At 48.8% G+C, this 138,827-nt stretch overlaps 7 protein-coding genes, 2 long non-coding RNA genes and 3 pseudogenes across 16 annotated transcripts; 5 read left to right on the top strand and 7 right to left on the bottom strand.

Annotated features, from left to right (window-relative positions):
* Positions 1-371: 371 nt before the first annotated feature.
* CEP85 (centrosomal protein 85) lies at positions 372-44,445 on the bottom strand. 5 transcript variants are annotated; one of them, XM_009233390.4, is made up of 14 exons: positions 44,292-44,445; positions 39,108-39,180; positions 34,673-34,825; positions 23,468-24,162; positions 21,492-21,625; positions 20,961-21,078; positions 19,420-19,605; positions 10,579-10,731; positions 9,601-9,755; positions 8,093-8,186; positions 7,106-7,156; positions 4,119-4,226; positions 2,424-2,649; positions 372-2,046 (listed from the first exon to the last, which is right to left on the bottom strand). In XM_009233390.4, the coding sequence occupies exons 2-14, from the start codon at positions 39,160-39,162 to the stop codon at positions 1,889-1,891; spliced, it is 2,286 nt and encodes a 761-aa protein (XP_009231665.1). In that variant the 5' UTR covers positions 39,163-39,180; positions 44,292-44,445; the 3' UTR covers positions 372-1,888. The 5 variants fall into 5 exon arrangements, with proteins under 5 accessions (XP_009231665.1, XP_002811281.2, XP_054395599.1 ...); XM_002811235.6 differs by having other exon boundaries at positions 372-2,049; positions 44,292-44,443; XM_054539624.2 differs by lacking the exon at positions 44,292-44,445 and adding an exon at positions 41,029-42,257 and having other exon boundaries at positions 372-2,049.
* On the top strand, positions 15,814-16,177 carry LOC100461303 (small ribosomal subunit protein bS6m-like; annotated as a pseudogene).
* LOC112130869 (small nucleolar RNA U3) lies at positions 32,132-32,225 on the bottom strand (annotated as a pseudogene).
* Positions 44,446-50,120: 5,675 nt separating the features above from the next.
* LOC129051879 (uncharacterized) lies at positions 50,121-52,988 on the bottom strand. The gene is made up of 3 exons (XR_008516407.2): positions 52,555-52,988; positions 51,559-51,669; positions 50,121-50,472 (listed from the first exon to the last, which is right to left on the bottom strand). It is a non-coding gene; the product is annotated as an uncharacterized LOC129051879 (long non-coding RNA).
* LOC134759774 (uncharacterized) lies at positions 52,874-55,908 on the top strand. Of its 2 annotated transcripts, none has more exons than XR_010136517.1 (2): positions 52,874-53,651; positions 54,521-55,908. It is a non-coding gene; the product is annotated as an uncharacterized LOC134759774 (long non-coding RNA). The 2 variants fall into 2 exon arrangements; XR_010136516.1 differs by having other exon boundaries at positions 52,879-53,651; positions 54,348-55,908.
* Positions 55,909-60,265: 4,357 nt separating this feature from the next.
* LOC103888775 (ADP-ribosylation factor-like protein 16) lies at positions 60,266-61,835 on the top strand (annotated as a pseudogene).
* A 15,829-nt stretch (positions 61,836-77,664) lies between these two features.
* On the bottom strand, positions 77,665-90,227 carry CATSPER4 (cation channel sperm associated 4). 2 transcript variants are annotated; one of them, XM_002811237.4, is made up of 10 exons: positions 89,818-90,227; positions 89,227-89,370; positions 86,759-86,860; positions 82,838-82,935; positions 82,544-82,664; positions 82,202-82,335; positions 80,557-80,731; positions 79,576-79,787; positions 79,098-79,263; positions 77,665-78,144 (listed from the first exon to the last, which is right to left on the bottom strand). In XM_002811237.4, exons 1-10 carry the CDS (start codon positions 90,028-90,030, stop codon positions 78,091-78,093), a joined length of 1,419 nt encoding a protein of 472 aa, XP_002811283.1. In that variant the 5' UTR covers positions 90,031-90,227; the 3' UTR covers positions 77,665-78,090. The 2 variants fall into 2 exon arrangements, with proteins under 2 accessions (XP_002811283.1, XP_054395731.1); XM_054539756.2 differs by lacking the exons at positions 82,544-82,664; positions 82,838-82,935 and having other exon boundaries at positions 89,818-90,219.
* A 546-nt stretch (positions 90,228-90,773) lies between these two features.
* Positions 90,774-109,613, bottom strand: CNKSR1 (connector enhancer of kinase suppressor of Ras 1). Of its 2 annotated transcripts, none has more exons than XM_063714243.1 (21): positions 103,012-109,613; positions 100,004-100,161; positions 99,718-99,899; positions 98,681-98,765; positions 98,221-98,262; positions 98,039-98,143; positions 97,367-97,426; positions 97,209-97,277; positions 96,793-96,894; positions 96,488-96,558; positions 96,342-96,415; positions 96,122-96,228; positions 96,017-96,044; positions 95,459-95,631; positions 93,399-93,472; positions 93,158-93,229; positions 92,340-92,413; positions 92,145-92,206; positions 91,952-92,051; positions 91,696-91,877; positions 90,774-91,379 (listed from the first exon to the last, which is right to left on the bottom strand). In XM_063714243.1, the coding sequence occupies exons 1-21, from the start codon at positions 103,061-103,063 to the stop codon at positions 91,110-91,112; spliced, it is 2,142 nt and encodes a 713-aa protein (XP_063570313.1). In that variant the 5' UTR covers positions 103,064-109,613; the 3' UTR covers positions 90,774-91,109. The 2 variants fall into 2 exon arrangements, with proteins under 2 accessions (XP_063570313.1, XP_054395738.1); XM_054539763.2 differs by having other exon boundaries at positions 98,681-98,761; positions 99,714-99,899.
* Positions 108,966-109,434, top strand: ZNF593OS (ZNF593 opposite strand). The gene is made up of 2 exons (XM_054549496.2): positions 108,966-109,010; positions 109,274-109,434. Exons 1-2 carry the CDS (start codon positions 108,966-108,968, stop codon positions 109,418-109,420), a joined length of 192 nt encoding a protein of 63 aa, XP_054405471.1. The 3' UTR covers positions 109,421-109,434.
* Positions 109,614-109,716: 103 nt separating the features above from the next.
* ZNF593 (zinc finger protein 593) lies at positions 109,717-111,045 on the bottom strand. The gene is made up of 3 exons (XM_002811242.4): positions 110,406-111,045; positions 110,109-110,171; positions 109,717-110,014 (listed from the first exon to the last, which is right to left on the bottom strand). The coding sequence occupies exons 1-3, from the start codon at positions 110,603-110,605 to the stop codon at positions 109,873-109,875; spliced, it is 405 nt and encodes a 134-aa protein (XP_002811288.1). The 5' UTR covers positions 110,606-111,045; the 3' UTR covers positions 109,717-109,872.
* A 587-nt stretch (positions 111,046-111,632) lies between these two features.
* On the top strand, positions 111,633-116,822 carry C1H1orf232 (chromosome 1 C1orf232 homolog). The gene is made up of 4 exons (XM_024245124.2): positions 111,633-112,185; positions 114,490-114,573; positions 114,685-114,782; positions 116,152-116,822. The coding sequence occupies exons 1-4, from the start codon at positions 112,102-112,104 to the stop codon at positions 116,447-116,449; spliced, it is 564 nt and encodes a 187-aa protein (XP_024100892.2). The 5' UTR covers positions 111,633-112,101; the 3' UTR covers positions 116,450-116,822.
* A 1,359-nt stretch (positions 116,823-118,181) lies between these two features.
* Positions 118,182-121,262, bottom strand: FAM110D (family with sequence similarity 110 member D). Its single transcript, XM_002811243.2, has 2 exons — positions 121,164-121,262; positions 118,182-119,077 (listed from the first exon to the last, which is right to left on the bottom strand). The coding sequence occupies exon 2, from the start codon at positions 118,995-118,997 to the stop codon at positions 118,182-118,184; it is 816 nt and encodes a 271-aa protein (XP_002811289.1). The 5' UTR covers positions 118,998-119,077; positions 121,164-121,262.
* Positions 121,263-138,827: the final 17,565 nt, after the last annotated feature.

Here is a 138,827-nt window from a genome sequence, read left to right on the forward strand (position 1 = left end):
CTCCCTGGTCCAGGGCCCAGGCAGGTAACAGCCCAGAAAGGCAACCCTTGCTCTGGTAAAGCCACTTCCTCACAGCAACCCAGAGGCTGCCAACTTCTTGAGAGGGCTGCTGAAACTTTCCAGTGACAAACTTCTGCTATGACTCAGGGAAGGTTTGCCCAACATAAAGTGAGTGGGAAGAGATCTGGTTCTACAGAACGACAGAGGAGCAGAGGTGGCAGAGATAGGGACATAAGGCTGGACCTGCCAAAGGTTCCTCCATGCTGCTGCCTGGGGGACCTGGCTGAACACCCCGGTGTGTGGCTCTAACAAGCCAAAGTGAGGGGTAGAATAGCGTGCTGGTGGTGATGGAAGGGACGGAAAACTGAGGAGTCTGTTAAGATACTTTATTTTATAATCAAAATAGGCAATACAAACAAGTGGACATAACAAAGATTCATATAAATAACTGGTTATAAACTTTATGAGGAAAGATACCCGTGAGCATGGTGGCTGGGCTCCCAATGCACAGGGTGGAGACCAACCAGGCAGCTCTGCCTTTAAGAGGCAGGAGCCCAGAGGCTGAAGGGCTGGCTGGGTGGGGCTGCTCTGAATGGAAGGGATAAGTCACTCCATAAATAAAACACAAACTTGTAAAAACACTTAAGAAAGAGCCTCATTCAGGCCCAGGCATGAGGTCCAAGATGCTGCCAACAGCCCAAAGCTTAGCAAAAATCTTATAGTGGCTGACTGGCCCACACGTGGCCCCTGCCTGGCCTGGCTCCAGATCTAGAGGAGGCATGGCTGGCCCAACAACCAGATACTAACAAGTGTGAGATGCTCCCTAAACCAGGAGGCAAGAAAAACCAGAGGGCAAAGGGCTCGCCCTAAAGTCCCAGAGAAACAACCCAGGAAACACTAAAAGCTGTACTTTAAAGCTGACTTGTACTGGGTACTCTGAACTTTCAAGGAGGCCAGAGCAGGAAAGGGAAAGAAATAACCCCCACTGCCCCCAACACAAGAGAGGCACAAATTAGAGGGCTGGGCACAGGCTGTAGCCCTGGGTCAGGGGGTAAGCAGCTTGACAGTTGCTCTGTGGTCTCTGGGATATAATTCTGCCCAAGGCTAGAACCACAGAGAAGAGTTAGCACTCTTAAGTCCAGGAAGGGGACTACCTGGAAGGCCTGAGAACAAAGGAGAAAGGGGCTGTGCTAAACACATGGCCAGGGCCCTAGGGACACAAGGCAGCTGGAGAGTGGGATCTCTTGTTAAATGGCATGGTAGGCAGATTAGAGTCCCGGCTATAATCCCTAGGGCCCCAATCCTAGTAGTTACGTGCTAACCAACACGTTACCCTGAGGCTTCTGGGAGAACAAGAGCCCTGAGGAAGAAGCAGTGAGACCAGGCATGAGAAAACCCAGAAAGCCAGCTCAGTTCCCAGGAAGGCTGGCACATGGGGCCTGAGAATTCTTAAATGGCCATTGTTACTGGTACTTGCTCAGCCTTTCCAGGCCCCTCTGATGAGCTCTCTGATCAGCAGGACCAAGGTGTGAAGTGGGAATGAACATGGATCCATCCCATTGGATGGAGAAGAAAGGTGGACAGCCTGTTCGTCTCTCATGTCAGCCTAGGGCTGGGAACAGTTTGTGAGGACTTATCTGTTGTACCTGCCAAAAGTTAATTAGTAACTCACCGTCAAGAGTGAATTAACAGGACAAACGTAATCCAACATGCCAGTGTGGGGTAGGACACAGTTCCCTAATCAGCCCTTGGCCCCCAGATGCAGGCTCTCCCCTCCCCTCTGAGACCTCTCTCTGGGAATAGCAGACAAGAGAATGTCAGGGCAGAAACCTGCTGGACTAGGCTCTCAGCAGCCCAGCTCCTCCCTGGGGGAATCCCCCAGAATTCCTCACTGTGTGACACAGTTTTCTCCCATGTCCTGGGCATATCTGTCTGACATGGTGGTCCTTAAGTCCTCAATGTCACGACGCAGCTGTTGAACCTCTTCTAGTTTCCTCTTGATCACATCTGGCTTCTGCAAATCTAGCTGAGTCTCTGGGTGCTGTGCTGCTGGGGAGAAGACCATTTCAAGAGAATGTTAGTTACGAGACACTTTCATGTGGAGGGCGCAGTATGGATACGCAGTATCTTGAACCCACAGTCTTGGGACATGCACTTTAAAAAAAAAGCATCTGGGAACAGTGGGTTAATTTGCTGCTGAAGGTCCACTTTTAGTTTGTCCTGCATGCAAGTACCCCATAGCTTGTTTCCAAAAACAGATTTGTGAACACCTACTTTGTGAAACAAATAAATGTCCAGAGGGCAGTGGCCAGGCCTATGTACTCTATCTACATATTACCACAAGAATATGGGAAAGCGGGATGGGGGACAGAAGAGAAAGAAGGACCCTCCTTCCTGGGCCCCAGACTGATCTGAGGACTCACAGTGAATGCCCAGAAGCAGGGAGAGATTGGGGTCATGGCCCTGGGCCCTCTGGGTCACAATGCTACAGACAGCCTGCAGATCTTGAAGGCAACTGGCCAACTCCTGGTGCAGCTCAAGTGCCAGCTGGGCCGTGTCTGGTGAAGGTGGAGACCCTGGTTGGGCCTGGCGCAGGTGTTCCTGGAGCGTCAGATTCTTCTCAATCAAGTCCTGGTTTTGCACTGAAAGCTGAGCAGACAGATGGGTAAGCACATTAACTCAGGCCCAGGGAGAGGAAGAGTATCTGTGCATGAGTGTGTGGGTGTGGAAGGGATGGGTGAGTCATAAGCAGTGTCCCTCCTTCCCCAACCCTACCCCTGCCAACAGGCTTTTTAGCACTTCTCCCACTATCAATATCAGCCCTGGTTCTTCCTGTGGGTAGATTGGGCCCACAGGGCTCTAGCACTGGAGAGGAAGCCAACCCCTCAACTGGTTCTGAATCATCAGCATCCAAGTTTCTGTTCAAGAACCAGAGAAGATGCTCCCGCCCCTAGGAACTCTATCTCAAGCCAGTCCCTCAGCCAACTCTGTTAGCCAGGCTATTAGAGAAGGCTTAATGTGAACCGTGAAATCTGAGGAGACACTGGTTTCAATCTCTCCCTGCCACCCTGACAAAAGTGGCCACCAGCCAGCCTGATCACAGTGTGTCAGAGGAATAAAGAGCGTAAGAAAGACAATATGACAGCTAGTAGCCACTAGGTGGGGGGCTGGAGAAGCTGGAACCTGGAGGATCCAGCCCTGGAACAAGTCCTGCCTTTTCAAACTCTCACCTCAGTGGAGTCAGGCTTTATTACAAAAACCATCTATTCACGTATGTCTGTCTGCTTCCCTCTCTTCCTGACAGCTTAATCCACTTTCCTTCCCTTCCTACCTTGATTGTGTTTTTATAGAGTCTGAATAGAGTCCGTCTTTCAGTCCCAGGCCGTCCACGCACACTGGGCCATGTGACAATCCTAACTCAAGGAGGTTCGTTCCTAGGCACTAGGCCAGTCAGTGAACTTGGTTGCCCCCTGCTGACAGCTCTGTTTAGTGCATGAAGGCCACCAAATCCTCAGTCTTGAACTCTCCACACCCCAACCCCAGAAACCTGTGGCTTCAAGAAGATGAAGGAAGAGAGAATGACTCTCCCCATCAAAAAGCATTCCTGGGCCCAGCGCAGTGGCTCACACCTGTAATCCCAGCACTTTAGGAGGCCGAGGTGGGCAGATCACAAGGTCAGAAGATGAAGACCATTCTGGCCAACATGGTGAAACCCCACCTTGAGGAACTAAAATACAAAAAATTAGCTGGGCGTGGTGGCGCGTGCCTGTAGTCCCAGCTACTCAGGAGACTGAGGCAGGGGAATCGCTTGAACCTGGGAGGCGGAGGTTGCAGTGAGCCAAGATCGCGCCACTGCACTCTAGCCTGGCAACAGAGCAAGACTCTGTCTTTAAAAAAAAAAAAAAAAATTCCTAGGTAATAATTATGGACACGCTAAAACAGGCTGAGGGTCTGTAATATAAAGAATGATGCAATGCACCTTTCCTCTGCCCCCAAAGCTCAGTAGGGACCTTTCCCTTTCAAACACTGGAGCTCTTATTGGGGCAGAGATGGGGAGGGCAAACAAAGAAACCGGGTTTGTGCAGGCAAAACCAAGAGGTCTGACTAATGCTGCTCACCTCCTTCACGGCTGTGCGCAACTGCTGCAGGGCTGAATCCCTTCGCTGGGCCTCCTCTCTCAGGGCCTGGCTTGTTCCTTCTTCTTGAGCCACTTCCTGCTCTAGGCTCTAAATCACACAGCAAGATGTTGAGGGAACACAGTAGGGGTAACAAGTCTGGTTCGGACAATATAACCGTTGGCTTGGACTATATAATGACAACTCACCCTACCTACACCCTCCTAAGAAATCACTTTAGAACAGTCCTGATTTGTGACCTCCCACTTAAACTCTACTATAGCCCTTGACCACATACCAAATAGAGGTCAGCTTCTTAGCAGGGCATTCAAGGCCGCTGTAGCTCCTACCTACTTTTCTAGTCATATCTCTTTCCACCCTCCACATGGCCAGCCTCTACACCACCACGATGAATGACTGGCCCTCATCCCTGAAGGCTACAGTGTCAATGCTTCTGCTCACTTCTTTTCCTTTCTTCAAGCTGCTCTTCTGCTGTTACCTCCAGGAAACCTCCAAGGCTCACCTGAGCTGTCTTCAATCTGCAAATCCAGTCTAATTAATCCTAATCCTACCTTGCTATCATATCCATCATGGCTTACGAGTACATCTGCTTAATATTCTAGTTGGCTATGCACATGATCCTTCGCTCCACTCAAACATAACTTTCTTGAGGGCAGGGAATGTGCTATTCAGCTGAGTTCAGTATTTACTGAGCGCTTACTGTGACCAGCATCAAGTAGAACACCAAATAGTTCCTGTCTTTTAGGAGTTAACAGTCAAGTGCTCTTGACAATACTGTCTACTAAATGCTGTTCAGAGACACGGAAAGGGGTAGGAGAGCATACTCACAGGTACCTAATCTAGTGAGTTGTGTGTAAGTGTGTCTGTGTTTGTGTGTGTAGGAGCGGTCAGGGGAAGGGAGATATTTAAGCTTTTAAACTTCTGCCTCTCATTCTCTTCATTCAATTTTTCCTCAAAATTTTAAACTGATTTGAATGAAGTGTGAAATTTGTTTTATATTTCTCATTTGGTATTAATAAAAAAAAAAACTGCCAAGGAAAACACCTCGTGATCATGAAATAGCCAAAGTGACCATGATGAATCCATCTAATTCCAACAAATTCACCTGATAAATAAATATATATATATATATATATTTTTTGAGATGGAGTTTCACTCTGTCGCCCAGGCTGGCTGGAGTGCAGTGGTGTGATCTCGGCTCACTGCAACCTCCGCCTCCCAGGTTCAAGCGATTCTCCTGCCTCAGCCTCCCGAGTAGCTGGGACTACAGGTGCATTACACCATGCCCAGCTAATTTTTTGTATTCTTAGTAGAGATGGGGTTTCACCTTGTTAGCCAGGATGGTCTCAATCTCCTGACCTTGTGATCTGCCCGCCTCGGCCTCCCAAAGTGCTGGGATTACAGGCGCGAGCCACCGTGCCCGGCCTCACCTGTTATTTTAATTTGCCTAAGTAGTCTTATCATAGGTAAATGTGCCATTTAAAACGTCAGGCTTTTCCAAACTTTGCAGAACCCCAAGGGTTCTGGGAAACCTATTTTGAGATCCATTAAAAACTCTACTAAAAACCTGGGATTTTAAATGGGTATATATTAAAATGCTTGCCAGGCTTGACTACCTCCTTACAGGACTTGAAAGAGGTGAACCAGACAGACGTAGCCCAATCCACATGATGGCAAAGGCAAGACTGCAGCCTCCATTTATTCCCTCAAAATGAGTGCATTTCGGGTGTTTTGGTGTGAAAACTTTTAGAGTCCAAAGAGACGCTGAGTGAACCTGCTTTACCCAGGATTTCCTGGAGAACCCAGTTAAAGACACTCCCACTCTGGCCCAAAATAGAAACCTGGAGTCTTATTTGATTGTTCCCTATTCTTCAACCCCTACATCTTGTCAGTCACTGATTCCACTTGATGTTACCTCCTAAAGTCACTTAAATCTGTCCCCTCACATCTCCCCACTGCTATGCTGCCTTATGCCAGGTTCCCTCATCATCTCTCTTGAGAATTTCTCCAACAGTCCCCCTGGACCTTTCTTCTCTCCAGGATGCCAATCTTCCACATTTGAGCCTGAGTTGCAAACCTGACCACATCACATCCCAATTAAATGCTGTAATAGGCTGGGCATGATGGCTCACGCCTGTAATCCCAGCACTTTGAGGCCGAGGAGGGCAGATCACCTGAGGTCAGGAGTTCGAAACCAGTCTGGCCAACATGGTGAAACGCCATCTCTACAAAAAATACAAAAATTAGCCGGGCATGATGGCGGGCACCTGTAACACCAGCTACTTGGGAGGCTGAGGCAGAAGAATTGCTGGAACCCGGGAGGCAGAGGTTACAGTGAGCCGAGATTGCGCCATTGCACTCCAGCCTGGGCGACAAGAGCGAGACTCCGTCTCAAAAAAAAAAAAAAAAAAAAAAAAAAAAAATGCTGTAATAGATGCCCACCACCTACCTAAAGAATAAAAGCTAACTTAGTTGATAGATAAGGCCCTTCCATAGCCTAGAATGCCCAGGTCTCCATTTACCATCTTAAAATGGATACTTCAGCAGTATCAAACTGCTTGCAGCACCACATTCAAACTATGCTGTTTCATGTCTCCATGTTCCCACTCATGCTGTTCCTCCTGTGTGGAATCCAACACATCCTATCCAGCTCCTCTTCTTTGCCTGGCTAACTCCTCATCCTTCTAGGTTCAGGATCTCCAGAAACCTCTCTTTTACCTCCCTTCCTCCCACTGACTCTCCTGCGCTCCCCAAGGATACTGTGGGGACTGCTCTCACAGTGCTGTGCTGAAACTCCCTACTATATTTGTGTCCTCTCAGCAAGGCTCAAAAGCACTGACTGGGTCTCATTCTTTTTGTATCCCTAACACTGAGCAACTTGCATGGCAGAGAACAAAATAAATATTGGCTAAATTCTAGAGATTCCATCATTAAGTTCTGCCCACCATGTCCCAAGGATTCCTGCTCACCTGTACTTGTGAGCGCAACTGATCCATCTTCTGCTGCTGCTTCTCCACAATCTGAAAGGCAAAGTTATCAAGGAAGGCTGCGAGCACAAGGCTGATGGTGAGGACAGAGGGCAAGGGGGCTGCACTAGGACATGTGGTCTGGCTATTAGACCATTAAGAGTGAGACCAGGATAAAGATTAGTGAACTCTACTTATAGAAATATAAACCAGACTCCTAATCCTGGCTAACTAGCTTCACAGTACTGTGCTCCAATCACAAAGGTTCATACAGGAATGTAGTGTGGACACATGACCACTACTGGGGGAAAGGGAACTCTCACCCTAATAACTACAGGCCAGTGGAATCAATTTTATAAATAGCCAGTGCAAACTCTTGTTCTTTGGTACAAGGACATGGCTAAAAATTCAGTTTAATGAAGCTTGCCATTTCTAGCACTATGATGGTTGTTATTTACGGCTCTGGTCATACTGATTATCCAAGAAGGGACCCTAAACAGGCCTGGTTTCTTGTCTTTTAAAGACTGCAGGTGTTCTTTGAATCATTTACGGGTCTTCTTTTTTTACTGACCTGCAGTCAGTTTCACCAGCCAGCCCCTGGCTCCCTCGTCTTTGCTGAATTAAGAAACCAGGGCACCTCACTGGTTAGAACTCTGTTCAATTCAAGGGTTTCTGTATGGGCCTGAGCCATGAATAAAGTGCACCAAACTTTACTGCACCATTTTGGGTCATCTAATCTAGATATTCAGAGGCATATCACCCCTCCTCTTACTTTTGCCTATATTCTAAATGAGTAAAGTTTGCCTGTTACAAAGGATGACTATCTAAATACAAATTACTATGCAGAGTGACTTCTCAGAAAAGAAAGAAAAGCTCTTGGTAACAAATCCTAGATAGCCAAAAGCCAAGAATTCATGTCTCCCTCCCAATACCCAATCTTCTCTTTCCTCCCAGCCTACCCTCCGTTACAGCCTGGACACCCTCAGTCACCTTTTGGAGCGAATCATATTGCTTCTGCCAGGACTCCATTTCCACTTCTGGACCTTCTCCACTGGTCTCCTCCACAGACTGTTTATCTTGCAGGCTGAAAGACAGTGGCCTCTTCAAGAACTCTGAAGTTAGAGACAAGTGGCTTTGATTCTTGGTTCTGCTATTTATTGCACATTTTGAGGCAAGACACTTAGTCCAAGCGGTAGCTGGGGATAATACTTGGGTCTGTTGTAATATATGGGGTGCCACATAAAAGCTGCTCAGTGTATGTTAATTCTCTTCCCTAGGGGCCAGAATCTATACAATGTGACACCAGTTCTCTACCTGCCCAAGGCTCTTGTGTATTTTGTTTTGATATTTAAAAAATACATATTTATCACATGTATTTAGATTCTAAGTCATACATGTACATTGCAGGAAGTTCGGAAAATACAAAAGCTGTTTTCTTGGCACACACAGTCTGAGGCAAAGCCAACTTTGTCCTCTAACCCTACTTCTGACTCTAACCAATGGTTTCCTCCAGTGGGTCCCTACAATTACTTATAGCAAAGCCCATCTACTGAGATAAACAACAGGGACACTGTGGTTAAATATGGGATGAGAAATCCAATCTATCCCATTAGAAACTGGATTTGGTCCAAGAGGCTGTTGAAACACACCATTATTTTCAGAAACTGCTATTAATATGGAGAAGGCTCCCAAGACACCCTGAGAGTACATTATGGCATCTTGTTTTGTTCTGAGAACCTGTCATGGCAATGGAGAACAATCCCTAGGGCTGAGGAGAAAGGCTCCTGGTAGCCTTTAGCCTACATGGCTCGAACTGTGGATAACTCTCAGTTCTTATCACCAGTACCCACTTTTGAAAGTATACAGATACCTCATTTCCCAGTTTACAAAGTGCTTTCATTTATTTAACACATACATACTAAGAATTATGTGCCAGGCACTGGGTTAGATCCTTACAAAGGCTATGAAGATAAGCCCCCACTGCATCCATACTCCATGCCAAACATATAAAAGCCGCTTCCCGGCCGGGCGCGGTGGCTCACGCCTGTAATCCCAGCACTTTGGGAGGCCGAGGTGGGTGGATCACGAGGTCAGGAGATCGAGACCACGGTGAAACCCCGTCTCTACTAAAAATACAAAAAAAAATTAGCCGGGCGCGGTGGCGGGCGCCTGTAGTCCCAGCTACTCAGGAGGCTGAGGCAGGAGAATGGTGTGAACTCGGGAGGCAGAGCTTGCAGTGAGCCAAGATCGCACCACTGCACTCCAGCCTGGGCGACAGAGCAAGACTCCGTCTCAAAAAAAAATAAATAAATAAATTAAAAAAAAAAAAAAACCGCTTCCCATAAGCAGCTTTCCTATTATTCACAGTCCAAAGAAAACAAAGCTCAGATAAGTAAAATTATTTTCCCAAATCACCCAAAGTCACACAGGTAAGTGAGCAGGATGGCTATGACAAAAAACTAACTCTCCACTCCTCTCAATCCCACAGGGTTATTTACCTATGTCCAGTGGAGGAGAATTCTGCTTCTCTCTGCCTCAGGCTTTCCACTTGAATCTCCTTCTCTCTGCAGATTGCCTGGGTCTCCTCCAGCAAACTCTCCAGCTCAGTCACTTTCTCCTGCAGCTCTGTGCTCTTCAACTCAGAATCCTTAAGCTGAGAGACAGGATCCCATGTTTAGGTCAAATAGGCCAAGTGTTAGAAATGCAAAATGCTTGTTCCTCGGTGTCACAAAGAAATAGCAGTCAAACATATATTTAATTTCCTCAGCAAGGCAATTTTTACTGTCTGCAGAAAGGGTGCTCCTCGCAGATGGAACAATGGTGAGAGCACAACTGGACAGGGGAGGGGAAGGAGTTCTTATTCCTGACGCAAGTAGTCCCTACTGCTATGTCGTTCCCCTATTGGCTAGGGTTGAACCGCACAGTCTAAGCTAATTCTGATCGGCTATTTTAAAGAGAGCAGGTTTATGAGCCAGAACGGTGGGGTGAGTAGTTTGGTGGGAAGGACAATTAGGAACAGGTAACTAAAGGTGACTTAGGTCAGAGCAGGTGACCAGGGTGACTCAGGTCAAAGCAGGTAACTGGGATGAGTCAGGACGGAGCAGGTGACCAGGGAAACATATGTGAACTATTGATGAAAACTGGTGGAAAAGGTTGTTTAATGAAACTAAAAGCAAGAGGGTGAAGAGAACCAGGAAGTTAAACTTTAAAATAGTGAATCAAAGAGTAAGAGAGCTGAACATACTGATTCTTTGAAGAGAAACTTAGGGTTCACTTCAACATAAGGAAGACTCTGTCTGGGTACCTCAAAAAATTTGCAGTCTGGTTACAAATCTGACAATTGTGAGTCTGGACATGACTGCTTTGGGATTCTCCTTTCAGGAAGTCACAGATAACTGCATACAGCAGATGATGAAAAAGTTCCCCTGCCTGGCCACTCCCTGATCACCCCAGGCATGCCAAGACATTGCTGCTACCTGCTGGCTCTGCTTCTGATGGTCTTCCAGTGTGGGCAGGTCAGCCAGGTAGCGCTCCAAGGTCTCAATACGCTGCTGCTTCTCCCGGTTCTGCTCTGATTCCTTCTGGCATTTCTTTTTCAAATTATTGATATGTTTATCGCGACCTTTGACCTAGGAAAAGAAATGTCAAGTCTGTCTCCACCATTCACTCTACTATGACCCTGCTGGAGTGCAGTGGTGTGATCTCAGCTGACTGTAGCCTCCACCTCCCAGGCTCAAGTGATCCTCCTACCTCAGCCCCTGGAGTAGCTGGGACTATAGGCACACGCTACCACGGCAGGCTAATTTTTCTATGTTTTGTAGAGACAGAGTTTTGCCATGTTTTTCAGGCTGGTCTCCAATTTCTGGCCTCAAGCCATCCGCCCACCTTGGCCTCCCAAACTGCTGGGATTACAGGCATGAGCCACCACACCCAGCCACATCAACTTTTTTTGAAGCAACTCTTGAGGCTGTGAATGTTGTTCTACTGCAATGAAGGTAGGAAGCTAAACAAATTTTGCCATTTAGGATTTGAGTATAAAACTAAAGAATTAATGAACTTTCAAATCAAGGACAGAGAAAGGCTTCTAGGGCAGTTTTTAAAAACTGGCAGCATTTCTGTTGTAAAATACAGAATTTGTCTGGTCTCTGTACCTGGTTCCTGGGAGGTCTGTAACCTCTAAGCCCTTGGAATTTCCTGAATTGGACAGGAGTGGGCCAGAACCCATCATGAGTAAATTTATGCCAACACTATGACTCAGAATGGATGCAGATCACCAGAAAAACCAACTGCTTTGAGCCTAATCTACTACGGGGAAGGGAGAGGGACGGGTGATTGAGTTCAATCATGCCTACATAGATCAAACTCCAACTAAAAACTCTGGACACAGCAGCTCACTGGAGCTTCCTGGTAGGTAAACACATAAATGTGCTGTGTTTACATGCTCTTATTCCACAAGGAGAGGGCATGGAAGCTCTGCTCTCAGGATGCTCCTGGACCTCACCTATGTCTCTCTTCATTTGGCTGGTCCTGAATTGTATCCCACCCCCCACCCCCTTTTGAGACAGTTTCGCTCTTGTTGCCCAGGCTGGAATGCAATGGTGCAACCTTGGCTCACTGCAACCTTCGCCTCCCGGGTTCAAGAGAGTCTCCTGCCTCAGTTTCCCAAGTAGCTGGGATTACAGGCACCCGCCACCATGCCCAGCTAATTTTTCTATTTTTAGTACAGATGGGATTTCACCATGTTGGCCAGGCTGGTCTCAAACCCGACTTCAGGTAATCCACCCGCCTCAGCCTCCCAAAGTGCTGGGATTACAGGCATGAGCCACTGTGCCCAGCCCTGAATTGTATCCCTTATAATAAAACTGTAATAATAAGTATAGCACTTTCCTGAGCTCTGTGAGTAATTCTGGGAATTATTAAACCTGAAGGGGTCATAGAAGCCTACAGATCTGCAGCCAGTTGGTCAGAAATACGGGTGGCCTGAAGACCCCAGAATTTGCTGTTGGCATCTGAAGTAAACACAGTTTTGTTGAGAACTGTGCCCTTAAACCTGTGGAGTCTGACACTAACTCCAGACGGTCTGCATCTGAATTGGACTGCATTAGTATACATAACTTTCTGATAAGACATATAACCAGTTTGGTCAGAAAGGTAATATATTCTTCCCTAAATACCACACATGATATAAAGCCATGCAATCAACTGGAAAGTCTAATGAGACTTGAGAGAAAGAGCTATGTCCGTTTGCTAATAATCATATATTAAACACACGGCAGAAGGCCTGGCACAGAGCAGGTATTCAATAAAGATTTGAACAGAGGCTTTTTCTTCACCATTATGGTGCTTTGTTTTATTTTGTTTGCTTATGAACAAGGAAGCTGAGGAAAGCAAGAGAAAACAGAAAAAGTGATGCAGATCTACTAAATGTCAAAGAGGCGGCAAAGGCCTAATTTAATCCAAAGATATAACAGTACTAAGAAAGATCCCTGAAAATCAGCCAAAAGCTTTATCCTAGGTCCAATCTATACTCTTAAATTTCTGAACCAGTGATTTTCACATTTCAGTATGTATCAGAATCACCTGGGAAGCTTACTGAAAATGATAAACTGACCATAAATGTTCATCTCTTCTCCCTTCCAAAAACATCTTTAAAATGACAGAAAAGAAATAAAGTATTAACTGAGAAACAACAGGGGAGGAAACAAAAGTCTAGGAAAGATTTATTATTTTTTTGAGACAGGGTCTTGGTCTGTCACCCATGCTGAAGTGCAGTGACACGGACACAGCCCACTGCAGCCTTGACCTCCTGGGCTCAAGTGATGCTCCCACCTCAGCCTCTCAGTAGCTTAGACTACAAGCATGTACCACCATGCCCAGCTAATATTTAAAGAAAAAAAAAAATTTTTTTTTTTTGAGATGGAGTTTCCTTCTTGTTGCCCAGGCTGGAGTGCAGTGCCGTGATCTCGGCTCACTGCAACCTCCACCTCCCGGGTTCAAGCGATTCTCCTGCCTCAGCCTCCTGAGCAGTAGGGATTACAGGCATGCACCACCACGCCCAGCTAATTTTTTGTATTATTGGTAGAGACGGGGTTTCACCATGTTGGCCACGCTGATCTTGAACTCCTGACCTTAGGTGATCCACCCACCTCGGCCTCCCAAAGTGCTGGGATTACAGGCGTGAGCCACCGAGCCTGGCTTAAAATTTTTTATAGAGATGGAGTCTCGTCATGTTGCCCAGGCTGTTCTTGAACTGGGCTCAAGCAATTCTCCTGCCTTGGCCTCCGAAAGTACCAGGATTAACAGGAGTGAGCCACCATGCCCAGCCTATGAAAGATTTTAACGTTTTTAAAAGATGAAAGCGAACAGGGGAGATAAACGACTTGGGGCAGAAAAGTTATAATCTGCAGTGGGAGTTACAGACAACAGGGAAGAAAATCTGCTCCTCCCAACTCCCAAGAGCCTCTGAACTGAAGTATCAGCTCACTATGGAGGCAAGTATCAACCACAGATCTGAAAAATAGGGGAATTCCCTAGAAATCTATATACAAATTAGCTAGATATCAGCCTCACCCTGGGCTTCCCCATCAGGAGACTGTTCTCTGGAGAAATCAATGACAGAGATTCCCGACTCAAGAATACCCAGTCACAGCAGAGAGGGTGAAGTATTAGGCTGAAAACAAGTATAAGTAAAAATCTATGTATATGGCTGGGTGTGGTGGCTCACACCTGTAATCCCAGCACTTTGGGAGGCTGAGGTGGGCGGATTAATTGAGGCCAGGAGTTCAAGACCAGCCTGGCCAAAATGGTAAAACTTTATCTCTATAAAAAATACAAAAATTAGGCCAGTGCAGTGGCTCAAGCCTGTAATCCTAGCACTTTGGGAAGTCTAGGTGGGCAGATTACATGAGGTCAGGAGTTTGAGACCAGCCTGGTCAACATGGCGAAATCCTGTCTCTACTAAAAATACAAAAATTAGCCAGGCATGGTGGTAGGTGCCTGTAATCCCAGCTACTCGGGAGGCTGAGGCAGGAGAATCACTTGAACCCGGGAGACGGAGGCTGCAGTGGCCAAGATCACGCCACTGCACTCCAGCCCAGGCAACAGAGTGAGACTCTGTGTAAAAAAAAAAAAAAAAAAAAAGCCAGGTGTGGTGGTACATGCCTGTAATCCCAGATACTCAGGTAGCTGAGGCATGAGAGAGAATAGTTTGAACCTGGGAGGTGGAGGCTGCAGTGAACCTAAATCGTGGCACTGCACTCCAGCAACTCCAGAGTCTCCAGCGAGACTGTGTCTTAAAAAAACAAACAACAACAAAAAAAACTATGTATAGAACTGTGGGGACTCTAAGCCCAATCTCCTCAACACCAAGAATCCAAAAACTAAAAAGCATTCCTGCCTCTAGCCTCTCCACCAGGCAGCAGGTTGAAGATTCTTCCCTAGAGATTGACATTTGAGTGTTCCCAAGTGAAAAGGGTAGTCTAAGTCTGATGCTACAGTGAAGTCCAACAGGTAACCACCATGAATCTAGAGCTTTCATCCAGCTTTTAAATGGTTCCTTTTAATTTTATTTATTTTTTTGAAGGAGTCTCACTCTCATTGTCAAGGCTGGAGTGCAGTGGCATGATCTCGGCTCACTGCAACCTCCGCCTCCCGGGTTCAAGCGATTCTCCTGCCTCAGCCTCCTGAGTAGCTGGGATTACAGGCACCTGCCACCATGCCCGGCTAATTTTTGTATTTTTAGTAGAGACAGGATTTCGCCATGTTGGCCAGGCTGGTCTCAAATTCCTGATCTCAGGTGATCCGCCCGCCATGGCCTCACAAAGTGCTGGGATCACAGGTGTGAGCCACCGCGCCCAGCCTGCTTCCTTTTTAAAATGAATGCCCATCCATTCAATGATCACCAAGCCTCTAACATGAAAGACACCAAAAACAGAAAAAAAGGACCTTAAGAAAACAAGAAATACTATGAACAGATGTAAACATCCAAAACAATTACAATCAATACTGTCAGAGAGATACTGTACCCATGAAACAAAAACAGATGTATAAAATTCACTGAAGAAAAAAAGTGCAGGAAAAGCATACTATTCAGAAATACAGTTGTCCCTTGGCATACACGGGGGACTGGTTCCAGGACCACCTTTGTATATCCAAATCTGCTCATACTCAAGTCCCACAGCTGGTCCTGTAGAAACCACATAATGTCGGCCCTCCATATACTCTGGTTTTGCATCTCTTGAATACATGATTTTTGATCTGTGTTTGGTTGAAAAAAATACACGTACAAGTGGAACTGTGCAGTTTAAATGTATGGTTCCAAGGTCAACTATATATATCAGGGGAAAGAGGAGCTCAAGATAGATACTATTGTGGGTTTGTGCTGGGGCACAGAACTACTGATCTTTTTTTTTTTTTTTTTTTTTGAGACAATGTCTTGCTGTCACCCAGACTGGAGTGTAACTGTGAGATCATGGCTTACTGCAGCCTGCAGCCTTGACCTTTTGGGCTCCAGTGAGTGATTCTCCCACTTCAGCCTCCTGAGTAGCTGGGACTACAGGAGGCACCACCACGCCTGGCTAATTTTTAAAAATTTTTTGTAGCTTTTGCTATCCAGCAGCCATTCAACCCAGCCACTTCCAGGTCCCTGCCATCCTGCTCCTTTGCTTCCCGGGAACCAGTCCAGTTCTGAGCCGCCCACTGAGCCTCTGGGAATGCCTGGCTATAAGCTGGCTTTAATCTTGACAACCATGCCGCAGCCAGAGACTACTGCTTCTTTGAAAAGTATGATACAAGCCCTGATGAACAGAGGAGCAATAGTGAGGGACTTGGAAAACCTGGGCGAATGAGCACTTCCTTATAAGATCTTCGTCAACAGCACAGCAGAGGTGGGTATTTCTTGGTGAATTTTTATGCACCGGTAACCACAACTGTTGAAAGCATGATGGAGCACTTGTCTAGAGATGTAGATGTGATTAGACAGAGTACTGTAAAACATCCCAGGAACTAAAAGAATATGAAGAGATTGTCCTAGTCTCACTTGAAGAAAAGCTATATTCCACAAAGCAGCAGCAGTGAGGGCCAGGCGCAGTGGCTCATGTCTGTAATCCCAGCACTTTGGGAGGCCAAGGTGGGTGAATCACCTGAGGCCAGGAGTTTAAGACCAGCCTGGCCAACATGGTGAAACCCCATCTCTACTAAAAGTACAAAATTTAGCCCAGTGTGGTGGCATGTGCCTATCATCCCAGCTACTTGGGAGGCTAAGTCACAAGAATGACTTGAGCCAGAGAGGTGGAAATTGAAGTGAGAAGATTCACTAGATTTTAGCCTTATATAGAATTCCTTCACATTTGAGCAGCATGGATGAGAAGGAATAGTTTGCAAGCTTGGCCTTTAAGAGTGTGTTGCAGGTGCCGTTTGATTTTTCTAAAGTATTTTTAGCCCATGTTCCCCTTTGCTGCAAGAAGTAGGGAACTGCTCACTGACAAGCTTGTCTATCATCTGTGGTACCAGTGGATCATTCTTGATTTTGTTTTCATTAGTGTCATTTCTTTGTCAGCGAGGACTTTTTCCCTTCCAACAGTCACATCCCCCACCCCCCGCCTTTTTTTTTTTTTTTTTTTTTTTTTTTGAGACAGAATCTCACTCACTCTGTTGCCCAGATTGGAGAGCAGTGGTGCTGTCTCGGCTCACTGCAATGTCTACCTCCTGGGTTCAAGCGACTCTCTTGCCCTAGCCTCTTAAGTAGCTGAGGTTACAAGCGCCCACCACCATACCCGGCTAATTTTTGCTTTTTTTTTTTTTTTTTGAAATGGAGTCTTGCTCTGTTGCCAGGCTGGAAGTGCAGTGGTGTGATCTTGGCTCACTGCAACCTCCACCTCCCGTGTTCAAGAGATTCTCCTGCCTCAGCCTCCCAAATAGCGGGGACTATAGGTGTGCGCCACCACCCCCAGCTAATTTTTTGTATTTTTAGTAGAGATGGGGTTTCACCATGTTGGCCAGGATGTTCTCGATCTCCTGACCTAGTGATCTGCCCTCCTCAGCCTCCCGAAGTGTTGGGATTACAGGCGTAAGCCATCGTGCCTGGCCATTTTTGTATTTTTTTTTAGTAGAGACAGGGTTTCACCATGTTGGCCAGACTGGTCTCAAACTCCTGACTTCAAGTGATTCGCCTGCCTCAGCCTCCCCATATGCTGGGATTACAGGTGTGAGCCACCATGCCCGGCCAGTAAAAGCAAAACTTATAATACCACCTGGGATTGTAAACTAGTCATTCAGACTGTATAACCATGCAGAAATAAAAATTGAAGAGCAACGTATTATATGGGCAACTTTTGCTCTGAGTAATAAACTTGATTTTAGGAAAAACAAAATTTTTTTTTTTAAGAGAAAGAGTCTCACTATGTTGTCTAGGCTTGTCTTAAACTCCTGAGCTCAGGCAACTCTCTTGCCACAGTCTCCCAAAGTGCTGGAATTATAGGTATGAGCCACTGAGTCTGGCCAGAACTACTAAATTTTTTATTTTTTCGTTTGTTTTTAGAACTACTAATTTTATTATAAATCTATTGGTATTTAATTACTTAACTTAGATATATAAATTATTATTTTTTTAAACTCACTAACCCATCTTTATTTTATTTTTTTGAGATGGAGTTTCACTCTTGTTGCCTAGGCTGGGGTGCAATGGAGTGATCTTGCCTCATTGCAACCTCCGCCTCCTGGGTTAAAGTGATTCTCCTGCTTCAGCCTCCTGAGTAGCTGGGATTATAGGCATGCGCCACCACGCCCAGCTAATTTTGTATTTTTAGTAGAGACAGGGTTTCTCCATGTTGGTCAAGCTGGTCACGAACTCCCGACCTCAGGTGATCTGCCCACCTCAGCCTCCCAAAGTGCAGGGATTACAGGCATGAGCCACGGCGCCCAGCCTAACTCAACTTTAAATTTTCTTTTTTAACAAACCCTCTTAAGTCCTTCCAGTACCAACAACATCAGCATCACCTGGGAGCTTGTCAGAATCCAGCTGGGTGCAGTGGGTCACATCTGTAATCCCAGCACTTTGGGAGGCTGAGGTGGGTGGATCACCTGAGGTCAGGAGTTCGAGATCAGCCTGGCCAACATGGTGAAACCCCATCTCCACTAAAATTACAAAAATTAGCTGGGTGTGGTAGCAGACACCTGTATTCCCAACTACTTGGGAGGCTGAAGCAGGAGAATCGCTTGAACCCAGGAGGCTGAGGTTGCAGTGAGCTGAGATTGCACCACTGCACTCCAGCCCGGGTGCCAGAGCGAAATTCCGTCTCAAAAAAAAAAAAAAAAAAAAGAAATGCAGGATCTCAGGCCCCCTCCTAGAACTATGAATCTGATGTACATTTTTAACAAGATCACCAAGTGATTCTGAAACAATGAAGTTTGAGAAGTATTGCTCTAGTTGTTTTAAGTGGTCCAGAACTTTAACATTACTAAACTGGTTCCCCAAAAATACATGCTTTAGAGCAAGCCGTGAATTGGGAGATACCAACAAAACCAAGTAACTTTAAACCTAAGGCAATTATAAGAGTACTGGTAAAAATAAACACCCAAACTAGCTGTGCACATGGAATTTTTCTTTTTTTCCTGAGACGGAGTCTTGCTCTATCACCTAGGCTGGAGTGCAATGGCGTGATGGCGTGATCCTGGTTCACTGCAACCTCCACCTCTCAGGTTCAAGCTATTCTCCTGCTTCAGCATCCCGAGTAGCTGAGATTACAGGCGCCAGCCACCACACCCAGCTAATTTTTGTATTTTTAGTAGAGACAGGGTTTCACCATGTTGGCCAGGCTGGTCTCGAACTCTGGACCTCAGGTGATCCACCCATTTCAGCCTCCCAAAGTGCTGGGATTACAGGCGTGAGCCACCATGCCTGGCGCACATGGAATTTTTCTCTACTTTTTAGGAAGGGTGAGAAACCAAACTGAATGATATAAATATAACACAGGTGTATCTTGCAACAGTGCCACCTGGTATGAGTACTCAGGTTGGTTTTCTACCCAGACCAGCTGGTGGTACATTGCACAGCACAACGTGGGACAGTGAGGGATCATACAACTTTCTCTGACTGTTGTGGTTTTGTGGAGATGAAGCAAAAATGAGGGAGGGAGGAGAGTTCCATTTCTAGCAAAAAGGAGATCTGTGATGATTCTGTATGAGAAGCTCAGTGGAGGATCTCACCCAATTGTCTCCTTTTAGCTCCAGGAATGGGGGCCAGAAACAGCTTAGGCTTTAGAGTAGACAGCTGACTGCCAACTCCTTTGTGAATTAGGGCTATCAGCTACTCAGCTTACCCTTTCTTCCTGTTTCTTCACTTCCTCAGAATGCTTCTGCAACGCCACTTTGAGCGACTCTCTGATGAGCTGGACTTCAACTTCAGAAGCAGAGAGTTTCTTTTCAAGGTCAATCTTTTCTCTGCTCAAGGCTTCTGTCTTCTGTGCAAACTGTGCACGTAAGAAAGTGTTTTCTCGCTGTAATTCCTGCCAGAAAGATTCTCAATATGTAACTGTTCTCTACCCTTATAGTCTCATGTACTTTACTTATTCCCAGCATACTTCACAGTCAAATATCATTTTTCTCCAAGAATTTCTTCAAGAAGTGGTTCTCAACTGGGTCTTAGGGTTAACAGCATCAGCATTACCTGATGCTGTAATTTGTTAGCAATGCAATTTCTTAAGCCTAACTCCTAGGCCCACCAAATCAGAAACTGTAGGGATGGGTCCCAATAATCTGTATTTTAACAAGTGCTCCAGGGATTCTGATGCACATTCACATTTGAGAACCACTGCCTTAAAGCAATACCTAAGCCATTGTATACTGGAAGGAACCTAGGACAAGACATCAGAAGACCTGGGCTCAAAGCCTGGCTTCCCTCCACTCATTCTCTATATGATCTCAGGCAAGGTCTTCCTCTTTCTCGGGCTTCAATTCTTTCATCAGTAAATTCGAAGAATTAACTAGATTTTATTTAAGGCACTTTCCACTCTTAACATTCTGATTCTATGAGACAGGATACTGCCTTAATTAGGTAGCAAAGCCAGTGCTATAACCTGTCAAATATCCAACATTCAAATCCTCAAATTGCAGAAGCTTGGTCAACAAAGCAGGCTTCTTTTCAAACTCTCAAGCCCCACAACCATTGATTTCAGTGAGAATATTATCTTCTTCAGCTGCTCCTAGATATGGAGGATAAAAATGAGAATGGCCGGGTACAGTGACTCACGCCTGTAATCCCAGCACTTTGGGAGGCCGAGGTAGGCAGATCACGAGGTCAGGAGTTCGAGACCAGCCTGGCCAATATGATGAAACCCCGTCTCTACTAAAAATATAAAAATTAGCCAGGCATGGTGGCAGGCGCCTGTAATCCTAGCTACTTGGGAGGCTGAGGCAGGAGAATTGCTTGAACCTGGGAGGCAGAGGTTGCAGTGAGCTGAGATTGTGCCACTGCACTCCAGCCTAAGTGACAGAGCAGGGAAAAAAAAAAAAGAGAATGGCTCTAAATCCTGCATTACCTTTGCCTCTCTCTCCTTTTGGCCAGGGCTAGAAAATTAAGACTTCTCATAACATCACCCAACTCTAGGACCTTACTATCTACCTTTCTTCCAAGTATGTCTTCACACCCAGGCATCTGGACTTTCACCTGGTTCTTAGCCTTTTCTGCCCCCACAAGGGCATGATAAAGGGTGCTTTATAAATTAGTATGTTTACTCTTTGAGGACAGGGACACTTAAATCACTTGATCTCTTTTCTATCTCCTGGATACCTAATGGTGTCAAGCATAGGGAAGACACTGAGTTATGACAAACAGAATGCCATCCTGATGGCCAATACTTACCTGTAGCCTCAGCAAGCAGACATCACCAAAGGGGGCAGGGCGGCCCAAGAGGGCACTGTGGACTTGCAATTCGCTCTCTCGCACTTTCTGCTCCAGCTGAGAGATGTGTTTCCTCTGCCTGCACAAGTCAGTAGAATCAGGTCAGAGTCCTGATGCTAACCCCTCACAATACGAGCCCCTACTAAGTACAATCCCTATTATGTAAGCAAGATCTTAGATTCTGGATATCACTGTTTTCTGAAGGAAGAAGAACAAATGAGAAAGGTAACTGAGGGGAAATGAGGAAAAGATCAGAAGCAATGAACTGGCTACCCCCTTTAGGCACTCCCTAGAGCCCCTAAAGAAATACATAACTGGCATATTATATTAGTTATACATACGACTAGGCTGCTTATCAAACTACCTCCACCATGAGGCAAGACATGGACCTAAACAGAGGAGGAATGCTTTGCTCTTGGGAAGACTCCATTAGGTGTCTTCAATGGGGCCTGGGAGAGTAGTCTGGCTCTGTGGTACCCCTTGCCCTCTTACTTGTCAATAAGAAGCTCTTTTTCCTTCAGAAGGTGTTCATTACTATTCAAGATGCTGATCCACTGTGCTGGCTCTAAGATGGGCAGTGAAGGAGCAAAAGCAGCAGGATGGTGGCAGATGGCTCCGTTCTGAAGCTGAAAGGCAAGTAGGCCCAGATGAGCTTGATCTTGACCCATACACGCCGGAAAACACCTGAGCAGTAATCAGCTGGGTCTGCAGTCAAGGCCCAACTTGGCTCAGCCTAATGAGGCCCAATGTTTATGAAATAATTTTAGCTCTGAGGCATGACTGGAAAGAACCTGCCAGGAAGGGTTCTGCCAACTGAACACTCCCTGTTCAAAAAGGCTCTAGTTTCTAAGAAAAGGTCAGTTATCTTTTATTATCTAGCAACAGAGGCAAACCAGGAGCTAGGATGTCCTCACCAACCAAGGAAGGGGAATATGTCTGCTCCCTTCCTTCCCACTCTTCAGCAGCACAAGGATTTTTTAAAAGAAAATATGCTGGGCGCGGTGGCTCACGCCTGTAATCCCAGCACTTTGGGAGGCCAAGGTGGGCAGACTGCCCGAGCTCAGGAGTTCTAAACCAGCATGGGCAACAGGGTTCGCCCGAGCTCAGGAGTTCTAAACCAGCATGGGCAACAGGGTTTGCCCGAGCTCAGGAGTTCTAAACCAGCATGGGCAACAGGGTGAAACCCCATCTCTAATAAAAAATACAAAAAATTAGCCGGGCGTGGCAGCATGTGCCTGTGGTCCCAGCTACTCAGGAGGCTGAGGCAGGAAAATTGCTTGAACCTGGGAGGTGGAGGTTGCAGTGAGCTGAGATCACGCCACTGGGCGACAGAGCAAGACTCTGTCTCCAAACACACACACACACACACACACACACACACACACACACACAAAAGAAACAAAAAAAAGAAAATATAGGCCAGGCGCGATAGCTCACCCCTGTAATCCCAGCACTTTCAGAGGCTGAGGCAGGCAGATCACAAGGTCAAGAGTTCAAGACTAGGCTGGCCAGCATGGTGAAACCCTGTTTCTACTAAAAATACAAAAATGAGCTGGGCGTGGTGGCACGCACCTGTAGTCCCAGCTACTCGGGAGGTTAAAGCAGGAGAATCACTTGACCTTGGGAGGTAGAGGTTGCAGTGAGCCGAGATCACGCCACTGCACTCCAGCCTGGGCAACAGAGCAAGACTCTATCTCAAAAAAAAAAAAAAAAAGAAAAGAAAAGAAAATATGAAAGTGGTAGAGAGAACACAGGGGCTCAAAGAAGGTTTTCATATTTATTTATTTATTTATTTTTTGAGACAGAGTCTTGCTGTCATCCAGACTGGAGTGCAATGGCGCGGTCTCAGCTTACTGCAACCTCCACCTCCCAGGTTCAAGCAATTCTCCCACCACAGCCTCCTGAGTAGTTGGGACTACAGGTGCATGCCACCACACCTGGCTAATTTTTATATTTTTAGTAGAGGCAGGGTTTCACTCTGCTGGCCAGGCTGGTCTCGAACTCCTGCCCACCTCGGCCTCCCAAACTGCTGGGATTATAGGCGTGAGCCACTGCACCCAGCCTCAAAGATGGTTTTTAAACCCCAGCTCTACCAATTACCAGCTCTATGACCCTGGACAGATTATGTAGTCTAAGAACCTGGTAAGTTTCTACATCTACCTCATTAGTACACTATGAAGATTAAATAAAATCCTGTATGTGAAAGTACTTAGCCTAGTGACTGGTATAAATACGTTTTTAGGTTTTCCATTGTAACCTTTTGCTATTTTGGAGACCCTATCTGGTGCTTAATTTGACCACCAAACAGATTCAATGGCCAACAGCTCACAAGCCTATATTTCCTGTCTACAAACATCTTCCTTCTTTTTACAGCTATTTTCTTTAAGCCAAAATTCAAAGGACAAAAGCTATTACAATTCTAAGAACTGCACAGAACCTAGAAAATCCAAGGAAAGATAGACCTCTACCTGCATTTGCTCCATCTGTAAACGAATCAATTCCAGCTGCTGCCGACAAGTGCTGAGTTCACAAGATTGCTCTCGGGGATGCCAAGTGTCAGGACTCGGCTGCCACACCTGAGAGGGCAGAGGCTTGGAGAGCCCGGGAGCAGGCTGGAGTCCCAAAGGGAGGACCCCACTGCTATTAGAATGTGGTCCATTCCGCTCAAATACTGCCCCACTGCCCGGTGCCTTCTTGGCCTCAGGCAACACTCTGTACAACTCCTTACTTGTGCTGGTTCTTGGGTTGTGGAAGCGGACTCGGTGGTGAGGATCTGAATAAAGTGTCTCCATCATTGCCGACTGATTGAGTGTAGATTCCATGCTAGGAATATCAAACTTCCTCGCTTCTTCTTGTCTTTCATGGCCCACTGCTGGAAACCAGGACGGCTCAATTCCATTTTCTCCAGTAGCACCAGAGAAATACATGAGATCTCTAGATAGGGCTGGAGAATGTTTCATTGCACCGAGGTCTCCATTTCTTGTCATTCCCACACTTTCAGCCAACCCTGACAAAGGCAGTTTAGAGGAAGAGGGTCCAACAGGTGTAGAATTTGGCTTGGCAGGAGAGGTCCCTAAAGTAGAAGGCATCACATGGGCTGTTGGAATGGTTACGTGGCTTTTGATGGGCTGGAAAGGAGGACTGCCACTTGAGCTGCAAAAATCTGCAGAGAGAATAGTCTTCCATAAGTAAAAATTGAAGTAGCAAGCTTTCTTGAGTTTGAATGCTATGCCAGAAGCTCTCGGCCTGTCCTGAGACCAAGCAGAGAGAGCACCATCATCAAAAGTATCAGGCAGAAAGACACGGCAACCAAACTGGGAGATGTATGTTCCAGGATCTCAAATGCCATTCACAAGGTAAACTAACAAAAGGCAATAATGGCTTCACTTTTAACTTAGTCCTTTGTACTGGAATAAAAAAAAATCTTGTCAGTCAACAGACAAAGCTGAAAAACTTTAAAAAAGTTTTTTAAAAAATTTAAACTTTAAAAAAAATTACTTACTTAAGGAAAATGAGTTAGGTCCTACTCTTCTGGAAGCTGGACAACTCTCAGCTATAATCAAATCTAATAAAAATATCCTTTCCAAGAGTCACCAGAATCTTCTGTGACCTCCAAAAGCTCCCCCAGGAAGGTGAGCAACGAGTCCAAACTATCTGAAGAATGAAGCGAACTAGACAGTCTTGCTCAGTATGCAGGACAGGGAGTATGGCATCTGAGGCAGGATTCTGTTCTCTCTCCCATACCCCAGACCTGACTGCCTGAATATGTGAAGTTATTCTTAGTAACTCTCAGGTTTCACTCTAGCACAGTGAGCACTCTCAATTGGGTACACACTGAAATCCTCTATTTTATATTTTGCCTTTCACTTGTCCCCTTGTGTGTACCCAACTGTGTGTGTGTGTTTTTTTTTTTTTTTTTTAACTTTTCCTCCAGACTGAATTCGTGTTTCCTTTGGCTCCCGCCTGGTCTTGGGAGACAACCCTTGATTAGCCCTACTGCACAAGTTCACATTTCTACCTATTTCCAACTTTCAAGTACTACTCTGAGGGGGACTACTGCAAGCAAACAATAAGGGAGGAATGTGAGGTAACATACTTATCGCTTTCAGCAGGCAGGAAACTGAATAAGGAAACAAGGAATACCAATTTCTTCTCTTTTCAACTATATTCAGTACTCGTTCCCAAATCAAGCATATCTACCACGGAGAAGAGCGACTACCAACTTCTTTCTTTTTCTCCCCACCAACCAACACAGAGCACACTCAGATAACTACAACAAATACTATAATTGTTCCCAGAATTATGTGAGTATATATCAGCTACTACCTTCTCATTTAACAACTTTTTTTTTTTTTTGAAATGAGGTCTCACTCTGTCACCCAGGCTGGAGCACAGTGGCGTGATCACAGTTCACTGCAGCCTCGACCTCCCCAGGCTCAGGTGATCTTCCCACCTCAGTTTTTGCATTTTTAGGAGAGATGGGGTTTCGCCATGTTGCCCAGACTGGTCTCGAACTCATGGGCTCAAGCGATCCACTCGCCTCAGCCTCCCAAAGTGCTAGGATTATAGGTGTGAGCCACCATGCCCGGACTTAAGCAACTCTTTAAAAATATGGGCAAGCCACCTCACACCTGTCAGAATGGCTATTATCAAAAAGATGAGGCCGGGCACAGTGGCTCACGCCTGTAATCCCCAGCACTTTGGGAGGCTGAGGAGGGGGGATCACGAGGTCAGGAGATCGAAACCATCCTGGCTAACACGGTGAAACCCCGTCTCTACTAAAAATACAAAATATTAGCCAGGTGTGTTGGCACGTGCCTGTAGTCCCAGCTATTCGGGAGGCTGAGGCAGGAGAATCGCTTGAACCCGGGAGGTGGAGGGTGCAATGAGCCAGGATTGCACCACTGCACTCCAGCCTGGGCGACAGAGCAAGACTCCATCTCAAAAAAAAAAAAAAAAAAGATGAAAGATAACAAGTTTGGAGAGGATGCAGAGAAAAGGGAACTCTAGTACACAGTTGGTGGGAATGTAACACGGCCATTGTGGAAAACAATGGAGTATGTAGTTCCTCAAAAAACCAAAAAACTAAAAACAGTTACCGTATGATCCAGCAATCCACTTCTGGGTATATATATCCAAACGATATGAAATATGTATGTCAAAGAGATATCTACAATCCCATGTTTACTGAGTAATTATTCACAATAGCCAAGTTATAGAATCAACGGATGAATAGATAAGGAAAATGCAGTATATATACACAACGGAATACCAGCCTTATAAAAGATGTAAATTGTGTCACTTGTAACAACATGGATGAACCTGGAGGACACTAAGAGAAATAAGCCAGGCACAAAATGACAATACTGCACGTTCTTACTTATATGTGGAAGCTAAAAAAAACCTTGACACATAGAAACAGAGAGAATAATTGTGGTTACTAGAAGTTGGGAGCAGGGGGAATCGAGAGATGCTGATCAAAGGGTAAAACATTTCGGTTAGACAGGAGGAATAAATACTTTTAAAAAAAGATGTGCAAGCCTTATACTATATGCATAGTATCTAATTTGCTATACTGAAGATGATCTTGGGGATATATAAAAAGCCACACTAAAAAAAAACACACACACATAACAAAACAAAAACCTGAATAAGTTCTGATAATATGCATTAGTCTCTCAGGACCAAGAAAGAAATTTCTCAGTTAAAGGACCCAGTTTCTGATGTCTCACAACTTAAATATAGGACTAGTACACAAGATTAAGGCAGACTGCTAGTGATAAAGACTTCAAAGACTAGTAAGCAATACAATTTTTTCTTTTTTGGAGACAGAATTTCGCTCTTGTTGCCCAGGCTGGAGTGCACTGGCGCGATCTTGGCTCACCGCAACCTCCTGCCTCAAGCGATTCTCCTGCCTCAGCCTCCCGAGTAGCTGGGATTAAAGGCATGCTCCATCACGCCCGGCTAATTTTGTATTTTTAGTAGAGACAGGGCTTCTCCATGCTGGTCAGGCTGGGTCTTGAACTCCCAACCTCAGGTGATCCGCCTGCCTCGGCCTCCCAAAATGCTGGGATTACAGGTGTGAGCCACTGCCCCTGGCCCAATTTTTTCTTTTTTGAGACGGGGTCTCACTCACTCTGTTGTCCAGGCTGGAGGACAGTGGCACGATCTTGGCTCACCGCAACCTCTGCCTCCTAGGTTCAAGCGACTCTTCTGCCTCAGCCTCCCGAGTAGCTGGGATTACAGGAGCCCGCCACCATGCCTGGCTAATTTTTGTATTTTTAGTAGACAGGATTTCACCATGTTGGCCAGGCTGGTCTTGAACTCCTAACCTCAAGTGATCCACCTGTCTCGGCCTCCCAAAGTGCTGGGATTACAGGGATGAGCCACTGTGCTTAACCATAAGCAATGTGTTTTAAATCCTCCATAACAGCACCATAGTATCAGTTCTTACCAAGGGTCGCTGCTCCCATAGTATAATTACAAAACAGAAGACTGTGAGGTTGTAGCACGTGAGGGGTTGCTACCGTGAACTTTGCAATACGTCCTTCCATTCACCATCCATAGCACCACTCTCTCTAGATTCACCAAATTCAGTTTTGAGCCCACACCCCCTGCTGTGGTTTAAAAGTGTCTGTCCCCCAAAAGTTCATGTGTTGGAAACTTAATTGCCAATGTAACAGTATTAAGAGGTGGGGGCCTCTAAGAGGTGACTGGGTCATGAGGGTAGAAGCCTCATAATAGATGAGCAGAAGTGAGTTAGTTCTCAAAGCAATGGGTTGTTATAAAAGCAAGCTTGGGGCCGGGCACGGTGGCTCATGCCTGTAATCCCAGCACTTTGGGAGGCTGAGGCGGGCGGATCACCTGAGGTCAGGAGTTTGAGACCAGCCTGATCAACATGGAGAAACCCTGTCTCCACTAAAAATACAAAATTAGCCAGGTGTGGTGACGCATGCCTGTAGTCCCAGCTTCTCAGGAGGCTGAGGCAGGAGAATCGCTTGAACCCGGGAGGCAGAGGTTGCAGTGAGCCGAGATTGCACCATTGCACTCCAGCCTGGGCAACGAGAGCTAAACTCCGCCTCAAAAACAAAACAAAACAAAACAAAAAAAAACCAAGCTTGGGTTGGGCATGGTGGTTTACGCCTGTAATCCTAGCACTTTGGGAGGCAGAGGCAAGCGGATCATTTGAGGTCAGGAGTTCAAGGCCAGCCTGGCTAACATGGTGAAACCCCATCTCTACTAAAAATACAAAAATTAGCTGGGCGTAATGGCCGGTGCCTGTAATCCCAGCTACTCAGGAGGCTGAGGCAGGAGAATCACTTGAACCTAGGAGGCGGAAGCTGCAGTGAGCCAAGATCCCGCCACTGCACTCCAGCCTGAGTCACAGAAATAAGACTCTGTCTCAAAAAAAAAAAAAAAAAAAGGCAAGTTTGGCTCACTCTAGTGGTCTCTGCTTTTCCACCATGTTATGATACAGTACAAAAGCCTTCGCCAGATGCTGCCACTATGCCTTTGGACTTCTCTCTCTCCAGAACCCTGGGTAAAATAAACATCTTTTCTGTATAAGTTACACTGTCTCAGGTATTCTCTTATAGTAACCGAAAATAGACTAAGATAACCCCAAAATAATGCCAAAACCAAAGCCAAGAAGAAAAGTACCAACTGACCCAGAAGAATATGGCTTTTCTAATTTTTTATAGATGATAAATGGACGTATTAGAAAATTAAGGTGAGGTCTTTGTCCACATTTTTAACTTATCTATTGGGTTTATCTATTTATATTAAGTAAACTGCCTGATTCAGACTAACTGTGCTATGAAATGTAAAGTTACACCAGCGGTTCCCAACCTTTTTGTTACTAGGGAATGGTTTTGTGGAACACAATTTTTCCACAGACGATGGTTGGGGGGATGGTTTCAGGATGAAACTGTTCCACCTCAGATCATCAGGCATTAGATTCTCGTAAGGACTAAGCAACCTAAATCCCTCACATGCACCGTTCACAATAGGGTTCGTGCTCCTATGAGAATCTAATGTCACCACTAATCTGACAGAAGGTGCAGGCTCAGGCAGTAATGCTTGCTCACCTGCTGCTCACCTCCAGCTGTGTGGCCTGGTTCCTAATATGCCATGGACTGGTACTGGTCCATGGGCCAGGAGTTGGGGACCTCTGAGTTACACCGTAAGTCTGGTCTGTGGTTTAGAATATTTTGAAACGAAATAGCAACACTCATTTTCAAAGGGACCTCTATCTTCTACAATTTTCAAAGGCATTCAAAATTTAGTGTATGGGAACCAGGCAGGTGGTGCACCTCTGTAGGCCCAGCTACTCAGTAGTCTAACTCAGGAGGATTACTTGAGCCCCACCGAGTTCATGGCTATAGTACACTATGATGGTACCTGTGTGAACAGTCATTGCACTCCAGTGTAGGCAACATAGCGAGACCCATCTCTTTAAAAAATACAATGCATGAGATATGTGATTTTTATTTACAGAAATCTACAATTCCCAAAAACATTGGGGTTTTGCCATTTTAAGAATATAGTTCTAAATCTCTCCCCTACTTAACCACATTTTATGCCCCCTCCCCACCCTAAAAAACAACTCATTTTTGAGCAAACTTCCTTTCACAGTAAGGGTAGATTCAGCTATTACTAAATCTCAGTCACTTCAGTCTATACCTGAAGTGATTCAGTAGCCTGAATTATGCCAGTGACTATTTCAGTCTTTTGCAAAGAGCTGAAAGCATTCTGAACTCTTCAGTACCCACCTCTACTCTGTCCCTCCAGAATCTTCCAAGTTAAAACACCTTAGTGAAGAAGGGTGGAATCAAAAGCATGCCTATTCAATTTAAAGATGCAACAATGAACTATACTGTATACCAGTCATAGGGGTTCTTGTCAACTAGACTGCAAGCTAGATTCATGAACAAAATGTGTAAGAGTTAAGATTAGAGGCCAGGAGCAGTGGCTCACGCCTATAATCCCAACACTTTGAGATGCCAAGGTGGGTGGATCAGCTGAGGTCAGGAGTTCGAGACCAGTGTGGCCAACATGGTGAAACCCCGTCTTTACTAAAAGTACAAAAATTAGCCAGGCGTGGTGGCACACGCCTGTAATCCCAACTACTCAGAATGCTGAGGCAGAAGAATCGTTTGAACCCGGGAGGCGGAGGTTGCAGTGAGCCAAGATCACGCCACTGCACTCCAGCCTGGGCGACAGAGCGAGACTCCGTCTCAAAAAAAAAAAAAAGAGTTCAAGACCAGACTGGCCAACATGGTGAAACCCCGTCTCTACTAAAAATACAAAAATTAGCCAGGCATGGTGATGTGCGACTGTAATCCCAGTTACTCGGGAGGCTGAGGCAGGAGAATTGCTTGAACCCAGGAGGTGGAGGTCACAGTGAGCCGAGATTGGGCCACTGCACTCCAGCCTGGGCGACGGAGCGACTCTGTCTCAAAAAAAAAAAAATAATAATAATAATAATAAGTAAAAAAAACTTCTAGACCAATATCTTTGACCCCTATCTCGAGAAGACTATTACAACTTTAAAAGAATGCACTAGAAATATAAGTATTTTCCCAAAAGAATAAAAAAGAGTCACACACACAATCTGTGTATCAATGTAACTGAATTAAATACAGCTGGTCATTTCAATGGGGAAAAATCTAGACCATTGATGATTTTAAAAATATCTATTATTTAATCAAAATAAAAAGGTCCTATGACTGCACATGTAGACAAAACCTTAACAAGTGAAAATTAAATTAACAGAAAGATTTTTGATTACACAATTGATAGAAAGAATATTACACAGTCAGGAGACCAGAATCTGATAACCAGCTGTATGACGTTAGGCAAGTTACTTAACTCCTTGGGGAATTTTTGTTATTCACCAATCAAAATGAGCAGAGGCGATTTTTGAAGTCCTGTGTACCTCAAAATCTGATTCAATTCTACTCAATAGTTACTGAGCACAGTCCCCATTATACACATAGTTGTCAAACTATTAAAATTAATGCTAGGGGCTGGGTAGAGTGGCTCACACCTGTAATCCCAGCACTTTGGAAGGTCAGGGCAGAAGGACTGCTTGAGCCCGGAAGTTCCAGAACCAGCCTGGGCAAGATGGTGAGAACCTGACTCCACACACAAAACAAAACAAAAACAAAAAAAACTGGCTGAGTATAATGGTACACGCCTGTAGTCCCAGCTACTCGGAAGGCTTAGGTGGAAAGATCGGTTGAGCCCAGGAGTTCAAGGCTGCAATGAGCTTATGATCACGCCATTGCACTCAAGCCTGGGTGACAAAAAGAGACCCTATCTTTATAAAACAAACAAACAAAAACTAAAATTAATGCTAGATGTCTAGGAACCAGTAACAGTAGATGTGGTCCCCGCTACCCTCCTTTTTTTTGGAGACAAGATCTCACTATGTTGCCCAGACTGTACTCAAACTCGTGGGCTCAAGTGATTTTCCCACCTCAGCCTCGGGAGCAGCTGGGACTATAGGTACAGACCACTGTTCCTGGCTTTTTTTTTTTCTTTTCATTTTTAAATTTACTCCTCTCAGCTCATACCTATTTAAGAAAAACAAAAACCAAAAACCTTTATTGAAATACAATTCACACATCATACAATTTGCTCACTTGAGGTGTACAATTCAATGGGTTTTAGTATATTAACGGAGTTGCGTAATCACTACAATCAATTTTACAACGTTTTCATCACTTCAAAAAGAAAACCTCTTACCCTTTGGCAGTCATGCTGTTTCCACCAGCTTCTGAAGCCCTAGAAAACCATTAATCTACTTTGTGTTTCTGTACATTCACCTATTCTGGACTTTAGGCATTAGTTTGATCCTCATAAAGAGCACGCAACATAGATCCCTCAAATGCACAGTTCACAATAGGGTTCGTGCTCCTATGAGAATTTAATCCCGCCACTGATCTGACAGGAGATGGAGCTCAGGCAGTAATGCTCGACCTGCTGCTCACCTCCTGCTGTGTGGTTCCTAACAGGCCAGACTGGTACTGGTCCTTGGCCCAGGGGTTGGGGACCCCGATATAAAGGGAATAATGCAATATACAGCCTTTTGTGTCTGGCTTTTTTTTACTTCATATATAATGGTTATTTCATTTTATTTTCTTTTTCTTACCGGTGCTCTACACATTCAGAAAAACTTCTCTAGTAACACACTACAGAAATGATCCCTGAAAATACAGTCTTAGTATATATATATATATATATATTTTTTTTTTTTGAGACGGAGTCTCACTCTGTTGCCCAAGCTGGAGTGCAATGGCACGATCTCAGCTGACTGCAACCACTGCCTCCCGGGTTCAAGCGATTCTCTTGTCTCAGCCTCCCGAGTAGATTACAGGCATACATCACCACGCCCAGCTAATTTTTTGTATTTTAGTAAAGATGGGCTTTCAGCGTGTTGCCCAGGGTGGTCTCGAACTCCTGAGCTCAGGCAATCCACCCGCCTTGGCCTCCCAAAGCGCTAGGATTACAGGCATCAGCCCCTACACCTGGCCAGTATATGTTTTTAAGGTAGCATGTACCAGTATTTCATTTCTTTTTATTGCTGAATAATATTCTACTGTATTATATGGATATTTTATTCATTCATTCATCAGTTGTGGGTTTTGGATTGTTTCTACTTCTGACTATCATGAATAATGCTGCTACCAACATTTACGTACAAGTCCACATAAAAACTTGTGTATTCATTTCTCCCGGGTATATATCTATGAGAAGAACTATCAGGTCAGGAATAACTCTATGTTTAACCTTTCGAGGAACTGCCTGTTTTCCAAAGCAGCTGCAATACTTTACATTTCTACCAGCAATGCACAGAAGTTTCCATTTCTCTACATTCTCACCAAAAAGGCTGCTACAATTTAAAAAGAATGCACAGAAGGGAAATACATATGTATTTCCCTAAAGGAATAAAAAACAGAGTCACACACACAACCTGTGTACCAAGGTGACTGAACTTTACTTTTTTTTTTGAGACAGGGTCTCACTATGTTGCCCAGGCTAGTCTCAAACTCTTGGGCTCAAGTGATCCTCCTGCCTCAGCCTCCCAAGTAGCTAGGATTGTTATCTTCTGGAATATACCCATCCAAGTGGCTGTGGAGTAGATATTTTAAAATTACAACATATGATTATCAAAGTGACAAGTTTTGTGACTTTAAGAAACTCATTCAATCACTTTGAAATTCAGCCTTCTCATCCGTAAAATGGAAATAATTAAGACATATTATAGGGTTCTTAAGGGCTTTAGTGAAGTAATACAGAAAAAATTTATAGTATCTATCACAAAGCATACAATCAACAGTAGTTAATTATTATCATTAGGTTCTCTGCCTTCTAGAACTCACCAATCTAAATGGAAAAACAAAATGCCCTTATAAAGTATTGCCTGGCAATACTTAAGTGCGAAAACAAGTGGCAGAGATAATAAAGATACAAGAATGCAAGGAGAATGATATGACTAACGAGTGTAAGGGATGGGAAAAGCCTGCGGGACATTTGCTGGATCTTGAATAGTAAGAACAGCATAGCTAGGAAAGGCAAGAGGAGGCAGGCATCGCACACATGGGCCCAGATTAAAGAAGGAAAAAAAGAGCCCTGGTATCAGAAACCAAAAACCAGCTGGGTATGGTGGCTCCAGCCTGTAATCCCAGCACTCAGCACTTTGGGAGGCTGAGGCAATAGGATCGTTTCAGGCAAAGAGTTTGAGACCAGCCTGGGCAATATAGCAAGACCTCAATTCTACAAAAAATGAAAAAAAAAAAAAAATAGCTGGGTGTGGTGGCACCATGCTAGCAGTCCCTACTACTCAGGAGCCTAGGAGTTTAAGGCTGCAGTGAGCATGATGGCACTACTGCACTCCAGCCTGGGTGACAGAGTAAGACCATCTCAAAAAATAGAAACAAAACAAAAAACAGGACTGTACGTTCAGACTTGGTGACAGCAGGAAATACGTTTGAGTGGGTGGGATAGGGACGATCACAGAACTGAAGCCTCTGAACTTCATCGCCCAAGCAATAGGAGTTATTGAAGATTTACAGGAAACTATGAAATTAGGCTTTTAGCAAAAAATAATCTGGCAGCAGAGGGAAAGACTTGAGGCCAATTAACCTATCAGAAAGTTGTTTCAAAGGCTAGGCAAAGGGGCTCATGCCTGTAATCTCAGCACTTTGGGAGGCCGAGGCAGGTGGTTCTCTTGAGTCTGGGAGTCCAGACCAGCCTGGGCAACATGGCAAAACCCCATCTCTATAAAAACACACAAAAAATTAGCCAGGCACGGTGATGCATACCTGCAGTCTCAGCTACCTAGGAGGCTGAGGTGGGAGGATTACCTCAGCCTGGGAGGCTGCAGTGAGCTATGATCATGCCAGTGCACTCCAACCTGGGTGACAGAGTGAGACCCTGTCTCCCCATCCTCCAACAAAGTTGTTTCAGATAAGATAAAAAGTAGAAATTTAGATAAAGGGACCAGATGTGAGAAGCACAGGGTAAGAAGAATGAAAGACTCCTTGAATGAAATGGAATGACGTTATAAACATTCTGGAAATAACATAATCTGGAAATGCCAATATACCCAAAATGCAATCTGAAAATGAGAACACATATTGGTAATCAAATCATTAATACAAACTTACCCTCTGCAATATCTGAGCATGATGTACCAATGGCTGTGTCCCCACTGTCGGCTACACTTGAACAGCGGCTGAAGCGGCTCCGAAAGGGCTCTGAGATAACTGGGGTCTGCCATTCAGTCCCCAGGGAACTGCCCTTCTTAATCACATTGGAACCTGAAACAAAGAGGCATTTCCCATCTTTACTGTGAACCAGCTGATGTAACCCCATCAGATCTTTTTTTTTTAAAATCACATAAACCTAAGAGAGAACAGCAGCAACCTACCCCTTTATCCTGTGCCTATTTCAGCTGCTCCGATCTAGTTTTTGTTTTTTTTTTTTTTTTTTTGAGATGGAGTCTGCTCTGTCGCCCAGGCTTGAGTGCAGTGGCGCACAGCTCACTGCAACCTCCGCCTCCTGGGTTCAAGCAATTCTCTGCCTCAGCCTCCCGAGTAGCTGGGATTACAGGTGCCCGCCACCACGCCCAGTTAATTTTTCTATTTTTAGTAGAGATGGGGTTTCACCATCTTGGCCAGACTGGTCTTGAACTCCTGATCTCATAATCCACCCACCTAGGCCTCCCAAAGTGCTGGGATTACAGGTGTGAGCCACGGCGCCAAGACTGAGCTAGTTAATTTTAAGTGGAAATAGTATGAGAAGTGAGAATATTCAAAGATGGTAATAAGACCCATGAAGAATCCAGGAGTACTGGAAGAGAAAACAATCATATTTAATAGCAGTGGCCATTTATTGAAACCTGTAAAGCCACAGGACCTTACAAACATAATCTTGCCTACCTACTTACTGAAAAGTATTACCGCCCCTATTTTACAGAGGGGAGGGCTGATATTTGAACCCAGTTCTTTCTGATTCCAAAACCCACATTCTTTCCTCTTACAGTTTCTCAATGGTGCTTCTGGCATTCTGCGGATGACCATTCTTCAATGTGTAGTCTATACATTACAGAATGGTTTAGTATCCCTGGTTCTCACTCACTGAATGCCAGCAGCAACCCTCAACCAAGTCCACCATCATTGTGAAACCAGAAAATAACCATATAGTTCCAAATGATTCCTAGGGCAACAAGCAGTCCAGTCCCCAGTTGAAAATCATTGCTTCAAGGTTGCAGTGAGCCAAGATTGCGCCACTGCACTCCAGCCTAGGCAACAAGAGTGAAACTCCATCTCAAAAAAAAAAAAAAAAAAAGAAAATCATTGCTTCACTGAACCAGGGTACCCTCAATAGGTGAAGCCTATTGAGATCAAGGTGAGTTTTGAAAGTCAATCTGAAGAGCCTACGGCTTTATCTTGAGAGCAACGTGAAGAAATCACTAAAACTGCTGAGCAGGTTAAGACAAAAAGACTGATGAGATTTATTTGATTTAAAATATGCTGTTTGGGGGGAGGTAGGTAGGAAGTGTTCAATAAATACTTGATTCACTAACATTCTAGCAAAGACTTAAATTTATTTTTTAAAAACCACTATAATTTTCCTAAGGTGTATCTGGTGATCCATGTAAACAAACAAACAAAAAAACTAATGGCAGCTACTTATCCTCCATTTAACTTAAAGTGTGAGAGCCGATTTCAGAAAATATGGTTCTACAGACTCTCTGATCTAGTGGGAGGCAAATGATATTTGGACACAAATTACTTTATTCCTTTCTTCCAAGTTTAGTGCTTCTCCCATCTTTTAAACTTATTTTCTTCTACTTTTGCTCCTTTTTTGCTACCCTTACTTTGGCTTTCTACTGAAGGCAACTTGACTTTCCCCAAATACTTCTTCTATTCTTTGGATCACAGTGACTGCCTGATTCGAAAGAATCTTTATACGCTCAGTAATCTGTAATTGTTATAGAAGACACAGGCAACAATCAGAGTTTCTGAGCGGCATGAGATTAGCCAATGCTACCATACTAAGTTGGTGTAATTCTAGCCCAAAGCAAAGAAATCCGACCTTCTGGTGAGTCTACACAGCTTTCTCTCTCTAGTCAGTGTAAAATTTGCCAGGCCTTTTGAAACAGTTAAGATTGAAGGCCTCTATTACCATCTTCCTGACTTCCTACTGGAAACCGCTTCCGTTACTACTACTAATCTTCCACTCTTCATCACTACCATTTTTCCATCCACCTACTCCATACCCTAATTTCAAAGAGTTATTTGTTAAAAATATATTTTGGTATATTTATAGAGGTTTACACTTATTTCAAAATTGAAGTTTAAATGCTGAAGTTGGCCGGGTGCAGTGGCTCATGCCTGTAATCCTAGCACTTTGGGAGGCGGGGGCGGGCAGATTACCTGAGCTCAGGAGTTGGAGACCAGCCTGGGCATATGGCGAAACCCCGTCTCTACTAAAAATACAAAAAAATTAGCCAGGTGTGGTGGTGCATGCCTGTAATCCCAGCTACTTGGGAGGCTGAGGCATGAGAATCACTTAAACCCGGGAGACGGAAGTTGCAGTGAGCTGAGATTGTGCCACTGCACTCCAGCCTGGGCCACAGAGCAAGACTCCGTCTCCAAAAAAAAAAAAAAAAAAAAAGCTGAAATTTTTTTGTGTTATAGTGCATGTCCTATCAGTAGCATCCTTATCAATTATTAAGACCATTATTAATCTGAATGAGATACTACTGAAGAGAGAAAAAACCATAGGAAAGGCAATGTTCTAAAAACTTGCATTATATACATAATTGTCATACAAACTGTACAAACCTAAGAAAATGTGCAGCACTTAGCAGATGTTTAAAAAAAATTTGCTGAGGCCGGACGCAGTGGCTCACGCCTGTAATCCCAGTACTTTGGGAGGCCCAGGCAGGCGGATCACAAGGTCAGGAGATCGAGACCATCCTGGCTAACACGGTGAAACCCCGTCTCTACTAAAAAATGCAAAAAAATTAGCTGGGCGTGGTGGCGGGCGCCTGTAGTTCCAGCTACTTGGGAGGCTGAGGCAGGAGAATGGCATGAACCCAGGAGGCGGAGCTTGCAGTGAGCCTAGATCATGCCACTGCACTCCAGCCTGGGTGACAGAGCAAGACTCCATCTCAAAAAACAAACAAACAAAAATTCTGCTGAATGAATCTTGAATTGATTCAACCAAAGCTTATAATGGTGCCTACTATATGCAAGACAGCATGCCTAAGAGAATACACCAAACATTTACCGAATATCTATGCTGAGTAAGGCACTGTGAGATTTTAAAGTTAAATAAAACATACCCTAAGTTGAATTAAATGTGCCCTCTTCTTTACCAATACACCAGAATTCAACAAGTCATTTTTCTAAAATATTATTTGAAATATATATTATCTACTTAATATGCCTGCACAGTGTACACATATATTCATGTCTTTAATATACACTCAGCTCTCCATATCCATGGTTTCTTTTTTTTTTCCTTTTTTTTTGAGACACAGTCTCACTCTGTTGCCCAGGCTGGAGTGCAGTGGCGCGATATCAGCTCACCTCAACCTCCACTTCCCGTGTTCAAGTGATTCTCCTGCCGCAGCCTCCCAAGTAGCTGGGATTCTTATAGGCACGTACCACTGCACCCGGCTAATTTTTGTATTTTTAGTAGACATGGGGTTTTACCATGTTGGCCAGGCTGGTCTCGAACTCCTGACCTCAGGTGATCCACCCGCCTTGGGCTCCCAAAGTGCTGGGATTACAGGTGTGAGCCACAGCGCCTGGCCATATCCATGGTTTCTACGTGTGTGAATTCAACCAATTTTTTTTTTTAATGGTATCTTACTGAATGTGCATAGACTTGTTTTTCTTCTTATTCCCCAAACAATACAGTATAACTATTTACATAGCATTTACATTGCATTGGGTATTATAAGTAATCTAGAGACGATTTAAGGTAAACAGTAGGATATACACAGGTTATATGCAAATACCACACCATTTTATATCAGGGACTTGAGTATCTGTGGATTTTGGTATCTGCAGGAGGTCTTGGAACCAGTCTGCCATGGACACTTAAGGACTGTATATATTTAATATATCTACTGTAGTTTCAAAATCTTGTTAATCCATTCTAAAGATAAATTCCTGAGCTTCTAGTAACAACGTAACAGAATCTGTTGGCATCCAAGCAGAATTCCTATCTTTGTGGACTAGCAGATGACTGACCCACCCAGAGGACAAAGACAACATAGAACACAGTAATTTATGCTGTGTTTTTCTGATTTCAAATGGAACTATGTTCCACAGTCATTCTGTTCCAATCCTTTCTATGTCGTCCTCTCCCAACCACGTGGTCCTGTTGAAAGCCACATAGCACAAGAGATAAATAATTGTTCCCTCAGAGACTTGTTTTTATATTCAATGAAGCCCCATGTTATTTTCATTCTTTTAGCACCAGCATTTCAGTGAATGCTTGTTTGTTCAATATTTGCCTTAAGGAATATGAAAAAATGGAACAAAGGTCAGAATTTAACCCAGAAAACTTTTGACTACTCACTCGGTGAAGTGACGTGAGAGATCCCCTCAGCTGGATATTTCTCCTGCATGGCCATCACAGTTATTTGAGCCAACTGTAGAATGAAGGAATAACCAGTCAGTTCTCTGCAGTATCTTTAATTCCCCACAACTCAGTTCCCATTCAACTGAAACTGTCAAAACCATATAGAATATTCAAGTATTTGGCCAGGCACAGTGGCTCACACCTGTAATCCCAGCACTTTGGGAGGCCAAGGCGGGCAGATCAATTGAGGTCAGGAGTTCGAGACCAGCCTGACCAACATGGGGAAACCCCATCTCTACTAAAAACACAGAAATTGGCCGGGCATGGTGGCACACATCTGTAGTCTCAGCTACTTGGGAGGCTGAGGCAGGAGGACTGCTTGAACCCGGGAGGCAGAGATTTCAGTGAGCCAAGATCACACCACTGCACTCCAGCCTGGGCAACTGAGCAAGGCTCCATCTCAAAAAAAATAAAAAAGAATATTCAAGTATTCTAAATGTTATATTCCTAAGGATATTCAGGAGTAAATATGTTTTTACGTGTTTTACTTCTAAGGATATTTTTAAGACAAAGTAAATCCCAACACTCCACTCTACTTCTCTTCCTAAATCCAGTATAGAAAACCTAGAACCAGAGATTACCAATACAGATTCCATATGGTCCTAGAACCCCTCTGATTTTTACAAAATTTAAAAATATTACTTTTAATTAACAAACTTTGCCATGAATCTTCTTAGCCATGGGGACCTGATGACAGGATGAGGTGGATAAAGAGCTAAAGAACTAAACCAACAGTGAAGTATTACAGCATCAATTATGATTAATACAAAACAACTTCCTCAATTCTTCCAGTAATTAAAGTCAGACATACGATGAATAAAGCTGGAAAGAACTCTTGCTCATAAGTAGAACCCCAATCCTGAGCTAGGAACATGAAGTTCTCGTCCCATGTTCTCACTCCTTAAAATATTTATATTTACAGTACAGTAGGGGTAGGTGCTGAGAATTCAGCAGAAGTGGATGTGAAGTCTAAACAAATACACTTGAACCCACTAAACATTAAGTTATCAATTTATTAGCTGTGTAACCTTGGGCAAATTTCTTAGTATCTCTGTTCCTCAGTTTCTTCATATAAAAATGAGGATAATGACACAACCTAATTCATGTTAATTCATTTATAATTAACTTACAACAGTTCCCGACACATACTAAGTGCTGTTATTACTTGGCAATTTACACCAACAAAGTAGCACTGTACAGCCCATGGAAGATCAAGGAGTATCAACTCAGAAACTCTAAATTTATAAAAGCCCCAAAAGAGTTTGGGACAATTCGGCCGGGCTCAGTGGCTTACACCTGTAATCCCAGCACTTTGGGAGGCCGAGGCAGGCGGATCACCTGAGGTCAGGAGTTCGAGACCAGCCTGGCCAACATGGTGAAACCCCGTCTCTACTAAAAATACAAAAATTAGCCAGGCATGGTGGCAGGCACCTGTAATCCCAGCTACTCGGGAGGCTGAGGCAGGAGAATCGCTTGGACCTTGAAGGCGGAGGTTGCAGTGGGCCAAGATCGCACCATTGCACTCCAGCCTGGGCGACAGAGCAAGATTCCGTCTCAAAAAAAAAAAAAAAAAAGAGTTTGGGACAATTCACGGAACATAATTCTATCACTCTGGAGAAAAAAGAAGATATATGGTACTATTTCTCTAATGTACTTTAGTGACCTCTATAGTATTCTCTTAGTAACAACAACCCAAACTCTTATTAATTCACTGCATCTACAACAGAAAGGGTATCATCCTCCAGAATCCCAGTTCTTCACATACGGGGTGAGGGAAGCTTTGTTCAGTAATAAAAGCTTTAGTTTATGGCAAGTATGATTCAGTGAGTTAAATGATGATATAGAAGGATTAGATTACCTCCTCACTAGTGATTTCCTTTCTTGTCAATATCAAAATCCTTTTCTTCACTCCTTTCTTTAAAGGATAACAAAATAGTAGGCGCACTGGATTCTAAGGCGTTTCTAAATTCAGACAAGTTGAAAATACGGTGACAGAAGGAGAACTCCCAGTTACCCTATGACTCAGCAATTCCACACTGAAGTATACACCCAAGAGAAATGAAAACACAGGTTTACACAAAAGCTTCAATAAGAATGTTCATAGCATTATTTACAATAGCCAAAAAGTGGAAACAACACAAATGTCCATGAGCTAATGAATGGATACATAAAATGTGGTATATCCAAAAAACAGAATATTATTCAGCAATAAAAGGAAGTACTGATACATGTGACAACATGGATGAACACTGAAGACATGCAAAGTCAAAGAAGCCAAACAAAAGGCTTGATCCTATTTATATGAAATGTCAGAATAGGCAAATCCATAGAGACACAGATTAGTGATTGCAAGGGACTGAGAGGAGGGAGGGTAGGAGAATAGCAAGGGACTGCTAATGGATACCGGATTTCTTTTCAGGGTGATCAAAATGTTCTGAGATTAGATAGTGGTGACTGACTGCACAACCTTGCCAATATATTAAAAACCTCTGAATTGCACACACATAAAATTAAATTTTATGGTACATGATATAAGCCAAAAATAAAATTCTAAGGCACCCCCAACCATCCGAATGGATCCCTCCCCTTGGCCAAGGGCATTCCAAAGTGAAGCTGAAAAACCTGTTAAGGCCATGATGGTGGTAGTGGTGGTGGAGTCCTACACCCCTCATTATACCCTCCTCCCTTCTGGAATTTAGGAAAAGCATTAACATTAACACAGATGTCTGTAAGAAACATTTACAACCTATTCTCTCTAAAGCCTGCTATTTGGAGGCTTCATCTGCACAATAAAACCTTGATCCCCAGGATACCTTAACCCAGACATTCCTTTCTATTGATAACAACTTTCAACCAACTGCCAATCAGAAAATTTTGAAATCTACCTATGACCTGGAAGCCCCCACCCCCTAAGAGTTGTCTTACCCTTCCAGATCAATGTAAATCTTACATGTATTTGACTGATGTCTCATGTCTGCCTAAAATGTTTAAAACCAGGGCACACGTTATCAGGATCACCTGAGGGCTGTGTCAGGGGCCACTGGTCACCCATATTGGCTCAGAATAAATCCCTTCAAATATTTCAGAGTCTGACCCTCATTGACAACAAATATCTCAAAAAAAAAAAAAGAAAAGAAAAAAAGAAAGAAAGAAACCCCGTAAGGAGTAAAACAATACAAAATAAATCATTCTTGACTTAGGTTCAGAATTAGATGAGCTACTGGTGGAAATTTTTGGGACAACTGAAGGAGACAGAAATTTCCTGGAATAAAAATGAGAGAAGTGAATGTACAAGAAGTAACACAACCAGTTATAAAGCTTAGAAAGGGAGTGAATGGAGGCAGACAGAGAAAAAAAAAGCACCCAACAGGATTGGTTTCTGTAGCCCTTTAAACTACAGAAATAGTCATTCATTCAACAAACTTAACATGCATTCTGCACTTACTACCTATCAAACACTGTGCTCAACACTTTTTAGGTAACATGTCTCATGTTTCATGCTCACATCAACCCTATGAGGCAGTTACTATTATCCTCATTTTATGGATGAGAAAATAAAGGTTTAGAGTAGTGAAGGTCATACAGCTAGGAAGAGGCTTCAAAGCCAGGACTGTACTCTAACGCTACAGGAGTCTAGTCAGCATTCTACATGTGACAAAACACAAAAAAAGAGATCAAGCATGGCACCACAAGTTGGAGTTTCTGCCTCAGACAGCTAGAGCTGCAAGCCTCAATTATACGAGCAGTAAAAGCTCATAAAAGTTCTTCACTTTGTCCCTGGTCATCACCTAGGCTTTATTTCTCAAGTTGCTACCCAAGAATTAGATAATGACTGCCGTAAGTATTTTTCCCCTATAAGAATTACAATCTAAGTGTGGAACATCACGCTTGGCAGCTGTTAAGAGAACCACATCAAGACAAGAGAGGATTTGAAGGGATACACAGACAGCTGACACAGACACACGAAGGATCTCACACCATCACACTATTTTCACCGCCTTGACCATTCATTAAACCTTGTGAAAGAGAAGCCAAATCCTTGACAAGAAGTTGCCTTTACAAAGAGAAGTCGTGAGACATACAAAACCACCAGATCATTATAAAGCAGACAAGGTCTGAGGGCAAGTAAATGAGGCCTGGCTAGCTTCATCATCCTTGTATCACCACCGCCCCCTACTTATCCCAGTGTTCAATTCATCAACCGAAATTTACTGCGTGCCTACTATGCGCCTGATTCTGAGCCACGTGTTGGGAATATACTGGTGTAAAAGATCGCTCTCATTAACTGAGGTGAAGTAAGCGTTGAATATAGTGTTGAACAAATAAACCTGAACACACTAAACTTTCAGTTCAACCAAAGCACCAGCTCCTTCTCGCTGAAGGAAGCTTCCTCACCTTCCGCCCTACTGACATTTTGGGGGATTTTTCTTTGTTGTTGGGGGCGTCCTATACACAGTAGGCTGTGCAGCAGCATCCCTGGCTTCTTCGCACTAGATGCCAGTAGCAAGACCTGGAGCTGTGACTATCAAAAATGTTTCCAGACATCGACCAGTGTCCCCAGGGAAGCAAAATCGCCCCGGCCGAGAAGTACCGGGGTAAGGCCCCGCCAAGTGCTCTCCGTCCCACAACCTTAATTCTCTACACAGCCTTCCAATCTCTGCTCAAACTTCACCTCCTCGGGGAGGGCTCCCTGACCTCTCCGACTACATCCGCGCCTTCTGTTTTGTGCTCTTTGTAAGATTTCTCCACTCTACCCTCACTGCGCGCCGAGGGATTACCCCGCTTAACGTCGACTCCCCTCCCAGGGCTGTGCGCTCCGCGAGGGCAAGGAATGCGCCGCCCGCTGTGTCCCTGGCTATCGGCACAGGGCCTGGCACGCAGGTAAAGCGACTGCCGTGGGGTGAACCACGGAGGGCAAAGCAAGGCAATGGGGGAAGCGAGGGGAATGGGACGCGAGAGGGTGTGTGCCGGGGCACTCGCTTCGGAGCGGAGGCGCATGCGCTTCCCTCTCCCTGGCCCCTCACGGTGGCAGGTCTCGAGCGTCTGAGGCTTCGCCGGAGCTATGGGAGGAGAGGCAAGGTCGGCCACTAGGACTGGGGCTCCCGAGGGAGGAAAACTTACACGGTCCTGAAAGCTGGCGGCGAAATCCCTCACTCGGGAAGACTGACTGCAGCCACCACGTCTGCGGTGAGCGGCGGTTCCCTCCCTCAGCTCCTCTAACGGCCGTTGCACGCCCGCCAGGCCGCGCGCCACAGAACGCGCGTCGTCTGGCCCCACCCCGTTCTGCCGCCTCTGGCCAATCGGGAGTCGAGCCGCGCCGGCTTCCCGCCCCTTTCTAATCCTTTTCTGACCAATCGGCAGTCGAGCCGCGTCGGTATCCCGCCCACACACGCTGCCCTCTGCTCAAGAGAGCCGGACGGGTCTTTCTGCGCATGACCACGTCGCCACTTGGCTCTTTGTCTGCCCCTTGCCCCGTTTTACCTGTAGGTGGAGCCCTGCTCACCTAGACCTGGAGGGGCCCTGCTGGGCCTGTGCAGGCTGGGAAGCTGGCGGCCCGGGGGCGGGGCTGGGGACAGCAGAATCCCACCCAACTTGCCTCACCCTCCTTCCATTCCAACGCCGGTCTATCAGTTCTCACACCTGAAGCAGGGGTTCAGGTTGTGACCAGGAGTTAGGGTGTGGCCTGGGTCACTGACTAGTCAGGGTCGAGGCTTGGTCTAGGTTGGAGGCAGTGGTCAGCCTGTGACCAAGGTTCAAGTTGAAGGGTAAAGGATCGGTCCTGCCTCCCTCCCGAAACTTGGTCCCCAGGAAAAGGAACCGTTAAGTCCATTTGCATTAATATGCGCTTGAAGAGTCAGACAGGAAAATTGTTTCAAAGGAGAACAGAACCATCAGTCAAAGGAATGAATCTCAGATAGTGAAATTCTGGGTATCTAGAAACCTGACTTGGCAGGGAGAGAGATTAAAAAGTTGTATAGGAGGCCGGGCGCAGTGGCTCACGCCTGTAATCCCAGCACTTTGGGAGACAGAGGAGGGCGGATCACGAGGTCAGGAGATCGAGACCATCCTGGCCAATATGGTGAAACCCCGTCTCTACTAAAAATACAAAAATTAGCTGGGTATGGTGGCGCGTGCCTGTAATCCCAGCTACTCGGGAGGCTGAGGCAGCAGAATCGCTTGAACCAGGGAGGCGGAGGTTGCAGTGAGCCGAGATCACGCCCCTGCACTCCAAAAAAAAGTTGTATGGAAAAAAAAGTTGTATAATTTCTTAGCTTTAAGAGCCAGACAAAGCGAGTTCATTACTGAATAAAAGTCACTCTAGAGGAAAGACCCTAGGAATGTGCCCCAAGGTTGTATCCTCTGCCCTCTCTTTTAGTATTTTAAGATAAGAATATAGGAGACATAAAATAGCAGATTTAATGGATAATGAAAATGAACCTGGGTATGATATGAAATTAGGACCACAAGCCTCTGTTAATGTAAAGGCTAAAAAAAATGTTAAGACAGGGTGTCTAAATGAATAAATTTATGGACTGATGGGTAGAAAGCTAGAAAGTGTTAGTCCTGGCTGGGCACGGTGGCTCACGCCTGTAATCCCAGCACTTTGGGAGGCCAAGGCAGGTGGATCACTTGAGGTCCGGAGTTTGAGACCAGCCTGTGGCCAACATGATAAAACCCTGTCTCTACTAAAAATACAAAAATTAGCCAGATGTGGTGGTGGGCACCTGTAATCCCAGCTACTGGGGAAGCTGGGGCAAGAGAATCACTTGAACTCAGGAGGAGAGGTTGCAGTGAGCCAAGATCACTGCACTCCAGCCTGGGCAACAGAGCGAGGTTCTGAAAGAAAGAAGGAAAGAAGGAAGGAAAGAAGGAAAGAAAGAAAAAGAAAAAAAGAAAGAGAAAGAAGAGTCAGAAAACGTTGAAAGGCTTCCATTTCTTTTGTGAAAGGCATATGTGAGGAGGGAGGGAACAGGAGCATCTAGAGGACTGAGAAGAATTAGGAAGATGTGAGTTGCTGATACAGAGGATAGAAGAGAAATCCAACTGGAAACATAGTGGAAGTGTTGAGATTTAAATTTACAAATAGCAAACAGTACATTTGTACAGTTCTTTGTAACAGATATCTATAGTTTAAAAGTAATTCCATTATCTACTGTCAATTTTCTTTTTTGTTTGTTTTGTTTTGAGACAGAGCCTTGCTCTGTCACCCAGGCTGGAGTGCAGTGGCACGATCTCAGCTCACTGCAACCTCTGCCTCCCAGGTTCAAGCAATTCTCCTGTCTCAGCCTCCTGAGTAGCTGGGGCTACAGGCACCCACCACTACACCTGGCTAATTTTTGTATTTTTAGTAGAGACGCGGTTTCACCATGTTGGCCAGGCTGATCTCAAACTCCTGACCTCAGGTGATCCGCCCGCCTTGGCCTCCCAAAATGCTGGGATTACAGGCATGAGCCACCGTGGCCGGCCCTACTGACAATTTTCAAATGTGAATGACTTGTCATATGTATATATATACATATATGCTAGTCAGGGTTATGGCACAGTCTGAGACTAGGGTCAGGGCTTGGTCTGGGTTGGAGGCAGTGGTCAGCCTGTGACCAGGGTTCAGTTTGAAGGGTAAGGAATCGGTCCTGCCTTTCTCCCCAAACTTAGTCCCCAGGAAAAGGAACCATTAAGTCCATTTGCGTTAATATGAGCTTGAAGAATCAGACTGGAAAATTGTTTCAAAGGAGGAACACACACACACACACACACACACACACACACACACACATGCATTTGAGAAGGGGTCTCTTTATGTTGCCCAGCCTGGGCTCAAACTCCTGGGCTCAAGCTATCCTCCTGTTCAACCTCCAGAGTAGCTGGGACTACAGGCATGTGCCACCACTCCCAGCTCATTTATATTTTAACAGAGACTTTTGGTCCTAGTTTCAGAGAATATTCATGACCAACCTCTTTAGATATATTCTTTTTTTTTTTTTGAGATGGAGTCTTGCTTTGTTGCCCAGGCTGGAGTGCAGTGGAGCAATCTTGGCTCACTGCAACCTCTGCCTGCCAGGTTCAAGCGATTCTTCTGCCTCAGCCTCCTGATTAGCTGGGACTACAGGCGCACGCCACCATGCCTGGCTAATTTTTGTATTTTTAATAGAGATGGGGTTTCACCATGTTGGCCAGTCTGGTCTCAAATTCCTGACCTCGTGATCCACCCACCTTGGCCTCCCAAAGTGTTGGGATTACAGGTGTGAGCGCCTGGCCAATATGAGATATTCTTAAATCGTCAGTTACATTATTATTTTTAAAAGATTGCTGGATGTATTAGTCTGTTCTCAGCATGAGAACAGACTAATGTTCACTGGGTAAGACATACCTGAGACTAGGTAATTTATAAAGGGAAGAGGTTTAATTGACTCACAATTCCACAGGGCTGGGGAGGCCTCAGGAAACTTACAATCACGGCAGAAGGGGAAGCAAACACATCCTTCTTCACATGGTGACAGCAAAGAGAAGTGCCCAGCAAAAAGGGGAAAAGCCCCTTATAAAACCATCAGATCATGTGAAAAGTCACTTTTATGAGACCAGCACGAGGGCAACCGCCCCCATGATTAAATTACCTCCTATCAGTTCCCTCCTATGACACATGAAGATTATGGGAACAAGATGAGATTTGGGTAGGGACACAGCCAAATCATATCACTGAATATTTTAATAAAATATATCAAGTATACTATGACTTAATGACTGAAAAGGGACAGGGTTAGGCCAGATGTGACCCACCTCAGTATAAAAAAAAAAATTGCAACTTAGTTACAATCATATAATTAGAGTTATCACTTTCATATGCACTGTGTTGTCTGGTGGATTATTTTATAAGCATCTATTGTTACACAGCACTGAGGCTTCTTTAACGTGGTCAACTAATTTAGTTTAAAAGCAATAGCTTCCTTGTTTACTTAATTTTATTTCATTTATTTTCTTTTTGAGATATTTAAGCAGAGTCAATATTTTGTCCCTATCCTTCAAGATATATATGTATATATTTTTCTACTTCCCTTCTTCCCTCAGGATATATTTTATCTATTTATTTTTGAGACAGAGTCTTGCTCTATCACCCAGGCTGGAGTGCAATGGCACAATCTTGGCTCACTGCAAACCTCCACCTCTTGGGTTCAAGCGATTCTCCTGCCTCAGCCTCCCGAGTAGCTGGGATTACAGGCACCTGCCACCACACCCAGCTAATTTTTGTATTTTTGGTAGAGACAGGATTTCACTATTATGGCCAGGCTGGGCTTGCATGCCTAACCTCAGGTGATCCACCCACCTCAACCTCCCAAAATGTGGGGATTACAAGCGTGAGCCACAGTGCGTGGCCAGGATACATTTTAAATAATGGCAAGGGCTAATGCCTTCGATAGCAGGACTGTTTAAAGTCTACTACAGATGTATAAAGTCAATATGAAATGTAATTTATTGCTGATTTAATAAATGTGTGACTTTGATGTGCATGAAAAAATAATATGGACTGATCATTTGACATGATTTTTTTCAGGAGCTGTTAAGGCATTAAAGACAACAAAATGTTCCTGCAAATGAATTTTTTTTTTTTTTTTTTTTTTTGAGACGGAGTCTCGCTCTGTCACCCAGGCTGGAGTGCAGTGGCGTGATCTCGGCTCACTGCAATCTCTGCCTCCCGGGTTCATGCCATTCTCCTGCCTCAGCCTCCTGAGTAGCTGGGACTACAGGCTCCCACCACCACGCCCGGCAAATTTTTTGTGTTTTTAGTAGAGACGGGGTTTCACCGTGTTAGCCAGGATGGTCTCGATCTCCTGACCTCGTGATCCGCCCGCCTTGGCCTCCCAAAGTGCTGGGATTACAGGCGCGAGCCACCGTGCCCGGCCAACCTGCAAATGAAATATTAAGACTGTTAAATTTAAATTAAATTTAGATTTTTTTTTTTTTTTTACAAGGTCTTACTGTCACCCAGGCTGTAGTACAGTGGCAGTAACACAGCTTACTGCAGCCTTGACCTCCTGGGCTCAGGTGATTCTCCCACCTCAGCCTCCTGAGTAGCTGGAACTACAGGTACACACCACCATGCCTGGCTAATTTTTAAATTTTTTGTAGAGAAGAAGGTCTCACTATATTGCCCAGACTGCTCTGAAACTCTTGGGCTCAAGCTATCTGGCACACCTTGGCCTCCCAAAGTGTTGGGATTACAGGTGTGAGCCACTGTGCCTGGCCAAATTTAACTTTTATTGTGTTGCTTGTACTCATGTTTTCCCCCAGGAAATTAATTTCTAAAATAATCGTGGATATTAATAAAAAATTGTATTTCAAAAATGAAACATCAAAAGAGGGCACAGGGCCTTCCTGTGTTTTTGTGAAATTCTACCTTATGGGTAGGTCCCACCTCTGCCAACTTATAAACCCTGTCTTGCTTCCTGGTCCTCACTACCTACTCCCCAAACTCAACTGTTTTCTCTGTAAGGTCAAAGACTCTGTCTTTTGTACTGTTGAATCCCCCAGGCCTAATACAGTTAACAAGTGCATAACAGATTCCAACCTGTTTTTGAATAAAGGAATGATATTCACACAAACACTGCTGCCATATCCACCCTCTACTAGGAAGGGGGAGCTAATGAGGTCAGAAATAATTAAGGGGCAGGAGAAGGAGGCTTGGATAATAGTGTGTGTATGCATTTATCCTCATTCTGAAATTGAATAGTTCGTGCCCATTTTGCAGAAAAAAAGAAAGGAGACTTAGGGCCAGCTGGCCAAGGCCCAGGAACTTTCCCTGGAATGACAGTCATAGAGTCCCCATGTTGAAGCAGAGATCATCGGTTCAAACTCTCATTTTACATATGGAGAGATAGAGGATAAAGTGACTTCTCCCTGCCATCCCCAACCCCCTCAATATAAGATCTGGATTGCACAGAAAGGAGTCAGACAAAGTAGAATTCCCGGCTGTTTATTAGCCATACCCTCTGCACCTCCCCATACCATACTAAGTAACTCAATCTCCCCCTAGAAGAGTTCCAGAGATGGGAAGCAAAGGTGGGATGAGGAAGCAGAGCCCAAGGCTGATCAGCCACACTCCTTACCAGATGTTGGTTTCATCTGCACCCCCAACCTCTCTGGTCCCTAACAATAAGATGGACTACTTGCTTTCCCTAAATCTTCCTCCACTCTACCCTTGCCTCAGGCGAGTAAACTAGAGGCCAAGGACTAGGGTTGGAGGAGGTATCAGGCTTCTATCCCAGCATCCAGCCTATCGCTATCAGAAGAAAGATGGCCATCCAGGCTCCTGCAAGAAAGAAAGAAATGATTATAAAACAGAATTAAGTGGCATTGAGAGCAGGGGAAACTTTTTAGGCTTAGATATTCCCCTTTAGGGAATTATTTAGAAATCCATTCATTCATTCAACAAGCTTTCTTGGAACTGACTGTGTGTAAGTTAAATTGGGGGTGGGAAGGGTGGGGATGAAAGGCACTCTAGTTCAGTGTGGACCCTGCTCAGCCACCTTCACTTATCCTTGTTACCTGTCTGGCTCTGTATCTTGAATTTTCTTTCTTTTTTTTTTAGAGACAGGGTCTCACTCTGTCTCCCAGGCTGGAGTGTGGTGGTGCCATCATAGCTCACTGCACCCTCAAACTCCTGGTCTCAAGCGATCCTTCTGCCTCAGCCTCTCAAGTAGCTGGGATTACAAGCATGTGCCATGATGCCCAGCTAATTTTAAAATTTTTTATAGAGACAGTGTCTTGCTGTGTTGTCCAGGCTGGTGTCAAACTCCTGGCCCCAACCACTCCTCCCATTCTGGTCTCGCAAAATGCTGAGATTACAAGTGTGAGCCACTGCATGGCCTGTATCTTGAATTTTCACCTCCTACCTACTTGCCCCTGTATCTTGAATTTTCAATCATTTCTGGATAGACTCAGGTTCTGATGAAGGATAAACCACCAGCCCCACAATGACAAGTGCCACGTACTGTTGAGACCCAAGAAGCTGAGACTCAAGTTAACTTCCAGGCACGATGGCTCACGCCTATAATCCCAGCATTTTGGGAGGCTGCGGCAGGCAGATCGTCTGAGGTCAGGAGTTCGAGACCAGCCTGGCCAACGTGGTGAAACCCTCCCTCTACTAGAAGTACAAAAATTAGCTGGGCATGGTGGCGCATGCCTGTAATCCCAGCTACTTGGGAGGCTGAGGCAGGAGAATGGCTTGAACCCCGGGGGCGGAGGTTGCAGTGAGCTGAGATTGCGCCACTGCACTCCAGCCTGGGCAACAGAGTGAGACTTTGTCTCAAAAAAAATAAATAAATAAAAATAAAGGGTTAACTAACTTCTCTCAGGTCATATAGAGTGGAGCAGAAACAAAATCCAAAACCAGCACCTGCCAAGACCCAGCAGCGTGTCTCCTCAGACCCTGGTGCAACCATCAGAACTTCATCACAGCAATCTCTTTGTTCCAACCTGCTGAGCTTCTGCTGCTGGAGGCATTGGACTATGAAACCACATAGAACGAGAGATCAAGCTTAAGGTGCCATTCTGGCAGGACAAGGCTAGCATTCTCTCATTATTTTATCAAGATTGGGCAAAGGGCTTGGTCTCTTTGAAACTGAGATTCAGAAGGGTGTGATGATGGACCTGCCTCTAATAAGAATGGACTTAGTAGAAGATGGGCTTTCCCAAGAGGGTTGGAGTTGTTTTGTTTGTTTGTTTTTGTTTTTTGAGACGGAGTCTCGCTCTGTCGCCCAGGCTGGAGTGCAGTGGCACGATCTTGGCTCACTGCAAGCTCCGCCTCCCGGGTTCACGCCATTCTCCTGCCTCAGCCTCCCGAGTAGCTGGGACTACAGGCGCCCGACCCCACGCCCGGCTAATTTTTTTTATTTATTTTTATTTTTTTAGTAGAGACAGGGTTTCACCTTGTTAGCCAGGATGGTCTCGATCTCATGACCTCGTGATCCGCCCGCCTCGGCCTCCCAAAGTGCTGGGATTACAGGCGTGAGCCACCGCGCCCGGCGAGGGTTGGGGTTTTGAAGGACCATTATGGAATAGAAAGAAGGGAGAGACTGTTTCTAGATTATTAAGAAAGATTCACCAAAAAAAGGTTGGCACGAGGGACAGCCTGGGAGAAGAGTGATCTGGTGTGACAGGAAAGGTGAGAATGGAAGGAGACAGGCAGAGAAGGCTCAGACTTGAAGTCACTCGCTCTTGACTGAGTGAGACCAGGTGAGGAGAGCAGAGGGTAAGCCGAGGAGGACATGGGCTCGGGGAGGAGACTTGCATTTACGAAAGAGTGGAGGGCATGAAGGAAGGAGGGGACAGAGCAGGTCGGTAGGAGGCTCTGGAAGAGGAGTCAGGGAGGCCCCAGAAATGATCCATTTACCGCTTATTATTCGGATGGTCCCGAATACTATCCAGCTGCCGCCGCGCTCCAGGCCCTCCCGCGTTCAGATCTCCCAGGAGCGATCCCTCCCAGGCGAGTTCTTCTGACTACAAGCTTGTGGGCAACGCAAGCACAAGGGTGGCGAAGCCGGCCAGGCGAGGACTTTGCCAGAGACCCCAGGGTAGCCCCACCTCCCTCCCCGCCCCAAGTGAGTTCACCAATCCACAAGACCTAGGTCTTCAAAATCCCGCCCCGTCTTCCACAAGCCCCGCCCCCAGCAGGACTGGCCAGTCACCAGCACTGCAGTCCCCCAGGCCCCGCCTCAGCCCCGCGTCCGTGAAGACGGCGCAGCTGGGAGTCCGGCTACCCACCCTGCCCGGCAGGAACTGCTTTGCAGGCAAGGCTGCGGCGGCTGCGCAGGAGGCCCCGGGGCTGCCCACTCGCTGGTTGGCACGGGCGTCTCGCCCGAGTGTCACACACGGTCACTCGGCCGTTCAGGTAGAGTGTATCGCTGCTCGAGAAGCGGATCAGGTTAAAGGCCAAGGTCACCTCCAGAGAGGCCCCGTTGGCCCGCAGGCCCTGGAGCAGCCGGTTGCTGATGGGGCAGCTGTGGGGAGAGGCAGCGTCACGGGCCCGCGGTGCCGATGGATGACACCGAGCACCGTTGCCCACTTTTTACGTTTGCTTGTATAGGTGCAGATGCTGGTTTCATGCTGAGAACTTTACATGGATTGTTTCATTTCATCCTCACCGATCCCGTGAAGAAGACAATACTTTTGCCCCCCACCACCCCTTTTTTAAAGATGAGGCAACTGAGGCTCAAACTGAGGTTCAAAAAGCGTTGCCCAAGGTTCTGCAGGGAGCAGCCCGGCCCCAGCGCCCGCCCACACCCTTAATCACTGGGTTCTATTTCCTCCTGACAAAGGAGGAATGACAGGCGAGGACAGGTTTGGCCGTGGTGTGTTTCAGAGCCTGGACTCTGGAGACTGATGGTGTGTCCTGGGTGAAGTCGCCTAAACTCCGAGTCTTGTCTTGTTCTCTCAGCTGTAAAGTGGTGGAAATAATACTTCACAGGGTTGTTCGGAGGAATAAATAAGGTAATAAATGATTCCCTGTGCTCTGTGAAGCCTTGTTACTAAAATATGACCTAGAAGTCGGGAGATCCAAGTCCTTCCCAAGAATGTTGAGGAAGAACTTGGATTTACTGTCTTTGTGTTCCCAACACGTAGCAAGATCTGAGTGTGAACTGAGCCTCAGTTTCTCTATAAAGTGGGAATGAAAATATAACTATCTCGGCTGGGCGCGGTGGCTCACGCCTGTAATCCCAGCACTTTGGGAGGCTGAGGCGGGTGGATCACCTGAGGTCAAGAGTTCGAGACCAGCCTGGCCAATATGGTGAAACCCCATATCTACTAAAAATACAAAAATTAGCCAGGTGTGATGGCCGGTGCCTGTAGTCCCAGCTACTCCGGAGGCTGAGACAGGAGAATTGCTTGAACCTGGGAGGCAGAGGTGGCAGTGAGCCGAGATCGTGCCATTTCACTTCAGCCTGGGTGACAGAGCGAGACTCCATCTCAAAAAAAAAAAAAAAGAAAAGAAAAGAAAATATAACTATCTCATAGAGTGTGTTGTGAGGCTTAAATGAGTTAATATATGTGAAGTGATTCAAACTGTGTCTGGCGTAGAGTCAATGCTATGTCAGTATTAGATACTATTAGCTACTAAATATAATGAATGTCCAATATATAACATATATATATAGCACTCTGAAATGTTGTGTCTTTGTTTTTTAGTTTTATCATTGTAGGCCCTCAGTAATCGAGCAAAGAATAAAAGAAATGCATGTTATTTGTTGGCTGCAAGATCTCGGGCAGGCTTTAATCTCTGAGCCTTAATTTACTTATCTGCAAAATGGGAATGATAGCATTATTCAAGAAACATTCACCCAGCACTTACTTTCTTCCAGCGTTTGCATGCCAGGAATACCAAGAAGAGTGACAGAATCTGTGCTCAAGGGTATAAAAGCACCCAGCACAAGCCAAATCCAGGGGCTGGTCTGGCACTCACAGGAGGTTACCAGGCCTGACTGACCCTTACCTCTTGTTCACAAAGTGGTAGGTGGCCTTAACAGCACCTGTCCTGGAGATGTTGGTGCTGGCAAAGACCTCACTGACCACCAGGGCAGATCAGTCTGGATCACTGCTTATTGTCTTGAGGACCATGTAGAGGGGCATGCCAAGAGGAACTGTTCTGTTTTCAAGCAGAGTTGAGAGCTGAAGGTCTGTGAAGATGCCCAAGATGACGATGGTGTCCCCAGTGCCCAGAACATGGATGGTGCTATATCTGGAGAGGGACAGGAGTGAAACCCTCATCATGAAACCCCAGAGGGAGACACATTCACCCACACCTTCTGCCTCTGCAAGGTCACTGAGCACTGGTAACCACAGAGAATAAAGGGCGAACAGAACAAACCTGCTTACCTTCTTCCTGGTCTGCCTAAAAAGTGAGGTGCCACGTCATAGATCCCCAGACCTAGGACCCCTGAAGCTATCCACAGTAATTTACATAAACAACTTGTATGTATTCCTTCATAGAAGCATCTTTTTTTTTTTAATTGAGACAGGGTCTCACTCTGTTGCCTGTCCTGGAGGGCAGTGGCATGATTACGGCTCACTGCAGCCTCGACCTCCCAGGCTCAAACAATCCCTCCACCTCAGCCTCCCAAGTGGCTGAGACTATAAGCACACACCATCAAGCCCAGCCTGAAGCATCTCTTTTTTTTTTTTTAGTTTTTTTATTGTCTTTATTGAGATATAATTCACATAATATAAAAGTTACCCATTTAAAGTTTACAACTAACTGATCACAACCAGTCATAGGTTTCTTTGTTCCTTCTCTACTCCCACTGCTTCACATGACTCGCCTTTTTAAAAAAGTGTACAATTCAAGGATTTTAATACAGTCACAGTTGTTCAACCATCACCCTAAGTTCCAGAAAATTTTCATCACCCCAGAAAGAAACCTCCTACCTATTAGCAGTCACTCCTCATTCCCACCACCCCTCCAGCCCTAAGCTACCACTACTCTCTGCTTCTATAAATTTCCTATTCTGGGCTTTTCATATAATTCTTATTATAGAATTATAAATTCTACAATAAGTGGTCTTTGTGACCGGCTTCTATTGCTATCCATAATGTTTTCAAGGTTCATCCACATTGTAGCATGTATAAGTGCTTCATTCTTTTTTATGGCTAATATTCCATTGTATGAATATATTGCATTTTATTTATCCATCAAGTGATGGACACTTGGTTGTTTTTACTATTTGGCGATTATAAACAATGCTGCTATGCACATTAATGTATGAGTTTTTTGTGGATATATGTTTTTATTTCTCATGCATGTATACCTAGGAGTGGAATTGCTGGGCCAGCCATATGGTAACTTTATGTTTAAAATGTTAAGGAACTGCCAAAGCAGCTGTACCACTTTACATCTCCACTAGGAATGTATGAGAGTTCCATTTATCCATATAGTTGCCAACACCTGTTATTACTAATTATCTTTTTTGTTATAGCTATTTTATTATAGCTATCCTAGTGGATGTGAAATGGTTTCTCATTGTGGTTTTGATTAGCATTTCCCTAATGACTAATGATGTTAAAAGGGGAAGAAAAACCTGTTTTTCTTTTTTTTTTTTCTTTTTTTAAAGTATTTATTGATCATTCTTGGGTGTTTCTCGGAGAGGCGGATGTGGCAGGGTCATAGGATAATAGTGGAGAGAAGGTCAGCAGATAAACACATGAACAAAGGTCTCTGGTTTTCCTAGGCAGTGTTTGTGACCCTAGGTACTTGAGATTAGGGAGTGGTGATGACTCTTAACAAGCATGCTGCCTTCAAGCATCTGTTTAACAAAGCACATCTTGCACCGCCCTTAATCCGTTTAACCCTGAGTTGACACAGCACATGTTTCAGAGAGCACGGGACTGGGGGCAAGGCCATAGATCAACAGCATCCCCCAGGCAGAAGAATTTCTCCTAGTACAGAACAAAATGGAGTCTCTTGTGCCTACTTCTTTCTACACAGACACAGTAACAAACTGATCTCTCTTTCTTTTCCCCAAATTTCCCCCTTTTCCTTTCAACAAAACTGCCATCGTCATCATGGCCCGTTCTCGATGGTCACTGTCTCTTTGGAGCTGTTGGGTACACCTCCCAGACGGGGCGGCCGGGCAGAGGCGCTCCTCACCTCCCAGACGGGGCGGCCGGGCAGAGGCGCTCCTCACTTCCTCCCAGACCGGGTGGCAGCCGGGCAGAGACGCTCCTCACCTCCCAGACGGGGCGGCCGGGTAGAGGCGCTCCTCACCTCCCAGATGGGGCGGCCGGGCAGAGGCGCTCCTCACTTCCCAGACTATGGGCGGCCGGGCAGAGGCGCTCCTCACCTCCCAGACGGGGCGGCCGGGCAGAGGCGCTCCTCACTTCCCAGACGGGGTAGCTGGGCCTAGGCGCTCCTCACCTCCCAGACGGGGCGGCCGGGCAGAGACGCTCCTCACTTCCTATACGGGATGGCGGCCGGGCAGAGGCGCTCCTCACTTCCCAGACGGGGCGGCCGGGCAGAGGGGCTCCTCACATCCCAGACGATGGGCGGCCAGGCAGAGACGCTCCTCACTTCCTAGACGGGGTGGCGGCCGGGCAGAGGCTGTAATCTTAGCACTTTGGGAAGCCAAGGCAGGCGGCTGGGAGGTGGAGGTTGTAGCGAGCCGAGATCACGCCACTGCACTCCAGCCTGGGCAACATCGAGCATTGAGTGAGTGAGACTCCGTCTGCAATCCCAGCACCTCGGGAGGCCGAGGCGGGCAGATCACTCGAGGCCAGGAGCTGGAGACCAGCCCGGTCAACATGGCGAAACCCCGTCTTCACCAAAAATACAAAAACCAGTCAGGCGTGGTGGCGCGCGCCTGCAATCCCAGGCACTCGGCAGGCCGAGGCAGGAGTATCACAGGAGTCCGAGGCAGGGAGGTTGCAGCGAGCTGAGATCATGGCAGTACAGTCCAGCTTCGGCAACAGAGGGAGACCGAAGAAAGAAGGGGGGAGAGGGGGAGGGAGGGGAGTGGGAGGGGGAGGGGGAGGGGAGGGGGAGAGAGAGGGAGAGGGAGAGGGAGAGGGAGAGGGATGAAGCATTTCTTTTCTTCTGCTAATACTTTGAATTTCCATCTAAGAGGTGCCTCTGTTTGAGCATAGGGGAACAACATCCTGAGGGTGCTAACTCTTGTGCTTGGATTAGAGGTAGAGAGGTAGAGAACTCAGTAGGCTCCCAGGGCCCAGCCAGAGTGGAAGCTGATGAGGCAGAACTTACAGGAAAGAGAATACCTGGTAGGGGTGGGTCTGGCTGACATTCACCACCAGGGGATATGTGCAGCTGAAGCTGAGCATTGTGGAGTCATTGCTGATGAAGCCGGGGAGAACCTGCAGAAGCTGCACCTCCAGAGAGTACAGGGCGTGGCTGCTGTTGGTCTAGAGAGGACAAGAAGACTGCCATTACTCTCAGATCTCCAGAGGAGATGCCTTCTCCCACCCTCATTTGCTGCAAGTTGTTTACTTATTTAATTTAATTTAATTAATTTTTTTTTTTTGAGACAGAGTCTCACTCTGTTGCCCAGGCTGGAGTGCAGTGGCGCGATCTTGGCTCACTGCAACCTCCGCCTCCCCGGTTCAAGTGATTCCCGGCCGCAAGTTGTTTATTTAAATAAAAGTGATTGCTGGGCGTGGTGGCTGTAATCCCAGCATTTTGGGAGGCCGAGGCAGGTGGATCGCTTGAGGTCAGGAGTTCCAGACCAGCCTGGCCAATACGATGAAACCCTGTCTCTACTAAAAATACAAAAAATTAGCTGGTCATGGTGGCAGGCGCCTATAATCCCAGTTATTCGGGAGGCTGAGGCAGGAGGATCACTTCAACCCGGGAGGCAGGGGTTGGAGTGAGCAGAGATCCTGCCACACTGCACTCCAGCCTGGGTGACAGAGCAAGACTCTGTCTCAAGAAAAAAAAAAAAGAAAAAAAAAGTGGTAGCTGAAGTTTACTGAGCATGGGCTGTATTCCAGGCACTGTGGCTTAACCACAATTCTCTGAGGGGAGTTATCCCATTTTACAGAAGAGCAAACAGGCTTAGAAAGGTTAAAAGTCTTATCCGGGCTGGGCACTGTGGCTCACGCCTGTAATCCCAGCACTTTGGGAGGCCGAGGAGGGTGGATCAACTGAGGTCAGGAGTTAGACACCAGCCTGACCAACATGGAGAAACCCCATCTCTACTGAAAATTACAAAATTACCTGGGCTTGGTGGTGCATGCCTGTTATCCCAGCTACTCGGGAGGTTGAGGCAGGAGGATCGCTTGAACCTGGGAGGTGGAGGTTGCGGTGAGCGGAGATCATGCCACTGCACTTCAGCCTGGGCAACAAGAGCGAAACTCCATATCAAAAAAAAAAAAAAGTCTTATCCAAAGCAAGTAATGGAGCCAGAATTCTCTGTTTCCAGGGCTTGTATGTGTGTGGTTTGTTTTTTCTGTTTGTTTTTGTTTTTTTGTTTTGTTTTGTTTTTTTGAGACAAGGTCTCGCTCTGTCGCCTAGGCTGGAGTGCAGTGACGTGATCTTGGCTCGCTACAACCTTCACCTCCAGAGTTGAAGCGATTCTCATGCCTCAGCCTCCTGAGTAGCTGGAATTACAGGGGCACGCTACCATGCCCTGGTAATTTTTGTTTTTTTAGTAGAGATGGGGTTTTATCATGCTGGCAAGGCTGGTCTCAAACTCCTGACCTCAAGAGATCAGCCTACTTTGGCCTCCCAAAGTGCTGGGATTACTGGCGTGAGCCACCAGGCCTCTGATTCCAAGGCTCATGTTCTTAACCTCTGGGCCAGTGGTTCTCAAGTTTCAATGTGCATTTTAGAATCCCTTGGGAAAAATAAAAGAATCACTGGGGTGCTTATTAAAATGCCAAGTCCTGGTCTCTATCCCAAGATTTGAATATCTTTTTCAGATTTTGTTTATATAGGTTTTTGTTTGTTCGTTTGTTTGTTCTTAGAGACAGGGTCTCCCTATGCAGCCTAGGCTAGATTTGAACTCCTGGCCTCAAGCTATCCTCCTGCCTCAGCCTCCAGGGTAGCTGGGATTACAGGTGTGCATCATCATTCCCAGCTATCTAGGTTTTTTGTTTGTTTGTTTGTTTTAAGAATCAAAATGGCCCACAGTAAGTGTCCGCCCCCGCGGGTGGAGTTGAGCAGGGTCAGCTCTGCGCTTGGCGAAGAGCTCTGGGCTCCTGTAAGTGCACGTCGAGGCGCAGAGGGTCAGGTCTTGACTTAAGGCCAGCCTTCAGGAGCCAGGGACAGCCTGAGCTGAGGATACCTGGCACGGGATGCGGGGGCCTGCCGCCCTCCATGGGCATTTCCTCTCCCCTCGCAACGGGTTCCTATGGCTGGTCACCCCCACAGCAAGTCCAACTACTGATGGGCGTCGGTCTCTGCTCGCCGTTCCTGCCTTAGGGACTGAGCCCTTGGACAATGGGTCTGCGGGGTTCAGGCCACCGTGTAAGGTGTGGGCACGGTGCTCTTCAGGAGTTCACAATGGGACAGAGCTTGTATTGTTCTCTTTGCATAGTGGTTTTCCCTACAGGTGGAAATCTTACTGATATCGTGGCACACAGAAAGATCACCATCCGGGAGCTGGCGGGGGTGGTGCATGGGCCCCATCTGGTCCAGTTACTATGGAAACTGCCTTGTCTCCTGGTAGGTTGTAATCCTATATGGGCTTCCTTTAGGGAAGTATGTCTACATTTCTGTGATGTCCAGTCCCCAACCTTGCTGTGTGTAGAACGGCGTTTTGGTTATTTAGTGACTATACTAGTCATGGAAACAGGTCCTACGCTAGTGTTGCTTCCTGCTGGGCACCCCTTCTAGTTTCTGGTGCTTGTGCTCTCAGGCCCCCGGTAGGAGCTCACACAGGGCTTGCTGAGGGCAGGGCTGCTGCTCCATAGAGAACAGACTTAGCCCTGTGTGTCGCTCCCCGGTACGTCTGTGTTTATGTTGGATTTACACGTGCCTCTGGTTGGTCCCATCTTCACAAGGCCTGTGCCCCAGATTCCAGTATGGAGAACTGATGGCCACATGAGGACAGAGACAAGTGACACCAGGTCGTCCTCATAAAACTCGATTCCCTCTGCTTCTGCCTGTTCCCAAAGCTCTGTTTAAAGCTGTTTTGGGCCGGGCGCGGTGGCTTACTCCTGTAATCCCAGCACTTTGGGAGGCCGAGGTGGGTGAATCACGAGGTCAGGAGATGGAGACCATCCTGGCTAACATGGTGAAACCCCGTCTCTACTAAAAGTACAAAAAATTTGCCGGGTGTGGTGGTGGGTGTCTGTAGTCCCAGTTACTCAGGAGGCTGAGGCAGGAGAATCATTTGAACCTGGGAGGCAGAGGTTGCAGTGAGCCGAGATTGTGCCACTGCACTTGGAGTGAGACTCTGTCTCAAAAAAAAAATGCAGTTTTGCTCTCCCAGTGCCAGGTCTGTGAGGCCCGGGGGAGGAAGTTTGGCAGCAGGGCGTTGCTGCCATCTTTTTCTTTTTCCCCAGTTCATGATGGACGCCTCTGACCCCACCCAGCTCTCTGCATCCCTGTGTGCAGCTCTTAGGTCTCCTTTCTGCAGAACAACTTGCAGAAGCATCGGTGCTGTTACTACTTTTCAATAAAATGTACACGTCTCTGAGCTGAGAGGGAGCACAGCGGGGGCAGGGGCTCCCTAGGAGTACAGCCGGGACCATGGCTCGGTAGGGAGGTGGTGTGGCTGGGGGTCCAGGGCAGGTGTGTGGTGGTCACTACTCTGATGTGGCACTTCTTTCACTCCAGCGACCTACCCTGTTACATGTCCACAGAGGAGATGAAGTTATTAATCAGGCCTCCAGACGTCATTGCTTGTGCCAAGCAGAACATCACCATGGCAGAAATCAGTGCCTGTGAAGGCACTGGCTTGGCAGGGGTGCTGGCCTGGCTCCAGGCCACCCACAGAGCCAACGGTTGACTACATGGCAGAGGCGTGGCTGGCCTGCGCTGGGGAGAGGTGGCAGAGGGCAATATGGCTTCGCTGCCAATAGTTTCTTCTCACAGGGGCAGAATAACCCAAAGTAACCCTACATGATGGGGCTCTGTGCTGAGATGCAATGATGGGTAAACTGAGGCATGTGGAGATGGAAGTTGACATCTGGCCTCTGAAAAAACTGTCCCCAGGGGCCAGGCACAGTGGCTCATGCCTGTAATCCCAGCACCTTGGGAGGTTGAGGCGGGTGGATCACCTGAGGTCAGGAGTTCGAGACCAGCCTGACCAACATGGAGAAACCATGTCTCTACTAAAAATACAAAATTAGCCGGGCATGGTAGCACATGCCTGTAATCCCAGCTACTTGGGAGGCTGAGGCAGGAGAACCCCTTGAACCCGGGAGGCGGAGGTTGCGGTGAGCCGAGATCACGCCATTGCACTCCACCTGAGCAACAAGAGCGAAACTCCATCTTAAAAAAAAAAGAAATAAAAAAAAAAAAAACCTGTTCCCCCTCTCCACAAAAAAAAAAAAAGGACCGGGTATGGTGGCTCATGCCTATAATCCCAACACTTTGGCAGGCCGAGGTGGGTGGGTCACTTTAGGCCAGGAGTTCGAGACCAGCCTGGCCAACATGGTGAAGCCCCATCTCTACTAAAAATACAAAAATTTAGCCGGGCACGGTGGCACGTGCCTGTAATTCCAGTTATTTCAGAGGCTGAGGCATGAGAATCACTTGAACCTAGGAGGCAGACGTTGCAGTAAGCAGAGATCATGCCACTGTGCTCCAGCCTGGGCAACAGAGCAAGACTCTGTCTCAAAAAAAAATATTTGTTTTGTTACTATAAATAAAGCAGTTTATTAAAAAGAACACTGAGAGGGCGGGTGCAGTGGCTCATGCCTGTAATCCCAGCACTTTGAGAGGCCGAGGCGGGTGGATCACGAGGTCAGGTGTTCGAGACCAGCCTGGCCAACATAGTGAAACCCTGTCTCTACTAAAAATAAAAAATTAGCTGGGCATGGTGGCAGGCACCTGTAATCCCAGCTACTTGGGAGGCTGAGGCGGGAGAATCACTTGAACCTGGGAAGCGAAGTTTGCAGTGAGCCGAGATCATGCCATTGCACTCCTGTCCGGGCAACAGTGCGAGACTCTGTTTAAAAAAACAAAAACAAACAAACAAAAAAACAAAACACTGAGAGGGTTCTGGGAGCCTAGCCATGGACTTAGCCATTCCATGTTGAAACTGCCGATTCTATTCCATAAGCTAAGCAAGAGACCCCATGAATCCCTGGGTAGCAGAACCAGAGACAAAGGCAGACAACTGGGAGGAATTAAACCACCCTTTTTTTTTTTTTTTTTTTTTTTTTTTTTTTTGAGATGGAGTCTCCCTCTGTCACCCAGGCTGGAGTGCAATGGCATGGTCTCGGCTCACTGCAACTTCCGCCTCCCAGGTTCAAGCAATTCTCCTGCCTCAGCCTCCTGAGTAGCTGGGACTACAGGTGCCTGCCACCACCCCTGGCTAATTTTTGTATTTTTAGTAGAAACAGTGTTTCACCATATTGGCCAGGCTGGTCTTGAACTCCTGACTTCATTATCTGTCCGCCTTGGCCTCCCAAAGTGCTGGGATTACAGGCGTGAGCCACCGCGCCCGGCCTAAACCATCTCTTTAGGACAAACTCTGATTGTTAAACTGAGCCTGGGGAGCCCTGGAGCCCCCTTGAAAGGATGTGAAAGCCAGTCTATGTGTTAAAGGAAACTGACCTGGCAGGGCACTCTTCCCCATTCAGTCAGAATTGCTCTACTTCTACGCACTTATTTTTATATTTGGCTTTTATGTAAGACCCCTCCCAAAGAAAGGAGGTGGCAGCATCAGTGAGCAGTTAGGAGCACAAACCACTCTGTAATAGCTAGCCGTGTGATTTGGGAAAATCCCTCAACATGACTGGGCCTTCCACTGTAGCAGGACGAGCCACAGACAAAACTTCTTAGACACCGGATTAAAGAAGGAAGGTTTTTATTTGGCCGGGAGCGTCGGCAGACTCACGTCTTAAGAAACAAGCTCTCCAAAAAAGAAATTCTTAGCCTTTTTAAGGGCTTACAACTTTAAGGGGTCTAAGTAAAAGGGTCATGATAGATCAAGTAAGTGTGAGGAACATGACTGGGGGCTACATACGTCAGCTAACAGAACAAAAAGTTTTACAGTGCTTTCTTATATAATGTCTGGAATTTACAGATAACACCAGTAGTTTTGGTGAGGGGTTAATATTATTATTATTATTGTTATTATTATTATTATTATTATAACTACCAGGGCCGGGTGGTGGTGCCAAGGTCATCTAGCTATTTATCTTACTTCTGTTTCTTTCTAACTTTTTGCTTTCTCTTTTTTCTCCTGTCTTATAAACTAGGGAAAAGGGGAGGTGGGGGAGAAGCTGGGAAGGACAACAGGAGAAGTGGTGGTCTCATTCCATACCACTACTATCTTTAAAATGGGAACCTCACAGGATTCTGTGAAAATTTAGTGAGATAATGCCTGTAAAAAAGTATTTGACCATGACACATGGCACATGGTAAGAAATTAATAAATATTGGTTGTGGCTGTGATTGTTATTATTTTAGAGGGTTCCATGGCCGACAACAGTTTGGAAGCCAATAACTCAATCCATCAAACATGGTATCACCCGCAAGGGTGTTCCCAGTCTGAAGGGGGACAACATAGTCTTTTCTCTCAAAAAGACTGGTCCTGATGGCTGGGATTTGACTCCATCACAGAGAATTTCTTAGTCAGATGGAAATAAAGTCATGACTGGTGGCTAATCACTCCTTTCCTGGCCCCTCCCACCATCAGGTGGCCTCTCCCAGTTTGCTTACAGAGAGGCGAAGTCCACAAGTACCCTTCTTCTTCTCTAACAGGAAGACCTGGACACGGAGACCCTGTTCTATCTTGCTGATGCTGGAGCATCCTGAGAAGGCATCTTTCATCAGCATCCAGCGGCGAGTCTGCAGGATGCAGCTGCTCAGGACCACCTCGATTTTCTGCGGCCAGCAGTGTAGGCTCACCGACACCCTGGACAGTTCTGCAGGAGGACAAAAGCCAGGGCAGGGGCCTCCTGAGGCTCCTGGGATGATGCCATGGGAGGAGATTCGAGTTCTAATGTTGGGGGAGAAGACATTGTTGGGATATTAGCCCAATTCGCAAACACCTCCTTAAACAAGGACTCTCTGCCAGGTGTGGGAGCTCACGCCTGTAATCCCAGCACTTTGGGAGGCTGAGGCAGGCAGATCACCTGAGGTCAGGAGTTTGAGACCAGTCTGGCCAACAAGGTGAAACCCGGTCTCTACTACAAATACAAAACTTAGCCGGACGCAGTGGCACACGCCTGTAGTCCCAGCTACTCTGGAGGCTGAGGGTGGAGAATCGCTTGAATCCAGAGGCGGAGGTTGCAGTGAGCTGAGCTTGTGCCACTGCACTCCAGCCTGGGCGACAGAGCGAGACTCTGTCTAAAAAAAAACAAGGACTCTCCCTCACAGTCATAGTTGTTGCCCTGTGGGACCCTGGCCCCTGGCCTTAGCTGATCCACTCAGAATCTCTTTCCCAGGAATTAGGAACTGAGCCTCAAAGGAGGCAGCATAAAGCTTGAGAGGTGAGGTGGTCATCTTCTGTCATGTGGGCTGAGAGGTGGGAGGGACAGAGTGGGTGCAGGTGTGGAATGGGAGGAGCAAGACTGAGTGGAGAGAGAAGCGGCCCCCTGGTTCCCACTACATTCCCAGATCCAGTTCCAGTCCTTGGAGAACCTGGCTGGAGCCTGCCCTTGGCCTCCATGAGACACTGTTTTTCTTTAGCCCAATTGGTTTCTGTTACTTGTCTGGCAAGATTATTTTTTGAGATATTAATTTGTTAAGTTCTCTGTGATTTTCCTCCTATTCCAATCTGGAAGCCAGGCCTTGTAGTTTTTTCGAGGGGCCTAAACTGCTTGGAGTCAATGACTCTTTCAGTCTGGAGAAGTCTAAACTCATTGAAGAGAGCCCTGAGGGAAGGATGGGGGTGCTTGAGAACCTGGAGGGAGGGGCTTCAGAGTCTGCAGGTCCTCTTCCAGACTTTCCAGTTTCATGAGCTAACAAAGTTTGTTTTATTTTGTTTCATGTTTTCTTTTTCTTTTCTTTTCTTTTCTTTTCTTTTCTTTTTTTTTTTTTTTTTTGGAGATGGGTCTCACTTTGTCGCCCAAGCTGGAGTGCAATCTCGGCTCACTGCAACCTCCACCTCCTGGGCTCAAGTGATCCTCCCACTTCAGCCCTCCTGAGTAGCTGGGACTACAGGCATGCCACCATGCCTGGCTAATTTTTGTATTTTTTGTAGAGATGGGGTTTCGCCATGTTACTCAGGCTGGTCTCAAATTCCTGGACTCAAGCAATCCACCCACCTTGGCCTCCCAAAGTGCTGGGATTACAGGCATGAGACACTGTGCCTGGCCTCATGTTTTCCTTTTTTTTTTTTTTTTGAGTAAGGGTCTCTCTCTGTCACCCAGGCTGAAGTGCAGTGGCATACTCTTGGCTCACTACAGCCTGAAAGTCCTAGGCTCAAGTGATCCTCCCACCTGCTTCCAAGTAGTTGGGACTACAGGTGCATGCCATCACACTGGCTAATTTTAATATTTTTGGTACAGACAGGGTCTCCCTATGTTGGCTAGGCTCATGTTTTCAATTTTTAAAAAACATTTATGTATTTCACTCAAGCCAATTAGAGTTAGGTTTCTGCTACTTGCAACACAAAGTATCCTAACTGATACATGCCAAATACCAGTGCTATTTGAGTGACGAATGAGAAGCTAATACTTAACCTTCCCTTCTTTTTGCATCTGCTCTCTTCATACTTTCTATTGGATTTTGAATGAACTGCTTAAAAGTTAGTAATTTAAAAGTAAAGTTAACTTTGGGAGCCCAAGGCGGGAGGATGCTTGCATCCAGGAGTTGAAGGGCAGGCTAGGCAACATGGAGAGATTCCCTTTCTACAAAAAAAAATAAATAAATAAAATTAAAATTAGCCAGGCATGGTGGCATGTGCCTATAGTCCCATTTACTCAGAAGGCTGAAGTGGTAGGATCGCTTGAGCCCATGAGGTCGAGACTGCAGTGAGCTGTGATTGTGCCACTGCTCTCCAGCCTGGGCCACAGAGCAAGACTCTGTCTCAAAAAAAAAAAAAAAAAAAAAAAAAAGGAAAACTGGCGGACACAGTGGCTCATGCCTGTAATCCCAGCACTTTGGAAGGCCGAGGCAGAAGGATTGCTTAAGGCCAGGAAAATTCGACACCAGCCTGAGCAATAGCAAGAGCCTTGTCCCTACAAAAATGAAAAAGAAAAGTAGCCGGGTGTAGTCCCTGCTACTGGAGAGGCTGAGGCAGGAGGACCACTTGAGCCCAGTAGTTTGAGGCTGCAGTGAGCTATAATTATGCCACTATACTCCAGTCTAAGTGACAGAGTGAGATCCTGTCCTAAAAATCATAAAAAAAAAAATAATGATAAAAAGTACAACATAATGGAAATACCAATGCAAAACACTTCTGGATTTGTTTTATTACTTTGAATTTAAATATAATTTTCTCTCTTTTTTTAAAGTTTACTGTTTCTATTTTGGCAGGCATGTTTGGTCAGAGGGATGAGCTGTAACTTAAGAGCAGACGCTGCTAGGCGCGGTGGTTCATGCCTGTAATCCTAGCATTTTAGGAGCCTGAGATGGCAGGATCACTTGAACCCAGGAGTTCAAGACCATCCTGAGCAACACAGTGAGACCCCATCTCTACAAAAAATTTTAAAAATTAGCTGGGTATGGTGGCGTGCACCTGTAGTTGCAGCTATTCAGGTGGCTGAGGTGAGATGATTGCTTGAACCCAGCAGGTCCAAGCTGCAGTGATCTGTGATCACTCCACTGCACCTCAGCCTGGGCAACAGAGCAAGACCCTGTCTCAAAAAAACAAAACAAAAAAAAGAGCAGATGCTTTATATTCATCAATGCGTATTGTTGAGAGGAGGGGGAGTTTGTCAGTCACGTAACATTCTGCTGTTGCAGTCAATTGCAGTCAATCATATATTGTGATACGAAGTGCCAAATAATATTAATAATAGCTGGTAGGTAAATGCAGTCTTATCCCTAGCGAAAGAAAATGAGACACAGTTCAAACACAGTCTATCTTGCAGAGCCCATGTTCTTACCCACAGGGGGAAAGAAATAACGCAAAAGGAAAAGCTGTCTCATTCTCAATGTGTGAAAACTCAATGATGTACGTCATATTTTCTGTGGAGGGGCACATGCAGCATGTACAAGTTGGCACATAACCCTGGTTTTACTGAGAGAGTCTGTTGAGGTAGTGAGAACCTTCTAATGGGCCAGCATCTGCCTCAGGGCTTGACTAAAAACCACCTGGATTGGACTTCTACCTTGTATAGCCCTGCTTAGCTCTGCTGCTCTGCAATAGGTATCCCAAGGTGCTGTATGAACATTCCTTAGAATGAGGATTCTAGGAAAAAATAATCTTAGGAAATACATGCTATAATCTGCTGCTAGGAAGTCACAGGAAACAGTGGAATATTAAAGGCTCTGAAAAGTTCTGCAGTCAAGACACAATTTTGTTGAATCCAGCATTTCCCAAATGTATTTGACAATAGAACCTTTTTTTTTTTTTTTTTTTTAAAGTGAAATGTCTATTGCAATCACATAGAACTGGTGTCCCAGGAAATACATTTTGGAAAACAATGACCCATAAGTGAAGCACTGCTAGTTTTGCATGTAACAAAAGCTTCATCCCAAGGCAAGACTACCCAATAGACCAAGGCAGGAATGCCAAAGAAATATTTTTTAAAGGAATTAGATTTTTTTTAAAAAGACACAATAGTCATTTTAGGAAAAGCAGAATTTTGTTAAGTATATTTTATTATATTTTATTAAAAATAGAGACAGGGATCGGGCGCAGTGGCTCACGCCTGTAATGCCAGCACTTTGAGAGGCTGAGGCGGGTGGATCACGAGGTCAAGAGATTGAGACCATCCTGGCCAATATGGTGAAACCCCGTCTCTACTAAAAATACAAAAATTAGCTGGGCATGGTGCCATGTGCCTGTAATCCCAGCTACTTGGGAGGCTGAGGCAGGAGAATTGCTTGAACCAGGGAGTCGGAGATTGCAGTGAGCCAAGACTGCACCACCACTGCACTCCAGCCTGGCAACAGAATGATACTCCATCTCAAAAAAACAAAAATAGAGATGGGATCCCACTAGGTTGCCCAGGCTGGTCTTGAGCTCCCACCCTCAAGTGATCCTCCCACCTCAGCCTCCCAAAGTGCTAGGATTACAGGCATGAGTCACTGTGCCCAGACTTGTTAAATTGAAATGCTTGGGGGAGGAGAGGTTAGAATTATTTCAACCGTGAAGAACATATGTTTGGGGGATATTATTATCTTTTTGCTGTCCTAGACCCAGCTTCAGGCCTGCCAGAGGATGGATCTGGGAGTTCGTGGCACTGCCTGTCGGAGGCCCTGTGAACTCAGCCTTTCTGTAATATCTGCCACACAGACTTGCCCCAACACTCAGACTTTTGCCTTAGTTTTTCCACCTGGCCTTCCAGGCCTCCGCTGGAACTACAGTTCTTGTCTTTGGTGCAGCTCTTTCCCCCAAGAAAGTTTCATCTCTGGACAGTAGCTGGAGTCCTGGGGGCTGGAGCTGAAAGATTGTGCACTCTATCCCATATGCCCAGCTGCCTGTCTTCCCACCAGAAATCACTCACTTCTACCCAGGTGGACTCAGAAGATGCCAACGTCTTACCAAACTTCACTGGCCCTCTCATACCCTTTGGACCCTTTGGGCCTTCACAGAATTATGGTGTCCACTCTGGTCCCCCACCCCTTCTTTGTTTTACTCACATGAGTTCCTCAGACTTACCCGCGTGGAAGTAGTAGCTGTCATTGCACACACAAACTCCCCTGCTACCTGCATACTCATCCAAAGCACAGGCTCCAGCTCTGGGACCCCTACTCTGGGTGTGTTTAGGGGAGGTTTGACTGGCCCCAGTCATAGCAGAGGATTTTGTTGTTTCTGAGGACCTGGGGAGAAGTCCTGTGGAATGAGCAGCTGTCATCTCATGTGACTGGATTATAGCAGTGGCAACACTGGAGGTTGATTCTGCCAGATGAGAAGGTGTCTGTGAGACTGTGTTATGATGTGTTCCAGACAACTTGCTTATCGTGGAGGTGGTTGTTGGGGGTAAGGATGCAGCTGTAGTTTTTCCTTCCTGAGTCTCAGATGTAGTTGTTCCAAGAAGAGTTGTCCCGAGAGTGGTTGTGTTTAGCAAGGTAGTGTGCATAACTTCGCTGGCTGTCATGGGTGAAGATTCTTTTATGCCAGTGGTTTTGTTCAGTGCTGTTGGGGATGTAGTTATAGCTGACTTCCTAGAGACAGTGGTTGCCATGGACCTGGATGATTGAACATGATGGCCTGGCATACTCTTTGCTGTTGGGGATGTAGTTATAGCTGACTTCTCAGAGACAGTGGGTGCCATAGACCTGGATGATTGAACATCACTGCCTGGTGTGTTCAGTGCTGTTGAGGATGTAGTTGGAGCTGACTTCCCAGAGACAGTGGTTGCCATTGACTTGGATGATTGAGCATCTCTGCCTGGTGTGTTCATTGCTGTTGGGGATGTAGTTACAGCTGACTTCCCAGAGACAGTGGTTGCCATGGACCCAGATGATTGAACATCACTGTCTGGTGTGTTCAGTGCTGTTGGGGATGTGATTGTGTCTGATTCCTGAAAGCCGATGGACGCTGATGATTGTATCCCATTGACTGTGGTGTTTGATGCTGATGGAGTTATAATTGGAGTTTCCTGATTCTGTTTTGGGGTCTCAACTGAAGAGGCCGTGCTGGATAAAGCTGTGGTTCTTGATATCCCTCCCTGGTCCTTCAATGTAGAAGTCATCATGGAATTTGACAGCCGTGTACCCTTGGAGGTTGTGCTGATAGTTGTGTTTAATTTCTCTTCCTGAGTTTCTTGTATTGAAGTTGTCTACTCAGTGGACCCATTAGAGCTGCTGTTTGTGGAGAGGTTGGAGGAGCAGCTGGTGTATGCTTCTGGGACTCAGACGTTGATGTCTTGTCAGTTGTTGGTGAACTGTTAAGTATAGCTAGAGAGACATTGCCTTTCCCCTTGTTAAATAGAGTTGAAGTTGTAGATGAACACAATATAATTTCCTCGGGTGCAGAGTCTTCTGTGGAGTGTATTGTTTTTGACACAACTCCCAAGATTGTAACATTGCCTGTGAAAAAACAAATAAACAGAAGGTAATCTAGGCTAGGTATTGTGACTTATGCCTGTAATCCCAGCCCTTTGGGAGACTGAGATGGGAGGAATACTTGAGGGCAGGAGTTTGAGACCAGCCTGCTCAACATAGTGAGACCCCATCTAAGTAGAGAAAAATAAAAATTAAAAAAAGAGGCCGGGCATGGTGGCTCATGCCTGTAATCCCAGCACTTTGGGAGGCTGAGGTGGGCAGATCACGAGGTCAGGAGTTTGAGATCAGCCTGGCCAACATGGTGAAACTCCGTCTCTACTGAAAATAAAAAACAAAAAACAAAAATTAGCCAGGCGTGGTGGCGCGTACCTGTAGTCCCAGCTACTTGGGAGGCTAAGGCAGGAGAATCACTTGAACCTGGGAGGCAGAGGTTGCAGTGAGCTGAGATCATGCCACCGTGCTCCAGCCTGGGTGACAGAGAGAAAATCCGTCTCAAAATAAATAAATAAATAAAATAAAAAAAGAGAAAGCAAACTACCTGTTCCTTCCACCAAACCAGAGTTATTTTCAGATGTTATGACTTGTCAAATATTCTTACTGGGAGACTCCCTAAAAATAATATCAGGTCGGGCACAGTGGCTCACGCCTGTAATCTCAGCACTTTGGGAGGCTGAGGCGGGAGGATCGATTAAGCCCGGGAATCTAAGGTTATAGCAAGCTCTGATTGTGCCACTGCACTCCAGCCTGGATGATGAAGTGAGACCCTATCTCTAAAATAAAATTATATATATAATATATATACACATATAAATATATATTTTATACATATAAATATATATTATGTATAATGTAATGGGCGTTGATTTATATACATATGTAAATCTTACCAGCTCGCATTTATGTGCCAGCTCTGTGCCAATAGATTTCAACAGATGTATACCAGGGAGAGAGAATTTTACTTGTGCAGGTAACTATGTCTCATTCCACTCAATGGCTACTCTAGACAGTGCAAGTCAGTAAAAGACAGAAATCTGTTATCTCAATTGGTGTTTGATTTCTTGATGCCTTGTTTGATATTAGTTTCCTACTGCATTGAATATGATTCTAGTATTTAAAGATATGATTTTTTTCTTTTTTTGAGACAGAGTCTCGCTCTGTCACCCTGGCTGGCGTGCAATGGTATAATCTCAGCTCACTGCAACCTCCCCTTCCCGGGTTCAAGCCATTCTCTTGCCTCAGACTCCTGAGCAGCTGGGACTACAGACATGAGCCACCATGCCTGGCTAATTTTTGTATTTTTAGTAGAGACAGGGTTTTACCATGTTGCCCAGGCTGGTCTCAAACTCCTGACCTCAAGTGATCTGCTTGCCTCAGCCTCCCAAAGTGCTGGGATTACAGGGGTGAGCCACTGTGCCCAGCCTAAAGATATGAATTTTTTGAACAATATGACCCCTAACTGCAAGCCGAGTGTTTCATTGAGTGTCATAGCAGTCAAGGATCATTTTGATATTGTTCAACTGTCACCCTGCCCAGGTAAGGTGCTGCTCCAATGCACAGGCACATTAAATCCTTACAACCAACTTGAAAAAAAGGACTATTATTTCCATTTGTCAAATGAAGAAACTGAGGATCAGACAGGTGAAGACATCTGTCCAAGGTCACACAGCCAGGAAGTGGTGCCACTGCATTTGAAACAAAGTCCATCAGACACCAGAACCCAATGCTTTCCCTACCACGCTGCACTGCCTTACAAAAACACAGCTTCATTCTTATGGCTGAGCCAGCTGCTCTCTCTAGAAAGGCCCAAATCAATTATGTTGGGCTGGATTCCTTGGAAACCTTCTTCTTTCCCCTGAGTAATAGGCAGAAATAAGCCCATCACCTGATGTGCTGTTTTTGCATTCTTGGCAGTTTTCTTTCTTTTTTTTTTTTTTTGAGACAGCCTCACTCTGTCACCCAGGCTGGAGTGCAGTGGCTTCATCTTGGCTCACTGCAACCTCTGCATCCTGGGTTCAAGTGATTCTCCTGCCTCAGCCTCCGAAGTAGCTGGGACAACAGGCACATGCCACCGTGCCCTGCTAATTTTTGTGTTTTTAGTAGAGATGGGTTTTTGCCATGTTGGCCAGGCTGGTCTTGAACTCCTGGACTCAAATGATCCACCCGCCTCAGCCTCTCAAAGTGCCTGGATTATAGGCGTGAGCCACTGTGTCCAGCCTCTTGGCAGTTTTCAAAAGGCTAATTCAGAAAATTGGAGGCTGGCCAGGCATGGTGGCTCACGCCTGTAATCCCAGGACTTTGGGAGGCTGAGACGGGAGGATCACCTGAGGTCAGGAGTTCGAGACCAGCCTGACCAACATGGTGAAACCCCGTCTTTACAAAAAACACAAAATTAGCCAGGCGTGGTGGCACACACCTGTAATCCCAGCTACTTGAAAGGCTGAGATAGGAGAATCGCTTGAACCCGGGAGGCACAGGTTGCAGTGAGCCAAGATCATGCCATTGCACTCCAGCCTGGGCAACAAAAGCAAAACTCAAAAAAAAAAAGAAAAGAAAAGAAAAAAAACTGGAAGTGACCCAGCCCAGGTGACAGGCTCATTCTTTGTCCTTCCCATCACCTAATTCTGAAGATGCACCAACACTTCCTTTCTGGAACCATCCACACCCTCAGTTTTTTTTTAGAGACAGGGTCTCAGTTGCCCAGGCTGCAGTGCAGTGGTGCAATCATGGCTCACTGCAGCCTCAAACTCCTGGGCTCAAGTGATCCTCTTGCCTCAGCCTCCTGAGTAGCTGGGACTACAAGTGTGCACCACCACAGTCAACTAACATTTTTCTTTTTATTATTTATTTATTTATTTGAGATGGAGTCTCACTCTGTCACCAGGCTGGAGTGCAGTGGTGTGATCTCAGCTCACTGCAACCTCTGCCTTCCGGGTTCAAACAATTCTCCTGCCTCAGCCTCCCGAGTAGCCAGGACTACAGGCACACCACATTGCACACACATTGCACCACACCCAGCTGATTTTTTTTCTCACTCTGTCACCAGGCTGGAGTGCAGTGGCACAATCTCAGCTCACTGCAACCTTCACCTCCTGGGTTCAAGTGATTCTCCCCCCTTAGCCTCCCGAGTAGCTGGGACTATAGGCGTGTGCCACCATGCCCAGCTGATTTTTTTCTTTTCTTTCTTTTTTTTTTTTTTTAAGACAGATTCTCACTCTGTTGCCAGGCTGGAGTAAAGTGGCACAATCTCAGTTCACTAAAACCTCCACCTCCCGGGTTCAAGTGATTCTCTTGCCTCAGCCTCCTGAGTAGCTGGGACTACAGGCGCGTGCCACCACGCCCAGCTAATTTTTTTTTTTTTTTTTTTTTAGTAGAGACGGGGTTTCTCCATGTTGGCCAGGATGGTCTCGATTTCTTGACCTCGTGATCTGCCCCCCTCAGCCTCCCGAAGTGCTGGGATTAGAGGCGTGAACCACTGCATCCAGCCTTCTTTTTATTTTTTGTAGAGATGAGGTCTCACTATATTACCCAGGATGGTCTCAAACTCTTGGCCTCAAGCAATCTTCCTCCCTTGGCCTCTAAAAGTGCTGGGATTGTAGGCATGAGCCACCTTGCCCAGTCCCACAACCACTTTCTTCTGGCCCTGTGCAGAGCTAAGGAATTGCAACAGGCCAGGAGAATTGACAAGGATGCTTGGAAAGGGTAGGGGGACCTAGGCTCTAGGCCTGGCTCTATTACCGGCTTGCTAGGTGATGCTGGGGAAGGTCTCACCTCTCTCTGGGCCTCCATGTTCCTCTTAGCATAGTGAAGGACTTGGCTCAATGTGGAGGAGCATTGTAAACTCTAGTCATCTGTGGGGTCCATTTGCAACAAAGATCTAGTTTGCACTGAACCTATATGTCTTGCTCTAGGGGTCTCAAGTTTTTATTTGCAGGGAGGGATGTTTCCACTGAATCTGACTTTATGTTTTTTCCATATAGTTAATCAGTTATCCCTGCTCCCTTATGGAAAAGTCCATCCTTCCCCCAACCAACACCACATTATCTTACTGTTACTTTATAGTAAGCCTCAATATTTGGTCGGGTGAGTCACCCATCTTGTGCTTCAAAATTATCTTGACAGGCCAGGCGTGGTGGCTCACACCTGTAATCCCAGCACTTTGGGAAGCCGAGGTGGGCGGATCACTTGAGGTCAGGAGTTCGAGACCAACCTGACCCACATGGTGAAACCTCATCTCTACTAAATACAAAAAATTAGCTGGGCTTGCTGGCGCATTCCTGTACTCCCAGCTACTCGGTAGACTGAAGCAGGAGAATTGCTTAAATCTGGGAGGTGGAGGTTGCAGTGAGCCAAGATCATGCCATTGCACTCCAGCCTGGGCAACAAGAGCAAAACTCTGTCTCAAAAAAAAAAAAAAAAATTATCTTGACTATCCTTGGCCTTTTGTTCTCCCTTACATATGTTAGGATCAGCTTAACAATTTCTACAAGCAACCTGTTGGAATTGTGATTGGAGGTGCCCTGAAATTATAGGTTCAGTGAGGATTGACATCTTTATGATATTGAGGTTTCCTGCCCACAGAAGCTCCCTTGAGAAGTGTGACCCGGGCTCTGAAGTCAGACCTGGGTTAGGATCTCAGTTCTGTGACGGAGGATAAGTCCCCTATGGGGATATATCCTCTTCATACCCACTTCACTGATGGTCATGAGGATGAAATACTGCGTGTGAAGCACTCAGCACCATGCTTAGCACCTAGTAGGTACTCAATGAGTAGACCTGCTATTGGGAATGATTATCCCCTGCTGCTCCTCTCATCAGAATTGGTGTCTGCTTCCTGGACAGTTTGCCAAGGATGCTCCTGTCCCTGGTAAAAGTTATGGACTCATAGGGAGTCCCCAGAGGTCCACTGATTGTAGCTGATGGGAAACCCATCAGGTGAGACCATAGGAGTGATGAGACACACAATTTCCAGCCATCTCCCAATATCTTCCCCCGTACTGTCCTAGGAGCTCAGAATCCAGGGCCACACTCCTAACTCAGGCTCAGTAAGGCATGGGGAGTGGTAGTTGCTCTTTGCTGGAGTAGGGAAGGGGAAGGGGAAGGGGAAGGGGAAAGGAGTATGACTTCCTGGGCCCTCAGTTCCAGGCCAGTTTGGGAAGGAACTAGCCTGCTGAAACTCCAGGCTGTTAGGTTGGCCCGGATGGGAAGAAAAAGTCAGAGACAGATGAGATGACAAACAAGATGAAGGGAGTAGATAGACAAAATAGCACCCTGGAAGAGATGAAGGGAGTAGATAGGCAAAATAGCATCCTGGAAGAGATAGATGGTCAAGGCCAAGAGCTCCATGGAGGTCACCCTGCTGTGCTCCTGCCTGTAAGCTCACTGATGCTCCAAGCCTTTCAGACAATTAGGGATGAAGGATAGCCATACTCAAACTGTTAGCTCCTCCTGAAGACACCATCTGATCTGCCACCTTCTTCCCTCTCTGGCCAACAAGAAGAGGGGCTGAGAGAGCCCCCAGAGAAGGATGGGTAGAAAGAGTGTATAGATACTCACCAGGCAGGTTGAGGGCGCCATCTCCAGTAAGTAGCAACAGCAGCAGCAAAATCCGCTGGGTGCCCTTCTCTGTGCTGCTGATGGTCCTGGAGGGTGCTGGGAAGAAGTCCTGGCCCGAGCAGGGGAATAGATAAATGGCTCCAAGACAGTAAGGCACTGCTGGCTCTGTTGCTGCCTCTCATCTGCCTACTGAGTGCACCACCCATCCCCAGGGGCCAGACTCCTTCCCAACAGACCCCAGGGGGCTTTTCAGAGCTGGAACCAATGCTGATGGGAGGACGATGGGGGGTGGGGTTTCCCATCAGCTGCAATCAGTGGACCTCTCGAGACTCCCATTCCAACTGGTGAATATCGCCACGGCCCCTAAGTGTCAGGCTTCGCTGAACAACAGGGCAGATGTCCAGGCCTTCTAGGCTATTCCCTAACACCTGCATCCCAGGGACATAGCTGATCCCACGGGTCTTCCACTTCCTGGGATAAGAGGGGATTATTTGATTTTAGAGACGGAGATCAATCTCACCCTCTCTCCATCGCACAGATGGGGAAAACAAGGCCAAGTGACTCACTGAAGGACCAGAACCGAGGTTTCGTGTCCTCCAAGGCAGCTCTTTCTATTGCCCATAACTGCCACAATTTTCTGACTCTCCCCAGATTGCATAGCTCAGGAACCTGCTGAGGCTCTCAGTGGCCTTGAGTATGAAGATCCCAAATAGGCTTCACAGGTCCTAAGTTCCCCACCAGACTTCATTCATCTGACCTGCAAAATCCTCCTCTCCTCCAGGAAGCTGCCAGGACCCACATTTTAACCAGTCACTCTCCATTGCCCTAGGATGGAGGTGCCTGTACTTGTGTGACTTGGTCATTGGTGATCCCATCAGACAAGGGATCCCCAGAGTAAGGACCAGTCTCCATCTTCAGACAGGGAGAGAGCAGTTAGGGCCATCTCCTTCATCAGACAGGGACTCCCTCCCATGAGGACCAGACTTTCCTTCACAAAGCTTAGGACCCTGAGGGCAAGGGTTATATTGCTACCATTAAGTCAGAAATTTTTAGGGGTGCAATTCTCCCTCCCATTAGACTGGAGGCTCTTCAGGGCAGTCTGTGACTCTCCCACCAGACAAACGGGATTTCGAGGGGCAAGATCTGTCTTCCCTATTAGACCCAGGCAAGTGCCCCAGGGAGCTGGAGATCCACCAGTCAGAGACATTGATTCCAACACAAAACTTTATTGTCAACACACAGATGTCTGGCCCCACTGGTCTTGCCTTTCTCTTCTTGGTTCTGGGACCCACTGAGGCCCCCCACCAGCTCTGGGCAAGAGCAGGGGGCCAGGGATCCCCATCCTTAGGTCAAATCCTGGCTGCGTTGGTCAGCACCCCCTTCTGTGCTCATCCTTGCGGCTAGGGTTCCCACTCTCATCATCCAGCATCCTTCTCTGTCCTTGCTCCTCTGGACCTGGGGCTCACAGGCACCAGCCCTGCAGGTGCTGCCACCTTCACAGCCCCTGGCCTCTGCCCAGGTATAAGGGAGAGGATGGGCTCTGGCCAGGCTCTGCCAAGCCACACTAAGGACACAGGAAGACGCAGCGGCTGGGTATGTGTGTGCAGGCCCCTTGGCTCCCATCCTGGCCTCTCAGTGGCTGCTCTTGTGTTTTTTAAGGAGTATTTGTGAGCTAGAGTCATGAACCTGCAAACCAAGAGGTCCTCTTGTTAATCCCCCTCCCCTGATATGGCAGTCTCCCTTACTCACCTCCTCCAGTCTCACCAGCTTCCCCAGCCAGGCCTCCCAGGGAAGTGCTTCATAGGTCTAACTTGAGCCTACCTAGTACCCTCTCTGAGTTTGGGAGCCCAGGGTGTATCCCAGGCTGATGGTGTGGGGGGCAGAAAAAGAAACTAAGTAACATGGGTGTGTGCCTTTTTCTCTCCAGGAGTTCAGGAGACAGCTGGTTTTGGGCACCTTAGATAGGATCCTGGGTCCTGTGCCCACACTATACTTACAGCCTATGTGTCTGCCACTAGGTAGGCACTGAGCTGGCTCATGCCACACACACTAAGAAAGTGTAGGTTTGAAGGCGCTAGAGATGAAACTGGCAGGAATGGTGGAGCCTCTCCGAGAAGGAAAGTGCAGAACCTAACCAGATAGGCAGTGACAGCTGGGGCAGATGGAAGTTTAAGAGGCAGACAGCCAGGTGTGCTGGCTCACGCCTGTAATCCCAGCACTTTGGGAGGCCAAGAAGGGTGGATCACGAGGTCAGGGGTTCAAGACCAGCCTGGCCAAGACAGTGAAACCCCGTCTCTACTAAAACTACAAAAATTAGCCAGGTGCGGTAGCAGGCACCTGTAATCCCAGCTACTCGGGAGGCTGAGGCAGGAGAATCGCTTGAACCCGGGCCACAGAGGTGGCAGTGAGCTGAGATCGCGCCACTGCACTCCAGCCTGGGCGATGGAGTGAGACTCCGTCTCAAAAAAAAAAAAAAAAAAGGAAAAAGAAAAAAGAAAAAAAAGGGGGGGTGGTGGTGGTGAGGGGGACCAGATCTTGGAATAGACAGAAACTTTGACAAATGGTCCAGAGGCCCGGCTGGGCTGGGCTGAGCAGAGTGTCAGGGCGAGTACCGATTGGGTAGGAGAAGGAAGGCACACCTTTTCCATGTTACTGAGCGCACTGAGCAAGTCTTGCTGTTGAGACATCTGGCGGATGTCCTTGGATGACGTAGTCTCCAACGACCCGCTCGTCGACGAGTGCCTATTCAACACCTCAGACTCCTGCTCCTGGTTGAAGCGGATTGCGCGCACCTCCTCCACAATCCTGGGGGTGGAGCAGTGAGTGCCTTTCAGAAGGCTGCAGAGGAGGGAAGCAGCCCTCCCACCTCTTCCCTGGCGTCACCCCCGCTTCGCTCTCCCACGCAGCCCTGACGCAGACCCAGGCCGACCTGTGCCCTTGTGTGAGATGGGAGGAACCGGGAGTCTGGATTCCAGTTCCTCCACCAATAGGGTGGGGGACCTCTCTGGGGCCCAGGATCTGCCTTATAAATGGTGAGGGCGTGAAGCCAGAAGACTCTGACGCTCCGCCCAGCCTTGATTTACATGACTTGGGGGCAACCCCAGTACCCTCCCCTACATGTTGAGTTCATCTCGGATCTCCTTGTACTGCCTCAGGTTCTCCTGTATTGCCTCAAGCACCAAGCAAAAGTTGTCACACGTGTTTTCTGAGAGGTTCGACAGGGGGCCTCCCACAAGGGGTTCCTGGAGGAGACCAGATTTCTCCGAGCGGGCGACCACACAATGCACCAGTGGCAGCTGGTCATTCTCTTCCTCTTCCTCTGCACCTGTCTGGGAAGCCGGGGATGGAGAGGGGTCGGGACAGCTCAGGCAGGCACGCCCCCGACACCTCTTTCCTGCTTGGCTTCAGGATGAGTCTCTTAGGATCCCAGGGTTCTAAGGCCCTCATTTCAGCTCTCACCAATCAGCCTCACTGCCTTGCTGGGGGAACCTAACTTTAAATGCACATGCCCTTCCCCCACCTCTTTAAAAATTCTCACCCCATTTCAAAATTTAGCCCTGCCCCAGACTTCAACCCTGATAAACCCCACCCAGCAAATTTATAAAGACCTGCCTACCCTCAAGCCCAGGCCTCCAGCACTCCACTCTTTTAGAAGTACTCCACTCCTTTCCCCAACCTTATGGAAGTACTACCCTGAATGAATAATATGGTAGCTAACATTTATTGAGTGCTTACTATGCGCCAAGCACTGTTCATTTACCCATTAACCCTCATAAAATAACCCTATGAGTTAAGTACTATTATTATTCCCATTTTACAGAAGAAAAAATTTGAGGCTTAGAGTGGGTAAATGCCCCAAGGTCACCCAGCTGCTCAGTTTTGAGTTGCCATAGAAATCTAACATCTAGAAAATCCACACCCCTCAGAAGCCCCAGTTGGTGGGTGGGCACTCAAGATGGGGGGCTGCTGCCTCCAGGCCTCCAACTTGGCTTTCTCCAGGCCCTTGATTATGCAAGCACACACATACATGCACATATGTTCAAGTCTGCTCTCATACACACTCCTTTTCCTCCCTTCTGCCCTCCCCATCCCACGCACCTCACTAAAGGTTATTCGTTGCTGTTGTCCGTGCTCTCCTGCCTTCATCATTTGCTCCAGGTTAGTGGTCACCACGATGACGAACAGGTTGATGCCAATGAAGGCACCGATGGTGATGAAGATGGTAAAGTAGATGGCACCCCCAATCTCCATTGCATATTCCCTCTTCTCTGTCCTGCAGATGGCAGGCAGGGGCCCCATCATCTCCCTGGCCCTTTGAGCCTGAGTTTCCTTATCTACGAAATGGGAAAATCATCCCAAGGCCTACTAGGACTTCTGCCTATGTCACTGCTGTTGTGCAGATCCCATTCCCTACTCCTGTCTCAATAGCTGCTCTCTACTAAGCACCTGCTGTTCTGCCAGACAGTGGACTGATTCTCTAACCAACCCTGCAAGGTGGGGACGTGCACATCAACACTATTAGGTTTAATCTATTAGCTACACTCCTTTTTTTTTTTTTGAGACAGTCTCACTCTGTCGCCCAGGCTGGAGTGAAGTGGCGTGATCTCGGCTCACTGCAAGCTCCACCTCCCGGGTTCATGTCGTTCTCCCACCTCAGCCTCCCAAGTAGCTGGGACTACAGGTGCTTGCCACCACGCCTGGCTAATTTTTTTTTTTTTTTTGAGACAGAGTCTCACTCTGTCACCCAGGCTGGAGTGCAGTGGCGCGATATGGGTTCACCGCAACCTCCGCCTCCCAGGTTCAAGCGATTCTCCTGCCTCAGCCTCCTGAGTAGCTGGGATTACAGGCGCCCCACCGCCCAGCTAATTTTTGTATATTTAGTAGAGACGGGGTTTCACCTTTCTCAAGACCAGCCAGGCTGGTCTTGAACTCCTGACCTTGTGATCCACCCGCCTCAGCCTCCCAAAGTGCTGGGATTACAGGCGTGAGCCACCGCACTTGGCTTTGTTTTTGTATTTTTAGTAGAGATGGGGTTTCACTGTGTTAGCCAGGATAGTCTTGATCTCCTGACCTCGTGATCTGCCCACCTTGGCCTCCTAAGGTGCTGGGATTACAGGCGTGAGCCACCGAGCCCGGTCCCGGCCAGCCTGATTTTTATCCACTACCTATGCCATAATGGAGAATGACTGTAGAAGCCCTTTATCTACTGGGCTTCTATACTCACATGTAGAAGATAAAAAGAAATCAGTTAAGGGGTCCCACTTTCTGGAGTAAACTGGAAAGAAATAGGGCTTAGACTTAATGGAAAAGAAGTAAAGAACAGAACACAAAAATGAGTATGGACAGTGGGTTTAAGAATGAATGAAATGAGACCTGAAGTTCCCAGGAGTTCAGGCAGTTTGGTGGGCTCCAAGGTGGGCTGGGAGGTTGCTCTGTAACCTGAGGCATAACTACAGACCTGCTGCCCTATCCAAGGCCAACTACCCAGCTGGTTAGCGTGATGGGAGAGGTCCCCATTATAGGGTCGGAATGGGACTCTGAATGTATGGAGATTCAAGGGTGACAAGGCTTCAGGTACCACAAGTCCAGGTATTTCCTTTCCCTCCGTTTAAAGACCTGGGAACCCCCACTTCCACTGGGCCATCCTCATCCCAATCCCTGGAGCTCCCACTCTCAGCCTGGAGCTCCACCGGCTACCCTGCCCCATAGGTGGGATGAGGCTGGAAGTCCCACTGGCACTCACTGGAAGTCACTGTAGATGTCCACCCAGCCGTCCTGGGTGATGCAGATGAAGAGGGTGTACAGCGCAACCTGTATGTTCTGGAAATGCTCGGGCACGAATGCACCAAAGAGTGTTACCCCAAACACGGAAAAAACCTGTCAGAGAGAACAGAGCCCCACCCCGACTTCACCAAAGGGCCTGGAAATAGGACACGCAAATGTCATGCAAATGAATGCTGCCGAGGAAATCACAGGGATTCGGGCCCACAGGCCTCTCTGCTCGTCCAGACACCCCTCTATTCGCAACGACCCAAGGGCCCTGTTCAGGGAAGGGAAACAGCTGGGGGCGGGGGCAGGCACTGACCAGCATGAAGAAGAGGATGAGAATCATGATATTGGCCATGTCAGGCACCGACTGCAAGATGACGCGGATGATCCGGGCGAGGGGCTCCACCGCCATGCATACATGCACCAGACGAAGCGCCCTGTGGCAGAGCCTCTCAGGGGTGCCCCTAGGTCCTTCCCAGCCCCCTCCCTCCTCATTACCCCCACCAGCTGCCCAGAGAGGCAAAGCTGATCTCCAGCTGGTCGTTATCCCCCCATCTCATTCCTGGATTCCAGATAGGTCCCCCTCATTTCTCCAGAGCTCCCAGCTCACCTGAGAGTGTAGTTGATGGAGGGAATATCGATTTCATAAATGAAGAACCGCAAGAGCAAGATAAAGACGATAATGAAGTTGAGGATGTTCCAGCCGTCCTGGGGAGTGGGCCAGCCCCAGTGGGGTCTGTCAGGCCCAGCCCATGGGGGCATCCTAGGTCTGCCCTCCCCACATCCCAGGGATGAGGGCTCAATGTCCCTCTCAGAGCAGCACCAGCCAGCTGCCATCCACTGCTGTTACCCTGCCGCCCCCACAAACATGCCACAAAACACACGTGTACTCTCTGTCCCATACATGTGTCAATAGCCAAATGCAGTCTCAGAGACACACAGCAAAGACCCTTACAGATACATGGCTGGTCCCTAAGCTGAGTGCCCGCCTTGGCTAAAGCATGCTCAAAACAGCCTTGCCCTACAGTTAGGTAACCTGAAAACACTTGGCTGTTCCTGCCTTTGTGTGACACACACTACAATTAATAATAAAATGAAAATGGATACTAGTAAAAACATAAGGAATACTCCTTCAGCAGCCAGTTCTGAGGTGAAATAGCTCTCACAGCACAAGAAAGGCAGACAGGTGGGCCGGGCACCGTGGCTCACGCCTGTAATCCCAGCACTTTGGGAGTCTGAGGCGGGTGGATCACGATGTCAGGAGTTCGAGACCAGCCTGGCCAACATGGTGAAACTCCATCTCTACTAAAAATACAAAAATTATCTGGGCGTGGTGGCACGTGCCTGTAGTCCCAACTACTCGGGAGGCTGAGGCAGGAGAGTTGCTTGAACCTGGGAGGCGGAGGTTGCAGTGAGCCAAGATTGCGCCACTGCACTCCAGCCTGGGTGACAGAGTGATACTCAATCTCAAAAAAAAAGAGAAGAAAAGAAAGCAAGGGAGACTGGTCCATTTTGCAAGCCCTTTGTCCAATAAGACACTTACACAGGAATGAGGTGGGGAGGAGGAGGAAACTCACAGGTGTGAAAAATCTGAACAGGGATCACACTTCTAGAAATCTGATCCACAGATACTCTGGTTGAAGTACAAAATGACATTTGTATAAGGTTGAGAATAACCAGGTGCAGTGGTGCAAGCCTGTAATTCCAGCACTTTGGGAGGCTGAGGCGGGAGGATTGCTTGAGCTCAGGAGTTCCAGACCAGCCTGGGCAACATGGTGAAACCCTGTCTCTACAAAAAACTATAAAAATTAGCCAGGGATGTTGGCATGTGCCCCTGTAGTCCCAGCTACTTGGAGGGCTGAGGCGAGAGGATCACTTGAGCCCAGGAGGTTGAGGCTGCAGTGAGCAGAAATGGGTGTCATTGCACTCCAGCCTGAGCAACAGGGGTGAGACCCTGTCTCAAAAAAAAAAAAAAAAAAAAGACAAAAAAAAAAAAAGGAAAAGAAAACCAACGTGTCAAATGATCAGAAGAGATTGATTGGATAAACTATGTCACGTTAAATTCCATTAAATCAATGGAATACTATGTAGCTATGTAGCTATAAAAAGAAAAATGAGGCCAGGTATGGTGACCCTTGCCTGTAATCCTGGTGCTTTGAGAGACTGGCGGGAGAGGATTGCTTGAGGCCAAGAGTTTGAGACCAGCCTGGGAAACATAGCAAGACCTCATCTCTACAGCAAAAAAAAAAAAAAAAAAAAAAAAAAAAAAAAAAAAAAAGGAAAAGAAAGAAAAATGAGAAAGATCTCCATGTACTGATATAGAAAGATTGTCAGGATCCATTCAGTGACAAAAGTAAGTGCAGAATAGTGTTTATATGTTTATACTATGTTACTGTTAGGAAAGGGAAGATTGAGGGTATATACATATTTGCTGATTATTGTAAAAATAAATACTGGGAGGATGCTATAGTTTGAATGTTTATCCCCTCCAAATCTCATGTTGAAATCTGATGTTCAGTGTTAGAGGTGGGACCTAATGGGAGGTAACTGGGTCATGAATGGCTTGGTGCCATCCTGAAGGTAATAAGTGAGTTCCCTCCAGAGCTGCTTATTAAAAAGAGCCTGGCATAGGCCAGACGCGGTGGCTCACGCCTGTAATCCCAGCACTTTGGGAGGCTGAGGAGGGCGGATCACGAGGTCAGGAGATCGAGACCATCCTGGCTAACACGGTGAAACCCTGTCTCTACTAAAAACACAAAAAATATCCCTGGCGTTGTGGTGGGTGCCTGTAGTCCCAGCTACGTGGGAGGCTGAGGCAGGAGAATGGTGTGAACCCGGGGAGGCAGAGCTTGCAGTGAGCCGAGATCGCGCCACCGCACTCCAGCCTGGGTGACAGAGCGAGACTCCGTCTCAACAAAAAAAAAAAAAAGAAAAAGAAAAAAGAGCCTGGCATCTCCCCTCTCACTCTCTCTCTTGCTTCCTCTCTGGTCATGTGATCTGCACATGCTTCACCTTCTGCCATGAGTGGAAGCAGCCTGAAGCCCTCACCAGAAGCAGATGTTGGCACCATGCTTCTCACACAGCCTGCAGAACTGGGAGCCAAATACAACTCCTTTCTTTATAAGTTATTCAACCTCGGGTATTCCTTTATAGCAACACTAAATGGACAAAGAATAAAAAAAAGAGACTATAAACATAAAAACTTTACCTAGAAAGGATAGTGGTGGGAGAAGGGGGATGAGGGGACAAAAGAGAAGCAAGAATTGTGTGTGTACCTTTCAACATAGTTTTGACCAGCATGTATCTGCATTAAATATTCAAAAAGAAAACTTTTTTTCTGAAACAGAATCTCACTCTGTCACCCAGGCTGGAGCGCAGTGGCGCAATCTCAGCTCACTGCAAACTCCGCCTCCCGGGTTCGAGTGGTTCTCCTGCCTTGGCTTCTAAGTAGCTGGGATTACAGGCACGCGCCACCATGCCCAGCTAGTTTTTGTATTTTTAGTAGAGATGAGGTTTCACCATGTTGGCCAGTCTGTCTCAAACTCCTAGCTTCAAGTGATCCTCTTACCTCGGCCTCCCAAAGTGTTGGGATTACAGGCATGAGCCACTGCAGCCAGCAAGAAAACTATATTTAATGAAAAAAAATTTCTTCAATGTATTGGGGGCCCAATAAGCACAAGTCCTCCTGGCCTCTCGTACTGAGTCTGCACCTTCACATACACAAGGAGACACAAGTCTGCCTGTCTGCAGATCCATCCATATATCCATTCAGTATGTAGCTCCTGTTGTGTGCCATACCCAGATCCAGTTCCTGAGAATATAGGATGTCTGCTCTGTTGGGCTGACAGACTATTTTGAGGGAGATGGATAAACAGCAAATTTTAACTCCATGCAAAAAAAATAAGTGCATAGCATCATGGAGACACAAAGCAGTGCCTAACCTAACCTGGGAGAGACAGGAAGACTTCCTGGAAGAGAAGACATCTGAACGAGTCTGTAAGTAGGAGTAAAGCAAGTGAACAGGGAAAATCAGATTTTGTAACGTGAAAATTACATGAAATTCCAATTTGGGTGTCCACGAACACAGCCATACCCACTTCATTTATGTGCGGTCCATGGTTGCTTTTGTGCTGCCATGGCAGAGGTGAGTCATTGTAACAGAGGCTGTACAGCCATGAAGCTTAAAATCTTTATTATCTGGTCCATTACAGAAAAAGTGTGCTGATGCCTGCTGACCTCTGTAAATTAAGGTAGATGCTCTCAGCCCCATTTCTCAGATAAGGAAGTCAGGTTTGTCCAAGACTACAGAGCTGGGGAAGGCTGGAGCAGGGATTGGAATTGGAGCCCAGGGAGGCTGCACTTCTAGTATCAGTTACTTTCTGCCACATCATACACATCTCAGAACTAACACACTCTGTCTACACACACACACATACTCACACCCTAAGTTTGTAGGGCCAGGAGTACAGGGGCAGACTGGGTGGTGTGCAGTCCCCAGGCGGGAGTAGGGGCAAAGGGCTCAGGATCTCACCTTCCAGAAAATCCAGAAGCCATTGAGCCAGCCGAGGAGAACCTCACAGATAAGGATGGTCAGCACAATGTCATCTATGGTAGAGAATAACTCATAGTGTTTCTACATGGAAGACAGAGAAAAAAGAGGGAAAGAGAGGTCAGTGGAGCAGGGCCTGGGCAAGCCGGCAGGGAGAGGATGTATGCAGGGGAGGAAAGTCCTGTATCACTGCTGCTCTTGGTCCTCAGCATCCTTGTCACTTCCTTTAAAACACACTTTGCATGTGCGTGCCAGGCACTGTGCTGGGGCTATCACACATCACTTCATGTTACCATCACTGTTGTCCTGCAAAGTAGGTTTTATTCCTGTCTTACAGAAGTGGAATCAGAGTGGTGCCTGTGTGTGCACAGCTAGTTTATAAAGATGGTTGTCTGACTACAGACTTTTGCCCCTAACTTCTAGAATAGGGATATTTTGGAGAGGGAGGTAAGAGAGGCAGAACAGCCTCCAGGATTGGGAGGAAAAGGCATGGCCCCTGAGGGTGGAGAACACTAAGCTCCATCTGTCCTAACCTCTCCTGCTATTCCAGCTCTCCAAATACTCCAAGTTAGGCCTGACCAAACTCCTGGGTATCCTGCCACTCATGGGTCCAGGACATGCACCCTGGATGGATGAATTGGTAGATGGGTGACTGGGGTCTGTCCAGAGCCCAATTCACTTTCTCTCAACCTCGAAACTCCTCCTTCAGCTTCCTTATGGCTGCGACCCCACTAACAGCCCCCATAGTTGGGGCCTGACTCCACCTAGCAGTCACCCAAGTCACCGTGTCTCCTCCCTTTCTTTCTTTTTTTTTTTTTTATGTGACATCTCAGCTCACTGCAAACTCCGCCTCCTGGGTTCAAGCGATTCTCCTACGTCAGCCTCCCAAGTAGCTGGGATTATAGGTGTGCACACCATGGCTGGCTAATTTTGTATTTTTGTAGAGATGGGGTTTCACCACATTGGTCAGGCTGGTCTCAAACCCTTGACCTCAAGTGATCTGCCTGTTTTGACCTCCCAAAGTGTCCTCCCCAAAAGTGCACTTTACCCCAAAGTGCAACAGACTCAGTGCCTCAGGGCCCACTGTCACATATGGCCACTGGAGACAATAGGACATCCAGACCATTATTCAAAAAAGCATTCTAAATAGTCCTCAGCCCAGCGTGGTGGCTCACACCTATAATCTCAGCACTTTGGGAGGCCAAGGCTGGCGGATTGCTTTAGCCCAGGAGTTCCAGACCAGCCTGGGTGACAGAGTGAGACCCTGTCTCTACAAAAAAAATTTTTTTTTTTGAGACAGAGTCTCGCTGTATCGCCCAGGCTGGAGTGCAGTGGCACAAACTCGGCTCACTGCAACCTCCGCCTTCCTGCTTCAAGCGATTATCCTGCCTCAGCCTCTCAAGTAGCTGGGATTACAGGCGCCCACCACCATGCCCGGCTAATTTGTGTATTTTTAATAGAGACGGGTTTCACCATGTTGGCCAGGCTGGTCTTGAACTCCTGACCTCAGGTGATCCACCCACTTTGGCCTGCCAAAGTGTTGGGATTACAGGCGTGAACCACTGCGCCTGGCTCAAAATTTTTTTTTTTAATTAGCCAGGCATGGTAGCTCGTGCCTGTATTCCTAGCTACTCGGGAGGCTGAGGCAGGAGTATCACTTGAGTCCAGGAGTTCAAGGCTGCATTGAGCCAAGATGGCGCCACTGCACACCAGCCTGGGTGACAGAGTGAGATCTTCTAAAAAAAAAAAAGAAATTAAAACATCAAGGGTAAGTCACACTAAACTTCAAGTTGGACACAGAGAAGTCTCTCACATGCTGTTTCTTCTTCCCAAAACAGTCTCCCCCACCTCTCTTTGCCTGGCCAACTCCTACGTGCTCTTTTTTTCTGTTTCTTTGTTGTAGTGACTGAGATCACATCCTACTTCTTTACTCTCAGCTCCAGTGTCACTTTCTTCAGGAAGCCAGCTCTGACTCCCCAGATTAGATTCAAGTGCCTTCGTTGAGACTCCATGTACTCTGGGTGCTACTTGGGCACTTGTAATGACAGTTTCTGTGTGTCTGAGACAGGACCCAGTTGTGCTTATCATCCCTGGGACCCTGGCAGTCTGCACAGTCAGTGCCTGGCACTGAGTGATTCTCTCTTAGTGACTGCTGGTTAGAATTGGATACCCCTTCTCCACAAGGCACCCATTTGCCTCCCTCTGCTCACACCATTCTTCTCCTGCCCCTCCTGTACAAATCCAATGCATTCCTCAAAGCCAGGCTGCAGAGCCCTCTCCATCATGAAGTCTTCCTTGATCTCCAGATTCCTAGAAGGTCAGAGCTGACACACCCTTGAAGAGCATCCAATCCAACCATCATAGACAGATGAGGAGCCTGAGGCCAGGAGAGTTCTTGCCCCAGGCCCCCCATTAGGGTTAGTGGGGCAGAGGTTATGCTGGCATCCCACCTGGTCCAGGTAGGAGTTGGTACGGAGAGCGATGGTGATGGCGTTGATCACCAGAAGCAGGGCCAGCAGCAGTTGGAAGGCAGGGTGTCGGAGCAGCTGCTTGATGTACATGCGAGTGATGAACTCCTGCATGTCCCAGGCATCCTGGGAGAGGGCAGGACCTTCCTTCAGGCAGGTGTCACCATAGGAAGCCTCTGCCTGGAGGTTTGCTCTTAGAGAATGGGGGTTCCTGGGGCCCACTCTAGAGGGGGGAAGTCATCTGAGAGTGGATCACGGAATGGAGATATCAGTGTAGAGATCACTATCTAAATGGCCACTAAAAGTGGGTTACTACTGGGGGATTTTGTGGAAGTCATTGCCAGAGAATCTCTTTGGGCTCTCTGATAGTGAAGACGATCATTATATAAGGGTTCCTATGGGGGGCACTGCCAGAGAGTTACTAACATATCATGGGCAGTCACTCAGGGATCAGTGCTAGGGAGGGTCTTCTGGGGGCGTTTAGAGGGTAGAGGGGGCAGAGTTATCACGAGGGCCTGCTGCCCATGAGCACAGCTGCAGGAGGGGCCACTGTGGGGCGAGAGCTATCCTTACCGCTTTGTTCATGACTTCCTGGCGGTTGATGAGCACCTGCTCCTCTGGCCGACCATAGGACTCGTGAATGGTACTCTGCAGGGGAGAAGGGCGGCCCCTCAGTGCAGCTACTGCCCCTCCGAACCCCATACGGTCCTCCTGAGTCCCACCCCACCCCTCGAGGCCTGTATGGGAGGTCCACTGCTGCCACCAGGCCTTTTCATTATCCCTCATGGTTGCTCAGTCTCTTCCTTCTCCTCAAAGGATCTTCACTCCAAGTGGTCTCACTCCCCCTCGTGGTGATATCACAGAGGCCTCTGTGACCTCCAGCCTTCTGCATTCTACTGAGGAATTCCAACCCGGAGAGAAGCTCCTCCCATTGGCCCTCCTCCCCATCCCACAGAGGAAGTCTGGGGATGCTGTGGGGATGCTGGGCTGGGGTTGGAAGTCAGAGGCTGATGGGAGCAGGTCAGATCTCCCGTGCAGCCTGAATGGAGTCACAGGGACGTGTCCCTGCCTTGGATCCAGGAGGTGGAGGTGAGGCTGGAATGAGGAGTGGAGGAGAGAATTGTTTTCCCCAGGGCCTTCCCAGGGCAGACCTCAACCTGCACCCATCCCCACCAGCTGCCCTGTCCTACCAGCCCAGTCTCCAGGACTGTCCCCACCACCTTTCCATGCAAAGTGCATTTCCCCATTTACAAAGTGGAAGTTTCTCATTGTGTGCCTCCTGGGAATGGGGTAGGAGATCACCATTAGCCTTCAAAGAGCTAGGGAGAGGTGGACATGAGCCGGAGCCCTCATTAGCCATGGGTCATCCCCCACCATCCTGGCAGGCTTAGAGCTCGGGTACAGAGCCCAGGCCAATGGGCTGCACAAAGGGTCTGCCACCCACCCTCTGGCCAAGAGCACTCACCCCAGTCCCCATAGGGGGGCAGATTTCCAATTCAAATATGGAAGTAAAGATACATGTAGACTCATTTTTAGAAAAATTGACTTTATTTGGTTGGAAAGTAGCCCTCATGTAAAATAAAGAACACCTGTACAGACCTGGTTTGGGGGAGAACTGCCAAGGAACTGGAGGGGCAGGGCTGTGGCCCCAGAGATGGGAGAATGGGGTGGGAGAGTTTCTTCTTTGGCAAGGGAGAGAGTGGCACAAAGCCCAGGCAGAGGGGTCAGCTCGGGGCGAGACCATGACTAGCAGTACTACTTCCCACCCTGAACAGAATCCAGGGATGCTCTGTCCTGGACACGTCAGAAGCTGGGGTTGAGGTGGCCCTCGGGCCAAAGGTCAGGAGCCAGAGTGCTGGCCAGGGTCAGAGGTCAGGAGGTTGGAGGTTGCTCTCTGAGGTCAGGGGGCAGAGGTGGGAGTGCTCTTCAGGGTCAGAGGGCAGGGAGTGGGGGGACTGTTCTCTGGAGTCAGAGGTCAAGATGTGGGAGCTGCCTTCAGCCTGTGCCACTCCCCAGGCCCCCAGGCCCTCTGAGTACAGCTCCCGGTTCTGCTCCTTCCACTGGCGGAACTTCTCTCCTGTCAGCTCAGCGTCACCCAGCACTTCTTCTAGGACCTGCAGCTCCTGCAGCTTTGCCTGTGTGGAGAGGAGGGGCTAAGGGACCATGATCACCCAGGGAAGTGGGCAGAGCCCAAGGCCAGACTTCACTCTGGAGTCCAGTGCCTAGAAGCCAGCACCTGGCTAGCGTGGCATGAGGCGCCTAGGTGAGACTCAAATCCTCACTCAGAACCCAGAGCCTGGCCCAGTCCACAGCTGAGCCCACTGTCAGCTGCTAAGCCCAGAGTCCGGAGCTGAGTCTGGAGTCTGGTGCCCAGGGTGGAGGTGAGAGCCGCAAACCAAAGCCTGAAGCCCAGAGCCTAGTCCCTTGCTGTGCCCAGAGCCCCCAGCTGACCTTGAGTGTGCTCTGTAGCGCCCGCACACGGTGCACTCGCTCATTGAGCTGAGGGTCTCGGTTGCGCAGCATGAAAGAGCTCCGCCACTGTTCCTGGGTCAGGGGCTGTGGCTGGCCTAGGAGGGACACGCCACCCTGCCTCAGCCCCCGTACCATTCCTTCCAGTGCCTCTTCACTGCTGTCTGCGGGAGGGAGGAGCAGGATGAGGATGTGCCCCCCCCAGCCCCCAGCCCAGCTCCCAACTCCAGCCCAGCACCTGTCAGAGAGCCAAAGGAGGTCCGTGGGCTGCGCTGTGTGGGGGTGGCTGCAGGTGATGTGTCTCCATGGAGGGGACTCCCAGCTTGAGCAGGGCTGGGCTGCAGGCAGGGTAGAAAGCACAGAGGGTCTCTGTCTGAGCTCCACACCCTGCTATTTATCCTACCTCTTACCCCTGGCAGCCCCCTACTCACCGAGGCTAAGCAGGACCCAGCCTCATCGTCCGGGTCTTCTGCTTCAGTCTCACTGTAGCAGTCTGGGGTGAGGAGCAGCAGTGGGTTTTTGGGGGCCAGGGAGTGGCCTAGGGCATTTGAGTTCCCAGCCCCCATCCCAGGAAAGGCAGAGGCTCAGGTGAGAGTTCCTCCCACTCAACCCTGCGAGACACCTACCTTCCTCTTGGGGCAGGGGGGCCCGGCCTGGAGACTGGTACTTGGAAATGCAGGTAATGAGATGACGCACCCACCTATGGAGAGCAAGCAGGTCTCACAGGGTTTCCATCCACTGGGGCCCTCTTGTATGCTGGGGGCTTTTTACCCACATCATCTTCTAATGATCCTCAGAGCAACTCTGAGAGGGATGAACTCTTAGTCACCCATTTTATAGATGATGAAACTGAGGCTTAGAGAAGTGAGTACTGGCTGCGTGCGGTGGCTCGCACTTTGGGAAGCTGAGGCAGGAGGATTGCTTGAGGCCAAGTGTTTGAGACCAGCTAGGGCAAACCCATCTCCCCACAAAACTTTTTAATTAAAAAAAAAAGAGAGATGCCGGGTGCAGTGGCTCACACCTGTAATCCCAGCACTTTGGGAGGCCGAGGCAAGTGGATCACAAGGTCAGGAGTTCAAGACCAGCCTGGCCAACATAGTGAAACCCCCTCTCTACTAAAAATACAAAAATTAGCCGGATATGGTGGTAGGCGCCTATAGTCTCAGCTACCTAGGAAGCTGAGGCAGGAGAATCACTTGAACCTAGGAGGCGGAAGTTGCAGTGAGCCAAGATCGCGCCACTGCACTCCAGCCTGGGCGACATAGTGAGACTCTGTCTCAAAAAAAAAAAAAAAAAAAGAGAGAGAGAGAAAGAGAAGTGAGTATCTTGACCAAGCACTCTCAGAGAACTGGAATTTGCATCTCCAGGCTCCTGAGCCCAGGCTCCCAAGCTCACAGAGTTTGGGAATCATATGAGAGTAGGGGTTAAGGGAGGTGGCACTCACATGCTCAGATCTGTCAGGGTATCAGCAGCGAAGATGAAGGGTTTGTACACATCATGGGTGAGCTGAAACACACTGCCAGGGAGTGGAGGAGCATCACTCAGCCTGGGCGTGCCTACCCACAGCCCAGAGAGGCTGGATTCTGGGCGCCCCAGCCACTTGCCACACCTCCCACTGCTACCCCGTCACCCTTCCTCTCCCTTTCTGTCTCCATCCCCCAACCCATCACACCCCAAGACTTAACTATTTCTTCTTCTGATCGTGTCCACTTTCCAGACTATAGTTGGAGACATTGATGAGGCCCTCAGCCTTCTCATCCTGGGGGGATCACAGCATGAGGGTCAGGTTGGAACCCCAATACCCTCAAGGCCCAGTCAGCTCCTAGTTACCCCTCGGGCTCCTCAGGGTTGTGGAGAGGAGAAGGCATCTCCTGGGCTCTCTAACAAGTCTCTCTGTTTCTGGAGCTCAGGGCTGGAATCTGGGGTCAGGGTAGGAGATGTGGCCAAAGGGTGCCCCTCTAAGCCAGGAAAGGGGAGCCAAAGATATCAGAGAAACAGCCAAAAAAAAGAGGAGGCTGAAGGCCAGGCATGGTGGCTCGTGCCTGTAATCCCAGCACTTTGGGAGGCCAAGGCAGGAGGACCATTTGAGCCTAGGAGTTTGAGACCAGCTGGGAAAAAAGCCCATTTCTACAAAAAATTAAAAACTTAGGCCAGGTGTGGTGGCTCACACCTGTAATCCCAGCACTTTGGGAGGCTGAGGCGGGCAGATCATTAGGTCAGGAGTTCGAGACCAGCCTGGCCAACATGGTGAAACCCCATCTCTACTCAAAATACAAAAAATTCGCCAGGTGTGGTGGCAGGTGCCTGTAATCCCAGCTACTCGGGAGGCTGAGGTAGGAGAATTGCTTGAACCTGGGAGGAAGAGGTTGCCATGAGCCGTGATTGCGCCACTGCACTCCAGCCTGGGCAACAGAGCGAGACTCCGTCTCAAACAAAACAAAACAAACAAACAAAAAACTTAGCTAGGCATGGTGGCATGTGCCTGTAGTCCCAGCTACTCAGGAAGCTGAGGCAGGAGGATCGCTTGAACCTGGGAGGCTGAGGCTGCAGTGAGCTAAGATCATGCCACTGCCCTCCAGCCTGGGTGACAAAGCAAGACTGTGTCTCAAAAACAAAAACCAAAAAACCAAACAAGAACAGCCTGCTCATGCATTTGTTCCTTCAGTAGACACAAACCAAACTGCTTCATACCCCTGAGCTTTCTGAATGCTGCTTTCTCTTCCTGGTTTTCTTTCCCCTTCCCATGCAACTAACTGCCAGGTATTGCGTTGTCAGGGGGCATCTGGACTCCTCAGGATGGACTGGACACCTCTGCTGTGCTCCCACATATCCCTTGGGCTTTCCCTTTATCTTAGCACACGGTCCCTACATTGTCCTTGAGTGTGTATTCATCCCTCTCCCCTACTAGCCTCTAAGTTCTTGAGAAGCGAAAACCATCCAATTCTTCTCTGTGTCCACAGTGCCCAGCCTAGAGCTGGGTTCACAGTAGGCACCTGAATCCTGAATGAATAAACGAGTGAATGAATGGCCCATCATTCGGATGGACAGAATATCAGAAGGATAAGGAGAAGTGGGCAGAATAGAAGTGATTTTTCAGCCAGATATGGTGGCTCACGCCTATAATCCCAGCATCCTGGCAGGCTGAAGCAGGCAGAACGCTTGAGCCCAGGAATTTGAGACAAGCCTGGGCAACATAGCAAGACCCCATCTTGCTATGTTGCCCAGATTTTTCAAGGCCGGGTGTGGTGGCTCACACCTGTAATCCCAGCACTTTGGGAGGCCGAGGCAGGCGGATCATGAGGTCAGGAGATCGAGACCATCCTGGCTAACACGGTGAAACCCCGTCTCTACTAAAAACACAAAAAATATGCTGGGTGTTGTGGCGGGCGCCTGTAGTCCCAGCTACTCGGGAGGCTGAGACAGGAGAATGGCGTGAACCCGGGAGGCGGAGCTTGCAGTGAGCCCAGATGATGCCACTGCACTCCAGCCTGGGCAACAGAGCGAGACTTTGTCTCAAAAAAAAAAAAAAAAAAAAATAAGATTTTTCTCTATACCTCCTGTGATACCTTTTCCAAACTGCTTTTATACATATATTAGCTTATTTCTCTCCGAATAAAGTCTCCATTTCACAGATGGGAACATCAAAGCTTTGGACCAGGAATAAGAGTGGATGATAGAATAGAGATGAGAATCAAGGCCTGGAAGTGACTCACTTGCCTACCCGTTTATGTGTATGGGGTCTTACCTGGGGCTGGCGGTACCAGTAGAGCGTGTGTCCCTTGAGCACAAACCAGCAGCGGCGCCAGCGCGGGCCCATGAAGCCACCCGGTGCCTTTCGCAACAGGAGCCAGCCGTCACAGTCTGGCCGGCCCAGCTCACGGCATGACACCCGCCGGCGGCTCAGCCGGGTCGCCAGGCCTGTAGCAGCACAGCACAAGCTGGGCAGTGAGGGGCTGGCAAGGTGCCCCCGCTAAACCTGCTCCCTGCCTTCCACGAGCATCCCCAAGTGAGATCTCTGAACCCACACTCTGCTCAGAATGCTACATGTGTCATCTCTGGGGTGGGATGACCCTTCTTATTTTAGAGATGAGCAAACTGAAGACTAGAGGCTAACCTGTTTGCTCTAAGTCACAGAGCTGGTGAGAGGCCCAGACTGGGAGCACAGCTCTGTCTGACCCCAGAAACAGAGCTGTTTCCAGGAGAGGCTGTGTGGGAAGGATGGGGGTGGTCTTGCCCAGCATGTAAAGATTTTTAACAGCTCCTCAAACAGGGGAACCCCCACCTAGTCCAGCACACCTCATACCTTTTGATTTCTTCCGACCAACAGGACTCTGAAAGGACAGCAGAAGGGTGAGAGAAGGATCTAGGTCCAGACCCACCCACCTCCTTGCTAAGCCCCTGAGCTTACCTTGTCAGGGGATTCAGGGAGCCCTGCAGTCCCTGCTACCCCTTCTGGGAGTATGGCTGGGGGTTCCGGGGGGATGGGCAGGGGCTCAGGGCCAAGGGAGGCAGAGTCTGTTAGGGAGGGAGGAGAGAGAGGGAAAGTCTATGAGCCCAGTCCCAGGCTTGGGGTCAGAACTGGGTGCCCAGATGCTGTGTCTGGGGCATCCATGGAGCTTTAAGACTACCTGTCCAGGCAGGGCTGGGTCCGGGACTGGGGTTTGAAGAGAGGTCAAAGGCAAAGACGTCTTCAGATGGGGCCCTGGGGAGGGCAAGGGGGATGAGATGAGCCCACGGTCTCCCCACCAAGACACACCTGGACAGAGCCTGTTACCTGGGAGACAGTGGGGCCAGAGACAGTGATGGGCTCCTCTGGTGCGGGGAGTCCAGGACCTGAGGGGGCGTCTGGGGAACAACCAGGAACAAAGCAATGGAGACAGGGGTCTGAAAGCAGGTTGGGTGGCAACAGGGGTAGGGGAGCAGCAGGAGCAGGTACCTGTGGCGGGGTCTGAAGGCAGCTAGGGGGGCGTGGCAGGGGAAGGTACCTGTGGGGGGGTTTGAAGGCAGGTGTGGGGGTGGTGGGGTAAGTACCTGTCGGCGGGGTCTGAAGGCAGGTTGGGGGGCGGCAGGGGAAGGTACCTGTGGGGGGGTCTCTGGTATTGGGATCTTCTTCAGCACTAAGCTAAGTCCGGCTGGCTCCCGCAGCAGCTCCCTCACCATGTTCTTACGGGGCCATCCCACCTGGGGGACAGAAACACTGGCTGGCATCAACCTGGACAGGAGGCTCTGAAGCAACCACCAACTCTCACCCTCGTGCTGGGAGCTCTCTCTCAGCCTCCCACCTCTGCCTCCCCCTCATGCAGCCTCCTGGGAGCTTCCATGGGCCCCGTCACCTGGGCTCTGCAGAGGATGCTCTCACCAGACTTAGCTGGCTCATCTCCTGGAAGGCAGCTCCCACAACCCCGGTCAGAACCCTTGGTTGCCTCCCCACCCACCAGACTTGGGTTCCACTCGGTGACCCCTTCACCTCCTACCATGTCCCTCTCCTCACGCACCACCACCTGCTCGTTGATCTGGACAACCTCGTCTCCAGGCTGGATCTGCAGTCGGGAGTCAGTGGGAACCTGGTGTGGGGAATGGGGCCTGAGGTTGGCCTGGCTTGCAGGTGAGAGGCCTCGGGGGTGGGCGGCTGAAAAGGGTGTGGGGCTCTCACCTGGGTGTCCACTTGGGACACAAAGTGCTGGCAATTGCTGGTGGTGTGAATTTCCAGGCCCTGCAGAGGCAGAGGCTGTAGTCACTGGGGGCTGGGGGGCAACAGGGCCACTAGGCAGGACCCCCACCAGACACCAGGACTCTACGGTGGGTGGAACTGTGGCAAGAGCTGACCCCAAGCTGGTCCTGCCCAGACTTTCTGTGTGACTTTGGACTTGCTACTCCTGTGGGCCTCTGCCTTCTCCTCTGCTAAGAGCCAGAGGGAAGCTGGAGACCCTGATTTCTGAAGTACCATCTGCTCAGCAACGTTCCTAAAGGGACAAGCAGGGACAGGGCAGAGATAGGGCTCTGGTCTTCCCCACTGGTCAAAGATTAAACCAAGAAAGGTCACATCCTCTCCCTTTGTCCTAACTGCCCCCAAGCCCCTGCCCCGTCTCCATCCCAAGGCTGGAACACACTACCTGAGGCCACACCCGCGTGGCCCCTCAGGACTGGGGAGGTGCAGAGCAACGGGAGACCCTGGCCAATCCTCTGGGCCTCCATTTTAGCATCTGTACAAAAAAGGCTTTCCAGCCATGGCAGCACAGGGTTCTGTGGGATCCTGGACCCTATTTCAGGGCCCAGACAAGGCTGCCAAGGGGTCAGAAGTGAGAGGTGGGAGGGCAGGGCTCACCAATGGACTGTCCAGCTGCACCTGCTCAAGCACGGCCCTCTGTTCCAGCAGCTCCTTGGGGCAGCAGATCAGGATGTTGTGGCAGATCCCAGCCACGTGGCTGCACTGGGGGAGGGGAGCGGGCTATGTAGCCTGAGCCCGATCGCCCCTACCCCCACTCCCTTCCCACCCCACAGACTCACGATCCTCAGGACTGTGCCCTCCTTCTCAGCTGCTGGACCATCCTGGAAGCAGAATGAGAGAGCAGTGGCCTCCCCTGAGCAAGGGCCATAGGGGGACTGCCTTCTCCTGGGGGCAGGGTGGGATTCCCTACAGTCTCTCTCTGCCTTCCCTACACTGGCCCCCTGCCCAGAACCACAGGGCCTCAGCGTTTTAACCAGAGGGCTCGTTTCCCTGATACCAGGCCCCCAGAAGTCACCACACGTGCCCTCCCCTCCTTCCCTGTCCTGAGTGTCAAAATTCCCCTGCCAGCTAGGGGACCCCAGGCCCCATCATCCCATACCCAGTGGCAGGGCCTCCTCTCCTCCTTTCTCGCCCATCTCAATCCTATACTCGATCCTGGGCTGATTCACAGGTTATAAAAAGCTCTAGCCCAGCTTGGTCTCTAGGGCATGGGCCAAGCCTGGCCCTTGGTTCTCCTACCTCATGCAAGACCTGGCTCAGCTCCTCCAACAAGTCCCGGATCTCCTGGCATGCTGAGAAGTCATTTAAGTGGGAGAAGAGGTACCTGGCAGGGGAAGAATGGCACAGTGGTTAAGGGACTATGCTTAACCACTCAGAGCCAATTACTCACCAATTACTCACCTCAGAGACTTGGGGATAATACCTGCTCTGATGGGTTTTGGTTTAGAGTAAAGGAGATGATTGAGACATCTAAAGAGATTAGCACAGGACTTATTTGTCATGTGCCTACCACATGCCAAGCCCTGTTCTAGGCACTGGGGAAACAGACATTAAAGACATCATACATCAATATCAATTTAACTTTGGCTGTAATGAGTATCATGAAACATTGGATAATGAGTTTATAATAAGTTATTATTTATTATTTATTAATAGTATAGCTTTGAGAGTGTACAACAGGGAAAGCTTCCCTGAGATGACATTTGAGGTGGGGTCTGTAGGACAAGCAGCAGCCAGTGCACAGGGTTGGGGAGGCTCTCCATTCAGTGGTGGTTGTTGATGAGACTGATTATTACAAGCTGGAGGGTGGGGTGGGAACTCAGGCATCCCAGTGCCCCTGCACAGGTGGATTAATCCCTTTGCCCTGCTCCACCATATCTTTTTTTTTTTTGAGAGGGAGTCTCACTCTGTCGCCCAGGCTGGAGTACAGTGGCCTGATCTCGGCTCACTGGAACCTCCACCTCCCAGGTTTGAGTGATTCTCCTGCCTCAGCCTCCCCAGTAGCTGGGATTACAGGTGCGCACCACCACACCTGGCTAATTTTGTATATTTTTGGTAAAGATGGGGTTTCACCATGTTGGCCAGGCTGGTGACCTGGCTCCTGACCTCAAGTGATCTGCCTGCTTTGGCCTCCCAAAGTGCTGGGATTACAGACGTAAGCCACCACGCCTGGCTCACCATATCTGAACAAGAGCCAAGCTCTGTTTTTCTCTCCCACGCCCTGAAGGAGGCCAAGGATGACAAGAGTCCCTCACTCGTCACCCCAACCCAGGTACCTGCTGAGCCAGAAGAGGAGGGCATCGGCTTCATGCACCAGCTCCACAGCCGCACAGAGGACATCAATAGGGGTCTTGGCACAGTCCCCCAGGCGGCCTTGGACTATGCTCTGGAAGTCATGGGTTGCCCCCAGCAGTCCTTCTGTCAGGCTTTGCAGGTTCTCTGTCTGTAGCCTGGAGCTCTGTGCCAGAAAGAGGGCAAGTCACCTCCCTGGCAGCAGCCAGCCCCCCATCACACCCCCCAGGTTGGTGGAAGCTGCAGCCAGTGTGACCAGCATTCACTCACCAGGGCCTGCAGCTGTTCCACCCCGCCTAGGATGAGCTCCTGGTGTCCCAGAGACCGCACAGCCAGAGCCTCGAGGCTTCGGGGGCAGAGCTGGAGCAGGTTCTTGCCAGGCAGCTGCCAGTCCTCAAAGGGATAGTCCTGCAGGGAGTCGTCAAGACCTGGAGGGAGAGCAAGGGTCAGCTCGGGGAAGCAGAGGTGTCAGGACCTTTTGGGTTGGTTCTTCATGCCTGCAAAGCTCTTTTCCCTCTAGTCTAACCCTAATGACAACTCTGACACCCAGGCTGTTCTGCCCATTTCACAGATGAGGCCACCGAGTTGAGGAGCAGGAAAGTATAGGACATGGGTTCTCAAAAGTGGCCCCCAGACCAGCAGCAGCAGACTCACCGGAGAACTTATTAGAAATGCAAATTATCAGGCCTCACCCCACACCTGCTGAATCAGAAACTCTGAGGTTGGGGCCCAGCAGTTTTTTTTTTTTTGAGACAGGGGCTTGAGACACAGTCACGGCTCACTGCAGCCTTGACCTCCTAGGCTCAATCCATCCTCCCACCTCAGCCTCCCAAGTAGCTGGGACTACAGACACACACCACCACACCCAGCTAATTTTTGTATTTTTTGCAGAGATGGGGTTTCACCATGTTGCCCAGGCTAGTCTTGAACTCCTGGGCTCAAGCAATTTGACTGCCTCAGTCTCTCAAAGTGCTAGAATTACAGGTGTGAGCCACGATGCCCAGCCAGCAGTTTGTATTTTAATGAATCCTGCAGGTGATTGTGATGCTCCCTTAAGTTTGAGAACTAATGATACAGGGGATAAGAACAAGAGGCTATGGAGTCACTGAGACACTTTGAACACTTGAGCAAGTAATAGCACTGCTCTGTGCCTCAGTTTTCTCACCTGTAACGTGGGAATAATAAAAGTACCTACCTTCTAATCATGTGTGTATTGAATGACACGACATATGTCAAGGCCTTGGCCATTGTCTGGTTCGTGGGAGACAGCCAATAATAGCCATCATATTATTATTGCCAGACTTTACCATGAACTACAGGCCCTGTATAATTAGGCTACTACCTCCCTTTCCAGCATCATATCCTGAAGAGCCCCCCAAACTCAACACTTCAGATGCACAGAGCTAATTCCTTGCGGCTCCTGGAACACCCTTTTACCTCAGCGTCCTTGCAAGTGCTATTCCTCCTGCTGGCGTTGCTTTTCTAGCTCCTTCACTTCCTTTTTCATCTAACTTCCTCCAGGAAGCCTTCTATAACTTCCCAGACTGAGTGGGATAGGGGGCTGTCCTCTTGTTCCCACTGCCCCTGAGCCTCCACAAACCCCTGTGCTTGACCATCAGTCTTTCCCATTTTATCACAGGCTTTTCAAAGATCAGGCCTTAGATAACCATTTGTCTCTAACCCTCGGCCTGTGCCTGGACAAGGTAGGCACTCAAAAATAAGAAAAGTGTCTATTGAGGGCTTACTATGTGCTATGCAAATCTATAAGAGCTTTACACATATTAACACATTTGATTCTCACTGCATTTCTAGGAGGTAAAGACTATCACTATCCTGTTTACAGATGGGAAAACTGACACAGAGGTTAAATAGCTTGCTCACTCTTCGAAGGAATTCTTCCCCTCCTGAGCCAGGCTCCTTCACTGGGTGGGAGGGTGTGTGTGTGTTCCCTGTGTCACATTCAGAACACTGGACTGGGAGTTTATGAACCCATCACTCCCTGGCTATGGGCCCCTGAGCCACCTCCTTCCTGCACGGTGACTGTATTGGGCTGGTGCCCTCCCAATAGACCCAGGCATTGAGCTACAAATGAACCATGTCATGATTGTCTCACTTTGTCCACTTCATAAGGTCAGAATTGCCTTTCCCATTTGATGGACAGAAAAACTGAGACCTATGGTCACAGCTGGCAAGCGGCGGGAGTGGGACTAGAATCCAGCCTGGGAGTCTGAACCTAGCCCTGAATTCCTGCCCTTACCCGGGCTGGTCCTCCTGAGCCTGTCTCTAGTGTGCTCCAGCTCCCCACTGTGGGAGGGGTGTCCCAACTGCCTGCTCCTGGACGCACTGCGTGTCAGGAGGCCCTTCCTTTTCTGAGTCTGCCTGTGGGGTGTGTTGCTTCCCATCTGTCTGGGCTCACTGAGCCTGGACAGCACCTTGCCCCTTGAATAGGAGCCCCAGGGTGGGGCTGTGTCAACCTTTTCAGTCTGGCCTAGGGCTTCTGCTTCTGTCACTAGGAGCTCAGGGTTTGGAGGGGGGAAAATGACACCAGAGACTGAGCAAATCATTTCCTGGCTCTGTGTGTCAGTTTCTGACTCTAAGAAATGGATTTAACAACAGCCCACTGGCCCTGGGGCCAGGGAAGATGAGGGAGATACAGTGGGCGTGGGCCTGTCAGGCCTCCCTCCTGTTTTCATGACACAGCCTCCCCATTACCACCCTAGAGGCCTCTTGGGCTACTGCCATGATGAGGGGCCCCCTTCTGGGTCCTTGGGCCCCCCAGGGTCATCTCGTCTGTCTCTCTGCCCAGCACAGTACCTGGAACATGGTAGGTGCTCTGTAAATACTTGTTGACTGACTGACCGACTGATAGAGCCCACAGGCTCTTTTTTTTTTTTTTTTCTTTTGAGCTGAATCTCACTCTGTCATCTAGACTGGAGTGCAGCGGTGCAATCTCGGCTCACTGTAACCTCTGCCTCCTGGGTTCAAGAGATTCTCCTGCCTCAGCCTCCCAAGTAGCTGGGATTACAGGCACCTGCCACCACCCCCAGATAATTTTTGTATTTTTAGTAGAGACGGGGTTTCACCATGTTGACCAGGCTGGTCTTGAACTCCTGACCTCAGGTGACCCACCCACCTTGGCCTCCCAAAGTGCTGGGATTACAGGTGTGAGCCACCGCACCCAGTCCGCAGATTCTTTTTCCTTTTCCTCTCCTCCCGCTTCCCGGTGGGACACCACACCTAGTCCCCTTCAAGCCCAACTCTACCCCGGCCCCACCCACCTCTCAGCCAAGTTGCCACCTTTCCGGGGGTCCAGGTCTCTACCGGTTCCATGGCCCAGCGCTGCCAGCTCGAATCAGCTCCTGTTTTGCCCTGCTGTCGCCGGAATTTCCGCTCCCACAGCCCAGGCCTAAGGAGGGGCCGGGCTGGGTCCTGGGCGGAGCCTACTGCATACCTGGGCTCACACAGACGGCGAGGTGAGGCGCTGCGACAGCCATTGGCCCACGCCCATCTGCCTCCTGCCTGGCCCTTCAGACATCCTAGGGCTCTGGCATCTCGCGCCTGCTAGGGGGCAGTGCCACTGGCCTCATATCGCAGGGTGAGACCCTGACCCTTGGGCTCCTCAAGAAAAAGCTACAAGAGGAGCGCTAAGCTCAGTAGCAAAGCACAGAGGCTAGGGGGCCAGGTCCTTGGGTGCCTAGGCCAGCTCTTGTTGGCTGTGTGACCCGGGGCTGACCCTAACATCTGCGCCTCAGTTTCTGGGTCTGTAAAAGAGATATAATAGACCGTACTTCAAAGGGCAGCTGTGCACAGTATCTGAATGGCTTGAAAACATTTAGAACTGGGGTGTTTAGCCTCTCTTGGATTTTGCAGTATGGACTCTGGCATCTGGTGAGGCCTGTGAATACTTTCTCAGAATAGCTGCTTATAAAGGCATAAAACAGGCCGGGCGTGGTGGCTCACGCCTGTAATCCCAGCACTTTGGGAGGCCGAGGTGGGTGGATCACTTGAGGTCAGGAGTTCAAGACCAGCCTGGCCAACATGGTGAAACACTGTCTCTACTAAAAATACAAAAAATCAGCTGGGCGTAGTGAGTGCCTGTAATCCCAGCTACTCAGGAGGCTGAGGCAGGAGAATCCCTTGAACCAGGAGGTGGAGGTTCCAGTGAGCCAAGATCGTGCCACTGCACTCCAGCCTGGGCAACAGAGCAAAACTCTGTATTATAAATAAATAAATTAATGCACAAAACAAAATGCTTAGGATTACAATGAGAACAATTATCCAAACTATATTTAAAAACAAATTTGGCCGGGCATGGTGGTTCACGCCTGTAATCCCAGCACTTTGGAAGGCCAAGGCGGGTGGATCACGAGGTTAAGAGATGAAAACCAGCCTGCCCAACATGGTGAAACCCCGTCTCTACTAAAAATATAAAAATTAGCTGGGTGTGGTGGTGCACGCCTGTAGTCCAGCTACTCAGGAGGCTGAGGCAGGAGAATTGCTTTAACCTGGGAGGCGGAGGTTGCAGTGAGCTGAGATCACGCCTCTGCACTCCAGCCTGGCGACAGAGCGAGACTCCATCTCAAAAAAAAACCCACAAAAAACAAAAAACAAATTTGGAGCTGGGGAGTGCTGGCACACAACTGTAGTCCCAGCTACTCGAGAGGTTGAGAGTTTGAGCGGGGGAGTATCACTCAAGCCCAGGAGTCAAAGCCACCCTGGGCAACATAGCAGGAGCCCATCTCAAAAAAATAAAACCAGAAATTTATATTATGTGTTTACTAACATTAATAAGACTGGCCAAAAGTTAAATTTTCCTTTTTTAATGACCTCAGTGTGTTGTCGACCAGCTTGAATAAGAACATTAAACTGTGGGGTGGTCTTTGACGCCCCTCCTCTTACATATTGATCAGCAAACAACTAAAGACAGGGAATGCTGGGCCGGGCGCGGTGGCTCACGCCTGTAATCCCAGCAATTTGGGAGGCCGAGACGGGTGGATCATGAGGTCAGGAGATCGAGACCATCCTGGCTAACATGGTGAAACCCCGTCTCTACTAAAAATACAAAAAATTAGCCGGGCATGGTGGCGGGCGCCTGTAGTCCCAGCTACTCGGGAGGCTGAGGCAGAAGAATGGCGTGAACCCAGGAGGCAGAGCTTGCAGCAGTGAGCCGAGATCGCGCCACTGCACTCTAGCCTGGGCGACAGAGCAAGACTCCGTCTCAAAAAAAAAAAAAGGGAATGCAGAAGAGTGGAGAAGCCCTACTTAGAACAGGCAGATTCACCCTTGGTCACTGAACCACTGCTGGGCCTGGAGGTGCCCAATTAATGGCGGCTACATCACAGGAACATCTGAAACAGAAGGTGCTCACGAACAATTTAGTGGTGGTTTAACAACCACTGTGATTTTGAAATCACTCGAGCGTAAGTATTTTGAGATACTTGCAATAACTACAATTTGATATGAAAATATGTGATTTCTATTGGTGACTAAGCCAAAGATACTGCTACTACTTCAATCCATATAGAAGAAAATCATAAATTTTGGTTAGAGGTTAGCAAAAATAAAAATATAATTTTTTCCCATCCAAGTTTATGGATCCCCTGAATTCTGAACCCCAGAGTAACAACTTTAATCTTAGAAAAATATCTGACACATAGTAAATGTTCATTTTCATCATCATCTCAGGTCAGGGGACTCCCAGGACTTTAGAATCAGATAAAATCAGCTGGGCACGGTGGCTCAGGCCTGTAATCCCAGCACTTCAGGAGACCTATGCGGGTGGATCACCTGAGGTCAGGAGTTCGAGACCAGCCTGACCAACATGGAGAAACCCCATCTCTACTAAAAATACAAAATTAGCTGGGTGTGGTGGCACATGCCTGTAATCCCAGGTACTCAGGAGGCTGAGGCAGGAGAATTGCTTGAACTCATGAGGTAGTAGAAGTAGTGGTGAGCCGAGATCACGTCATTGCACTCCAGCCTGGGCAACAAAAGTGAAACTCCATCTCAAAAAAAAAAAGGCCAGGCGCGGTGGCTCATGCCTGTAATCCCAGCACTTTGGAAGGCCAAGGTGGGTGGATCATCTGAGGTCAGGAGTTCGAGATCAGCCTGGCCAGCATAGAGAAACCCCGTCTCTACTAAAAATCCAAAAAATTAGCCGGGCGTGGTGGCGGGCGCCTATAATCCCAGCAACTCGGAAGGCTGAGACAGGAGAATTGCTTGAACCCGGAGGCAGAGGTTGCAGTGAGCCAAGATTGCACCACTGCACTCCAACCTGGGCAACAAGAGCAAAACTCTGTCTCAAAAAACAAAAAAAAAATCAGATAAAATCAGTTCCACACTCAACTGCTATGTGACTCAGCCCAACTTCTACAGCTCTCTGAATCTGTTTCTTCATCTCCAGAAGGGGATTCCTAGGCCTTAGCACTGTGATGACATTAAGTACTTTGAAATCTGTATCATGGGGTAGACATGAGTTATTATTGCTTTAATTCTGTGGGGAGGAGCTACCTGTTGTCACCTACTTCAGAATTTCTGCATCACCCCCAGTTGTCAAAGCTTGTCACGACCTTACCTGTAACCCAGAGACCCAAAGTCTGAATTTCGCCCATTGTTGGCCCATGTAGTGTATGTGTGTTGTCATCATTTAATAATGTCACATACAAATTGAGATTTCCAGCTTCTCTGAACTTGGCCAGCTCTGGTGATGCCATCCCACCTTCACACTTGGTATTAACAGCCTCTTTCATTTTGTGAGCCAGTTGGCTTCAAATTTGCAAAATGACCATCTCCAGCTTTGTCTTTTGCCTCAGGTCTTTATCCCTTGAACACTCCGTGCTGCATCCTCCTTTAACATTTTTGCCTCTTCATGCAGCAGCCTCCCTGTGGCACTCTGGGGAAGTCCAGTAAATTCTAATAGAGCCTTTATCAGTGTTCAGTAGACAGATCTTGATTTCATCAAATATCTTTCCTGAGCTGCCACCAGAGGTGAGAACCAGCCCCTTTCCTCCCTGAACCACGGCACCTTTACTCCATGCTCCCAGCATCTGCCAGGGTTAGGCAGTTAGGAACACAATAAGTGGTAGCTTCTATTTATTTTTATTTATTTTTTTGAGATGGAGCTTTGCTCTTGTTGCCCAGGCTGGAGTGCAATGGCATGATCTTGGCTCACTGCAACCTCTGCCTCCCAGGTTCAAGCTATTCTCCTGCCTCTGCCTCCCAAGTAGCTGGGATTACAGGGGTGCGCCACCATGCTCGGCTAATTTTGTATTTTTAGTAGAGACGGGGTTTCACCATGTTGGCCAGGCTGGTCTCAAACTCCTGACCTCAAGTGATCTCCTTGCCTCGGCCTCTCAAAGTGCAGTGATTACAGGCGTAAACCACCATGCCCGGCTGGCAACTTCTATTTTAAAGGGTTTTGTTTTGTTTTTTGAGTCTTGCTCCACTGCCCAGGCTGGAGTGCAGTGGCGCAGTCTTGGCTCACTGCAACCTCTCCCTCCCAGGTTCAAGTGATTCTCGTGCCTCAATCTCCCGAGTAGCTGGGGTTACAGGTGTGCGCCACCACACCCAGCTAATTTTTTTATTTTTAGTAGAGACAGGGTTTTGCCATGTTGGCCAGGCTGGTCTCAGACTCCTGACCTCAAGTGATTCACCTACCTCGGCCTCCCAAAGTGCTGGGATTACAGGCATGAGCCACCATGCCCAGCCCATTTTAAAAAGCTTTATGAATATAAAGTTCTACATATTTGCTGTATACATTTCAAAGGTAATAGGTTAAGTGAAAGGAGGATGTGCCCTTTCCCCAGTGTGTTTCTATCATGCTCCCCAGTGGGGGCCACTACTAAATTTGGGATATTCTTCTATTTTCTATATCTGCAGATAGTCTATATACTATTCTGCAAATTGTACTTTTTCTCTCTTTTTTTTTTATTGGAGACAGGGTCTGGCTCTGTCACCCAGGCTGGAGTGCAATGGTACAACCTCAGCTCATTGCAGCCTCCGCCTCCTGGGCTCAAGTGATCCTCCCACCTCAGCCTCCTGAGTAGCTGGGACTACAGGCAGGCACCACCATGCCTGGCTAAATTTTTTTTTTTTTTTGGTAGAGATGAGGTTTCACCATGTTGCCCAGGCTGGCCTCGAACTCCTGGGCTCAAGCCATCTGCCTGCCTCAGCCTCCCAAAGTGCTGCTCAGCCATACTTTTTCATTTAAGAGATAATCGATAGCAAATGAAATAATACAAGTTAAGTGCTTAGAACAATGACTACTATTTTTAACGTGTCATGGGCAGCTTCCTTAATTAGTATATGCAGATATGCTTTTATTATTGTTTCAAGCTGAGGGCAGGGAAGTCCCTGCAGAAACTTTGTCTTGAAAAAATGGGTTAAATTGGCCGGGCGCAGTGGCTCACACCTGTAATCCCAACACTTTGGGAGGCCGAGGCGGTGGGGATCATGAGGTCAGGAGTTCAAGACCAGCCTGACCAATATGGTGAAACCCCGTCTCTACTACAAATACAAAAATTAGCCAGGCGCGGTGGCAGGTGCCTGTAATTTCAGCTACTCGGGAGGCTGAGGCAGGAGAATCGCTTGAACCTGGGCGGCAGAGGTTGCAGTGAGAGGAGATCGTGCCACTGCACTCAAGCCTGGGTGACAGAGTGAGACTCTGTCTTAAAAAAAAAAAAATGGGTTAAATGTGCCCTCCCTTGAGGTAGGGGTGGTTGATTTCACAGAAATCAAATGGAAAAGGCATACTGTTGTGGGAGCTAATAACACATCCTTCCTTCGATAATGCTGATTGGTGGCATCCAATTATCTGAGGTAGAGATGGGGCCTGGACCAGGGCTGAGGGAGGCCCGCCCAGTACCTGGTCCAGGCCTGGGACTCCTGAGCACTGCCAGTCAAGGCCTCTCCTGCCTACCCGGACCCGCCTCCTCGGAGAGTGGGGGAGGTGCCGCTCAAGCCTGATGCTGATCTCTTTTGACAGCTGCTCCTAAGGCTGGCAGGATGGTAGGCAGTGGGGGAAGGGACCAGATTTAAAGGTCCAGTTGCTCCGCCCCCCGCCAGACCTGGGCAGGCAGGCGAGGGTGAGCATCCTCTGAGGGCTTGGGTCTTGCGTATATAGAAGGTCAGAGACCCCTCCACCCTAGTTTCCACTTCTTGGTGTCATGAAGACCACTGGTCTTCATGTCCGCTCCCACCCTACAGGCCGCCAGGGAGACCAGTGCTGCCCACCATGCGATTTCGACGCCTGACCCCTGGTTACTTCCGGGTGTTACAGGTAAGTACCCCTGATCAACGGTTTCTGGCACGACTGACCCCTTCCTCCCCCTACTATAGCTGGGTTGACACCCCCAACAGCCAGGCTGTCACGTTCCCTGCCGCCTGAGCAGGCAGGCCCAGATGGGCAGTGAGGCGAAAGGGATTGGGGTGGAATCTCCCTGGGGCAGGACCGGCGTCCTACACCTACTCAGCCCCTTCCCACTCCCCACCTTCCTGGCAGTCTCAAGTGACCCCTGAGGCACACCCTCTGTGCATCTCCAGATGCAGGTAGCTGGTGAGCTGAAGGCAGAGCCCCGGAGTCTGCTGGCGGGAGTTGTGGCTACAGTGCTAGCTGTCCTCGGGCTGGGTGGCTCCTGCTATGCTGTCTGGAAGATGGTGGGGCAGCGGCGGGTGCCACGGGCCCCATAACGAAGAGAGACTCTCACCTGGATGCTGGGGGTAGGTGACTCGGGAGGGGGCTGCAATCTCAGAAGCCTTCTTTTCTGGGGATCAGTCTCTGTCAGAAGCAGGACAGAGTAATCTGATCCCACTCCCGCCACCCCACACTGCATCAGGCCTCCATCTGGGTGTTCCAGTTCAGATGCTAGGACCTCAGACCAAGTGGGGAGTAGACATCCTAAGCCTGGTGCACAGAAAGTAGTAGAGAAGCCCTTCCAGGGCAGGAGTTTGAGACAGCGGCCTGGAAGTTAGAGTTGGAGGCAAGCTCTCTTTGTCCAGTTCCTTTATTGGGAGCAGGGCACCCAGAAGAGGCCCTCCGCTCCCTAAACCCAGAGGCAAAAGGGGTTGGCACGCTCCCTCCCAGCCTAGTCCTTGAGTCACTGTCCATGGGCAATTCCTCTGCCCTGCATCTTCAGGCCATGTCAGGTAGAAGTGTCCATCTCAGGGACCTCAGTGGACACTTCTGTGGGCACTGCCAGCCGCCTGGGGGGCATATAGGATCCCATACCCGCTGCCCTCTCCGCCTCTTCCTGACTGTAGGGCTCGACGCTCAGCTGCTTCAGCCTGGGAGAAAGAAAAACAGGAGTTGGGAGCTGACCAGGTGAGCGCCCTATCTGCTGAACACCCATCCATCAATCCTCTCCTTACTCCTTCATACCTTTTCTTGTGGTCTTTGGATCGGAAGTGGGTCTTCAGGTTGGCGGAATCGATGAAGTACCTCCTGTAGAGATGGAAGTGAGAAGGAGAGTGAGGAGGTGATAGTCTCCCAAGTACGCCTATCTCCCTAGCCCTAGCTCGTCCCTGACGCCAGGATCCGGGTCTAAGAAACGGGAGGCGGGCGGACCCACGGGTCCCAAGAGAGAAGACTCCGCGCGGCCTGGGGCTTGAACTTCACATCTCCCGGCCGGTACCGCGGACCCTCCTCCGCCCCAGGCCGGGCTCGTCCGGGACTCACGCGCAGGCCAGACAGCGGTGCAGGCCGCCCCCTGGCAGGTCGGGGTCGAACTCGGCGTTTGGGTCGGGCTGGGGCCGTGCGGGTCCCTGAGGCCGCAGCTCGCGGTGAATCTCATCCAGGTCCGGCCGCCGCCGCTTCGCCTTCATCTGCCGGGCTAGAGAGTGCGCTCGGTGCGCGCCTGTCCGGCGGGAGCGACCCATGGCCAGAAACAGCCCGGCCGGCCAAGGGGCCAGGAGCAGGGCAGAGAGCACACGTGTGAGCGCTTCCGGGCCGATCAGCTACGTCAGGCCACGCCGCGGGGCGAGGCAGGCTCGGCCGGACCGCCTCTGATGACGTCACTCTCGGCCAGCGGCTCGAGCGCCGCCAGGCGGCCGTCGACGTCAGTGACCGAGCTCAGGACGGGTCCCCAGAAGTGTGCCCACTGAAGGGCATGGCCCCGCGGGCCCTCGCTGGGGAGGCGCGGGGTGGTGCGTGCGCCTGGGGGTTTCGGGGCCGTGTTGCTGCCCTGCTCTTCCTGGCCTGGTCCAACCAGTATCAGTGCCAACCTCTGCCCCTGTCATCCCTTCCTGTTTCCCAGACCTTGGACTCCGCGGTGGGGGTGGGATGCTTTATCTCCGGAAAGCACTGATAAATGTCTGTATCATGAATAAATTAGTAAATGACTGAGAGTGAATAAGTTTGGAATCCCAGCCCCACCAGGGCTTCCCGAGATATCTCCAGTCCCTGAAAAAGCCCTCACTTCTCCCGGCTCCCGTTATTCCCTTGAGTCTCCATCCTCTCTCTGACCCCAGCCAAATCCGTGAAGGGTGTTCCTCCCCAGAGATTGCAGTCCTCAGGCATCCAAACTCCAGAGAGCTCAGTTCCTCTCACAAGTACTCATAGAAGGACCTCTCCATCTTTGCCACTTTTCTCTAAGCCCTGGGCTCCCAGAGGTGGGCTGGCAGCAAAGGCCTAGGTGTTGCATGCTCAGAGTGGGCAGAGGCCTAGAGGGCCTTTCCCCATTCACAGGAGCCTGGTGCCTCCCAGGCTGGCCAGAGCCAACTCAGTTGGAAGGGGCCAGAGGAGCTTAGCAATAATTCAGGGGCTCCAGCTCTTTGGAGTCTGTCGCCAGGAAACAAGGAGACAGGCACGTGTATCCCTGGGGAGAGGAATCAGTTTCCAGCCCAGACAAAGGAGTGAAATGTAAGCCCAGGGTGCCCACTGGGGGCCTGCGGACCTTCCTGCTCCAGTTCATTGAGGCTGAGTAGGGACACAGGGTGGAGCCCTGCTGAGGACACAACTGGTATGACTACAGTCACAGAGGTTCCAGTGTGGGTCCCGGACTTCAGGATTTTGTGAATGGAAGAAGATTTTCCTGGAGCCATGCTAAGAGATGAACAACTCAAGTACTCCTAGGCCCAGGAAGAGAGCCTCTCTAGAGACAGATGTCTTGTCTTCATTATTCTTGGCCAATATGGGTCAAGACAAGGGGCCAAGGTGGCAGAAGCTTGTTCCATCCCCCACCCCCCGACTCCTTTGGATCAGGTTCACCTCCTGGGCACTGTGCCAGCTGGAGAGGCTGGTGCATCTTTAATGAAGTCACTGGATCCCTCGGACAGGCTCTTGGCCTCACCAAGTTCCTAGAGCCAGACTCACTGGTATCCACTGAGCCACCAGCTTCCTGTGCTTGTGTGCCAGGCCCCTTCCCCCTGCAGCCATGAACCAGGCCTTCTGGAAAACCTACAAGTCCAAAGTGCTACAGACCCTGAGTGGGGAATCTGAGGAAGACCTGGCAGAGGAGGTGGGTGCCATCCATGCATGCTGGGTGGAGCATGTGCAGAGGGGCAGCAGGAATGAGCAGTATGAAGTGTGACACAGGATAGGCTTGGAGGTGGGGGGGCCACATTTGTGCAGATGGCACATTCAGGGATGGTAAAGAGCATGGTGCAGCATCAGAAAGCCAGGACATTCAAGAAAACTGAGGAAGAAAAGACTTAGGGACCATGGGAGGAGTGGCCACTGTCTCCAAAGGTCTCAAGGCTGCCACATGGAAGAGATTCTTCTAGGACCAGTGGGCAGTAGGCACACGGGCACACTTAGCTGGACACAACTTTCTAATGGGAGCAGAAGTTGCAGTGATGTAGGGAGCCCCATGTTACTAGAGGTAGGGGGAGTGGCGCCTGTACTAGAAAGGTCACTGTAGCAGCATCAGATCAAAGCCATACTTAGACCATGCTTTGTTCTGACATTACAAAAAACAAACAAACAAACAAACAAAAACCAGGCTGGGCCGGGCACGGTGGCTCATGCCTGCAATCCTAGCACTTTGGGAGGCTGAGGCGGGTGGATTGCCTGAGCTCAGGAATTCAAGACCAGCCTGGGCAACACGGTGAAACCCAGTCTCTACTAAAATACAAAAAAAAAGTAGCCAGACATGGCGGCATGCGCCTGTAATCCCAGCCACTTGGGAGGCTGAGGCAGGAAAATTGCTTGAGCCTGGGAGGCAGAAGTTGCAATGAGCTGAGATTGCACCATTGCACTCCAGCCTGAGCAAGACTCTGTCTCAAAAACAAACAAACAAACAAAAAACAGACCAGGCGCTGTGGCTCCTGCCTGTAATACTAGCACTTTGGAAGGCCACGGAGGGTGGATCACCTGAGGTCAGGAGTTCGAGACCAGCCTGGCTAACATGGCAAAACCCTGCCTCTACTAAAAATACAAAAATTAACTGGGCATGGTGGCGGGCATCTATAATTCCATCTACTCAGGGGGCTGAGGCAGGAGGATCACTTGAGCCCAGGATTTCGAGACCAGCCTGGGTGACATGGTGAAACCCTATCTCAACAAAAAAATACAAAATTAGGCAGGCATGGTGGCACACACCTGTAGTCCCAGCTACTCAAGAGGCTGAGGTGGGTGGATCACTTGAGCCCAGGGAGGTCGAGGCTCCACTACACTACAGCCTGTGTGACAGGTGAGACTTTGTCTCAAAACAACAACAACAGCAAAGTTTCTGAAACCAGGGACAGTCTTATGTCTGGAGGCTGTGATAAGTGGCAGTCACACAATCACACAAAATGTGGCGGAGGCAGGAATCGGTTCGGAGGGGCGGGGAATGGTTTGAATTCTTGAATGTCTGGAGAGGGTGTCTAAGGCTGGGCTTGTGCAGAAATGTCGGTGAGTAACTGGTGTGATCAGTGTCTGGGTGGAATCCCCAGTGAAAGTGTATGTGCAGGTGTGAACATTTTGGGTAGCAGTCTGCCTGCTTGCCTCTGTGTAGACATTTGCAGGTGTTTGTATGGTGTAGGTGTTTTGGTATCTGTGGTTGGGTGGAGAGGTTTTGTGTGTTGCGGATAGGCCTCTGTGCAGCTGTCTGTGGTTGTATAAGTGCACAGGTGTGAATGGTATAACTGTGTGTGTCCTTGTATAGGTGCTTCACAACATGTATGTCTATGTAGAGGTGAAGAGCTGTAGCCATGTGGGGGCATGCTCATGTGCAGGTGTGTGTCTACATCAGAGTGCAAGCCCATGTCCACGTGCTTTTGGGTGTACATGGATGTGTCTGTGGTGGGCAGGTATGTGTGCTCAAGGGTGTCTGCAGCTCGGGCTGGTGGCTCACGCCTGTAATCCCAGCACTTTGGGAGGCCAAGGTGGGAGGATCACTTGAGGCCAGGAGTTCGAGACCAGCCTGGCCAACATGGCAAAACCCCATCTCTATTAAAAATACAAAAATTAGCAGGGCGGTGGTGGGTGCCTGTAGGCCCAGATACTCAGGAGGCTAAGGCAGGAGAATCACTTGAACCCGGGAGGCAGAGGTTGTAGTGAGCTGAGATCGCACCACTGCACCCCATGGCAAGACTCCATTACACACACACACACACACATGCACACACAAAGGAAAAAAAGGATGTCTGCAGGTATTTACTCTGCAGGTATACATGTATGCATTCCCATGTGCCCTTGTGGGTCTGTGGAGTGTTTAGGTGTGTGTTTAGTTCTGCGGGATTTGGGGTGCCTGGTCTGTGTGTACTAGGCTAGCAGTGGAGGAGGGAGATCCCACTCCTCTGCGGCCTCTCTCATGCTGTGTGGGGGTCTTGTGTTCCAGAGGGAGAACCCAGCATTAGTGGAGTCTGAGACAGCAGAACCGACCGAGGAGACCTTCAATCCCATGTCACAGCTGGCCCGCCGGGTGAGTATTCTCCCTTCTTCCACCCCAACCGTGGGCAGCCTGGCAGAGGCTTCTGTGGAGTCCTGGGAGGTTGTGCTGGGCCCCCTCCCTGACTCCCAACCCCTTTCCCAGGTTCAGGGGGTCGGGGTGAAAGGCTGGCTGACAATGTCATCTCTGTTTAACAAAGAAGATGAAGATAAGCTGCTGCCACCAGAGCCTTGCGCTGACCAGTATGTGCGTGTGTGTTTGTGGTGGTTCTGGAAGGGGCCTGAGGTCCCCCTTCTGCCTGGTCCTTTCCTTCCGGTTTGTTTGTCTTTCTAACCACTGATGGCTGGAGAGAGGCAGCCCCAGGCTGTTTCTGTTTCTCTCAGCAGGAAACAGGCCAAATCAACATATCTGGGAGATTAGGGTAAATCTCAGGAGGAATTGACCAGCTGTTGGGATTGAGGTGCTAGAAGGTATTTATGGGCTCTCAGGACCCATCCGCTTGGGAGTGGCCATCTCTCTGAAATCCAAGAACGGAGAATACCTTTAGGTGTTTGCAACAGGTGATCCAGCTCAAAGGTTCTCAAGTACTGCCTAAACCCTCACCCTCCAAGGAAGCGAGTCACAAACATATTCCTTGGACCCTCCTTCAGAGACTCCGATTTCGCAGGTGTGGCAGAGTCTTGGGGCTCTAGCCATGTTTTCAGCAAGCTCCTCCAGGGCCCTGCAGCATGCTGCTTTGGGAACCACTGTCTGAGAAGGTCTTTGAGGCCAAGGATTAGCGGGTGGGACCTGGGACCTCAGTCTTCCTCCTGTCTCTATCTCTGGCAATTCTCCATTTCTGCCTTTTCTCCATCCTGATCACATCCCCCTCTCACCATTGACCCTATTCTTTTCTCCTAGAGTCCCCATGACCCATCAGCCTCTCCCACCCCCAGGTTTCCATTCTTTCCCCCCACCCCCATCCCCAGTTCCCTAAGGAACTTCCTGGACTTGAGGCTTCCACTTCAAGCTTCATCACCTCTCCGTGACTGCCCTTCCCCCCAACATCTTCCCACCTCTCTTGAGTCCCCCGCTCTCCCCTAAGCCTCTGACCTAGGCCTTCCTGTCGCTTCACCTTTCTCCCGTGCCCCTATTCCCCCTTTCCCTCAATCTCAGGACCTGATTCCTGTCCGTGCCCCGCCTCTTTTTCCCAGGGCTTCCCTCAGGTGGGATCTGAACAGCCCTCCCGCTCCCACCTGCTTTCCCAGGGATCCTTCCAGCTTGCCAGACCTGCGCACGCCTCCAGCGTCCCTCGAGCCTTGCCTGAAACCCTGACCTCATTCTCTCCCCAGGGATCCTGATCTCGGTCCCCTCCCTCCACACCCCTCGCCTAATCCCCTGATCCTGTCCCACCCCAGCCCCCTTTCCCAGGGCCTCTGAGCCCCCGCCTTGCCTCCAGGCCTTGACCCTCCTCCTCGGCCCGGTCCCCCACTGGTCACCTGACCCCGCTCCTCCCCACCGCCCCTGACTCCGCCCAGGCTCCCCGGCCCCACTAAACTCGTCCCTCAGCCCAGCCCATGTTCCTCCCCGGGACCGCCCGGCCGCTTCTCTGACCGCGGCCCTCTCCCGCAGCCCTCTGGCGGCGCGACCCCCCTCGCAGGCGGCGGCGGCGGCGGCGGAGGCGCGCGGCCCGGGCTTCTGGGACGCGTTCGCCAGCAGGTGGCAGCAGCAGCAGGCGGCGGCGGCGTCCATGCTGCGCGGCACCGAGCCCACTCCGGAGCCGGACCCCGAACCCGCGGACGAGGCCGCGGAGGAGGCCGCAGAGCGCCCCGAGTCGCAGGAGGCCGAGCCGGTGGCCGGCTTCAAGTGGGGCTTCCTCACTCACAAACTGGCCGAGATGAGGGTGAAGGCTGCGCCCAAGGGTGACTAGCGGGCTGGCCGAACCCCGCGCCCGCTGCTCCCACCCCTGATAAAAACCCTGGCCCGACAGCCTGTGTGACCGCGTGCTTTTGTTCAGACATCCAGAAAGACTGCTTTTGCGGGGGGCGACCTCGGGCGGGGTCCAGCTGGAGGAGTCCTCACCTCACCAAACATACAAGGCGTAAATGACCAGAGTCAGCCCGCGTATCAGGATGGGTTTTTTATTTAAGGTACAACTTTCCAGGAAGTTGGAGAGCTCCAGAGGACTGCGTCCATCGCCCTCTCCAGCCTCATTTAATTCAACAAACTGTGCCTGTGGCCCTACTATGTGCGCCGTCCCTGTACTAGGAAAAAGGTCGAAGATTAACTAGAGAACCCAGACTACCAGCGGGTCCCACAAAAGGTGACAAATTGAGGCCCAAAAATAGGACTGTACTTGGGAGCTCAGAGCAGGTGAGGCTGACTGGGGCATTCAGGAAGGCTTCCTGGAGGAGAATATACGTTATCTCCGAGAAGGAAGAGCAGAGAGAAAAGGAACGGCAACCCAGGCAAAGGAAGAAGGCGCATGAAGGAAGAAGGCTTGGAGGTGCGAAACTGTGATGAAAATAGGCGACCTTGTGTGTCCTTGCAGGAAAGGGAGGTAGTGGCAGGAGCCTGCCGGCTGGCAGGAAAGGTTCCCTTCTTTTCTTTTTTTACTTTTTGAGACGGAGTCTGGCCCTGTCGCCCAGGCTGAAGTGCAATGGCTCGATCTCGGCTCACTGCAACCTCCGCCTCTGGGGTTCAAGCGATTGTCCTGCCTCAGCCTCCAGAGTAGCTGGGATTACAGGTGCGCGCCTCCAAGCTCAGCTAATTTTTGTATTTTTAGTAGAGACCATGTTGGCCAGGCTGGTCTCGAACTCCTGATCTCGTGATCCACCCTCCTCAGCCTCCCAAAGTGCTGGGATTACAGGCCTGAGCCACCGCGCCCGGCCCGGTTCCCTTCTTTTTGTGTCCGAAAGATGGGATCTCAGCCCTTCATACCCAGTGACCACAACCGGGGCAGCAAAACTCCGGGAATGGGGCCTTTTAGGATCTGGTGGAGCCCAGATTTCTGGAGCAGACGCCCCCTCGGGCTCCCAAAGCGCTTTATTCCCAACTCCCAGCTCTAGTTTGGATCGACCTGGAGGCCAGTGGAGATCACAACAGTGTTAGTACTGATTCGGTAGAAGTCACAGCAGTTATCGTTTATTGAGCACTTTCTATATGCTGGGCACTTTGCCATGCGCATTACAACTATTTTGAAATACTTCTATCCCCTACCCGTCCCTCCTTAATAACCGAGGGGTGCCGCTGCGTCCAGGGAGGTCAAGTGCTTGCCCAGGATCACACAGCCGGGAACACACATTCCAAAACCCACGGGTTTAACCGCGAAAACCCGTTTGCTCCTTCCTCAGCTCCCCATTTAAATAACGTTTTAACTTTATTCAGCAGGTTTGCTCATCTCCCTCCCCAATCGTGACTCCCCAGACGGCGTCTCCACAGGGACCAAGAGGCCTCTCCCTCCTCCTTCGCCACGGGCGCAGGGAAGGGCCTTCGGCAGCAACTTGTCCCACCTCCCCAAGGTTCAGACGCGAAACTGATTTCCAGAAGGAAGGGCTTACGCAAAGGCACCCAGCGCGGCGGAAGAGGGGTGTCCCTGTCCGTGCCCGGGGCCAGCCCCGCGCTTGGCACTCCCAGGGAAGCCGGCCTCGGAGCCGCGGCGGTCACACCTCGGACTCGCGCGGCGGTCCGCGGGCGCGCTGGCAGCCGTACAGCCACTGGATGACGCGCGCGTTGCGCTCCACCACCGACACAGGGGGGCGCCCGTCCCGCGCCGAGCCCGCTGCCTCCGAGCCGCCGCCGCCGCCCGCGCCGTCCGGGCTGTCCACACCCCTGTCGCTCGATGTCCAGTCGCTGGCGTCACCGGAGCCGGGCGGCGGCGAAGTTCCTGCCTGCGGGCTGGCGTCGGCCCCCCAGCTCTGCGGGGAGAAGCGCTCTGCGCCCAGCACCTCCACCAGCGCGCGCTCCAGGCCGCAGTAGTTGAAGAAGCGCTCCTTCTCCGACAGGGGCAGCGAGCACGTGGGACACAGCGCCCGCTTTCCCGCCGCTTCCGGGGCATCCTGGGGCGCGGCCCAACCCCCTGAAGCTGCAGGTCGCTCTGTGGAGGCCGGGCTGCTCGGGGCAGCGTCCCGCGGGGCACCCAGAAAGAGGCGCCGCACCAGCCCCTGGCCCTTGGCGTTCTCTTTGTTCACCGAAGCCTTGCAGTCCCGCTTCTGGCGGTAGAAGATGAGGGAATCAGGCCTCGGCAGCCGCCTGCCGCTTCCCCGGCGGGCCGGCCTGGGCGTCCTGGGCGATGCAGGGGGCCCCAGCTCGTTGCAGGGGTGCGGCGTGAGCGGCCCAGGACTCCCACGCAGGGCTGGCTCCTGTCGCCTAGCTATCACCTGGTGCGTCTTGACATACTTGGCTTTGTCGGCTTCCAGCCTCTCCACGGCGCTGGGGGTCCGTCCTCTGGACGGGGTGGAGGGAGGGGCCAGGAGCATCTTAGCAGAGCTGGTCAGGACAGTGCCCCATAAGTAGCCAGCCACGGGGCCAAGAGCAATTGGCTTGGGCTCTCACAGACCTGCAGGGAGAGAGGAAGGTCAGGCCGAGGGTAGGAAATGCCCCTGGTCCTCTCCTGCCGGCATTCCTCAGTATAGGATCAGTCAGCCACCCTCTCCCATCCAGGTTAGCCGGTGCCACGTCCAGGGAGCAGAGGCTCAGGCCATCCCCTTTCCCTGTCCTTCAGAGACATTGAGTGGGGTCTCTCTGGCCACTCAGAAACATATTCCCCTTTGAAGGCGCCCCAATCTGGCCACAGGGCCATGCAAGCAGGCCTAAGCAAGCAGGACACTTGGAAAAGGAAACAGGGCTGGTCCCGGCCCAATTCCCAAAAGTGGCTTCAACCGGAAAAAATACCTCTTCCCAACCCAGCAGCTTTGAGCCCAAGACAAGAAGGCTCCCAGCCACAGGCTGGCTCCAGCAGGGCCCACCCTTCCCGCCCCCAAACACCGAGGTCAGGGATATAACCACAGGGTAGGAGCCTCCAGTAATTGCAGCCAACTGCCCTGCCCAGCCCCAGCAGGGCCATCGGGGCAGGAGAGGGAGGTGGTCCCCAGGCCCTATCAGCTACTGCCAGCTACTCTGCCCCTGCCAAGGGGATCTCAGAATGCCAAACTGTAAACATCACCTTGTTTAACCTTTGCATTTCCATTTCATGAAGAGGAAACTGGCTTGGAGAGGAGGGGGGCTTGCTCAGATCCTGTTGAGAGTTAGGAGCCAGGACTGGAACCCAGGTTTCTTTTTTTTTTTTTCTTTAGACGGAGTCTTGCTCTGTCACCCAGGTTTCTTGCCTTGCAGTTCAGATTGGATCTCTCACTTGCCTATCAGAACTTCCCACTGAGGCTGGGCGCAATGGCTCATGCCTGTAATCCCAGTACTTTGGGAGGCCGAGGTGGGTGAATCACCTTAGGTGAGGAGTTCCAGACCAGCCTGGCCAACATGGCGAAACCCCATCTCTACTGAAAATACAAAAATTATCCAGGTGTGGTGGCGCGCACCTGTAATCCCAGCTACTTGGGAAGCTGAGACAGGAGAGTCGCTTGAACCTGGGAGGCGAAGGTTGCAGTGAGCCGAGATCACGCACCACTGCACTCCAGCCTGGGCAACAGAGCGAGACTCCGTCTCAAAAAAAAAAAAAAGAAAAAAAAAAGAACTCACTGATACTTTGCGTGTATTCCTGCTGCTATAAAACCAAGCAATTTCCGTTAGAAATGGGCCCCTTGCCTCACTAAAAAGTTCCTTCCACTAATTCTTCCTAATAACCTGTGCTCCCACTCCCAGAAATTTGCCCTCAGGGTCCTTGTCCCTTTTTTATCCTAAGACCTCATGACCCTTTTCCACCTCCCTTCTGCTGGGGCAAGGAACGAGGAGGGGTTGTAAATCAAGAGCTGACAGTTCTCTTGGCAGTAACAGAATGGGCCACCCACATGGCCCTGCACACCCGATCCCACCCCTATCTTCCCCTACTCCCCCTGAGTCCTGGAGTCTGAGGGACCCTGGATCTGGGGATAACAAAGGAACAGAATTAGCCAGGGAAGTGGGGAAGGGGTCTGTGAGAGGCCTTGGGGCAGAGACCCTGCCAGGCCCAGCTCACCCCTGCACCCAGCATCTAGTGTGTAGTCAGTCTGCTCATGGGTAGTTGAGGCCTGGGAACCAAGGAGAGTCTGGCAGTGTCCCCCTCCCTGTCTCCCAGGGAATCTCCTGGGCAGTGGGTCAGATTCCAAGATCCCAGGAAGGCACTGCTTCTCTGACCCCATGGGTGCCCTCTGTCCTCTCCTCTTCTCCCCAGCCCTGAGCAGGGAGACTATAAAAAGTTCCTAATCACAAGGACCAAAATAGTCTGTCATCCACAGCCTCTTCCCTGCCTTCTGGGCTAGGCTGGAGGCCGGACCTCAGACATCCCGTCCTAGAAGCCTGGCAGGCGGCCTCGGGCCCTCCATTCCTTTGCCTGCCTTCTCCCAGTCCTGAAACTTGTGGTCTCAACTCTGCCCAGGGCTTCTGCTCTGGGCATGGGCCATCTTTTAGGCTCACTAGTTTGGCACCAGTCTCCCTGCCCTCAGGCCCCTGGGTTCCTTCCTACCCCAGCCCTGGGCTCAGGGTACACTCACCTCTGCATGGGAGGCCTAATTGCAGGGGTCCTTGGGCAGGTCCAGACTGAGGGCAGGAGTGGACAGCAAGGACTAGAAGTAACTTTGGTGGCAGCCAAACCTCACTCTCCACAGGAAAAGCAGAGAAAGCCTCCGCCCCCCACCCCCCAAATTAACCCTCGCCTTCCTGAGGCAGATCCTGGCCTCCGTTAACTCTTTCCTGATCACAGTCTCTGCGCTGTGGAGACCTGTGAACCAAGTCCAGCTCCTTTTATTTTACAGATGGTCAAACAGTCCCTGCCCGGTTAGGTGATTTGCTGTGGAAGCACTGTGAGCTTGGGCAGAGCCAGGACTCCAAACAAGGCCTCCTGATCCCCAGGCTTCCTCCAAAGGCCTGGGGTGGGGGCTCCGTATGTGGGATCAGCCCCCTCCCTGGGCTGTGGCAGATGCTCTGACAGTCTGAATGGGAAGGCAGAACAGGGTCCTAGTCAACTTGCTTTTTTCCCTCTGTAGCAGGCTGAGACCTGCCCTGGTCTGGGTGCTGGGTGGTGTCAAGCCTGCTTTCCCTGGGAGTGAGACCAGGAATCTGCAGCCTAAGGGTGGGGGCATTGGTGCTGTAGATGTGCAGGTGAGCCTGTGGCGGCAAGTCTTGGCATGAAGGTGACCCTGGAGCCCACTGGAGCTGCCTCTGCCAAGGCGCTTTCATGGCAGATGGGATTGCCTGGGAAGACAGTGATGAGGGGCCGATTCCAGGGCCAAGCCCAGGTCCTTTGGCCTGCTTCCTTCTCTGCCCACACTTGGAACCTCTTAGAGCTTCTCCCATCAGAGTTTCTTCTCTGACACCTTATGTCTCAAGGTGAAACCCTACCTCATAGGAGACACCTCCCATCTCCCGAGCAGGCAAACTAAACTCTCCAGCCCAGACTAAGACCAGTGCTCAGGCCAAAGGATCCTTGCCCCCCTTGGCTGGCCACCTTCCCCAAGTCCCTCCTCCTACTTTCTAGCCCTCTTTCATGTTTGCAAAGCACATTCCCGTCTGTGCTCTCTGATCTCCTTTGACTGCCCCCCAACAAGGACCCTAGACAGGGTTCCAGCAGGAATGACCCCCAACTTAATGAGTAAGGAAACAGGAGCTGAGCAGGGAGAGAGATGCCCAAAGCCCAGCTCCAAATCCACGCTTGGAACTGCACCCTCTGCCTGTCAAGTCAGTAATGGGTCTGAAAACCCAAGGCCCATCTCCTGGTAAGAGGTTTTTATTACCTAAAGGGGGGATTTTGTTTTGGGGATTTTGTTGGTGATAGTTCCATATTGTGTTGTTACAACACTTTTCAAAATGCCATTAGCTGCTTTGTCATAATCCCCATGACAATCTTTGGGGGAGGTTTTATTATTTTTCACACTTATGGCTGAAGAGACTGAGGCTCAGAGAGGAGAAATGACTTATCCAAGCTCACCAAACTCTGTCACCCAGGCTGGAGTACAGTGACGTGATCTTGGCTCACTGCAACCTCTGCCTCCCGGGTTCAAGCGATTATCCTGCCTCAGCCTCCCGAGTAGCTGGGATAACAGGCAAGTGCCTGGCTAATTTTGTGTTTTTAGTAGAGACCGGGTTTCACCATGTTGATCAAGCTGATCTTGAACTTCTGACCTTGCGATCCGCCCACCTCGGCCTCCCAAAGTCCTGGGATTACAGGTGTGAGCCACCGCGCCCGGCCAATAGCTAACTTTTATTGAGAAATTAATATATGTGAGGGGCTATTCTAAGTACTTCACATAAGGATTAACATATTTAATCCTCAAAACAACCCGATGAAATGGCACTTTCGGGCCGGGTGTGGTGGCTCACACCTGTAATTCCAGCACTTTGGGAGGTGGAGGCGGGCCAATCACTTGAGGCCAGGAGCTGGAGACCAGCCTGGCCAACATGGCGAAACTCTGTCTCTACTAAAAATACAAAAATTAGCTGGGCGTGGTGGCGCGCTCCTGTAATCTCAGCTACTCGGGAGGCTGGGGCAGGAGAATCACTTGAACCCAGGAGGCGGAGGTTGCAGTGAGCCAAGATCACACCACTGCACTCCAGTCTGGGTGACAAGGGTGCAAAAAAGAAAAACAAAAAAAGTCACTTTCATTCTCCTAACTTTCTAGATGAAGGCTGGGGGTGCCAGCTTGGCTCTGAGATCTGGTCAGGAAGGAGTTAAGCATGGGAGGTGGGCAGGGCCCAGCTGGGATGCTGTCAATGGCAGGAAACCTGGCCCGCCGCCTGGGGGGAGGATGGGGCTGTTGTGTCTGACTCTGCAACCCCCATCCCTTTGGTCTTAAAGGAGCATCCAGGTTGGGTGGTAGGACCAGTAGGGGCCCCTTCACAGCTCCCTTATAGGGATCGAGGACAGATGCTGGACTACAGAAAGAGGGGAGTCAGGGTGCAATGCAGGTGACACCCTGAGGCAGCTCTGGTCTGAGAGGGGTGACTCGGTCCTCCATGCCAAAGCCCTCAGTTGGAAGTGCCCCCACCTCTGCTCAGGAGGGTTTTGTCAGGGAGGGGAGACAGCCCCAGCTCTGGGAGCCCCCAGTGAGACAGAAGTGGCACAGCTCTGCCCTCAGGGATCTCTGGTGGGGGCTGGAGGAGGGCTAAGCAGCCTTGCTCTCAGGAGCTCTCAGTGTGAGGGCAACAGACCCCTACCCTGATGCCAATGGACAGAATCCTGGGAGACAGGCACAGACCTTCCACCCTGTGGGCAGAGCAGGGTCAGGGAGGAGAGGTTGAATTGGATCGGCTTTCTGGGTAAAAGGGGGCCCTGAAAAAGTCAGCAGAGGAGAGGGGAGGCGGGGGCGGATGAGAAGACGAGGTGGGCTGCATCTGTCTGGCCTCGGCTCCCAGCCACCCTCGCCATGAACTGGACCATCCCTGTTTCTGGTTGTGGGTCCCCCGGGACTACCTTAAAGTGGCTCTTTCCGGCCCTAGAGCCAGGACCTCAGGCAAGGGGGAAGCGAGTCTTGGGGGGTTTCCTTCCTACTTCCGACCTCATTCCCAGATCACCTTGAGGATGGAGATCGGGAATGGGCCTGAGTCAGAACGTCTCCTTCCAGGAGATGGTGGTGGGAAGATGGGGGAGCAGCTCTGGTCAGTGTCGGGAATCACCAGCCGGGTCAGGGAGGCCTTCAGATCCAGTCTCACATCCCATGCCCACATTGTCACGGAGGAAACGTGTGTCACCCCCCTCACTAGCTGGCTACAGCCCCCACACCTCAGCCCTGCCTTTGATTCCAGCTCTAGTCTACCTCTCGCTGGCTGTGTGGCCTTGAGCAAGAACTTAACCTCTCTGAGTTTCCTTCTGTGTCAGGCAGGAATGGTGAGACCCAGCTCCTGTGTGGCTTGGAGATGCAGGGAAGTGGAGCCTGCAACCGCAAGGTGCTCTGGAATGTGGCGCCTGCAATCTGCAAGGTGCAAGTTAGATGAATCTGACTTCAGCTTTCGCCCTTTACCAATTCCTTGCTGCCCTTCTGGCCTACATCTCTTTTCCTAATCCCGGTCTTGCTCACAGCTGCCGACAGCAAATCACCGGGAACACCTGCACTGTGCTGTGGGGTCCGCAGATGGATCTGACGTGGTTTTGCTCTCAGATGGTGGCAGAGGCAGAAAGCTTCATCACGACTGGTAAGAGACCAGTGCTACTGCAACCAAGATGAACACAGCAGAGGGGGTGGTGACCTCTTCTGCCCGGGGTGGGGTGGGAAGCTTCAAAGAGGAGGGGTATCTGAGCCCTCCTGGGAAGGGATTTTTGACTGGGTTAGGAGTGGGGGAGACAGAGAGAGTGTTGGGCCGAGAGCACTGCTGGCGCCAGGTCTCAGTGAGGGCAAGAGGCCAAGGAAGGGTCACGGAGAGTGAGAGAGGGAGGAGCGGGAGAGAAGGTGGGAGGGCGTAAGAGAGAAGATGGGGTGCAGAGAAGGGATGGGGTTTGTGAACAGATGGGTAGGCTCAGACTGAGAGAAGGGGCTCGAGGGGACTTAGAGAAAAGATGGGAGCTCAGGGAAAGGAAGGGCTCAGGGAAGGGACTGGAGTTTCTTGAAAGAAGAGTTGGGGAGAGGGTAGGGGCATCTGTCAGGCCCCAGGGCCACAGGAGAAGCCCCCCACAGAGATTAGAGCAGCTGTCCTCTAATTCAGGGCTTTCCGTTTCGGAAAGAATCTCAGCCACAACAATAGCCTGGCCCCAGTGCCTGCGCTCCCTCTGAGGGGTGTGGCCTCTGGGCAGAGCCAGGCCCCACACCCACCGCCCATGACTCATGGAGGAGGGGGCAGGGGGAGAATGGGAAGGAAGATGCCATTAAACTTTTTTCTTTTTTTTTTTTTTTGTTTTTGAGGCAGAGTCTTGCTCATTTGCCCAAGCTGGAATGCAGTATTGTGATCACAGCTCACTGCAACCTCGACCTCCCAGGCTTGAGTTATCCTCTTGCCTTAGACTCTGCAGTAGCTGGGACCACAGGTGTGCAACATCACACAGAGCTAATTTTTGTATTTTTTTGTAGAGATGGGGTTTTGCTATGTTGGCCAGGCTGGTCTCGAACTCCTGGCCTCAAGTGATCCTCCCACCTCGGCCTTCCAAAGTGCTGGGATTAAAGGCATAAGCCACCGAGCCCAGCCTAAGCATTTTTTTTTTCCTGAGTAATTATGTGTTGCTAGTGAACAAAGTGAATAAGATAAGATTTCTGCTCTCACAGAGTCTCCAGCGTAGTGTCAGAATAACAAAACCAACTACATTTACTGTTCCCTATATGCTAGGCACTATGCCAAGTGCTTCACACTCAGTGCCCCGCTGACTTCTTACAAAATCCTATGTGAAATGATGGGTGTTATTACTAGCTTACTTTTATAGATGAGGAAACAGAGGCACAGAGACGCAGAATAACTCACCCACAGTCACACAGCTTGCAGATGGTAGAGGTGGGGCTTTAACCTCGGGGGAGAGCTGTCTGCCCCTATGTGGCTCAGGCAGGGCTAGAGCAAATCTATTTTCACTGCCTGCTGGCCTCCCTGCCTTGCTTGCTCTGTCTTCTGGACTGAGGCAAGGATGGGCATGAAAACAGTCCCAACTGCCATTCTCGTCATCTCCACCTCAGCCACCACCTCTCCATCTCCACCATCTCACCTTCCACTTACATGTCTTCATCACAGTTCCTTTAGATTGGGTACAAGGAACAAAAAACATCTCATCTAGACTAAGTAAAATAGGGGAACACATGAAAAAGAAACAGGGTTTCTCATGGAATGAGTTGGCAAGAAATCTATCATCCTCCTAGCTTGACAATGTATATCTTCATAATGACAATGTTGAAAAATATGGCCAGGTGCGGTGGCTCACAGCTGTAATCACAGCCGTTTGGGAGGTGGAGGAGGGAGGATCCCTTGAGCCCAGGAGTTTGAGACCAGCCTGGCAACATAGGGAGACCCATCTCTACAAATAATAATAAAAGATATTAGCCAGGCATGGTGGTGTGCACACCTGTAGTCCCAGCTACTTGGGAAGCTGAAATGGGAGGATCACCTGAGCCGGGTAGATCAAGCCTTCAATGAGCTATGATCGTGCCACTGCACTCTAGCCTGGGTGACAGAGCAAGACCCTAACTCAAAGAAAAAACAACAACTATTTTTAAATTTTTTGAAACAGAGAGAGTTGGCAAGATGTCAAAGGTGACTGAGTTTAATTAGTGTTGGACACATGTGGGTGTTCTGTTAAAGGGCCAGTAATGTTGGATGAGTAAGAAAACAAAGATGCATATAAGGTATAAATTATATCTTTATCCTGTAAAATTTATTTTTCTTGCCTTGATTTCGGCAAAATTAATAATTGTGTTGCTGTAATCAAGTCTCACATAATTTGTATTCTACTGACAGTAATGCCTAATTAGACAACCTCTCCTATATCTGTGTTGGGGTGTTTTTTGTTTGTTTTTTTCTTTTTTTGTTTCAATTTAGAGAAACATTGCTCTACTGAGATATTAGCAACTAGAAATCAAAATAAAGGGTGGGCAGGATGGCTCACACCTGTAATTCCAGCACTTTGGGAGGCTGAGGTGGGTGGATCACTTGAGTTCGAGACCAGCCTGGCCAACATGGTGAAACCCCATCTCTACGAAAAATACAAAAATTAGCCCGGACGTGGTGGCACACACCTATAGTCCCAGCTACTCCTGAGACTGAGGCAGAAGAATCACTTGAATCCGGGAGGCGGGGGTTGCAGTGAGCTGAGATCACACCACTGCACTCCAGCCTGGGTGACAGGGTGAGACTCTGTCTCAAAAAAAAAAAAAAAAAAGAAATTATTAAAGTAATAATTAAATTTAGAGAGGAACTATGAATGTTACATAACAGGTTTAAATGTTGAAATGGAGTACATATGATAAATGATGGTGAACACAGGGCACATTACAAGATATGTCAATGTCATCATATACACGCCTATCTCTTACATCATAATTTTCACGTCTCATAAAGCAAACCTAGATTCATGAATTAATAGTAAAGAATTGGCACCATGCTTCATGCATATTATGCCTAGCCTTCATTTACAAATTTACGAGTAAAATGAATTGTTTCATGTTGCAGAATGTTCCTCAGCCATTCTATGCTTCTTTTGAAAATGCAGTAGTCCTCCCTTATCCGAGAGGGATATATTTCAAGACCCCCAAGGGATCCCTGCATCCACAGCTATTACCAAAGCCTATATATACTATATTTTTTCCTATTCATACATACCTATGATGAAGTTTAATTTATAAATTAGGCACAGTAAGATATTAATAACAAAAACCCATAATGAAATTTAACAAAACAATATACTGTAATAAAAGTTATGCGAGGCCGGGCACGGTGGCTCACACCTGTAATCCCAGCACTTTGGGAGGCCGAGGTGGGCAGATCCACGAGGTCAGGAGTTCGAGACCAGCCTGGCCAACATAGTGAAACCCTGTCTCTACTAAAAATACAAAAATTAGCCGAGCGTGGTGACATGCATCTGTAGTCCCAACTACTCAGGAGGCTGAGGCAGGAGAATAGCTTGAACCTGGGAGGCTGAGGTTGCAGTGAGCTGAGATCACACCACTGCACTCTAGCCTGGGCGACAGAGCAAGACTCTGTCTCTGAAAAAAATAAATAAAGTTATGTGAATGTGGTCTCTCTCCCATTCTCAAAATATCTTATTGTATTATGCTTCTTGTGATGGAGAAGGGATGGAGAGGGATGGCCTGTGATTTCATCACTGTACTCAGAACGGCATGCAACTTAAAACTTATGAATTGTTTGTTTCTGGAATTTTCCATTTAATATTTTCCAACTACCGTTGACTGTGGGTAACTGAAACTGTGGAAAGTTAAACCGCATATAATGGGGGATACTGGGCTGTGCTACAAGGTGGAACACGAGGTGAATCAAGAAAATGGACACAGCACTGCTGGGAAACAACACTTTCTTATGCAAGAATCTACAGCACTCCTGCTCTCAGAGAGGACGGATTTGATGAGTTAATTGATGTCTTTTCTCTTACCTGAGTGCTTCCACCACTCAGTCTTTCCCACCTTCCAAACAGCTCTTTCTCCACCAATAGCAGCAGCACCACACACTAACTTTCCTGGCATTCGGATGCAGTAGGCTTCTGCTTCAAGGACACAGGGCAAGAGATGTGGAGAAGTGTGGCGTTTGTTTGTTTGTTTGTTGTTAAGCATGTGTTTCTCTGGATTGAATGGAATTAGGTGTGAGAGCAGATGTCGAGAGCTACAGCTTCCACTGTGTGGCACTGAGCACTGGGTCCTGCGTGACAGAGGCCCAGGGGGTCTTTAATAAATTCATTTCTGGATGCTTTTGATATATGGGGTCCTTTATTTTCATTTTTATTTATTTATTTACTTTTTTTTTTTTTTTTTTGAGATGGAGTTTCGCTCTTGTTGCCCAGGCTGGAGTGCAGTGGCGTGATCCCAGCTCACTGCAACTTCTGTCTCCTGGGTTCAAGTGATGCTCCTGCCTCAGCCTCCCGAGCAGCTGGGATTACAGGCGCCTACCACCCTGCCTAGCTAATTTTTGTATTTTTAGTAGAGACGGGGTTTCACCATGTTGGCCAGGCTGGTCTCCAACTCCTGACCTCAGGTGATCCGCCCGCCTCAGCCTCCCAAAGTGGTGGGATTACAGGCGTGAGACACCAGCCTATTGACTTATTTTTGGATACAGGATCTCATTGTTGCCCAGGCTGGAGTGCAGTAGCATGATGATAGCTCACTGCAACCTTGAACTCCTTGGGCTCAAGTTTCAGCCTTTTGAATAGTTGGGACTACAGGCACAGCACCACCACACCTGGGTTATGGGGTCCTTTAAAGGGCAGGAGCCCCTCTATCCAGTTCTAAGGAGGGCACTGAGCTATGATCAGGGAGGTGTTGTGTCACAGTGAACATATCCAACCCTGGGGAATTACCCTTTTATACCCAAGGAAGGCAATCCCCAGGCTTAAATCTGTCGGGTTGATTTTTCAGTCACTTACAACTGAAATAAACCTGAAGGAAGCACATCATTCCCTCCTAAACTAGGATCACATTTTTCATGACGGTTGTAATGTTGAACATGTGCAGCCTCAGTTTGCTCACCATCCAATCCATCTCCATGGTAATTTGGAAGGTATGCTGACCAAATACTTCCAGGTTTGTTTAAAGCTGTCCTGGAAGTGCAGTAGACATTCCCCTAAGAAGTCAGGAGACCAAAGTTCTGGTCCTGACTTTACCATTAACTCACTCTTTGTCTAGAGCAAGTCACTTTCTTGAGCCTCTAGTTTCTGATCTGTTGAAAGGAGGGAAGTGGATTAGACTCAGGCTTCCCAAATACCATTCCTTGGGCGGATTCCAGTTGGCTACATAAAAATATATGTGGGGGCCGGGTGTGGTGGCTCATGCCTGTAATCCCAGCACTTTGGGAGGCTGAGGCAGGAGGGTCACTTGAGCCTGGGAGTTTGACACTGGCCTGGGCAACATTGTGAGACCCTGTGTCTACAATTAAAAAAGAGACAGAAAAAAAAAATTTACGTGGGGAGCTTGATAACAAGGCTAATGCCAGGCTCTCATTCTCAGAGACCCTAAGTTAGTAGATCCGGGCTAGAGTCACGGCGGAAAGAAGAGAACACTGGATCAATCTGAATTTGTTGGTATGAGTGCTCTTATTAGAGATTCTAGATTTAATGGATTACCTCTTGCAGCTGAAAGTAGCTCTAGTAGTTTGCTTGTTTGGTCAACTGAAATTAGTACTCAACATGACCTATATCAGTGAGGCTGAGACACCTGGCTAAATTCCTAAGGTCTCAAAAGACAAGAATATTGGAGAAAACTTATATGAAAGTCCGTGGGCCAGGCATAGTGGCTCATGCCTGTAATCCCAGCACTTTGGGAGGTTGAGGCGGGTGGATCACCTGAGGTCGGGAGTTCCAGACCAGCCTGACCAACATGGTGAAACCCCGTCTCTACTAAAAATACAAAAATTAGCCGGGTGTGGTGGCGCATGCCTGTAGTCCCAGCTACTCGGGAGGCTGAGGCAGGAGAATTGCTTGAACCTGGGTGGCGGAGGTTGCAGTGAGCCAAGATCACGCCACTGCACTCCAGCCTGGGAGACAGAACGACACTCCATCTCAAAAAAAAAAAAAAAAAAGAAAGTGCATGTACCCCAATCCCTCTGAGTGCCTGTACACTGATTCCTCTGTGGATTCCCCAATCCCTCTGTGGATTCCCCGATCCCTCTGTGGATTTTCTGATCCCTCTGTGGATTCCCCGATCCCTCTGAGTGCATGTACTCCAATCCCTCTGTGCATTTTGTGCATTCCCGGATCCCTCTGAGTGCATGTACCCCGATCCCTCTGTGGATTCCCCAAGAGGGCCCAGAGGATATGCTCTTCACCTAGGAGTTGAGAAAGCATTATTTAGAGTAACATCTGCATCCTTGATAAATTTTATGGTGGATGTCCTTTGTTGTTGGGCATATTAGAAGAGGCCACCATTGAGATGGGCTCTCTGATCTCATTGGGGGTGATGGGGTCCCAGAGGGGCAGAGGCCAAGTGGCAGAGCTGAACTGCCAGAGTCAAGGGGCCTTCACTGTAACACGCAGTGGGATGGAGTGACGACCAGAACCCTGTGACTTGCAGGGATCTTTGACCGGAGTGTCCCTAGGAATGAAGTGGATGAGCAGTGTGTTAAATGTTATTGAGTTATAAAACAGAAAAGCCTCCATGTCATGGCCAGAGGCCTAACTTGAATTGTCATGAGGGAGCATCTGAGCCTCTCAGCTGATTTCCAGATCTCAGCCAGTCCACAGACCTGAAGCTCTGATTGAACAGGAGGCCAGGTCCCTTAAAGAAGGACCTCGCAGCACTGCCACATGTACGTACTATAAAACTTCCCCCAAGGAAGAAGGAAGGGATAATCCAGACCATTTAGGAAGTACTAGATGTTGGCCTTAAAGTAATGCTGGTATCTGGGAACTCAAGATTCCCATGTCCAAAACTACGGAAAAACCTAGCACTTTCACAAACCTGTTCTGCCACTGACTTCCTTATCTCATTCAAACCTTCCCTAACTCAGCACCTGTCCAGTTGCTCAGGCCAGGGCTAACCTTTTGGCTAACCTTTTGGCTAACCTTTGACCTGTCTCTCTCTTTCATTCCACATCTGATACATCAGCATCTGTTGGCTATATCTTTGAAATCCATCCAGATTTAGAGCACTCTCTCCTGCTCCACTCCTTCTGCCTTGGTCCATGCCACCTTTCCCTCTTGCCTGGGACTGTAGTAGTCTCTATTATTTTATTTTTATTTGTTGAGATGGAGTCTCACTCTGTCACCTGGGCTGGAGTGCAGTGGCTCAATTTTGGCTCACTGTGACCTCTGCCTCCCGGTTCAAGTGATTCTTATGCCTCAGCCTCCTGAGTAGCTGGAACTACAGGCGCCCGCCACCACACCCAGCTAATTTTTGTATTTTTAGTAGGTGCGAGGTTTCATCATGTTGGCCAGGCTGGTCTCGAACATCTGACCTCAAGTGATCCACCTGCTTTGGCCTCCCAAAGTGCTGGGATTACAGACGTGAGCCACCGCATCCAGCTGTGATAGTCTCTAGTAAGTCTCCCTCCTTCTAACCTCATCCTGCATAGAGTCTATTCTCAATGCCACTCTAGATCAATTCTTTAAAAATATATCAGTCATGTCACTTCTCTGCTCAGAACTCTGAAAAAGGTTCCCCATTTCACTCGAGGTAAAGCCAAATCCTTAGCAGTCTGCAGGCTTCCTGTGGCCAGGCCCTGTGAGCTCCCTGCCCTCCCGGCCTGCCATCTTCCCTGTCCCGATGCACATGTCTTCCTTGCCTGTTCCTCTAACACAACAACCATGCTCCACCTGGGGACCTGTGGACTCTGCTAGGAGTGCTTTTCCTTCAGTTACGCACTTTGCTGACTCCTTCCCCTCCTTTGAGACTTTTTTTTTTTTGGCAGAGTCTCACTCTGTAGCCAGGCTGGGGTACAGTGGTGCAATCTCGGCTCACTGCAACCTCCACCTCCCGGGTTCAAGTGATTCTCCTGCCTCAGCCTCCCAAGTAGCTGGTATTACAGGTGTGCACCACCACACCCAGCTAATTTTTGTATTTACCCAACGCCATGTTTACATGGTCTTTGTTCAGGCTGGCACGGTGGCTCATGCCTATAACCCCAGCGCTCTGGGGGGCCAAGGTGGGAGGATCACTTGAGCCCAGGACCTTGAGAACAGACTGGACAATGTAGCAAGACCCCATCTCTGTGTTAAGAAAATAAAGAAAAAAAGAAAACGAAAAGATAAAGGTCTTTGCTCAGCCGATGCTTTGGAGTGAGGATTGCCCATCAGTGTCCCACTTTGGGTCAAAAGGCCAGACCTTGGTACTCTCATCTCCCTCAATCACCAGAGGTGGGCTGCCCTGGGAAGAGCATGACCTTGGGGAAGGTGGATCTCAGCAGCTGAGGCAGATCCTGAGGGAGGTGATGGCCATATGTAGTCAGCTGCCTACACTCCCTGCAGATGGGCAGCAGGCTCTTCCTTGGAGGAGTAAAAAGAAGTACAGGAGAAGAAAAAAGGAGAAGAAGAAAGATGTACAGGAAGAAAAAAGGAGTACAGGAACCAAGGGGTGGAAGGAAGAGTGACTCCACTTACCATTACTCTAGTTGCCCAGAGGGAGACTTTGTACTTGCCAGCCCTGCAACTCTGGGCTCTGCAGGGATAGAGGTCCCGGTCCTACAAGGGGGCACATTTTTGCCAAAAAGATACATATTGAAGGGCTGAGCGTGGTGGCTCATGCCTGTAATCCCAGCAATTTGTGAGGCTGAGGTGGGAGGATCACTTGAGGCCAGGAGTTCAAGATCAACCTGGCCAAGATAGTGAGACCCCCATCTCAAAAAAAAAAAAAAGAAAGAAAGAAAGAAAGAAAAAGAAAAACATATCTGCATTAAATTATAAGCAGTGTCTACCTCCTGGGTGCTCTGAGCTGCTTGTGTCCGGGACTAGCCATCAAGAAGAGGGGTCGCTGGGTACGGTGGCTCATGCCTGTAATCCCAGCATTTTGGGAGGCTGAGGTGGGTGGATCACCTGAGGTCAGGAGTTCGAGACTAGCCTGGCCAACATGGTGAAACCCTGTCTCTACTAAAAATACAAAAATTAGCTGGGTGTGGTGGCGTGCACCTGTGGTCCCAGCTACATGGGGGCTGAGGCATGAGAATCCAGGAGGCGGAGGTTGCAGTCAGCCGGGATCACGCCATTACGCTCCAGCTTGGGCAACAGAGGGAGACTCTGTCTTAAAAAAAAAAAAAAAAAAAAGAAGCTCGCGAAGGCCCGCGGCGGGTGTTGACGCGATGTGATTTCTGCCCAGTGCTCTGAATGTCAAAGTGAAGAAATTCAATGAAGCGCGGGTAAACGGTGGGAGTAACTATGACTCTCTTAAGGTAGCCAAATGCCTCGTCATCTAATTAGTGAACGAGATTCCCACTGTCCCTACCTACTATCCAGTGAGCCAAGGGAACGGGCTTGGCGGAATCAGCGGGGAAAGAAGACCCTGTTGAGCTTGACTCTAGTCTGGCACGGTGAAGAGACATGAGAGGTGTAGAATAAGTGGGAGGCCCCCAGCGCCCCCCGTCCCCGCGAGGGGGCGGGGCGGGGTCCGCCGGCTTTGCGGGCTGACGGTGAAATACCACTACTCTGATAGTTTTTTCACTGACCGGGTGAGGCGGTGGGGGGCGGCGAGCGCCCAGGGGCTCTCGTAAATGGTGCTGGGAAAACTGGCTAGCCATATGTAGAAAGCTGAAACTGGATCCCTTCCTTACACCTTATACAAAAATTAATTCAAGATGGATTAAAGACTTAAATGTTAGACGTAAAACCATAAAAACCCTAGAAGAAAACCTAGGCATTACCATTCAGGACATAGGCATGGGCAAGGACTTCATGTCTAAAACACCAAAAGCAATGGCAACAAAAGCCAAAATTGACAAACGGGATCTAATTAAACTAAAGAGCTTCTGCACAGCAAAAGAAACTACCATCAGAGTGAACAGGCAACCCACAAAATGGGAGAAAATTTTCGCAACCTACTCATCTGACAAAGGGCTAATATCCAGAATCTACAATGAACTCAAACAAATTGACAAGAAAAAAACAAACAACCCCATCAAAAAGTGGGTGAAGGATATGAACAGACACTTCTCAAAAGAAGACATTTATGCAGCCAAAAGACACATGTAAAAATGCTCATCATCACTGAGAAATGCAAATCAAAACCACAGTGAGATAGCATCTCACACCAGTTAGAATGGCAATCATTAAAAAGTCAGGAAACAACAGGTGCTGGAGAGGATGTGGAGAAACAGGAACAGTTTTACACTGTTGGTGGGACTGTAAACTAGTTCAACCATTGTGGAAGTCAGTGTGGCGATTCCTCAGGGATCTAGAACTACAAATACCATTTGACCCAGCCATCTCATTACTGGGTATATACCCAAAGGACTATAAATCATGCTGCTATAAAGACACATGCACAAGTATGTTTATTGCGGCGCTATTCACATTAGCAAAGACTTGGAACCAACCCAAATGTCCAACAATGATAGACTGGATTAAGAAAATGTGGCACATATACACCATGGAATACTATGCAGCCATAAAAAATGATGAGTTCATGTCCTTTGTAGGGACATGGATGAAATTGGAAATCATCATTCTCAGTAAACTATCGCAAGGACAAAAAACCAAACACCGCATGTTCTCACTCGTAGATGGGAATTGAACAATGAGAACACATGGACACAGGAAGGGGAACATCACACTCTGGGGGCTGTTGTGGGGTGGGGGGAGGGGGGAGGGATAGCATTAGGAGATATACTTAATGCTAAATGGCGAGTTAATGGGTGCAGCACACCAGCATGGCGCATGTATACATATGTAACTAACCTGCACATTTTGTACATGTACCCTAAAACTTAAAGTACATATAAAAAAAAAAGAAGCAGGGTCTTGGCACCCCTGTCTTGGCATTGGCACAGATGTTTGACCCTGATTATAAATAGGAATAAGGCTGCTCTTATATAGTGGGGGCAAGGAGGATCCCTGTGGATCCAGGGTGATCTGCTCGGGTGCTTCTTGGTGTTCCTTTGTTCCACTATAACTGCAAATGGACAGGTCATGCAACTCTGGCCTGAGAAGGGCGTGATGACCAGGGGCTCAGGCTTCTTGGGGATGAAGGTCTGGATCCCACCACCACGTGAGCCACTGAGGCCAGCAGAAGTGGCAGCCGAGGGTGAGGGGAGTCTAGAACCAATGGAGGAGGAGGGAGATGAGGGCCATCACCTGCAGCCCCAGGATGGACTGCCATGGTGGGGGCTGTAGTTCATCCCACTGGCGTTCCTCCACTAAGTTCCCTCTTGGGAAGAGGGCCAGAGGAATTCTGAAGGGGCTGCACCTTCAGTGTGTATGGGTGGGTTCTTGTAGACAGCAGCTTTCGATGGTGTCCCTTGCTGCCCACTAGTAGGGAGTACAGTTAGCAGATGGCCTGCCGCTGTCACCTCCTTCAGGGTCTGCCTCAGTGGCTGAGAGGCCACTCAGCCAAAGTCCCACCCTTCCCGGGGCAGCCTGTATCTGGTGTTTGAAGGAGGTGGGGTGTAAATGTCAGGCCATTCCAGTTTAATGCAGGACACTCAGACGGACAATAGTCACTCCAGACCTTCGAGTCAGGTCGGTTGAGCTAGAGAGACCACGCTTGCCGTTCCTAGTGATCTAAAAAAGGATAGGTCACTGGGAGATGGCAGACGAGTCCAAGCATTGGTTAGTGGTGCACTGTGGGGACCTATGGTAAATTGCTTACCGTTTAAAGACTGCCCCTAACGGAAGGACTCTGAGTTTAGGTGAGCTTGGCATCATGAGGCACAGGTCACAATAATTTTGTTTCCAAAATTATCCCACCCTACCCCAGAAGATCTGCAGAAAGCAAGACCATGGGATTGGGGAGAAGGAAGACTCAGATTGAGGAATGGTTTCCCCAGGGACCTCTGGAAAGCTCGTCTGATTGAGTTTGAGCAAGGGTCATCCACCAGAGGGCGGGCTTCACCCTCCAAGAAGCTTTCCTGGTAGCACTTCGCCCACGGGCTCTTCATGAGCTTCAGTAGCACAGGGGGCCGCCCTGCTGCCTGGCCTTGCTGCGCACACCTGGACATCCTCAGAGCTGTTGTTTCACCTGGGGACTGCTCAGATGGTTGCTTATCTTGACGCTGCTGCTTGTAATACCAGTTAACTGATAAGAGCAGCGATTTCTGCATTTATATTGTTCTCTGTAGTGTATGAAATATCTTCACATACATTATTCTCATTTGCTTTGCAAAGCAACTTGAAAAAAATAATTTATTATTATGGCCACTTTTCAGAAGAGGTAACTAAGGCTCATAGAAGTCAAACGGCTTCACCAGTCACAGAGTATGTTCCTGCTGCTGCTATCACTGACATTTATTAAGCACTTGCTATATGCCAAGGATGATGTTAAGGGTTCACTTGTTCAATTCTGCAGTGATTAAGACAGTAAAGTGTTGACAGGCACTGTTAATTGGATGTGTGCCAGTTTAGAAATATTATCTCTGTCTCTGATGAATGGAACTTTTATCATTAGGTACAAACTATCTCTAGTGATGCTTTTAGCTTCAATATAGCTATTTCATCCACATTTTTTTTTTTTTTGCCAAGTATTTCTTTTTCTAAACTTTGCCAATCTATGTCCTGATATTTTAGATTTGTCTTTTGTAAACAGAACATATTAATAATGGATTTTATTCTTTTATTTAGTCTGACATCCTTTATCTTTGGAGAATTTAGCCCACTTATAGACATTGCTATATTTTTATTTATTTCACTCATTTGTAATGTGCATTCTATTTGCTGTACTTTCACTCTCTCTTAAAAAAAAAAACACTTTTTTTTTCTTTTTTTTAAGATGGAGTCTCACTCTTGTTGCCCAAGCTGGAGTGCAGTGGCGTGATTTCGGCTCACTGCAACCTCTGACTCCTGGGTTCAAGCGATTCTCCTGCCTCAGCCTCCCAAGTAGCTGGGATTACAGGCATGTGCCACCATGCCCGGCTAATTTTTGTATTTTTAGTAGATACGGGGTTTCACCATGTTGGCCTGGCTGGATCAAACTCCTGACCTCAAGTGATCCTCCCACCTCGGCCTCCCAAAGTGCTGGGATTACAGGTGTTAGCCACCGTACCCAGCCTAAAAAACACTTTTTTTACATTGATTTTTTTTCCCCACTGTTAGTTTGGAAGTTAATGGTTCTAGGTCTGGTTTTTTTAATGGTTGTCTCAACAATTCTAACCTAATGATGAGTCTGTTTACTGAGTTTTCCATTTCAATTAGCATAATTTTTTCATTTTCAGAAATTGTATTTGGTTCTTTTGGAAATTTACTTGCTAAGACATAGTATGAAGTCCTTCTTTCTTTCTTTCTGTCCTTCTTTTCTTTTTTTTTTAAATGAGACAGGGTCTCACTTTGTCACATAGGCTACAGTGCAGTGATGTGATCTCGGCTCACTGCAGCCTCCACCTCTTGGGTCCAAGCTATCCTCCTGCCTCAGGTCCCCAAGTAGCTGAGACTACCGGTGGGTGCCATGATGCCCGGCTAATTTTTGTATGTGTTGTAGAGACAGGGTTTTGCCATGTTGCCCAGGCTGGTCTGGAACTCCAGAGCTCAAATGATCTGCCTGTCTCAACCTCCCAAGTGCTAGGATTACAGGTGTGAGCCACGTGCCTGGCCTATTTCCTTAAACATATTAAGCAAGATTATCTTTTATTCTGTCTGATAATTTCAATACCTTTGAAGGTCTGTTTCCACCGCCTCCCAATCCTGCTTGTTCTTTCTCATGGTGCCTTATTATCTTGTGTTCAGTTATTTTTTGTCACTAGCTGCTCATGTCGTTTGGAAATCTGTGGGAATTATTTTAGACTTGTGTTGAAGTTGAGTTTCTTCAGAGACAATTTGCAATGATTTCTGTCAATAATGTGCTGGTACTACCAACTCATATCACTTTAAATTTTAAATTCTCTGAGGATTTTAGGATTACATAGTAATATGATTTGACTTGGGATTTCATGAGAGAGCTGGCTTGAAAGTTATGAACTCT

Source organism: Pongo abelii, chromosome 1 (assembly GCF_028885655.2).
Source record: "Pongo abelii isolate AG06213 chromosome 1, NHGRI_mPonAbe1-v2.0_pri, whole genome shotgun sequence".
NCBI lineage: Eukaryota > Metazoa > Chordata > Mammalia > Primates > Hominidae > Pongo > Pongo abelii.

Excerpts from the sequence above, each read along its gene's own strand:
- CEP85 (XM_002811235.6), bottom strand. The coding sequence starts at position 39,162 with ATGGCCATGCAGGAGAAATATCCAGCTGAGGGGATCTCTCACGTCACT. Across the intron at positions 8,187-9,600 it reads TTCTCCTCCACTGGACATAG|CCTGCAAGATAAACAGTCTG; the intron begins GTAAATAACCCT and ends ACTGTCTTTCAG. Across the intron at positions 4,227-7,105 it reads AGTTGCGCTCACAAGTACAG|AGCCTAGAGCAGGAAGTGGC; the intron begins GTGAGCAGGAAT and ends TGTGTGATTTAG.
- CATSPER4 (XM_002811237.4), bottom strand. The coding sequence starts at position 90,030 with ATGAGGGATAATGAAAAGGCCTGGTGGCAGCAGTGGACCTCCCATACA. Across the intron at positions 89,371-89,817 it reads AGGAAGTCATGAACAAAGCG|GATGCCTGGGACATGCAGGA; the intron begins GTAAGGATAGCT and ends GCCCTCTCCCAG. Across the intron at positions 82,936-86,758 it reads GCTTCTGGATTTTCTGGAAG|GACGGCTGGAACATCCTCAA; the intron begins GTGAGATCCTGA and ends CCCACTCCCCAG.
- CNKSR1 (XM_063714243.1), bottom strand. The coding sequence starts at position 103,063 with ATGGAACCGGTAGAGACCTGGACCCCCGGAAAGGTGGCAACTTGGCTG. Across the intron at positions 100,162-103,011 it reads GGTGGCAACTTGGCTGAGAG|GTCTTGACGACTCCCTGCAG; the intron begins GTGGGTGGGGCC and ends CTCTCCCTCCAG. Across the intron at positions 98,144-98,220 it reads AGGGCACAGTCCTGAGGATC|TGCAGCCACGTGGCTGGGAT; the intron begins GTGAGTCTGTGG and ends CCCCTCCCCCAG.
- ZNF593OS (XM_054549496.2), top strand. The coding sequence starts at position 108,966 with ATGCGATTTCGACGCCTGACCCCTGGTTACTTCCGGGTGTTACAG. Across the intron at positions 109,011-109,273 it reads GTTACTTCCGGGTGTTACAG|ATGCAGGTAGCTGGTGAGCT; the intron begins GTAAGTACCCCT and ends GTGCATCTCCAG.
- ZNF593 (XM_002811242.4), bottom strand. The coding sequence starts at position 110,605 with ATGGGTCGCTCCCGCCGGACAGGCGCGCACCGAGCGCACTCTCTAGCC. Across the intron at positions 110,172-110,405 it reads CACCGCTGTCTGGCCTGCGC|GAGGTACTTCATCGATTCCG; the intron begins GTGAGTCCCGGA and ends CCATCTCTACAG. Across the intron at positions 110,015-110,108 it reads TCCAAAGACCACAAGAAAAG|GCTGAAGCAGCTGAGCGTCG; the intron begins GTATGAAGGAGT and ends TCTTTCTCCCAG.
- C1H1orf232 (XM_024245124.2), top strand. The coding sequence starts at position 112,102 with ATGAACCAGGCCTTCTGGAAAACCTACAAGTCCAAAGTGCTACAGACC. Across the intron at positions 112,186-114,489 it reads AGGAAGACCTGGCAGAGGAG|AGGGAGAACCCAGCATTAGT; the intron begins GTGGGTGCCATC and ends CTTGTGTTCCAG. Across the intron at positions 114,574-114,684 it reads TGTCACAGCTGGCCCGCCGG|GTTCAGGGGGTCGGGGTGAA; the intron begins GTGAGTATTCTC and ends CCCCTTTCCCAG.
- FAM110D (XM_002811243.2), bottom strand. The coding sequence starts at position 118,997 with ATGCTCCTGGCCCCTCCCTCCACCCCGTCCAGAGGACGGACCCCCAGC.